At 48.7% G+C, this 115,157-nt stretch overlaps 2 protein-coding genes across 8 annotated transcripts; one reads left to right on the plus strand and one right to left on the minus strand.

Annotated features, from left to right (window-relative positions):
- The first annotated feature begins 6,391 nt into the window (after positions 1-6,391).
- On the plus strand, positions 6,392-40,026 carry HABP2 (hyaluronan binding protein 2). The gene is made up of 13 exons (XM_049645796.1): positions 6,392-6,553; positions 18,864-18,900; positions 26,063-26,173; positions 27,602-27,709; positions 28,908-29,024; positions 30,240-30,359; positions 30,838-31,009; positions 32,192-32,289; positions 33,402-33,651; positions 34,676-34,818; positions 35,577-35,711; positions 37,092-37,237; positions 38,838-40,026. Exons 1-13 carry the CDS (start codon positions 6,485-6,487, stop codon positions 39,000-39,002), a joined length of 1,671 nt encoding a protein of 556 aa, XP_049501753.1. The 5' UTR covers positions 6,392-6,484; the 3' UTR covers positions 39,003-40,026.
- On the minus strand, positions 39,570-109,751 carry NRAP (nebulin related anchoring protein). Of its 7 annotated transcripts, none has more exons than XM_049645791.1 (42): positions 109,405-109,751; positions 108,988-109,082; positions 108,326-108,413; positions 103,523-103,627; positions 101,231-101,335; positions 100,025-100,132; positions 99,205-99,309; positions 98,337-98,444; positions 97,936-98,040; positions 94,923-95,030; positions 93,887-94,003; positions 91,328-91,432; positions 89,540-89,647; positions 88,445-88,549; positions 83,025-83,123; positions 81,659-81,763; positions 80,397-80,504; positions 80,049-80,150; positions 78,055-78,252; positions 77,383-77,487; positions 74,884-74,982; positions 73,625-73,729; positions 72,369-72,476; positions 70,701-71,012; positions 69,459-69,563; positions 66,567-66,665; positions 64,847-64,951; positions 64,012-64,119; positions 63,355-63,468; positions 61,242-61,439; positions 59,444-59,548; positions 58,078-58,176; positions 55,767-55,871; positions 55,306-55,413; positions 54,125-54,436; positions 48,555-48,659; positions 47,581-47,679; positions 46,161-46,265; positions 42,735-42,842; positions 40,538-40,849; positions 40,252-40,383; positions 39,570-39,674 (listed from the first exon to the last, which is right to left on the minus strand). In XM_049645791.1, exons 1-42 carry the CDS (start codon positions 109,474-109,476, stop codon positions 39,570-39,572), a joined length of 5,199 nt encoding a protein of 1,732 aa, XP_049501748.1. In that variant the 5' UTR covers positions 109,477-109,751. The 7 variants fall into 7 exon arrangements, with proteins under 7 accessions (XP_049501748.1, XP_049501747.1, XP_049501745.1 ...); XM_049645790.1 differs by having other exon boundaries at positions 100,025-100,129; positions 103,511-103,627; XM_049645788.1 differs by having other exon boundaries at positions 103,511-103,627.
- Between the last annotated feature and the right edge of the window lie 5,406 nt (positions 109,752-115,157).

Consider the following 115,157-nt stretch of genomic DNA (forward strand, 5'->3'; position numbering starts at 1 on the left):
TGCAAGAATTTCATTCAAAAATGTTTAATAAATCAAAGCCGCACTTAGAACAAGAAGCATCACATCGCCCAGGTGATAGCTCTTTGTGAGGCTGAAGATCCAAGGGACAGACTTGTGTTTCTGCAGAACTGATTGATGGGATGGGAGAGATCGGGGAGGAAAAAAAAAAAAAAAAACACCCCACTCTCTGCCATAGACAACCACCGAACAGAGGAAATTTAAAATATGAGAGGGAAGATTGAAGCCCCACGGAAAGATTAAAGAAAGGAAAGAACTACAAATGGGCAGATCAATTATTGTGTGAAGATCCGGAGGTGTTTAATTCATATCGGGCTGCGCGATGCACTTGGAAGTCACACAGCTGTGCGGCACGGATGGTTCTTGTCTCTTTACAAACTTCGCGGATCACAGGAGCCACAGCCACCAACGGCCAAAGAGCAGGGTTCATTTTGGCAAGAGACAGCCAGCAAGTGTGTCAGGGGAATTCTCCATCCTGTTTACCCACTGCAGCCTGTGCTCATCAGACGGTAAGGTTTTTTGGGTTTTGTTTTTCAAATCGAAATTGACCGGAATTGACCCCCCGGGGGGGGGGTGGGGGAAACCCTTTATTTTTCCTATAAAACTGACTTAAGTGTCATGAAAATCATGCCAAATGATCAGGGTTTTCCTTTATCTTTGGCCAGCGGGGAACTCAGCTATAAATAAGCTCGGTTTATTAACAGTGCAGGATTTATGATTTCCATAATAGCAGTCTGGTTTGCTGCTTGATATTGACTGTTCCAATTAAACATCTGTAATTGCCCCCACGGACCTGATTCAGCCTGGCCACGAATGTGGCTCCAGCCATCTTGAATTAGACCAAGGATGGACTGGGGATGCTTATCCAAAACTTGACTGAACCATTCAGGTTTCCTGGGCCGGATTTTCCAGCTAAGCAAATTCCAGCTAGTAGTCGGGGTGGGTGCTGTGGTGCACCACCAGATCCCTCTCCACAGATGGGGCCCTCTTTCCCTCAGCTGCCTGGTACTGGCTGCTGAAGGCTCTCCGCTGAGTTCGTCTCAGAGAATTTCCCTTCACCAGAGTTGCCTTGACCACACTCACACTCCTTCCGTGGGGATAGCCCACATCCAGTGACGGGATGATCCCAGTACAAAGGCCTACCCCATGGCTCATGGCAGGACGACACAGAGGGCCAGCCCAGCTCTAGAACTTTCCGTGAGATGGGCCTCTGTTGTGACTGCGTTGCAACCCAGCCTCTTCCTCTACCTGTCCCGCTCCCCTCACTCCCCTAGGAGTAGTGATCCTAAAAGCACTCCCCAATAAACTTCCTGCCCACAGATCCCAACATCTCCGTATGGGTTTCCCAGGAAACCCAGCCTCAAACAATAGTGGCTGATGCTGGAGGACAGGGTTTCCTTACTACCCACTGGGCACATTGCTACCCCCAATAATATATAATAGTCAGTATGAAGACAACGTGGAAATTGACCTGGCAAAACTACATCCCAAGACCCCGGGCGTCCACGCAGTAGAGTGGGAGGAGCTTCAAACCTGGCTCTGTCTCAAGCTGGGTGACCTTGGGCGATGTATTGAACCTCTCTGAGCGTGGTTTTCTTTGACGATAAAATGGGTCAAATCACCTTATGGGGCAGTAATAAAGACTATATGAGCTTAGGAGTGTAAAAGCACCCGGAACACAGAAGCTGCTCCGTAAATGTTGGTTTGCTTTCATAAACACAGCAGGGTGGTGGACACCCTAGTATCTCCTAGGTAGGAAAAAGGGGGTGAGCAGTACCCACGAGTTTACGGTGGATGTGAACATACCGGGGAGACTTGGTGCAGCACCGGGAAAGGTACCCCAGCCCCCTGCCAAGTTAACAAGGCAGCTCCCCAGCTCCCTTTCCCCCAAAGGAGGGTTCCCCCCCCCCCGGAAGTTAATGGATCAGGCAGGGGCCTCGAATGACGGGGAATGACGGGAAGCAACAGGAGCACTTCCCTGCAAGATGTCTTCTCTTCTCTGGTTAGGGAAGGGTTTATGAATTAAAAAAATTTTTTTTTTTAAGTTTATTGGTTTATTTTTAAGTTTATTGAGAGAGACAGAGACAATGCAAGCGGGGGAAGGACAGAGAGAGAGAGAGAATCCCAAGCAGGCTCCACACGGCCAGCACAGAGCCAGACGTGGGGCTCGAACTCACTAAACCGGGAGATCATGACCTGAGCCGAAACCAAGTCAGATGCTCAACTGACTGAGCCACCCAGGCGCCCTGGGAAGCCTTTCTGAATTTAATGGAAGCCCAGCCACGTGAATCTGAGTGAGGCTCATCATGAGAATGTAACTTCATGAGGCTGGCACCTGACCCATCTTCTTTGTCCCATACAGCACAGGCATGCTGTAGGCACCCAATAAATACCTGCGGAATTAATGAATGAGCAATCGTCCTTAGTCCCCATGCCCCACAGAGTTCTGATGATTCTGGAGCAGGGGGCACACTTTCTGAGGGCAGTGGTGTCACATCAGCCCAGGCCACTCCGCTGGCTTCCGACGTGTCTCCATAGGGGCCCCTTCGAGTTGTGCAATGCTCTGGCTGTATCCCGTCACTTTCTCCGGGATCGGTTTTGTAAATAGTGTTTTATTGGAACACAGCCCCGCTCACTGGCATAAACATTCTCTGCGGCTGCTTCGGTGACACGGCGGCAGGACCCAGCAGTCACGACAGAAATGCACGGTCAGAAAAAAACTAACATATCTGTTATCTGGTCCTTTCGGGAAAAGGTTGCTGACCCCTGTCCGAGAAGGAACACGTGAGATAAAGGTCCCCTCCGTGAAGGGGTTCATTCCTTCCCTGGGCTGGAGACTAGACTCACTGAACACGGGGCCCTTTCATCTCAGAGGGTCTGGGGGGCTCAGCAAGTTTCATCCCACAAAAAGACGTTAGTGATATTGAAGCCAGCGTGCTCTGCAAATCTACTCTATGGGGGCCACTGAGTTAAGTAAGCACCTTCCCTCTGTGCTCTCATGTGCACCTCTCAGTAATGATATGAAGTGGCAACTATATTTTCCCTACTTTACAGATGAGGAAACTGAGGCCCGGAGAGCGTAAATGACTGGCTCAAAGCCCCACAGCGGGGATATGTGGGCAGAGTGGGGGCTCTCTCAGGTCTATTTTGAGTCCCAGATGCTGTTCACAGGTACTCCTCTAGGCTGCCCCCTGCCCCCCATACTGCACCCCCCCACCCCATGCTGAAGGCCCAGCGGGAAGAAGAAGACTCTTGTTACATAAATACAAATAAACACAGAACAGGTTGGTTCAGACCCGCTGGTTGCTGTATAAAAACAATCCCTAACCAGTACGTCAAAGAGTGGGTCTCTGGCAAGGTCACCACGAAGAAGTCTTTTCTTAGGGTGGCAGAATCAGCCCACGGAGAACCAGAGTCCCAAGTCACCCCCCCCCAAGGCAGGATAGGGGCTCTCTCCAGTGGGATGGAACCCAACTCTTGAGAAAATGTCACCCAGAACTCGGACAGGATAGATTGACCCGATCGCATCAGACACCCACACGGGAATGAGGACTAAAGGTTCTGTGTTCGAATTTAAAAACAAAAAAACAAAAAAACCAGAGATCCCAGGGAGGTCCGTTCCAACTCCCCAGATACAGACATATTACACGATAAGCTAACCCTTTTGTCTTCCTCAATTCAAAGGACTACACATTTTTTTAGAGAATTCTCTCCTTTAGGGCCATGTGCCGAAATGTATTCAGTTCCACACTGTTGTGATAACAGAGCCTTGGGGAAATAGACAATATGTGGGAGGCCTGCAGTGATTACACGGGGAGCAAAATTGCTCAATTTTTGCTTGAGATAAAGGGGAGACTACACGTCAGGGAAATTAATCCATATTAAAAAGATGAACCACAAGCGTGCTGAGGTCACTTCCTGTTGACCCAGGAAGAGAAGCTTCTGGTTTTCTGAGACTCCACAAGATCAGAGGGTCACGAGTTCACACAAGGCTGTGGAGGGGAAAAGAGACACCTGCATCACTGCACTGATTCGGTGATTTGACTTGCCTAAAAATGTCTATTTCTACTTATAACCGACTGTGCAGGTGCCGTGAGGTCTGCAGTTTAAACGTGGAAAACAGCAGACCCCCCAGTGCTCTGCCTCTTTGGTCCTTGCTCTGTGGTCAGAGAACCATCAGCAGTGGCCTCAGCACCACACGGGTGACCCACCCAGCAAACATCCCCCACCCGCAAGGATTTCTGGTCCGTCACCTTGTTTTATTCTTTTTCACACTTATCACTAACCAAAAATTGACTTAGGCAACGTGTGCCCCTTGAGAGCGAAGTTCTCTCTGCCTGTCCCGTCCCTGCTTTGCCAATGCCTGGCTCACGGCAGATCACTGGTGCATGTTCGATGGATATTAATGTAGTCTTCGTGAACAAGTTGAAGGGTGTTTGAAATTTCACAAATACTTTAGTTTCTCACATCGAGCTGGTTATGCTATTGGAGGTGTCCTGATTATAAAGTATCCAACTGTCACTTTAGGGGCCCCTAGGTGGCTCAGCCGGACAAGCGACTGACTTCAGCTCGGGTCGTGATCTCGTGGTTCGTGGGTTCGTGCCCCGTGTCGGGATGCAGCTGTGCTGACAGCTTGGAGCCTGGAGCCTACTTCGGGTTCTGTGTCTCCCTCTCTCTCTCTCTCTCTCTCTCTCTGCCCCTCCCCTGCTCATGCTCTGTCTGTCTCTCTGTCTTTCAAAAGTAAATAAACATTAAAAAAATATAAATAAATGAGTAAGTGAGTAAATAAATAAATAAATAAATAAAGGATCCCACTGTCACTTTACTAAAGCGGTTATTCATCTAAGATATACGAACATCTACCACGGGCCAGGCAAGTGCCAGGTATCTATCTATGCCAGGAATCCAATGGCCGGCAAAACAGAACGCCTGTCTTAGGAGCTTTCGGTCTGGTGGGAACAGTGGGCAACGAAGGTTCGTGAAATAGTAATACAGGCCCGCAGTCATGACCCTGGTTAGCGCTATAAAGGAAAAACATACGGAGGCCTTCTGAAGAAGTCATGTCTGTGCTGAGACCAGAAAGATGCATTGACTGGGTGAGTTAACCAAACAAACTTGCTCAAGAGCGATGAGGGTTGGAGTTAAGAACAGAGTTAGGGTGGGAGTGAAGATTAGGGGAACACTGGGATGGGTTCAGAGAACTTTCCAGAAAAAGGGACTGGTGTGTACATGTGTCATAGAGGTCAGGTGGATATTGACCAGGAGCGAGTTGATGGCTGCCTGAAATGGAGAGAAAATAAGTGAAGAAAAGAAGACAAATTTGGAGTTATTTAGGAGGTAAAAACGATAGGACTCGGTTTGTCCTTCAAGGACATCTGGTGGTTGAGGCATTGACTTTGGCCTTCTCCGGGGCTGGTACCCATGGGGCCCTTCGCGGCTGGCAACCTGTCTCCCAAAGGTGGAAGCAGCCACTGAACGGTCCTGCGTGTGCCAAATAGGTTACGGCATACGGGTGAGCAGGAGCCCCGAGCGAGCGTCCGCCTCAGCTGGCGGCAAGGTTTCAGAACCCGGATGCCGGCCCTGGGCAGGAGGATTCCCGGAGCCCTCACATAGATTACTGTGGGCAGTCAGGTGATTACAAGAGCTCAAGATGATGCTTATTAAAGAAATCAATAAGCGTGTTCCTGAGAACCCATGCTTGAGAGGTAACGTTGCTTTATGGAACCTTACCTGGAACCAGGGTAGCTAAATACAGAACACAGGGAGGACTGGCCCCCGATATGAGCATCACGGTTTCTTCACCCTCTTGATCAAAGAAAGACTCCAAGGAAAAGAGGAAAAAAAAAAATAATTAAAAAGCAGAAAACCTGATGTAATGAGATTTAAAAGAAAACTTTTGAAGCCAACAAGCAACCATGGGCAATGCTTCAAAGGGCCCAGGATCAATGTTTGTCAATAGCAGTTTTGCATCCTTTATCTTTCATGAATAGAGAGTGTGATGTTGTTAGGAGCCCGTCCATGCCTTAATTCTGTTTAGAGATTTGATGAATCAGAACTCCGTTAACATTCTGTCTGAATCAGCGACGGCAAAGGCCTGTAGCGGAAGCCTTACCCGACCGGGGCTTTTATCCCATGCGTGGGACGGTAGTTAACTATCGGCCCTTCCGCATCGAACACTCGGCAGCCCCCCGGGGGTGCACCCAGGGGCTGGGGCTCTTTAACCCTGCCACTTCCTTTGGATACTTTCTCCCCAGAAAAGAAACCACCCCATGACTCAGCCCAGCTCCAAAGTGGCCATTTGTTTAATCAAGATAGTTGGTTTGCAAAACATTAAACAGTATTCGATGCCTAGTTAATAATTGGCATCCTTTGTTCTTGAGTCCTTGGGGACATGTTCCCCCCGTAAAGGCATAGACAGCAAAAGAAATTGTGTGTTGAGCAAAACAAGAGGGCTTCAACTGCACATATGCTCGCCAGAATGTGTCATCTCCATATTATGCTGGTAACAGCTCTGGTGGGAAAGGCAGCCATCGGGGTAAGTGTCCTTTTCAAATGTCCGTAGTTGAGAGGCTGAGGTTATGAGGTGGACCCGGGTTCGACCCAGGTTCAAGAACCTGGGCCGAGAGTGACTAGAAACTTGGGTTGTAAAAGGCACGTGTTGTCAATCTGAATACATCCTGACTGTAAGAGTCAATGCAGGCCTGTAATGTTAGTTGCTGTCGAGAAGCCAAGTCCATGAACCCACGTAACTGACTCGAGCCCTCGGAGCAGAGTCTCCGTGAGCACCTTGCCACTAAGGGGACCGGGGCGAGCAAATCTGCCAAGACGAGGGGCTCAGAGAACCCTTTGGCATGGATCTCCGAGAACCCTTTGAGAAGCCATTAAAAGCTACAGACTCTCTTTGCACGTGTTGACAGAGGTACAGTTTTCTGGCCATCTGAGGCAACAGTAGGGGAGGAACCCCTGTGATTCGGCTCGAGAGGAGAATCCTGTCCGTTGCGTATGATTCTGGTTTTACTTAGGTGGATGAGTTTTGGAGAGAAGTTTCGTGGGTAGCATTTTTCTCCCTTGTCCCTAGCAGATGGGACAAGGAGGGTCAGCAGGGGCCCAAGGGAGGTGGTGGCGAGCAGGGAGAGGAAATGCCATCCGCGGGTCTTACGTGGGGACCGTGGGCATTTGGAAGCAGATGGGCGGTGGAGATGTCGGCCCCTGCTGTGTGCCTTTGTAGTTCCAGAGTGTCAGCTGGATCTCTGTGGGCACAGGAGAGGGGCCATCAACAGAAACAGAGCCTCCTGGGGTTCCCTACCAGATGTGGTTTGAGGCATGAGCATGGGTTTTGGAGCCAGCGCTTTGAATCACAGCTTTGCCACATTCTAGCTGTGGAATATTGGGCAAAACATAATCACGCTGAGCCTCAGTTTCCCCTACTGCAAACCAAGTGACAGATAATCTGTCACAGATTTGGGGAGGGCCATGGCTGATTGGATGAAGCAATGCATTGGCTTTCAATAAATATTAGCTCTTTCCCCTTTAAATTTCCAGAATGAATACGACATCTCTATAAGGGGAGGCTGGGTGGCTCAGTCGGTTAAGTGTCTGACTTCAGCTCAGGTCGTGATCTCGCAGCCTGTGAGTTCAAGCCCCGCATTGGGCCCTGTGCTGACAGCTCAGAGCCTGGAGCCTGCTTCAGATTCTGTGTCTCTCTCTTTCTGCCCCACCCCCATTTGCTCTCATTCTCTCCCTCTCTCTCTCTCTCTCTCTCCAAAATAAATAAACATAAAAAAAATTAAATCAGAGAATGCACCCCTTTGGGAGGGCAGGTAGAGAAGAATCAAGGGATGACAACAGAAAGAGCAGTCATAACCCCTTTATCTTATTAAATACCTTTGCATTTTATTTCCCATTCTATTCCATAGAACTTTCCCTGTAGGCAGCAGATTAAATTTCAGATTTTCTCATTAGATGCTTCAAAACCAAGAGCTTCTCCTCCCCTTTCGGTAAACTTTCCTCAGACACATTCCTTCGGCCCATATTAAGCTGTCAAGTGACTCACCTCTGAGAGAATTTTCTTTCACCAGTGATGACTGGTATATGTGTGCTGTGGCTGCAGTTACAAATTTTCAAGCCCCTACATCATTTGATTGCTTGGTGGATGTCTGGGGACAAGACCCAGCAGAAATACCATAGGTCTAGAGGAAGAGGTGGAAATTATCAGAGGCCCACAAGGGGCCCAGAGAAAGTACCAGTCGGAAAGAATTAGATCCTAAAGTTTGCAGGCAAGGAGAGAGTTGATGCAGTCTGTTTGAAGTTCACACAACGGTAATGGTCCCAAAAACTCCCTTTGGTGCAAGCCCCAGTGAATTTTTAGGGTTAGCAATGAAATTATAAGTCAATAATGGATAAAAGAGAAAATATGAGAGATAGCCTTCGGGCAATGAGCTTAGTCAGTTCCAAAGAGAGGATTCAGGGCTTTGGAATGTTTTCTTACCCCAGATGTGTGCCAGACAGGTGGTCGGGAAGGCGGCTTGCGTTCCACGGGCCAGTCCACAGACATCCAGGGGAAAGTGGCCAACTCGCTCAGATGCTTTGGAGAGTGCAGGGGCATCATCGAGGGGAGGGAGCCACACAGCCAGATGGGCTGGGCAGTCTCTTCCACCCCACGTAGCTAAAAATAATCACCAACTGTTATCATTTAATGAGAAATCCTGTGGGCCAGGTTCTTTCTTTACAGTGGATCGGTTCATCTCTGGGAGGACCCTAAGAAGTAGGTAGTGTCATTGTTCCCATTTTACAGGTGGGAAGATGGACAGCTTGGCCTCTAGTCAAGCTGAGCTCTACCCTACAGGCTGCTGTCCACTGTCTGGATGAGGTCTTTCGCCTGGACTCTGGCTGAAGATGAGATTTCTTCCATCCACAGAGCTTCAGGGACATGGTCCTCTGTGTAGGGGCAGGAAGCTCTTAGTTCAGGGGTTTGTTTGCTGGTTGGGGTGCAGCGATTTCCATGTGCCCCTGGAACTTTAAAGAAAAGTGGTCACAGGATCTACAATCACTATCCATTGGAAGGATGTGTGGACACTCTCCCATGAATTTAGGTCACGCAGCAAACCCTATAATGAGTTCTCCATGGGCTCATCTCTAACTTAGATTTTTATTCAGATATCCGTGATCCAAAGAGGTATTGGACAAATGTTATTGTCATGGACACCAGAAATTCATTCGAAGTGCCTTCCTGGCCTGAGCTAGAGTTGGTTTTCCTGAATGAACACCTGTCTCCAGCACAGCCTTGTACTGTTGCCCCTGTGCTACGGATGAGAAATGCACCCAGAGATGTTCAACTAACTTCCCAGCCAGGACCGAGGCTCAGATCTGTCCCACTCCTTGCCTGTTACAGGAGACCCACTCAACTGTATCAAGGATGTGCACCGTGCCCAGGGCTCAAAAATTTCTTCTTGCTGTGGTTCTTGACCACTGGGCTCAGCCATAATGGAATTTGACCTTCTCCAGGGTCAGAAGCCAGAGGACAAGGCTTGGCAGGCCATTCCTAGAGAGGACAGAAGACAATGGCTTTTCTCTCCCCAGCAATGCACCTTATAATTAAAACACATGTTTGCTCCCATGTCTAGACTCCTTAAACCCTCGAATTTAAACTCAACAACTCTAGAACTCTAGTATCCTCCCAGGTAGAGCACCACAGAAAGTTTTGAAGGGACCCGAATCTGCAAACTGGCAACTTGGGGGTCCATTCTGCTCACAGACTGAGTTTTCTTTAGGGGGTAGAAGGTCAGCCGAAGAGTATTTTAATTTTCTTTCAATTGTTTGGCAACATTTGAAAATCAGAACACTTCACATAGAAGCACAAATCCCCAGCTTTTCTTGAAAACCAGACATTTTATTTTTTTTATTTATTATTATTATTTTTTACGTTTTTATTATTTTTATTTTTTTGAGACAGAGAGAGAGACAGAGTGTGAGCCGGAGGGGCAGAGAGAGAGGGAGACACAGAATCCGAAGCAGGCTCCAGGCTCTGAGCTGTCAGCACAGAGCCCGACGCAGGCCTCGGACCCACAAACTGTGAGATCATGACCTGAGACGAAGTCGGACGCTGAACCGACTGAGCCACCCAGGCACTCCCAAACCAGACATTTTAGTAACATGGGGCTCACGTACCTGCTTGGCACCAACCAGATGAAGGGCTACCATTCCCAGTTTCAGAAGAAACTTGAGCGCCCCCCACCCCCCGCCGAGTTCATAGGCCCTACCACTCTCTACCATTGATACTCTTTTGCTGGATGAATTTACATTATCGGCCAGGTTCTAAGTTGGAGAGAGAGACAGAGACAGCCCGGCTTGTCTGTTATTATGCAGAAACACTATGGATGTTGAAGGATTGGAGCCTGTTTTGGATGGTCAAGTAACTGGGTTCAGCGTCTGATTAATTTCAGCGTTCACATCTGCACAGCCCCCAGGACCGAACTAGGCCTTTGATGGGAAAGTAAGAGCCACCCCTTTCTAAGCCTCAAGGTTCCAGAATATCCAAGTCTCCTTCAGGCCCAGGAAGGACATCACTCCCTCTTGCTGGAACCACAGAGTCTTAAGGAAAAGAGAGGGACTGAAGTTCACTGTGACTTCTTACAGATTTTTTTTTATACAAAACTGATCCAAAGCACAATTCCAACTCATTAGCTTTGGCGGTATATGCTGGTATTTAGGGAAATCAGGTCGCGGGAAATCACATGTGTATATAGGCACAGATATATTTATATTTTAAATTCATTAAGGTTCCCTAAATGCGAAAAGAATTCTGCTGTCACAGAGAAACAGCATGGCAGAATATTCGGCAGCCGGGATTTTAAATAAAACATGCTTTTTCTTCATAATTAATATAACAAGGTTTTCTGGCTTAGGACTTGGCAAAGATCCCAGGAAAAATAAGGGGGTGGACTGGTGTGACGTGCCTGTGACCCGACAAACAAGTTCCATGAAGAGTTTATGCTTAGCGAGCTCTCCTTACTCTTGCCCATGATTTGCGAGGGGGGAAAAAAAAAGAAAAGCAAAGCAAAGAAAAACTCAAACTCTCTGACAACAGTAGCTAATAATCATAATCATAGCACAACCATTTATTAAGTCTCTATCATATGAATGTTTATTACTTCATTCCCAAGTGCCCAATGGCTTGGGCACCCATATCATTCTTATTTGACAAATAAGAAACTAAGCTACAGAAAAGCTAAGGAATCTGTCCAAGATGGCCACCCCCGGAGGCTACAGAATGGGGATTCAAACCCAGGTCTGCCCTAAAGCCCAAACCGGTTTCTTAATGTGCTTGTTAAACAGAGTTACCTTTTCTCTAGCTCAACAGATTTGCTTTTAAAGGAAATTGTCACGACTATATTGGAAAAAAAAAAAAATCAAAGAAAATGACGTCACTGAATTCTAACTGGCTACACTTGCCACCCAAATGCTCAGAGCCTGAAGCCTGCTTTCTCCTTGTGGGAAGGGAGGCTAGCAAGAGGTAGAGAGGGTAGAGACTTACCAGCAGCACCCAGTTCTCCTTTGTGATGGGTTTGGAAGGGTTTATGGTGAAATTGGGAAGGGAGTGACCGTCTTACGCTGTGCCTGATGTCAGGTCATGCCCTGGGGAGCACCAGCTGAATCAGCTTGGAGACCACCGGTTCCGCACCAAAGGAAGCACGGAAGTGAAGGCAGCTTCAGGATCATGCCCACATGGCAGAGGCCTCAGACCCATCTCGCTCTTTTGTCTTGTTTGTTCATTTGCCTTTCCAAAGGCCTTCCACTTGCACTATAGCCAGAAAGGCGTGTGTTCCTGCACCCAGAAAGGCGTGTGTTTATCCCTCATCCTCAATCCTCCCCAATTCTTTGCAAAAGCTGCACTCCCCACGGGCAGCCATATGCCCTGGAATAAAACATGAGGGTACGGACATTTTTACTTTTACAATCGGGGAAGCTGAGGCACAGAGCGACTCAACAACTTGTGCAAAGAGGAGAGATCAGCCCACAGTCTCCCTTGGCCAGGAGCTTCATGCCTAAGGCAGGTATAATCAAAGCGAGCCTGAGGGCAAAGTCACCTGGGTACTGGTTCAAAATTCATGTTCTGGGCCCACTCCAGGCCCATGGACGCACGATATCTGTGTATAGGGCCCAGGAACCTGAATTTTTTTATTATTTATTTATTTACTATTAGAGAGAGAGCGTGCCAGGGAGGGTCGGAGAGAGAGGGAGAGAGCAATTCCAAGCAGGTTCCGCGCTGCCAGCGTAGAGCCCTACGTGGGGCTCAATCCATGAACCGTGAGATTGGGACCTGAGCAAGTGACCAAGACTCGGACACTTAACTGACTGAGCCACCCAGGCGCCTCAGGAAACTGAATTTTTACCAAGTTCTCCAGAAATGAATGGCAAATGCCATGGAAGTCTTCTACTCTGCCCCATCCCATCTCTGCTTGTCACATGAAGCTACATTCCAGCCCTCAGTCACCTGGGCAGAGGCCTGAATGGGCTCTAGAGCTCTGAGCGTTAAAGTAGAAAGGCTACACAGGGGATTGACAGAGCAAGGAGATCTGGCCTCGAGTCCCTCCCCTGCCCCAGTCAGTTCATGTCCTTACAGGAACACTCCATCCCCCTGGGCCTTACCCCTCTGTACATGAAGAGTCCAGACCCGCTCCTCTCCACAATGCACCCTTGCTCGTCACTATGGTCCTGCTTCACCCAGGCTCCCGAGAAGGAAGCCACCCATACAGACCACGAGCCAATGCTTTCTTCTTTGGCTGCCGTATTTCCCCCGCTGAAGCCTTCCCTCCTTGCCCTGAGGTTCAGATTAAAGCAAAGCCACAGCGAACCCTGCCCATCCTGAGACAGCCCTGTGTGGTGTACGTGCAAAAGCAAGAAAGGCAAGATTCCTTGCGACTAGAAAAGGACTGAATGGCACCACTCTATACCTATCAGGATGGCCAGAATGTTCTTAAATGGAAAGCAACCAGTGTTGATGAGGATGTGAAAGAATTGGAACGCTCATGCACTGTTGGTGGGAATATAAAATGGTGCGGCCACTATGGAGCACAGGATGGTGCTTCCTCAGAAAGTTAAACATAGAACTACCCTAAGACCCAGAAAATTCCACTCCTAGGTATAACCCAGAAAAATGGAAAGCAGGGACTGGAACAGATATTTATACACCCATGTGCATGGCGACTTATTCACAATAGCCAAAAGATGTAAACAACCCAAGCGTCCCTCAACAGATGAATGGATAAACAAAATGGATAGACAATGGAAATCTACTCAGACTGAAAAGGAATGAAAGTTTGGTATATGCTACCACATGGATGAACCTTGAGAACATTATGCCTAGTGAAACAAATCCAGCCACAGGAGGATACATATTGTGATTCCACACATATGAAGTACCTAGAATAGGCAAATTCAGAGCCAGAAAATAGAACACAGGTTACTCGGGTACCGATCAGGGGAGGGCGGGGAGTGAGGAGAAAGTTATTATCTAATGGCTACACACTTTCTGTTGGGGATGATGAAAACGTTTCGGGTAAAGACAGTGTGGGATGGTTACACAACAATGTTCATGTAACTAATGCCAGTGAATGGTACACTTGCAAATGGTTAAAATTAAAAATATTGTGTTGCATGGATTTTATCACAGTTTTTGGGGGGAAAGGACTACGTGGCTTTGCACAACTGTGAATTTCATCATAGTTTGTCTGCAGCCAGAGCCGCAGTGGGGGGATGGTATGGGGCAATACTTGGGTTGGTGACGGGAACACGGACAACCTCTGTCCTCTGTCGCCACCACATCTCACCCTGACCTTGAGCTCTTTGTCCAACAGTGAGGACTGGCCTGCTGAACGCTGCACTCTTGTCTTTGGCCCACCCTTTTAGGCCAGTGACTTCAGCTTCACTTGGTCACGGGGCAGAGTTATCTCCCACCCAACTGCCCTTGGGAATAACTCGGCTTCTCCGTGTTGATCCACAACCAGCTCATGGTAGAACATCCAAGGAGGAAGGGATGGAGGGATTAGAGTCCCAATCTTTCTTTATTTTGAGAGAGACGGAGTGTGCGTGCGAGTGGGTGGGTGGGGGGGGGCAGAGAAAGAGGGAGAGAGAGAGAGAAAATCTGCAGCAGCCTCCACATCGTCAGCGCGGAGCTCAACACAGGGTGGGGGCTCCATCCCACAAACCTTGAGATCATGACCTGAGCCGACATCAAGAGTTGGACACTTCACCGGCTGAGCCACCCAGGTGGCCCTAGAGTCCCAATTTTCTGTTGTTGGTTGGTTCATGCTAAGCCAAGCTTCTGGCCCCAGAGGACAGGTCTTGCACCCCATCTCCCCTCTTCTGCGTCCCAATCCTCTGAGAACATTTTCCACCAGCTAATTCCTGGGATTCACCAACTCAGACTGTTAGCCTCTGCCTTCTTGTTTTCCAGAAGATTTAGAATTCTGAAAGGCAGAGGAAGAACCTGAGCTGCAATAATCTAGATTAAAGATGAAATCTCGAGAAAGCTTAAACTCGATTAAAGAGAGGACAAAATGGATTAGACTCCCATGCTCTTCACCCCCGGGGAGATTACGCTGTAAATCAGTAAGACTCAGAGACAATAGCCTTCTCTCTGCCCTCCCTGTCTTTCCCCCTAACAAACCTTAGCTTAGAAGACACTAGAAGATACTAGAAGCTGCTCTTTTATCCCTGTTGAGACAAGGAACAGAAGCGGTAAAAGAAGCAGGCAGCGGCTTGCACACCCCCCTGATCTGAGTGGAGATGTTTGTTGAGATGCGTTGGCCACCGTGGCCTGGCCGAGGCTCGAGCTGACTTTTGTACCTTCCACAGCTGTCGCTGGTGCCTAGCAGTCCTCTCTCTGTCCTACCAGGCCTGGGCCAGCCCGGACAGGCCTTTCATAAAGCTTTCCAAGGACAGAGGTCTGATTTCACAACCTGCCTCTTGTAGAATTCGGTAGCACTTCTGTTTCTTTCTCCTCCATTCTTCCGTTAAAGCGTATGATTGCCACACTCTCCTCAGCCCTCATAGCGACGGAGGTCAAGGGCAAGGGCTCCGGTGGAAGACTGGCTCCATTCTATCCTGGCTGCAGCAATTTACTAGCTGAGTTACTGTGGGCAACTTCACCTCTGGGAACCGGTTTGCTCACCTCTAAAATAGACACAGTGATAGTACCTCCATGATCAAGCATTGTGTGCCGCCAACGAGACAGAATGCATGTAAAATATTGAGCACAGTCCTTGGCACACTGTCAGCTCTTGATGTATGCCAACTGAGATCACGGTTGTCTCCTCCTCCCCCCGCCCCCCTTATTCTTTTGCTTTCGTGGTCTTCCTCCTTGCGTTTGCAAGTCCCAGGAGTAGGATTGTATCATTTTAAGTGTCACCGTGGAAAGACTGGACGCCAGAATGGGATGAAACATTGTGCCTCCCCATTCCCCCACCCCCATCACTCAGGTTAGTTTCAGGATCCAGACCTATGGCATAAATAACTGGCTACTGGCCTGGCCTCTCCCATATGGTCCCGCAGCTACCCAGCCTGTGTTTGGGCTGCGGGTCTCCACATTTCGCTGCAGCCTATCTCTGCAGGCGGACCCAGTGGCTCACAAAATGAGTGGGCCTGCTCTGGATCCCTGACTCGCAGCCCAGGCTGCATCGCTGGGCGGCAGCTGCTTCAGATTCGCCAAGAGCCAGCGGGATCTGCAGGGCCCCCAGGCCCCAGAAAGGTCCAGCGTTGTTTTTGTTTGGTTTCTCCCGAGAGCGAGGGCTCAGTTCCTGGGAAGGGCACGTCTGCCACCTGCTGGCTGTGGGCAGCACAGCACTTGGCTGGCCCTCCCGCTCCGGCTCAGAGCTCAGATTCGGGGTTCTGGCCCAGGTCCAGGAGTCAGAGGGCCTTGGCCACGCTGGGCCCTGAGGAACCATGTTCCTTGAAGTCCTCTCTCCTGTCCTGCCCACTTCTCGAAGGCTGAGCGTGGCCAGGCACGGTCCACACTGTTCAGTGCAAATGGGAGAATTCAGGGGCTATCTCCTCTGGGCTGGGGGAGCATGGGGAGAGGGGCAGGCCCTGCCCTCCGGACAAACTCCGTGGAGGGAAGGTGATGCAAGGCAAAGGACCGGATCGACGCAGAGTTGGCAGGAGGGGTCACATTTGCACTCGGGGCCGTCTCACGGCCCTCCCTTGGTTACCGCCCTGGTGCTCAAGTCTGGAGGAGTCACCTTCGGATTCTACCCCGTTCAAGTCCCGAGGCCCAGGAACACCCTTAAGACCTGAACCCGCCCTTTCTCCGTCAGGCTCCCCACTATCAACCCCCTTCCCAAACAAGATACCCCGCCCCCGCCCCATGTCATTCTTTGCAGAAACCAGGCCGGATGACCCTGAGGCAATTAAGCAGGCGTGGGCCCCGTCCAGACAGCAAATGGCCACTCTTCCTCTCTGCATGCCTTCCCCTCCCCAGCGGTGTATGTCACAATTTGCCAAACCTACAGAAGAGTGGGAAGAATAAGCCGCACAATAAGATTCTCTAACATCAGTCTACACTCCAGTTTCCCGATTGCCCCAACAATGTCCTTTACGGCTTCTTTTTTCTTTTTTTAAATCCAGGACCTCTCATGGCCTTGTGTTGTCACGTCTCTTTACTCTCACTTAGTAAAGAACAGCCTTCCCACCTTCTTTGTCTTTCACGGCACTGCCATTTTTGCAGGGCCTCGGCTAGTTGTTCTGTTGAACGGCCACAACCTGCGCCCGTCGTGCTTCTCGTGAGTAGACTCCGGAGAAGCATTTTTGTCAAGAATTCCACTGTGGATACTGCGCCCTCGGTACCTCAAGTCAGGATGCATTTTTTTTTTTTAACCTGCCTCTTTTTTTTTTTTTAAGTTTATTTATTTTGAGAGCGCACGCGCACACGTGCGTGAGTGGGGGAGGGGCAGAGAGAGAGAGAGAGAGAGAGAGAGAGAATCTTCATCAGGCTCCACGCTCAGCGCAAAGCCCGATGTGGGGCTCTACCTCACAAACCGTGAGACCGTGATCTCAGCCAAAATCAAGAGTCGGACGCTTCGCCGGCTGAGCCACCCAGGTGCGCCTTACCTGTCCTTTCCGATGTATCATCTGCCTAGTTCCCATAACGGTTAAGGAGGCCTACAGTCAAACAGAAAATGAAAACCTCTGCTGAGGGGAGAGGAGGAAAATATACCACACTCCCCAGGTTGATGCGAGTGCCGGGAAAATGATCACATTGACCAGTGCCTTCTGGTGGCCAAGACCCAAAAGGGAGAACTGTGCGGGTGACAGAGCCCTCCTTTTCTAAATCCGAGGTCGACAAGCTTCTCCTGGAAAGGGCCAGATAGGAAATATCTGGAGCTGTATGGTCTCTATCACGACGACTTTGCGGTTGTGGCACAAAAGCAGTCGAAGACAACACTTAAAAACAGGCATGGCTGTGTTCCAACGAGACTCTCTATTTGCTGTTGAGCGTCCCACTCTTGGTTTCAGCTCAGGTCATTATCTCTCGGTTTCATGAGACCGAGCCCCGTGCCCGGAGCTTGCTTGGGATCCTCTCTCTCTCTCCCTCGCTCTCTGCCCCTCTCCCACTCACACTGTCTCCATCTCTCTCAAACAAATAAACTTAAAAAAATTGTATTTATAAAACGACGCTTCTGGGTTTGGCCCCAAGGGCCTTAGTTTGCTTACCCTCGACTTAAATAAAAGAATATATTCCCAGCTCTTAAATGAATAAAACTTTCTTTTTCCAACAAGTACTGTGCTCTAAAAGGAATTGTTCATAAGACTGTTTATTTATTCAACAAAACCTTTTTCGGGACTGTCATGTGCCTACTCTCAGTATGGGGTAATACATCAGTGATGAAACAGACGAGATCTTTGCCTTTCTGGAGGGCAGAGTCAATGTAAGAAATAGATAACATGCAAATAGACAAGAGCGACATGGCACAACAAGAACTATGGAGGAAATGAATGGATATAATGACAAAACAGTGTGTGGGGGGCGTGTCACACCCACGGCGAGCTGGGGAAGGCCTCCTGGAGAAAATGACATTTGAGCTAAGACCTAGCAATGGTCACGGGAGAGAGCCTTCCACATAGAAGTAAGAGCAGGTGCAAAGGCCCTGAGGTGGGAGGACCTTGGCCGGTGCCAGTTTGAACCCGGGTGTGGCTGGGGATTAGTACTGGGCGGTGGAAGGGAAGGGTATGGCTGGAGGATTATAGGTTGTGGCAGGTGCTTGTGTTTTCTTCCAAGAACTATGGGAAGGCACTGGAGAGTTTTAAGCATCTGTCCATCCCCTGCCCAAGGAGCTGTCACCCAAGGCTCCCCCAGACTGGAGTGTGAATCCGAATCGGATCACAGCTGTGTGACCTGTAAGCCTCAATATTCTCATCTGTACATGGGCTAATAGAAGCCTCCTCATAGGGCCGTTATAGGAATGAAATGCAGCAACGCACAATCAGGCGGAGAGGAGAGGCTCCGTACATGTTCATCACGGTCAGGGACATGGTTGTCAATACCTGGGCAGCCAGGCCACAGCCCGAGACCGGGTAGGCACAAGCACCGAGTCCCTACCAAGGAGAATCCTCAACGGGCACGGGAAGAAGGGGAGGAGGGGGCGTCTTCAAAGAGGTCCTGCCCCCTCCCTCTAACCCGTCCCAGCTACAGCCATCCGAAGGCACCCAGCACTCCTGATCCTGACATGTGACCCTGGGAGAAGCTCCTCTCAGCTGGCGGGAGCTCGGGGAGGCATCCAGCCAGCCAGCAGACTCAACCTTGCTAAGCCCTGTGTTGGTTTTCTGTTTTCGTTTTTGCTTTTTTGCAGTTCTCCTTGATGTCTTTACTCGTAGACCCGGACCCAGGTGAGTGTGTGGATCGTCCAGGGGCTCCCCACAAGCTACAGGCTGCTCTGGGATGGAGGAGAGGGGACCCACGCGTGTAAGTGTTGGCACAACCTCGGCGTTCAAAGGGTTCCGAAGTGCCACGGACCCCTTCAAGAATCTTCCCAGAAAGATGCTCTCTTGGGTGTTTGTCCCTCCACGCACATGCACACGCACACGCACAATGCTTTGCTAAATTTCGAGCTGGCCACGGATGCCCCCGATGCCCTGTCTCAGGCCCCCAAGGGAAAAACTGCTGATACAGTTAAGTCCCTTCATTTTACAGAAGAGGAAACTGAGGCGCAGGGAGGGATGCCAGAGGTTACACAGCCCATTAGTGGCTGAGATGAGATGAAAAGGCCAACGCAAAGTGAGGGTGGCATGGGGCAATTATTGGCTCCAGGCAGGCCAACCTGGACTCACTCACTTCACCCCCTGGGTGGGGAACCAGGCCCCGTGTGCTGGGCCATGCAGGCAGCCCTCAGGCTGAGCCCCCCCTGTGGCGGCCTCCCACAAGCCCCCCCCCCCCCCCGTTGCCCCTCTGCCTGGTTTGTTTCCCCAGACCCTTTCACGACGGCTCTGTCTCTCACAGACTCTCTCTGTCACCTTGTCTCTGTCCTGTCCCCTCTGCCTGGTACCCTCAGCTGTGCCCCAACTGAGCAGAGCTGTTCTTTCCTGCCATCATCCAACCTCGGTCTCTTGACTCTGGGCCCAAGTCTCCCTTCCAGGAACCAAGGCACAACTCCAGCAGGGCAGAGGCCGGCACTGGCAGTGGCTTGTGTCGGTCACCCACAGGGGAACGAGAGCCAGGCAGACAGCACATGGAGATGGCAAAGTTTAGTCACATCTAAACTTTGGATCAGGGGCGTATTTGGAGGCAAGTTGGAGACAACTGGGGCAAATTCCGCATTATGGTCAATACTCTCCAGCGGCAAAGCACTGGTGGGCAGACAGACTTGTGCTGGCTCAGGGCAAGGGATGTCTGACCTTTGATTACCCCACATGCTCACGGAAGGTTTGTGAAATTGAACACGGTGTGTGGGTTTTGAGAGGGTCCGTGTCTTTCCTCAAAGCAAAGGAGAGTGTTCTATTCAACAGGGTAGAATTCCGTTCCTTGGAGGAATCATGCGTCAGAGGGCTCCCCCAGCTGGCCACACCAGTATCTTCATGTGGAGTCCAACGGGGGGGTCCAAAGCTAAGAGGTGGGAAGAGCTGTCCCCTCCCCTGGCCTTCAGCACACAACTCTCAGGCCCCATTGGAGGGGCCATCTAGACATTTGGTCTAGATGTTGGAGCTCCAGAACGGTGGGGTCACGCAGTGGACGAACAGCTTGGAAAACTCAAGAGACCTCGTTCTCTTCAAGTAAATGAAAAGCAGAACCCCCGCTAGTCCGTGAGGTCAACTTTCTGAGAATTAAGAGACGTGTTTACCTCAAGACGCTGGGCTGCCATCTTCCAGAAAACTGCAAAAAGACACCTACAATCACCATGAGTTTGTGGCACCTTGCTACTCTGCCATGAACAACCTGAACAGCTGTAGCCAGTGGCCCCGCTAAACACAGACAACCGAAAAGGGAAGAGGTCCGTGCTCTGTGTTCTTAAGGCTTCCAGCTTTCAGGAGATAGATCAGAAGCTGGAGGATCAGATTTGGTCTGCAAACAGGAAGAACTTCCTGTCCATCCGAGTTGTCCAAAAACCTGCATGTGCTGTTGGGCTCTTGGGAGGTGGCCAGTTCTCCATCACTGGTGGCATTTCAACACGAGCTGAAAAGCCACTTTAGTAGCGAGTGGAGAGTGTTGGATTTAACCTTCTGAAATCCCTGGCCCTATAAGAACTGTGCCAGTAGCTTCTGCCAGTCTGGTGAGCCGATGACAGGACCCCGGAGCCTGCCATCCCTGGGCTCCTAAGTCCGTCTCAAGGTGTCGGGTCAACCTCTGGCCGTGCATCTGGGTGAGACGCGGTAGCTGGGCCTTTCTGCAAAGAGCAGGTTAGGTTTTAATCAAGCCCCTGTTAGTATCTGATTTAATTTCACATGGGGGTTGTGCTTTGATGGAACTTGTCAGCTCCCAGCTGGCTTTGGAAAGCAGCGTGGCCAAGGAAACACCACGCGCACGTCCACGGGCAAGCCGCTTCTGTAGTTGGTTTTGCTGGAGACGGTGCGCGGTGAGGGTTTTGCTGGAGCAGAAGGTGCCCAGGCCACAGTCCCCAATGGGTGGCCGAGGAGGTGGTCATCAAACAGCACAGACTCCGCTCATCTCCCCAAAGCAGGTGCCGTGACAGCCAGCGGGCCTGCGGAAATGCCTCTTCAAAGCTGGCTTGTTTCTGCCCAGCAACACGAGCTGAGCCCATCCATCAGCTGTCCTGCCGCCTGCCAGGGAGGGTCTCTGCTGGGCTTGCCCTGTCAGCTGGATTGGAAGCGCCGAATGCAGGCCAACAGGGCTGGGGTTTGGGGGAGGCCCTCGGAGGAGCTGTCTGTGCCACAGTGATGGATGACGCCAACAGGGACGGCATTCCAGAGATTTTTATTCCGTTCCGCACATCTGGCAAGCTCCTTAACTAGAGCAGCTGCAGAGCCCATCTCACAAACTCGGAGCTCTTTCCGAGAGACCCCGGCTACAGAGCACAGTAATCCCGGACCGGGGACTTGGAGCATGGGCTAAAAGAGATTTCTCAATGTGTGTTACTTCCTGGAAGCGAAAACCCGTGGAGTTTCATGAAACACAAACCCACAAGGGGCTCCTGGGCAGGTGGAAAAACAAACCAGACTTGGAGTTGGGTTGACCTGGGCCCTGATAACACCACTTCCTTTTTTTATCCCTCTTCTGTGTAATAGGAATAGTAATAACTATGCCATGGGGTTTCTCTCGGTTTAAATAAGATTATGTGCAACCACACTTATTTAGTAGAGTGTCCAGAACATAGAAAATAGGCAGTAACCAATCACTGGGATGATTTGAGTTAGCTCAGGATACTTTCATCATCCTTCCTGATAAATTCTAGAAGCAGACTCTGATAAATAGAGAAATGCACGAGGATTTCTTTTTACACCTAATACAAAATGCTTCTCACAGCTGCTCCCACCTTCGCCCAAAGCCTTCTCCTTTTCTACAGCCTAGAGAAAGCCTCCAATAATCTGTATCTGAACCTGGAGTGTTTTCCAATAATCCAGCAATGGAACCCAATTTCATGTCAGGCTGTAATCCCTCTGTATGCAGGAAAACACTTGGACAAGTTTCTAGACTCCTACGGAGCTCATCAGGCATTTTCTTCACCAAATACGTCGGACCCAAATCTCACGTAGTTTCTCTCCCACACTTCCCGTTTACTCGGTTCTAAACAGATACCAACTTTGCTAGCCGAGCTGTGTGCCTGCCGTGTGCAGACCAGTCAGAATGAAGGGAGGCCCAAACACAGAGGGAAGAACTCACTTGTCAAATACATACATTAACTGCATAGAGGGCTCTGTGCTGGGCACTGAGGGGTAGAAAGAGGAACAGACACGGTCATTGCTTTTAAGACACCAACACTCTAGTTAGGGGACACAATCAGATAGACAAAGTTAAATAAGGACCATAAGAGAGAGGTGCCATCTGAGATGCAGCCCGGAAACCTAAGACTCTACAGCCTTCTAGGCCACTGAGGAATGCTGTAGTACCTAAAATTCTAGCAACCCACTAGCAACCCAGTTATCAATCAAGGCCCATGTGTTTATTTGTTATTACTGCATACTATGCTACCCTAAACTGAGTGGCTTCAACCATTAATCACGTATTAATTCTTATTCTTAATAGAATAATGTCTTAATTCTTTGGGTTGGCAATTTAGACTGGGTTCAGCTGGACCGTTCTTCCGGTCTGGACCAGGCTCAGCTGATGTTGGCTGGGCCTCCTTACCTGTCTGCAGTCGGCTGGTAGATTGGCTGGGCTCTCATATGTCTGAGGCCTTTGAGGCCTTGACCGGAACTGCTGGGCCTCCTGTTGCCCCACAGGTTCTCTTATCCTCCATAGAATAGGCCCGACCCGTTCACATGGCAGTCACAAGGGTGTGAGAGACAGGCAGAGAGAGAGAGAGAGAGAGAGAGAGAGAGAGAGAAAGGAAGTGCAGAAGACTTCTTGAGACCCAGCTTGGAGCTAGCACGCTGTCTTTCTACCACATGCTATTGGTCAAAGCAAATCCCAAGGCCAGTCCAGACCCAAGGGGCAGGGAAATCAAGTCCATCTTTTGGTAGGAGGAGCTGTAAAGTCACACTGCAAAAGATGTGGCTACCGGCAAGGGTGGAGACTTGGGGCCATTTTTCCCCATCCAATTGGCTCATACAATGCTAAAATGTCAATGTGGACCTTGAAGACTTGACCTAGGCCTGGCCACATCCAGCTCCCCTGACTTTCCACTACCCTTTCATTTCCTTTCTTGGCTGGATTTCTTCCCCCACCCACCCTATTCTGGAAGTTCCTGTGAGTGGAGGCCACTCTTCATTATTCCCAAAGCCTCCTCGAACCCGGCATAATAGTAGGCCCATCGTAGGGGCACAACACACTTTTCTTTAACGTTTTTTTTGGTTTTGTTTTTGTTTTTTCTGAGAGACAGAGACAGAGCACTAGTTGGGAAGGGGCAGAGAGAGAGGGATACACAGAATCGGAAGCAAGTTCCAGACTCTGAGCTGTCAGCACAGAGCCCGACGCGGGGCTCGAACCCACGAACTGTGAGATCGTGACCTGAGCCGAAGTCAGACGCCCAACTGACTGAGCCACCCAGGCGCCCCAACACACTTTTCTTATGTAGACAGTGGGATTAAGTGCCAACAGAATAGAAAAGACAACATCAACTTTAGGTTTGGAGGTGGAGAAACCCTGCCAGGTGATGCTTCTATAAAGCATTCTGAAAGCGTGTTGCAGCCGCCCCAAATGTAAAGGATCTCGGTGCCTTTCCTTGCACAGTACTTCTATTGGATGGCTTCTGGTGACCTGGGGCCACTGGACCTCTACTGCTTCTATCCACCTCAACCAAGGGCCCCAGGCCCTGGGGAGTAGCAGGGACTTTTTGCCTCGTTTAGCAGAAGTATGACTCCAAGCCTACGTGTTTTATCCCCTCTTTAACTTCACCGAGGGATGAGCACAGCTTGTTAATAAGGCCAGATTCCAGTAAAAATTCTCAAGCAGACATTACAGCCATCCCCCACCACCTAGAAAAGTCACACGGTTCCATTTACGTAAAAAGCTTCCCCGTTTCCAAATATCTGCAAAGGGAATGAGTCTTAATGGCGTAGCTGAGATTAGCCCGTCCGACCTTCAACCTGTCGGAGGGCTGGGAGAAATCACAGGAGCGCTCTGAAGGCACTTATCTATAAACGCCTGTTTGGAAAAACAAAAACAAATTCTCTAAGGAAAAAAGAAATAAATAAATGATGTAATCATCTCATTACCCACCCATTGTCTCTCCCAAATGTCAGTTTGAAATCTTTCATGTCAAACTCAGAAAAACGGTTTTCTCCCCCTCACTTTCTCACTCTCATTCTCTGCTTTATCATGCTAGATGGAAAGAAACTTTATTTGCTCTGGGAAGACAATGGCCTTATCTTCAACCTAGATCCTCATCCCTGGAAAGGTGGCCTCCTCTGGGAGCATTTTCAGAGCGGGGAAAAGCAGCTCGGGAGAAATAATGAGCAAGCAAGGGGAGGCTTGACTTGACACTGTGATAAATGAGGTGAAACTTTGGCAAGGAACCAGAGTTGGCGTATTCAAAAAGGAAATAAAAAGATAGTTCCATTTTAATGGGAAATATAAAACAGCCATTGTGCGAAAGTCGATTTTTCAAAAGCCAAAGAGATAAAGACTATAAGGGAACGACGGAGAGAGACTGAGATAATGTGGTTGATAATCAGCCTTAGGTAAAGTGCCATGCTCCAGCCATCAGCTGGCTCTGCGGGAGTGCCTTTTCAAGTCGCCCATCTGCATTTGCTTCCGCCTCATTATCATATGCATCTCTGGACAGCTTCCTTAGAGCTTCAACCTGCCGCCTTGCCATATTCCTGCCAGCTGGAGAGAGCAGAGTCAACCCAACTTTCTTCAAATCCCAAGCTTCTCTCCACGAGCCACAGGAGCTACCAGCATCTTCCAAGGCCCCAGACAGCAAGGAGCCTGAGTCCAGCCTTACACACGCTTGCTCTTCCCAACGGACTGGCCCGGTGTGAGGTTTACACCCATGGACAATGTCATATACAACCCTGCCTTTCACTGGGCAAAACCCATGAATCTTCTCAAGGTTGTCCTTGGGCGAATCTTAATTAGCAGGCTGGGTATGCAATGGGGATGGTTGGATCCCTTTCCCAAGGGGAAGGGGGAATTAGCTGAGGCCGTGTAAGAGGTCAATTGAAGCAGCTAAGCCAATGCAGTTTAGAGGTTCTATGGGGATAAACCGCCTTGGTTCACATCCTGCCATTTATCTAACTATGTGACTCGGGGCCAGTAACCACCTCTTTCAGCCTCAGGTTTCTCAACTGAAAGTAGAGATAGTAATATGCCTCCCAGGTTATTATGAGGATGAAGTGAAATGGTTCACATAAAATGCTTATTACAGGGCCTAATGCTAGTAGAGGCTCAACAAATACTAGCTTTTAGGATGATTCTATAGGTACAAGTTGGGAGTAGTTTGATGCCGTGACCGAGAGCAAAGTGACGAGTTTCTTTGACTTCATAGGCGAAGGTGACCGACTAACAAAGGCCCAGGAAGAAAGCTTATTCACAGAAGTGCACAGCAAGGCACTCAGGTGCCACTGGCTCTGACCCTGGGCACGTCTTTTACAGGACCTTGGAGACCTTCAAGATCCTAACCATCTTCCTGCTGTTTACATCTAAGCAAACGGAGGCACCAAGAATATAAGTAGCTTGTCCCAGGTCACAGTGAAAAGCAAGAACTTGACTTCTCCCCATTTCCAGTCAGGGCCTCTGGACCCTGCCAGATGCCAACACTGCCTTGCGGGGTCCTAACACACCCCAGATGAAAACTCACAATGCCTAAGCCCTCTGTCCACCCCATCAGTAGAGGAGCCGGAAAGGCCCATGAGTCCTCCTTCAGGACTTAGAAATCTGTAGGTCTAATGATTAGGGTTTTTGGTTTTTTCTTCTGTCCTCTTCCCACTTCTGTAGACTGGACCCCTGACTACTATGAGAGTAGCTACGAGTATTACAACCATGAAGAGAACAGCAGTGATACTCTTGCCTACCAGGAGAATCCCGACTGGTACTACACAGAGGACGGTAGGTGCCAAAGCTGTTCGGGGGACCCTCCTGGGAGAAGGGCAGCGCACTTAAATTAGGGTCTGTGTGTGACTGTATATGCAAGCATCTCTTTCCTCCTCTCCGACCGGCATCATAAAATGGGTACCAGATAAATGACTCAGGCTAGCGTTTTTTTCCAGCTAGAGTCATGCACTAGGAGGACTGGGGAGGTTCCTAGAGACTGTCTGTCCCACTCTCAAATGACAGATGAAGCAAGTGAGGCCAGGAGTGGAGTAACCTTAGCCAAGGTCATACAGCGAGTTAGCTCATCTTCACCAGGTCTCCCAAGACTGTGAGTCAAAGTCATGCTCAAAATCACTTCCCGGCTTTGATTACAGGTAGGTCCTAATTATGCCGAAGAGGCTGGCATCAGCATTAGGCACCAGATTGCAGCATTCACAGATTTAAGGTTGAGATTTCTGTTCCACTTGTGCCGTGTTTTTCTCTCTCTTTATACTCTTCAGAAGCTTTGTATGGTTGTTGGTGTGTGCGTGCCTGTGTGTGTGTGGACTCACACACGTGCCTCTACGTTTGTTTTTGTGTTTATGGCTTCTTAACCCAAGCAATGGGACAGAAGGGAAAACGAGAAGCTGGGCCCAAGAAAAAACCATGTGACTAAGCCAGGAGAAGAAATGGAAAGCACTCAGCAGCTGGAATAAAAACTGTGTAACAGTGTGAAGTGGCCTGGAAGGCAGGGCCAAGATACAGGGCATCAGGGGAACATCAGAAGGGACCATCAAAACAAGAGCTGGGCCCAGGGATCCTAGTTCCTGAACCAAAGAACAATGTGTGTGAACAGAAGGATAAAGAATTCCCCAAGGGAAGATCCATTCAGACAACCATGAAAAGCCAAAGGCACAGATGAAATATGACAAAATCTAACTGAACAAGTAGTTGAAGAAAGATGAAGGCCACTGGGTCATTTCCTCCTCGCCGCCAATTCTTCTGTCACCCTCTTGCCTTTGGTCTTCTTTCCTGATGTTCAGAAAGCTTGTGTTTCATTAGGGGTGGGTTTTCTTTCCCCACTCCTGACCTCCACCCCTGGGCACTGGGAGTAGGGGAGGTCTTCAGGCTTGTGAAATGCCTTCAGCATCAGAGGCAGACCCCGTGGCACTCCCAGCGAGACTGGGAGGAGAAAAACACTGATGGTGGAAAAGGGGAGTTTCTCAATGAGAAACTCAATGAGATTCCTTCTCGCCGGTCCTCTTACTAACCCGAATCCCTCTCTCTGGTCGTGTGACTGCAGTCTTCCTTGCTCTTTAAGGGCAGCCCATGTTTCCCCCTGTCCCCGGTCCCTGGCTGTGAATGTGCTCTCTCAGGCGGGGCAGGAGGCTGCAATCTGATGAGAAAGTCGGGGGCTTCTCACCTGCCGTTCACTGCACGTTGACTTCTGCTCACGTATCCTAGATCCGTGCCTGGACAACCCCTGCAAACGCAATGGGGAGTGCCTTGTCAGTGGGGACACCTTCACGTGCAGCTGTCCAGCCCCTTTCTCTGGACACAGGTGTCAGAATGGTAAGTGCAGTTTTACTGGATTCACTCTTCCTTCTGAGTTGAACAAGAGGCTGCTCCTCCTCCACGTCTAGGGGGTAGAGAAGGGCTGAATGATTTCATGGAAAGGATCATGGCTGTACATATCGGATCATCCGTAATGGACTCCTCAGCATGGTAATAAGCAGCATCGCACTGAATCCTCACCCATGCATATTGGCTAGGACTAGGATAACCACCGTACAGATGGGAACACTGAGGCTAAGAGGAGATAAGAGCTGGACCCTGACTGAGATGTATTCTAAACTCAGGACTTGTTGTTGCTTAGACTGTTCATATTAACTACAACAGAGCAATTCTGCTCTCAAATGAGACAGCAGGAAGAATCTGAAGGCATGGAAGGCTCAACCCATCTAGAGGAAGGGAGCCCAGAGATACAAGGGATTTGCTCATGGTCACACAGCTAGTTAGGAGAAAAGAATAAATCAGAGCCCTGGTGCCTGGCTCCCATCCCCATGTTCTTTCTTCCTACCATCCTCACTTACGGAGACTCTGGTAAAAACTCTTTCTGCCTTTAGTGACCTCTTATGGGCATAACCTGAAGCTCTGTGGTAAGATATTGAGAATAGAACTCTTACGGGCTAACTGCACCCCTAGAGAGAACCTGAATTCTGTTCCATCTGGCAACCATCTAACTGGGGTGAGGGGAGCCATGAGGATCTTTATGTAGAGACATGGTTGTCCTCTTTCCTCTGGGCCCTCTTCATTCCTTCCTTCCATTTCAATACTACAGGTTTTTTGATCAATGTTTCAGGATGGTTGGGGTATCAGGCATAAACATAGTATCTGGCTTCGTCCCTCAACTGCCCAAAAGAATGACAAAATTGTAAATGGAACACAAAATCAACTCGAAAGTGGAGAAATTAAAATTGCAGCTCTATTTGTTTGTTGAAGGTGTAAAAATTATCAACGTGTTTTTTTTTTTAATAAAGATAGAATAATAAAGAACATGAGCCTTGGAAGGAACTGGGGTGCAATCATCCATGATCTAAGGATTTATTTAAAAACAAACATTTTGTCCAGGATGTTTCAGGACCACAGACAAGGGCATGCTATCAGTCACCCCTCACCAGCACCCCCAAATGTTGTACTGTACAGGTACTCCAGTAAGTAAGATGTGCCCCCAAATCATGTCCCCTGCTTCTCTATGGATCTCCTACAGTGCAAAACACGTGCAAAAACAAACCGTGTGGCCGGGGCGAATGTCTCATTACCCAGAGTCCTCCCTACTACCGCTGCGCCTGCAAACACCCTTACAATGGCTCAGACTGCTCCACAGGTAAGTGCTGGAGGCCCCCTTCTAGGCGAGGTTTTCTCTATCTGGCTTGTGCCTGCGATGTCTGCAACCCATTGCATGGAAGTCCCAATACCTCTGATGTTTCAGTAGCATCCAAGATGATGCTTTTAACTAGGACATTTTTTAAAATGCACCACCCCGGACACCTGGGTGGCTCAGTCAGTTAAGCACCTGACTCTGGATTTTGGTTCAGATCATGATCTCACGGTTCGGTTCATGAGATCAAGCCCAGCATCGGGCTCCTGTGCTGACAGTGCAGAGCCTGCTTGGGATTCTCTCTCTCCCTCTCCCTCTGCCCCTCCCCTGCGCTGCCCTTCTAAACAAACAAACAAACAAACAAACAAACTTTAAAATGCACCATCCCTGGACCACTTGCATGGCTCAGTGGGTTAAGCATCCAACTTTGACTCAGGTCATGATCTCATGGGCTGTGAGTTTGAGCCCTGAGTTGGGCTCTGTGCTGACAGCTCAGAGCCTGGAATGGAGCCTGCCTGGGATTCTCTCTCTTCCTCTCTCTCGGCCCCTGCCACGCTCGTGCTCTGTCTCTCTCTCTCTCTCTCTTAAAATAAATAAGCATTGAAAAATGAAATTTAAAATGCACCCTCCCTAAAGAGTCTGGTGGGAATTAACTAACCCATCCAAAAAGAATCATTTTGAAACTCACTTCCTCCAGGAAGGTGGTCTATTCCTGGAATGGGCCACATAGGGATTAAATCTGTATTTAGTCACTGCTATGAGTCAGGCATTGTCCCAAGAGATTTACATTTTTTCTTAGATTCTTCCCAAAATACCACAAGTCAGAGCTTCATAGATGAAGGGGCTGAAGTTCAGAGAAGTTAACTAACTCGCTCATAGTCACACAGCTATTAAGGGCAGAGCGAAGTTTCAACCTAGCTCAGACGGGCCCCAGATTCCCGCTCAGTCCATGCCTCCTATTCCTAACTGAGTGACCCGTCTACTTACATACTCTTTTTGGCATGGCCTCCATCGTATTGCCTCATCCATGTTTGTTTTATGTCCTTAAGGTTCGTGTCTGCCTTTACTAGAGTGTCAGTGGGTCTGTCTTTCTCCTTTGGTAACCCATATTTTGTGAAAGGATGGGCACCAGAAGAGTGCCACCGGTATCTCCTCGTCATCTCAGATGTAGCTGCAACTCCTTCTGAAGAGCCTTCCTGGCCCCACTTCCTGTATTCACAGCGGTTCCTGCGTGCCGGCCGAATCCCTGCCAAAATGGTGGCATCTGCTCCCGGCATAAGCGGAGAACCAAGTTCGTCTGTACCTGCCCCGAACAGTTCAAGGGGAAATTCTGTGAAATAGGTATGGGTCTCTACCACCACTTCGTCAGAAACTCAGGGCCACACTGAGGGCCCTGGAATTCTCTTCCGTTTGGGTTTTGTTCCAGAATGGGAGTCATGTCAAGATGTCCAAACTCTACTGCTGCCCCAGCCTTCCAACCTCAGGGCATAGAGTGTGCCCTGGCTTTTAAACAAAGTCATAAGCGGGGATAGAGTGCGGGTGAATTAAGCGCACCTGGGCATCCTTGAGCCTCAACCTACAGGTTGCCACCAGTACTTGTGTGAGAACTACGTTCCAACTCCCCACAACCACTATATTTCATGTTTTAAGCTGGGCTGAATGTGGAATATGCAAGCCACTTTCTTTCTGGAATTCATGGTGGACTCTCAAGGTGATCAGTATTCGGGCCCAATCCTTTCCCCACTTGATACACCTGCCAAGTCCTGGAGCACCATGTCTGTTGCTGTCCGTTCTCACGCCCCTGCCTGCTCTCTCCAAGGTCCTGACGACTGCTATGTTGGTGATGGCTACTCTTACCGAGGGAAAGTGAGTAAGACAGTCAACCAGCACGCCTGCCTTTACTGGAACTCCCACCTCCTCTTGCACGAGAATTACAACATGTTTATGGAAGATGCTGATACCCATGGGATCGGGGAGCACAACTTCTGCAGGTAAAATTCACCTTCTTCCCCATGATCGGTCTTGGGCGCTTATCAGGATAATGGTTTGTCCCTTTCCCCTGCTCTTAGTGTTCCTGGGCCAGCTTAGAAATTTGGGGATGGAACACTGAAACTCATCAGGTTTCCTTCTAGGAAGATTTCCTACTCAGGATAGGCTAGGTTGTGCTGTCGTAACAAACACCTCCCAAATCCCAGTGGCTTGAATACCTCAGAGTTTATTCTTCACTGCTGCTGCCTTTGTCATGTGGGCTGGGGAATAAGGGTGAGATTATTAGCTCCACAAAGTTACTCAGATGTCTAGGAAAGGCAAGGAGAGGCTCAAAAATGGAGCATGAGGTTTTTACTACTTCAACCTAGAAGTGACACATCATCTCCGCAACACTTAATTCGTTGGCCAGAAATAGTCACGTAATCCTACATAACTTCATGGGGGAAATGTAGAGAATAAAAGGGAATGTCCGATGGGCATTACAGTCTCTGCCACAAGGATATTCAGGTTTTTCCAAGTAAGGATAATGCCATTTCTATCCCTGGTGATGATTGGTTACCTTCTTCCCCTTCTGCTGCCCCCAGACTGCTCTGTTGGCTTCCTCCACTGCTCTAACCAAGGCCAAGGACACACATAATCTGCGTATAAGGAGCAGGAATTTTTTTTTTGTATGACTTTAAATTGGTTCCATTAAGCCAGAGGATTTCCCTTGTACAAAACACAAGTTACCTCCCACCACCACTCACTTTGAGCTGTTCCCCTCGTGGAGGCGTCTTCAGACAGATGTCCATGGCAGCCTTCAGACAATTCCCACATATGCAATTTGGAGGTTTGGGCAGTGGAGCCCTACACTCACCATGTTTCTGTGGCTCTCTCACTTTCCTGACAAAGGGCAATCTTCAACAGGGATCTCATTTCTTTTCGTACAAACAATTTGATATGTCCCATGGATCTGGCACAGGGCTTGTTAACTATTTCTTGGTCATTGGGATTCTCCTCTGGAAGTTAAGGTTTTGCCCCAAAACACTTATATGCCAGCATCTGTTAACCTGTTGGAGGAATGGAATGAAATGTGGTCCCAGAGGGAGCAAGGAACCTGGTACTCGCTTACCCAAAGGACTTTTAATGAGGGTCAGTGGGTTTGCCAAGCCTTGACGGTGGGCTATTTTCTGTTCTCATTTTAGAAACCCAGATGGAGATGAAAAGCCCTGGTGTTTCATTAAAATAAACAATGCAAAGGTGAAATGGGAGTACTGTGACATCCCAGCTTGCTCAGCCCTAGGTAAGACCGTGGCTGTCCAGAAGCCCCAGTCATGGTGAGATTGCCCATCCCTAGATGGATTTTCCTGGCACCCCATCTCTTCCATCCCCATCCTTCCACCACACCTGCTTTTCCCATTGCCATCCCAGTGGAAACCCAGATGCCCAATCCTTTGCTCCCCTTCCAGGATGCCTAGCAAGCCCAGATACCTCTGTAAACTGAGACCAGTGATCCAACCATAAACTCCTGTCCTAACTCCCAGTCAGTGCACTCAGCAAATTTGTGGATCACTTGCTATGTGTCAGGCACTATGTCAGGCCTTCAGTTTACAGTGGTGAGCAAACATTGGCTGAGACTCCATAAATAACCATCAGGACGCAACATGGACAGAGTTCCAGCCTCACAATCCTCCTGCCAGGCTTCTCTGGACTACCGCTCTGTACACGTCTGGAATGTTTCACTCTCCCACCCTGATCAATGGGATTACCTCTCTGGATAGTTTCAATTCTGTGCCTTTTCTCTCATGGTCAGCTCTGTCTAGAATACCCCATCCTCCCTCTGATCTTGTCCATATCCAACATTCTTTAGAAACCAACTCAACTAACCCTGCCTCTGGGAAATCCTCTATGACCCTACCAAGTGAAGTGTTATCTCTGCCTCCTCTCAAACCCCATGGAATGGAAAGGGCACCACCCATACAACACTTACTGCTCTGTCCTTTGTATGACAGTTATTTGTGCAATTGTCTTATGTCCCTCACTCTATTTCATCTGGATATCTCCCCTTACACATCAAGAAAGCCCCCCAAATACATGCGTACATTATGAACAGCTAAGTACATACCCAGTGATGGATTTATATATTTACACACACGTTTTTGTCTCCATATCAAAATAAGAAGCAACATCTTCATTGTTAATTCTATCGACTTGCTTTATATCCATCAATGTATTCAACACATATTAATTGCGCACCGACTGTGTGCCCACTTTGTATGCGTCAGTATGGTCTTTTAGCTCTGGAACTTGCTAAGCTGCTGGACTTGGAGTCATACCTCTGACAAGTTCCTTCTGAGGCCTTGGAGAGAAAGGGAGTAGCGTGATTTGTCTTTCTTGCATTGCATTGTCTTTCAGACATTGCTGACCCAGAGGGAAGCCCCACAGAGCCTCTGACCAAGCTTCCAGGGTTTGACTCATGCGGGAAGACTGAGATGGGGAAGGTCAAGAGGATCTACGGAGGCTTCAAGAGCACGGCGGGCAAGCACCCATGGCAGGCATCCCTGCAGACCTCATTGCCATTGACTGCCTCCATGCCCCAGGGCCACTTCTGTGGGGGCTCACTGATCCACCCCTGCTGGGTGCTTACTGCTGCCCACTGCACTGAGTAGGTGCCTGCTGAAAGCAGAGGCCAGGGTGACTCGAATCTCTGGGGGTGTTCTCTCCTTCCCATCTGAGCAGCATCTTGGTGATTCTGGCAGGGTCAGAGAGTCAAATCTAGCTCTAAGGGCAAAAGAGTGGCTCCGTAAAACCGGATGGAAAAGAACTACCACAGGCATTGCACGTGTTATGACAGTTAATCCTCAAAACTATCTACTGAGGGAAGATAGGGGTTTTTACTCTGATTAATTGTGGTATACCCAATGCCGAGTACAGGGCTTCATACAGAGCAAATGCTTAGTAAATATCTGTGCAGTGAAAAAGTGGATTATTATTCCCATTTCATAAACAAAACCCTGGGTCTTGGAAAAGTTTGGCACCTTGCCGGAAGTCATGTGGGAAGTGAATAGGTAAGTGGGATATGAACCCGGATTTACCCGTTTCCTTAACCTTTCCAGCCTGGCCTTGAATAGAAAAATGCCATCTGATGCCATTCCCATGAACCTCCTGGTGTCTTCAGCCACGACTCCTGTGTGGCTTAGAGAAACCGGTACCTACTGAGGAGCCTGAATTATCTCCGCTTCCCCTGAGTTCCCCAAGTTCATGGTCAGGCCTGGTCCCACATAGCCCAGGTTTTGGTGGTGACCTTGAAGGTCTTCCAATCCACCCTGGCATTAAACAGTTTCTTCTGGGATTCCAGGAGATGTTCCTCAAACATGCAAACATTAGCCTGTACAAGGAATAGTTGTTCAAGAAGTCAATTGGCTGCTCTTTAGCAACTCCTAGGGGCAATGGAAGGTCTCCCAGGAAATATGAGATATATGTTTCCGCTTACATTTGTAGACCGGTCCATTAATAAAGCAGCTTCCTCACATTTTCTTATTTGGGCCCACAGCAGAGTTCCGCGAGCAAGATGACAGTCACAGATGATGCCAAGGCTGCAGAAGGTCGGGCCATCCGTCCAGGGTCACACAGCTCACTAGGAGCAGAGTCTTGGCTTCAGTCTCTTACCATCTCACCTTCCTTTGCAGCATAAAAACCAAACATCTGAAAGTGGTGTTAGGGGACCAGGACCTGAAGAAGACAGAATTCCATGAGCAGAGATTCGGGGTGGAGAAGATTTTCAAGTACAGCCACTATAATGAAAGAGACGAGATTCCCCACAATGATATTGGCAAGTGTCTTCTATGGTGGATCTCCCATGGGTCTTGTCCTGGGCGGATTTCACTACTGATGGAAAGCTGAGGTTTGGTTCTAGAAGATGTTCTTATCTTTTTGGTCCCTCACAGACTCCATAAGGAAGAGAATTTATTCCAGAGCCTTTTAGTCCTAAAGGTCTGTGTTAGTGTTATGATAAATGAGGGGAAGAGAAACTAGCAACACTGTGTTGTGGAAAGAGCTCAGCCTTGAATCCCAACTCTCTCATTTACTAGCTGACTTCACCTCCCCAAGCCTCAGCTCTCCTTCTGTAAAATGGGTACACTTGTATACAACGCTCAGCTTCCTATGTGTTAAATGACATGACGTGCATGTGTCCCCGTGTACATCAGGCACCTGGGAGGTACTCAGGTGTGGAGGCGATAATGTTAAGCTACTGGCTGTTCAGTGGGTACGTTCTCCATTCCTGGGACCTGTCACTCTCTCTCCTTCCTCACTATCTTTTTCTTTCCCCCTCTTGAAGCCCATTCTTTTAAAAAATGGATTAGAAATGATTTCAAACTCAACTGTTATTTTTTGATATTACTCTCATCCCAAAGTGCTACTCCTCCCCTGGTGGAAGTTAAAAGAACTCAATGACTGAGGAGGAAGTCATTAGTTTCTCGGGCATTGGGAGTGGGGCTTTGCCACGCCTCCCTTCCGATTGAGTTGAAGCTAGTGCTCCTTTGGCAGAGAGGACCCCATCGTTCATTTCCTCTTTTTCTCCTTACCTAGCTTTGCTCAAGCTAAAGCCGGTGGATGGTCACTGTGCTCTGGAATCCAAATATGTGAAGACTGTATGTTTGCCCGATGGTGCCTTCCCCTCTGGGACTGAGTGCCACATCTCTGGCTGGGGTGTGACAGAAACAGGTGAGTCTGGCCACGCATTCTCCTGAGACTCAGGTAAGTTGCATCAACCAGAGAAACAAGGGTCAAACTCAACTGCCCTCCGGAACTTGACATCATGTTCCGTTGAAAATGTATTACCAAAAAAAAAAAAAAAAAAAAAAAAAAGCATTACCAAAAATAAGACATTGCCTCATCACTAAAGCTCTAGTTAAATCTCATCAGTCTTTTTATCAATGCTAGCTTCTGATGGGATCCTTGACGTCCATCAAGCATTGATACTGTATCCATGGAGATCTTTCTCCTTCCTTCCCTAGGCAGATTGGAAAGAGGATAGATCGTAAAGAAGATGGGTTTGGCATCAGACAGACCTGTGTTGGGTTCTTGGCTTTGTCACTTGGACAGCTGGGTTTTAGTTTCTCCATAACCACGCTCACCTCCTAGGTTTGGAATCATGATAATAGGAGCTGATAGAATTCTATGGAGATATTCACTAAGTCAGGCCCTGGAGGGCAGGGTCCACTCTTGTTCATCGGTCTCTCCCATAGTGCCTTGCTCAGGGCTCACCACATCGTAGGCGTTCTATAAATGTTTTTAACTCAAGCTATTGATTGGCCTCTAGGATGTGGTCTTTTTTAAAAAAGTAACCACAGGATTAATTTCCTCATGTACCGACAAGATTATATTCTCTAACATATGAAATTCCGAAGTGTATTTCAAGTCTTTCTCAAATACTCAAAATAGATTTCTCTTCCCTCCAAATCTTGTCCTTAATGATGGAAAGCAAGAAACACTTTAAATAGACCTGTATTCGTGAAGAAAAGGTAGTGTAATACACAAATTTGTCAGAAGGCTTTTGGGAATGAAGGCTTCTGGTTAATCAGATCTGGGGGTAGCCAGAGACTGATCTTTGTAGGGATCTTCATTGTCCTGCACCTAAACCTTTCGATATCACTGTGATGACCAGAGAAGACCGAGCAGAACAGAGGATCCTCGGAAAAGAAATGTCTACTCTGGGAAGTGGGTCATCTAGAGGAGCAACCGGGCACTTGGTCCATCATTACGAATCTACTGTGTACCAGCCCTCTGCTAGGAAGTTTTAAAAAATGGCTTAAGCCACTATCCCTGCCCTTCTGATCTGACGGTCTAGCTGGGCAGACAGAAGAGGGAATAAATGATTCTGCTGCATTGCGATAAGCAAAGCAATGAGGGTCTATAAAACCACAGTGAAGGCTGGAGGCAAAGGTCCCCATCCTTAAAACATGAAGCTCTTCTGCCCATCTCCCGGAAAAACCTTCCTTTCTGAGTTCAGAGCTGTGGCCCTCTTTTTATCAGTGCTAGCTTCTGGTGGGGCAGGTGTCACCCGGGTCCCCACAGTGGCAATCTCTTTTCTCTGTCCCACAGGGGAAGGGTCCCGCCAGCTCCTGGATGCCAAGGTCAAGCTGATTGCCAGTACTTTGTGCAACTCCCACCGACTCTATGACCACATGATCGACAACAGCATGATTTGTGCAGGAAACCTTCAGAAGCCTGGAAAAGACTCCTGCCAGGTCAGAGACTCCAAATGGCACTTGGGGAGGGACAAGTGGGCCAGGAACATACACCGGGCACAGAGGCCAGACCAAGAGCCCAGGGCTGGGAGGCAGTTTCAGAGGTCCACCTGCCATAAAGCTAAGGCACGGGTAGGCACACCTGTCCTCTGGCAAGTCGGAATCCACATCCATCCAGGATGATTGAGCATAGTAACCGGTAGGCGTGACACTGGTGAAGGAGATGTCATCGTCTTCATTTTACAGATGTGTAGAGAAACGGTCTGGGCCTACAGCACCTGGGTGGTGAGCGGGCAGAGCAGGAATTTGCTTCGCTGTGTTTAAATGTGAAAATGGTGCTTCTGGCCTCAGAACGGGGCAGCATGTCTGAAAATCCCAATACAGAACTATCCAAAAGACCAGTGGCTAGAAGGAGAAAGATGACAGGCCCAGAGAACTCATGGTAATATTAACTAATTATTAGGCTTTGTGTGTGTGAGAGAGAGAGAAAGAGAGAGAGAGAGAGAGAGAGAGACATAGAGAAGGGGAGGGGGATTTAGGCCTAGCAAACTAAGTGGCTGAGTGGCTTCTCTGTAGCAACAGCCAACCTAGGGCCTGCCCGACACTCCCCAGGGGTCACATCTCACAGGAGACGTCCTTCCTGGACTCCAAGGCACAGCCAAATTTAGAATTTTCTGCCTTTCTCCTCCCAAAGGCCCCGCCCCCTAAGACCATCACATTGGGGAATTAGGCTTCAACATATGAATTTGGGCAGGGGCGGGGGGGACACAAACATTCAGTTCATTACACCGAAATAATTCCCCGGTCTTGGGTGCCTAGTCTATAATATGGAAATCACATCTACATAAAATCCGAAGATGTGGCTAAGATCCGAAGAGCTTTAGCCACTGAAGATCCTATCGGTTGCCGTGTGTTAAGTGGAGACATGCGTCGAGAGCTATGTTTTCTCTCCATGCTCCTCCTGCTAATTTAATTGGGGGCTCAGTATGAGCCAGGCACCGTTCCAGGTGCTTTACAAACATTTATCCGTTCAAGAGCCAGGGCAGGTGGGGGATGGTCGGTTGCTCTCCCCAAGTTTGCAATGTGAGAAACTGAGGCCCAGTTGGCTGTCCAAAGCCTGGTCTGGAACCCAGAAGATCTAACCCCGCAGACCATGTCGAACATGTGGGCCATGCTATTTCTAAGCCCTGTCCTCCCCACCCTGTGCGTGGCCCCTTCGGGTCCCTTCAAGGGCTCTGGCTAAACAGGGCACTGCTCCCTACCGAGGCCCCTGCAGGAATGAGAAGTTGAGGGCCCCTGAGAATTCACTGTGTGACTATGGGTCATGAGTAAGAGCATGGACATGGGGGTGTGACCAAGGCACGTGGCCCAGCCCCGTGGCTCATCTGCCAACCCCTCATGAACTCAGGGACATGTGTTGGCGTTCACATCTCTCCCTTCAGAACTCTGGGTCATATAAGGCATAGGAGGGTCCCTGCCAGCACTCTCCAGGGAAACCCACCGGGGTGACCGCACCCCCTGGCATCTCCTCATGGAAGGTGGGGGTGTCTCTGAAAGTGCTCTGATTCACAAAGCTGAACTCGCGTGTCTTTTCCCTTAGGGTGACTCGGGAGGCCCTCTGACCTGTGAGAAGAATGGCACCTACTATGTCTATGGGATAGTGAGCTGGGGCCTGGAATGTGGGAAGAAGCCAGGAGTCTACACCCTGGTGACCAAATTCCTAAGTTGGATCAAAGCCACCATCCAAAGGGAGACTAGTTTCTAAGGTGTCTTCTTAACCTGAGAGCCCATTCTCCTTAGCACCCAGACAAGGCACAACCTCATGGGCAGCACGGACACCCTGGGCGTCCCTGGGAGGCCATACAGCCAAGAGTCTGCGCCCTACACAGAGACAACGGCCGCCCAGTCTGGCGCATCCTGGACCAAGATATGCCAGAAGCAACGCAACCTGTATTTTGTTTGCTTCCCTTCAAACGATGGTACCTTCTAGAAAACCACAGACTGCCTTTACCTCGGACATTTGCAAATGTGGGATTAAAGAATGACCAGAGCCACTGGAAGTCACCTTTACGTCTTTATTCCTCATGCCAGACATCCAAAGTACACAGCAGAACGGGTCCCCCCCTTCCAGGATGACCCGGAGGACCGAAAATACGACATTCTCCGTAGCTTTCGAAGAGTCGTTAAGTGAAGCGGCTCAGGGAATGGGCTGGTGTGTCATGTTTTTTTGTTTTTTGGGTTTTTTTTGGCTTGCTGGAACAGAAGCATGTCTCTGGTGGGCACAATTCCTCCCCAGCCGCTCTCCCAAGAATCCTGGGTGGATGCCGCGTGCTCACAAGGGCAGACCCCTCCTCCTTTTGACGTGCAGAATCTCCATGGCATCTGGGTTCACGTCCCCCCTCTGATTATCCGCGGGCTCCCCAGCCTCTGGTCCCCCCTGCAGGAATCAAACATACCTCCCTGAGTCCGAACGAAGCTTCCGCCCCGCTCCCACACGCGAGCTGCCTAAGATGCCCCCGGAGCATTTAAAACGTTCTCCCTCCCCTGCCCTTCCCCTCCTCCACCCTCCCCAAGAAAAACGATCCTCGAGGCAAGAAGGAGAGCGAAGCAAAGCCAATCTCTCATTTAGACGTGGTGTCTTTCTTCTGAACAAAGCAGGGTTCAAAACCCGGACTGTTGCAGCCAGCGAGTCCCTGACCCTTTCTGCAAATGTAACGAGCAAGCAGTCAGCACAGCCTGGGCTTCCGTGGCCCGGGATTGATGTAGCCCCGGTAGGTTTGTCTCCGCAGAACTAATGGCTGTGACTTCAGAGAAAACCCTGCAGGAAGTTTAACCCGGGTGTCATCTGCCTGGTCATCTCAGACCCATGAAATTAGGCGCCTTGCTCGAGCTGCATTTCACACTTCTTTAGAGCCGGCTGACCTTTGGCCAAAAATAAAGTTTGAAAAGAAACAACGAGTTTGCCTTTCCCCACGGCCGTGCCAGCCAGGGTGGGTCTGGAGCTTGCTACTCACGTCAGCCCCCCGGAGACCCAGGCCCCTGGCCTTGGCCAGTTCTGCCGCGCGCCGGGCCATCTCCACTTTGTAGGAGCCGGGAGGGGTCCAGCCGATACCTCTGGTCAGGTTCAAGTCTGATTTGTACTTGACCTTTCGGGGGAAGGAGGGAAGCAAGAGGAATAGGTCAGCAGGGTTTGGGGGTGATTTGGCCACAGAGTGGAGAATTCCACATGTGGAATGAGAGGCCGAGGCACAGGAGGAAGGGTCTCGGTCGGGCGGGGGGGGGGGGGGGGTTGCAGCTCACATCGCTTTGCAGCTGGTGGGCCTTCTGTGCGTGCTTCAGGCCCAGCTGCTCGGGGTCGCAGGTGGGCTGGGGCAGGGGCTGCCTGTAGCACACGTCGCTGGCCAGCTGCTGGCTCCTCCTGGCCTGGAGGAGGCCGGGCTGGTCTGGGCGGCTGTGGAACTGAGACCGACTCTTGGCGAAGTCCTTCTTGTACTCGTTGTCACTCTGGAGTTTGCCGACGTTGAGGAAATGCCTCATCCTTGGGTCGTCCTGGACGCTGCGGTACCCAATCTGCTGGCCCCGGTCTCTCAGGAAGGCCTCTTTATACCGGAACTGCAGGTCAGAGGAGCAGAGGGGGGTCGTGGGTGCTGCCTCCCCTCCCCCGCCAGCCCACCGGGGTCTCAGCAGGAAGTTCAAGGATGGGGGAAGGGCGCAGCTTCGGATTCAGGTACACCTGGGATCTATCTCCCCCGCTGCTACCTTCTAGCTCTGTGGCCTCGGGCCAGTGACTGAGTCCCTCTGAGCCTCAGTTTCCCCACCTGATAAAATGGGAGAATGAACCTCCGCCCCACGGGACACTGACGGGATTCAATGAGCTGGGGGCTAAGCTTCGCGTCTGGCACAGGTTCACGCCCACCGAGTGGCGGCTCTGGGTGTTATTGCCGCCGTAATGAACCCAACAGGAAGAGAAACGCGCCCACTCTGTCAGCAGCCACTCTTCCCTTGATTCTTTCCAGTTTGCAGGGACCCGGGCCTCTCAAACCATCTATAGTGAAGGGCCAGTTTCATTTCGTCTTGCTTTTTATTTATTTCTTTTTAATTTTTTTTTAACGTTTATTTATTTTTGAGATAGAGAGAGACAGAGCATGAACAGGGGAGGGTCAGAGAGAGAGGGAGACACAGAATCCGAAACAGGCTCCAGGCTCTGAGCCGTCAGCACAGAGCCCGACGCGGGGCTCGAACTCACAGACCGTGAGATCATGACCTGAGCCGAAGTCGGACGCTTAACCGACTGAGCCAGCCAGGCGCCCCTCGTCTTGCTTTTTAAATTGCCAATCCGTCAAGGTCCCAGATGTGGTTCTACCGCACCTGCAGTGGGGTGCCTTGTGCGTGTGACGACACCCAATGCGGCCCCTGCCCTGCTCAAGATAAGTCCACCGGGCACATGCTTGGCTGTCACCATAGCTAGTTGCTGCAAATGTTTCTAAATGCTTGCCCTTGGTTTCTGTACTTATTGTGGGCAGAGACAAGCTGTTCATGATCAATGATGCCTTCCTCTTCCATAACAATGGCTGCCATGTTTTGAACACCTGTTATTTGCATGACACTCTGAACTATTTTGTTTTCACTCCTACAACAGTCCTAGGAGATAAAAATTATACCCCTTGCTCATAGATGTAGAAATCTGCCTCCACAGAATGTGAGCAACTTGCCCAACACCACGCAGCTGAGTCCTAAATGACTGAGCCCGGACTTTAACTCGGACGAGTCGAGTTGGAAAGCTCCATCTCTTTCTACCCTGTCACGCTGCACTTCAGCTAAAAGTGCTTTTATGTGGATCAACACATCAATCACATGTTGATTGACCTCTCGGTACACACACATCAAGTTTTAAGAGTGTCTCTCCTGAGAGCGTCTGGGTGGCTCAGTCTGCTAAGCGTCCGACTTTAGCTCAGGTCATGATCTCGTGGTTTGTGGGTTCGAGCCCTGCGTCGGGCTCTGTGCTGACAGCTGGAGCCTGCTTCAGATTCTATGTCTCCCCCTCTCTCTGCGCCTCCCTCTTTTGCACGCTGTCTCTCTCTCTCTCTCTCTCAAAAATAAACATTAAAAAAATAGTGTCTCTCTTGGGGCGCCTGGGTGCTCAGTCAGTTAAGCGACTGACTCTTGACATCTGCACTGTGACAGTGCACAGCGTGCTTGGGATTCTCTCTCTCCCTTTCTCTCTGCCCCTCCCATGTGCCTCTCTCTCTCTCTCTCAAAATAAATAAACTTAAAAAGTTAAAAAATAATAAGAGTGTCGCTCTTAAGAGAGAGAAAGTGGGGAAACGACCCTCCGCAACTTAAAACTTCTAGCTAAGATTCTGGGAGATAAGACCTATTTTTAATTTCATTGGAAATATTTGTTCAGTTTTGGTTCCTGGTGGTTTTCGTTTTAACAGAACTGGGAAAACCAGTCAAAACTCTCAGTGACAGAGGAAGACAGAGCCTGAGGTCTTACGTCACTGGCGATCTCTCTGGACGCCCGGGCAGTCTGGAATGGAATGGCGTCCAGCCTGAAGTCATAGCCGACAGCCCGCGTCTGTTCCCAAGAGTTTCTGTAGGCTTTCTAGATGGCGAGAACAAAGAAGCGAACGAGCAGGGAGTGAGAACTCTGTATCTGGCATGTTGTCAGTTCTGAGCAGGAACAGTTCCTAAACACACACCCTCGCCCTTGCAGGGGCCCAAGGACAGAGCCACAGCCCCGCATCCACCCCAAGGACCTCCCCAGCTCTGAGCCTGGCGGGACTGGCCACGAAGGGCCGCAGCTCTAAGCCCCTGGCTTGCTCATCAGGCCCTGCCCTGGCGGGTGTGGGCTCAGCGAGTCCGGCTCATTCGCTACATCCCGTTGGTACGAGGGGCCCCTGCCCCACTCCTTCCTGTGTTTGCATTCGCTTTCAGTGCCTCAGGTTTGCAGCTTCCAAACAACAGAACTCAAAGTTCGAGAACTCTGTGTCTTCAGATACGCGGAAAGTACTATTCCTTAGGTCCCGGCACCCGTGGGTTTGTTAGCTCCAAAGACTTCCCGGGTGCCCCTCGGCAGCTCCCGAAGCCACGTCACCCCATCGCGATGAAGCGGGCTGTGTCCCACATGCACCCCATGAGGACGCACCGAGGGAAGAGCCTTCACCTGCATTAAATTGATTGCCAAGAACCTGACCGAGTTCCTGACCCATGTTATTTCACATCTTCCTCTTTCATTTTTCCCCTTTTGAAGCTGTTCTCACACACCCTCCAGGAGTCTGTAATCACACCCTCTTGGTCCTCAGGTAGACCCACATAACCGATAGAGCATCAAAATCTCCCATGCCTTCATGTAGCTAATAATTTTTTTTTTCAAGATAAGGGAATGGCTCAATGAAAGGAACCATCTGGAGATCCCAGTGGAGGGCTGTCCTTTATTCAGCCACAGAGAAGGGAGACAGCAGGCGAGGCACATCAGCAGCAGACGACAAAGCGACAGCCCCGGACCGCGTCTGTGGCTCACTCTTTCCAAGAGCCCCAGCGGGTCAGAAGGCCCTTTAAGAACCTTACTTCTGTCACTTGGAAATAGAGGTCAAGCCTGAGGCTCTGTTCTACAGGGGATTGAGGAGATTAAGCAAAGCGGGGATGGCAGATAAAAAGCAAAGTGCCTCACACGGCCGCACACCTGGGCCAGGAACCAGAGGGGCCCATGGGGGCTGAGCCAGGCACGGCCGGGCTCCGCGCTTTTAGGCACCGCCATCCATCACCTTCACCTTCATCACGGCCTCCGCCTCCAACACCCAACGCTGCCAACCACGAGCCAAATACCTACTGCGTTCAAGGGCCTAGAAATACAGAGCCCATAACCATTGGGGCGATCACCTAATGGGTCACAGGCAGGGCCCAAAGGATTCCATTTCCCGGGTCACCACTGAGTTTAGCAGGCGTGAGCGAGGGATACGTACAAGGGGAGGAGCGTTCAGATAACGACAGACCCACCGTCGCCTTTAGCATTATGCTCCCTAATATGGCGGCCCAGCACACAGAGTCCCAACTCTTAGCGTCGTCCCCTGGGAAGGTGACGGTTGGCGCCTTCCTAAAAGAGGGCCTCCACACCAGATCTGGGCTGGGTAGGGACACCGAGCTTCCCTCCGCCTCAAACTCCCACGTCGCCCCACGGTGGTGTCGGATGTGCCCCCGCTTCCGGGTCCCTGCAGCCGAGGGCCAACGAGCCAGTGTGGCCCAGATTGGGGTTCCCCCCAAGACGCCTGCTCCCTTTCTCCTGCCCCCCTTCTCCCTGTATACTATTTGCTTGATTGTCATCACTTCCTCCCTGAGTTTTTTTATTCTGTTGAGGTTTCTGCCTTGCCACTGGGAGCCTTTACATTCCGTAGGCGCTTTGATTTGGAACCCCGGGCGTTTCTCTTCTTTATCACAGTGGGCACAGTTTTGTCCTCATCCTCACACATTAGAGTCATTTGATTTTTAGTTATTTCGGCTGCCTTACACATCTCAATGGCTTTCTTTGCCCAGGAAGGTCACTTTCCCTCCACATCTTCCTCACAGAGCACTTGATCCAATTGTGTGCATTCTACACGCCCCCGAAGAAGTGCTCTTTCAAAAGAGGTTCATGAGTTCTCCATATCCGCATGCCCCGGCGGCTAATTTCAGCTCTGGGACTCTACAGACTGGCGTCCCTTGTGAGCCGGAAGATGCGCCGTCACCGGCCCGGGGCGGCCGTCCTCCTTAAGCTGGCCCCCAAACGGACCGGCAGTCTTATCCCAGTTTTTCGGGGCAATGGGCCTCCAATAGCTCGTCAAATGGAGGCCTGGCCTTCTCCCATCCTTGAAACATTAATGCGATGGCTGTTCTGTCCGAGCTCTGCTGAGGGGGAGGTCCCGCTTCCCCAGATGGAGGTCAGCCCACCAGAGCCGCCGTTCTAAAATTATCGCTCGCACATCCCTCAAAAGCATCAAATGGTCATAATAACTCATATTTACAAAGCCCCGTCGCATTCACCGCGTGGGATCCCGCAGGGCTTTACAAACGCAACAAACTAACACACACGCTAACTAGAAGGCGCCTCTCGCCAACCCCTGCGAGGCGGCCACCTCTGGGGTGCACGGTAGCAGCTGTTGATCTGCGCGGAGCCCCAGGACACAATGGCCGGGCCAGGGAGGGAAGAATGGCCGGACTCTGGGAGGCCCCGCGCTGCCCCAGGCCGACACACTCAGCCTGTGTTATTCTGATCTGACGGCGGCGTCTTTTGATTCTGCCGCCTGGCTACCTGTTATCCCAGGATCACAGCTCTGCTGGCTGAGCGGCTGCCTATTCTATTACAACCGGGGGCCTCCGACCCCTGCTAACAACAAGCCTGGGTTTAGGAAACAGCATCTTGGTTATGCACGCAAAGGGCACACATCTAAGGGACACGGAAGTGTTGAAGGCCACCGCCTCACGCACAAAGGAGACTGTGTTTGTGCCCGATGGGCGGCAACCGCAGCGTCTTTCCAAACTGTGCGGTGAGAAAGTGCCACGGCGTCTCCAAAGTCACCCTGCTCCGAAGGGCCGAGGACACGTGTCCGGGAAAGAGACAGAGCAAGCGTCTGCCCCTGCCAGGGCCAGGAGAGCGCACGACTGAGGTCTTTGCGGTCGTGCCCGGAACCAGAATTTCCGAGCTGGGAGGAACCACAGGCATCGGTTCGCCCGGCTCCAACCCATTTTCCAGTTGAGGAAACTGAGGCCCGGCGAGGAAGGTGGCTCTGAGTCGCACACGTGGTCTGTCTCACTCTCGGTCCCGTGTTCTTCCCGTCCCAGGTCCTCCCTCCTGGGACTTTTTCTTCCCCAACAAGTAACATCCAGCTCGGGTATGGATACATTTACAAACACACTTACACACCACATGAACGGCTGCTTTACTTACGTCACTCAGGCACTGCGCGTTGAGGCGGGCCCTGGTGAAATCGGGGTGGTCGGGGATCGGGGTGTATCTGTGCAGGGACTCTGCGTCGCCCGCCCTGTACAGGCGCTGTGGGTAAGACAGGCTCACGGTAAGTGCAGAACTGCACCGGCCGAAGTGACAGGCGGAGAACAGGCGGACCCCCTTCCTGCCCCTCCCACCGAGTGCCCACCATCGTGGGGGCAGAACCCAGCCCAGCACGTGGAGGGCCTCCCGCCAGAACCCAGAACCCACCGGCTGACCATAGGGGCCCGTGTGCCCATAGTCAGGTGGGACCGGCTGGTTTTAAATAGACCCTGTTTAAAATACTCATCAAGATCTGCTCCAAATGGGCCCCAAACCAGTATCCTGGTTGGCTACGCCTGTGTGTTTTACAACAGTATAAGGTGTGTGGGTATTTTGAGAATCTTTGCAACTGAGCATTGTTCAAGGTTTCTACTTGTAACGAGATGCCTTAATGCCCTTGCTGTTTGACGTGAATAATAATAAAAAGACACAAAGGCTAACAAGTCTTTTTTTTTTTTTTTTTTTTTTTTACCATGAAATGCCTTAAGATGTTTCCAGAAAATTAAAGTTTTCATAGTCTACCTGGGTCCCAGGAAGACACAATTTTAAAACTTGAGCTCTCTCTTAGTTCCTATTTTTAGAGCACTGATCTAAGAGTTGCAAACAATTTTAGGAAGGGATTGAGCCTCATCTACTTTTAGAGAGGAAAATATAGTATTCTGATCCTTTTCCAAATTCAGCTTGGACTTCGCAAACACGAATGTTTCGGTACAACATTTAGACTCTGTGTGATGAGGGGTCAGCTTTCTCTGTGCAAAATCAAATCCCTTGACAATTTCAGAGAGAAAATATTTAACTTCCTATACTCCGAAATAAATACAGGGGAGAAGAAATGAGGTTAAATCATACGGAGTAAAAGCAGAAAGAAGCTTTTAACATGGCTGTTCTTTTTTTCTAACTGGGTTACGTTCAGCCTTTAATTTCATTACCATCTATCAATAATTGAGACGAATCTCTCTAATGTTGACGAAAAGATCACCAATAATACTTAGTATTGTTATGATTGCGAACACGCCATAATAGGGGACACTTATTGAGGACTCACTATGTTCCAGACACTTGCTAAAAGTGTCACATACATTTATTTATTTAACCCTCAGTTAGTTCACTTCATCTTATGAAACAGTGCTCTCAGTGCCGTCCTTTCCAATAAGGGAGCGGAGGTTAGAAGAGAGAAGTAACTGGCCCTCGACCACCCAGGCAGTAGACAGAAGGTCTGCGCTCACAGCTGTCCCAAGCCCATCCTCTGAAGCACTGAGTACCGGGCGGCACACTACCCACTAGGGGGCACCTAGGACGAGTGGTGGAAGATGCCCACCTCGTTGCAATGCAGGTAGCTGTTCTTGGCGTGAACCAGGTCTGGGGAGTCAACCACCGTGGTGAACTTGATACTGGCTGGTTTCTTACGGTATTTAGTCTGTAAGAAAAAGGCACAGGTTCCCATAAAACCGGTGAACAGCATGCATTTTTCAGCATGCAGCTTCACCGCACCACCTGCTCAGTACCAAATGGGCCAATGACACGACTGGAAAACAAGTCTCTCTTTTTGGCGGGTAGCTCACAGGGGTATACAAGAGGTCCAAGTGGCCCCTGTGATAAGGAACATTTTACCAGTATTTACGAGAGAGAGAGAGAGAGAGAGAGAGAGAGAGAGAGAGAGAGAAAGAGAGAGAGAGAGAGAGAGAGAGAGAGAGAGAGAGAGAGAGAGAGAAAGCTGCACAATAGCCTGGCTCATCACAATAAAGGAATTCAGTAGAGGGGAGAATTCAGCATCAGCAGGGTCCCAGTAAGGTCTGTTACTAAGAAATGGAAGAAGGCAGTGCCACCCTCAAGGGGACGCCAGGGCAAGAATCTCCAGGCCACCAGTACGGTGGGGAGTTGGGTTAAGGTAACCATTCCCCGTGCAAGGCGTAACACCTTCTGAAATCAGATAAGCCCCAGACACTGGGCACTCTGAGTAAACTCAGGAGGTGGATGGCAAGTTCTGTGCCCCCATGAAAACAACGGGCCAGCTTAGCTCATGACTACCGAATGTGCCTACTGAGAACCTTCTAGCACATCATCTGTCTCTCACTGCCCATTGGGAACATGCCTTTAACTCCCCAGCAAGTGAATTCATGTGGAGGGAGATCTTGTTCAGTCTTGCCACTGGGTTGCAAAAGGCCAAGAAAAACACTGGGCGTCCAGTGGCCACGGGGCCCTCTTGGGATCTCCACCCTGTAAGCAGGTTCCCTCTGCAGCAGAAAGTGAATGCTATAGGTTGCACGTAAGATAGGGTCGGGTTAGTGGTACCTCGCTGATGAGTTCTCCAGCCTTCTTTGCACTCTCTAGCTGTGGGGAACTCAGCGTCAACCATCCCGTCCCCTTCATGCCCATCAGGTCGGACTTGTAGCGAAACTGCGGGAAGAAAATCATTGGCTTTTACCAAGAGAGTGTCTAAGACTGTCGGGGCATTCCTAGATCCTTGATTTGTAATAATGCTTCATCATGACGTGTCAACATCTTCATTCGGAGTGTGTCTGCACATCGTTAAGTCCAACCACGTGAGTTCGTGCACTCTGCCAGGAATTAAATAATGGATCGTGCCTAAGATACAAGAAGACCCCACCTGTGAACTGGCAGGGTTAGAAGCCAAGGTAATGGATGCAAATGATCGCTTGAAGGAAGAGTGGAGATCTACACCCAAGCCCAGGCATCTGCCTGGGTTATTTTGTTTCCTTCTGGCAGTGAGGTGACTGCCTGCCTGCCTGCCTACATACAACAGTTTTGCCCACTTCCAGGTGATGAAAGGGCTTTGAGCTCTGGGCCAAACCTGCCGTGACACGGAGCAAATCACTTTACCAAATGTGACTCAGTTTCTCTCTGTGACAGCTGAAGGTGGTAACGACCCTTCTGTGCTCATGAGAACGCCTGAGGGTCCTCAGGAGCAAAAGCTGCTCTATGTGTTGGATCTGTTTTTGTCTCGTGGTGGTTTGGGGGGCCGGGGGGGGGGGGCAGAAGGGCGCGGGGACAATTACAGCAGGACCCTAAGAAGGGCACAAGCTTAGATACAACCGGCCTACAGTATGGGAGCCAATTTAATCTTTTTGTGCCTACATTTCCCTCCCCCTGCCACCGTTCCCCAGGATTTGCTCATAAGGTCAAAACGGGCTGGGCTTTATCACCCTTTTTTTCATTTTAAGGACTCAGAAGATTAGAACTACAGCAGCATCCCTGGGACAAAATTGTAAGTGCTGCTGTAGGACAATGAGTCTGATCAGGAGTCTCCTAAAACATTAGGTCTTAGTACCATCCCTCCACCTGCCCACCATTACCTAGGATGAGACAGTCACATGAACGCTTTTCTTCTTCTCTTTATGGAAATTAGGCATTTTTTAAAGGTGGAAAAAGACCCTCTAAGGAAATCTAAAATTTGGATCTAAACGAAGTTGATAGCGTTTCTCTAATTTAGATACAAGCTCTGCTGTAACGCAAAATATCACTCCAGAAACCAGCCTCTCGGCCTTTTTAGTTCCTTTTCATTTCAGGATTCACAGCGTCCCTCACAGCTGGTCTCAAAGAGGGTCCGTTTCTGATCTACTGTCTGCTGGTTAATGCCCCCGTGCAAATTCCACTCTGCTTTCTAACTGGTGAAGGGAGGCATCACTCAGGTTCAGGAGCAGGCTTCAAAACCCCATGTCAGTAAGATTGCTTTTTATACCACGATCTTTCGGTCTACACCGGCAAAGCTTTTGCCTTCCACTCTGATAAAGAACAGAGAAAATTGGATAAATTTCTAAGTTAGAGAGAATAATCCGACAGGACCTCTTCACAGCCGGGTCTCGCTCCTTTCATACGCAAGATGAAGTGGGGAACACTCTTTCAACTTGCCTTTTGTTGAGCTGAACAGTACAATCGCAGGTAAGTCAGAAAGCAAGATGCAGGTTCCCCAAAGATCTGACTGCGCCTCAGACTCTCTTATAAATGGATCGTCTATTGATATTTCAGCTCCCAGCCCAGGTTGGACTATTCACGCAGACCCTAAAAACAACACGCCTGCCCCAGACTTCACGATGAAAGAGGGGGAGAGAGAGGGGAGTTGAGAAGAATCAGCTACCTACCCAAAGATGGTTTTAAAGAAGGATTCTAAGATAATAAGAGAGCCTTGCATGCTGCCCAACTGCATCTGGCTTCCCCAAATGGCAGTCTTGCTGTTTTCCCTTGCCTGGAAGCCACCTTCGGGTTCGTACGTGGGGTTTCCCGGCACCCCCATTTTGCAGCACCGGCTGCAACTGGGTCCCCAATTTCCAACGATGTAAACAACTGCACCCAGGAGGCGGCCAGTGGGAAGGCGTATTTGTCATATTAATGGGACCCTTCATAATCACTCTCTTGCACAGGGTGTGGTTTGCTTTAGACTCATTATTTCATGCATTGTTCATGGCATCCTTCAAAGGAGGGATTCTTATGCCCATGCGCAGAACAATTTCGGTGTTCGACTGACTGCTCAGATTCTCAGAAGAGCCACCGGCGGCTGTCCACTCGGTGTACCACGCAGGCGGTCATTAAAGGAACCCTTAGGAGTCAGAGCACCTGGGGTCCTAATCCAGCCACGCGGGGGAGCCAAAGAGCACTGAACTAGGAGTCTGGACACAAGAGCCCTGCTCTGCTTCTTGCTGTAGGGTCTGGAGCAAGCCATTCCCCTGCCAGCCTGTGACCCAGGGCAAGTTATTTAAGATTACAGGTGCCTTAGCTGCCACATCTGTAAAAACAAGAGGAATAGCAGTATGCACCTAGATACTAAATGAGATAGTTGGTGCAAACCATGTAAACAAATGCCTGGTCCAGAATAAACGTTCCAAACATTGTAGCTAATGTTATTGTTGTTTCTGATGGAGAAACTGAGGCTCACGGAGCTTACAGAGTCTACCTGAGGTCATGCAGCCGTAAAGGGTGGGGTCAGGGCTGTCCCCTTGACAGTCCCTGAAGGTGCTCTCCAGGACTCCCTGCAGCCCCCGCACAAGATCATGGCCATTCACTGTAGAGCACTGTCTGGGCACAGCATGTATCTCATACACGTCCCGAGGCAAGCATGGCTTGAGCAACTATGGCCTGAGACCTTCGTCCTGGGGGAGAGCACCTCTTGGCTCCCTCTGGCCCGACCCACAGCTTTCTTTCTGGCCAGGGTAGGAGAGGGCAGGAGAAGCAGCCGGAGGCTGGGGGCTACTGTTCCTCCCCCAGACCGAGCCGAACTGAGTCAACACACACGGAGCCTTTGTTTCTTTTTCTATACAACATAACTACATGAAATTAGATTTTCAATAACGACCACAAGAAAACTGAAGCCTCAGAACCAGCTCAACATTACGAGGTGCCCTCTGTCCTCTTGTACTCTACCCGCCCCCCACCAAATGAACAAACTTGAAGTTTAAAAAGCAATGCATGAAACATCATACGGTGATTTAAAAAAATTAAGCCATAGCTTCTCAGCATTCCAAATTTTAATACATATCCTATTTCATAAAGTGTGTAAGAATGCCAGCTATCATCTCTTGGAAAGTCCTTTGCTTTTTAGATTGTTTTTCCTACATTTTTTAGCATTAAAATATTCTTTCTTTTCAGAAAAAAAAACTGTGATATAAATGGTAGCTTGAAATAATGTTTAGGGTTTTTTTTCTTACTTAGTAAAGTAAAAATCTGAGGGCAATCTGGGTGGCTTAGTCGGTTAAGCATCCAACTCTTGATTTCAGCTCAGGTCATGATCTCAGGGTTTGTGAGATAGAGTCCCAGATTGGGCTCTGTGCTGACAGCACGGAGACTGCTTGAAATTCACTCACTCTCTCTCTTTCTCTGCCCCTCCCCCTCTTAAAATAAGTAAATAAACGTGAAATAAAAATCTGACATTATAGTGATACCACCATCTTAAAAACATCTACCCGTGAACCCTGAGATCTGAGGTCACTGGTCAAACCTCTTCGCTTCTCTGTTGGAGGGACAGAGGCCTAGAAAGCAAAGTGAAAGTTCCAGGACACAGAGTCAGTGGGTGACAAAGTGGGGCTTCCCACGAGTGTCTTGGGGCTCCCAGCTCGGCTCCCCTCACCTCTCCCGGATGGTCTCTGTATCTGCCCTGGAGGTTCCTCTTCCCCCCAGGAATAGACCATTGACAAGATGGTCATGCCATGCACCATTCTTGGAGATGGCAGGACGGCCATCTAGCAGGTGGAAGGCCTTCCTAATGGAACTTGGGCTGGCCCCTTGGTAACTACATCCCCTGTGTGGGGCCCGATGACCTCCCCCTGCCCCACACTCGACCTGACTGGGATAACTACCATTCCAGTGAACTGTGATGAATAATTAGGTGGCCAGTGTATCATGACATCACGGAGTCCGAATTCATCACCAATTATGTGTTTATAATATTCTGTCTGTGCGGTGTAACTAAACTCAAGAGCGGTCGTTGCCCTAAAGGTAACCAGAATCGAGACCTTGGTGTAGAGAACAATCAAAACAGCTAACACTTCCTGGCACGTTTCTATGCACCGGGCACCATGCGAGGTTTCATATAGGCCAGTCCTAAACTGAGAACTGGGTTCTCAACTGGGGGCAGTTTTGCCCCCCACGTACATCTGGCGATATTTCAAGACATTCTGACTGTCACACCGGGGGGAGGGCAGTGCCATGGCATCTAGTGGGTAGAGGCCACCATGCACCAGACGGGCCCCACCATGGAGAATCACCCAGCCCAGAACATCTGAGGTGCTGGAGTTGAGAAAGCCTGGTACAAGAGCTCCTTCCTCCGAGGGCTGAGAGAGACAACACGTACAAGTTCACGTGGTTCAGTGCCTGCCACATAGCATGTGCACCCCAGTGCTGACCACGCCCACATTATCATCGTTACCTTGTCCCAGCGGGAGACACTGAGTCCTGGAAGGAGGAGGGAACTGATGTCAGCACGTATGGGAGGGGCTGGTGCCCTGGCCTGGGTGAGGACCTCTCTTTTCTGGGTCTCAGTGTCCACACCTGGGTTGTAGGAAGCCTGACTCCCCTGCAAGAAGCTCCCTCCTCAAGAGCAAGATTGGTGAGATGGTGCGTTCTGGGGTCAGTCCTGCCCGGGCATCTCCCAGTGACCTCATCTGGGTAAGAGGAGTCATGACTGTCCCCACCTCGCAGCATGTGGCAAGAGGGACACTCAGGCAGGCAGGCAGACAGCGTCAGCTGTGGCTGGATCACTGTTTGCCAGGCATGAGCTTCCCCCCCACTGCATACCGTCCAGCCCCTACTCTCTCTCGGACCCCCGCTCCAGACCACATCCTCCTCACTCGCCCACTTCCTTTGTGCTGGCCTCAAATAGGCTGGGGCTCCTCCCGCTCAGGGCCTTGGCCTTTGGACTTGCTATTCTGTTGGCTGGAGTGGTATCTCCTTCCCTCAACTTTGGTCTTTGCTCAAATGTTGCCTTTTCAGTGCCCTGGCCCCGCCCTCCGTTTTAATTTGCACACACACAGGTCCACCCACCTACCCCCCTTCCCTGCTCTGTGTGTCTCCACCACGTGTGTCCACCCGATGTACCACGTGTCCTACTTATCACAGTCCTTCTCCCTCCCAGATCATGGAAGCCCCGGGAAAGCAGCAGTTTTTCACTTTTCTGTTGACCGTGGTAATCCCCAGGGCCTGGAATGGTGTAGTAGGTACTCAAGAAAGAGTTATCAAACAGCCGAATGATTCCAACCTAGATGGCCCGACACAGACCCAGCAAGTTTTAGCTTTGGCGGCGGTGGGGCGGGGGGGGGGGGGACCGAAAGGCAAAGGAAGAAGCAGAGATTTACATCCAGCCTCGGCGGGGGGAGGAAGGTCAGGGGCTGGCGTGCAGCCCGAAGGTCCCCTACCTCACTCTGCAGGGCGTGAGCTCTCTTGGCCCAGGACATCTTCAGGTCCTCAGGCAGCGCCGTGAACTCGTGGCACCATGTCCTGTAGTCGCGATCGCTGGCTAGGGCCTGGGCCTTCCTGGCGTGGACCAGGTGCACCATGTCCATGGGCAGGTGACACTGGGCTCGGCTGCCCGCCGCCCCCCGCCTGTACTGAAGCTCGCTCTGCAGCTGGCCCACCCGCCAGCAGTGCCGGAGCCGGGGGTCCTCGCTCACGCTCCGGGTCCCGATCAGCCTACCTCGCTCCTTCACAAAGTCATGTCGGTAGAGAAACTGGAAGGGGAGACTGCAGTCAGGGGCCGGCCTTCGGCCTGCTTAAATCCCACCTGCATGGTTTCACTGCCGACCCTAGAAAACTCACCCACTCTTCCACTAGGAGGTGATGATTATAAGAAAAACCTCAGTGAGGGTGGCATGAGAGCATGCTTCCTCCCTGGGGGATGAACAGTTAAAACATCGCTCCATTCTTCCTACCTAATTAAAACCATATCCTCAGGACCAAAGGAAGGGCCCCACTCCCCTTATGTGTGTCCTGTGGCCAAAAGGAATTTATCAAAAAAGGTAAAAGAAAAACTTGTGCTTTAACCGTTTGTACTTTGGCAAAACATTAAACCCAAAAGACAGGATCCATTTATTTGAAGTCCACGCTTTCTGTGATTTGTTTGTGGGAAAGAGAAAGTCACCTTCATGTCCCAAAGCTATGGACGCTATCAACAGAGTGGCTGAAACACAGCTGGCAAATCCTAACGCCAATGTGTGAAACTACATAGAGCCAAGAGGGAGATGCGTTACGGTCGTATTACAATTTCTCTTACGAGTTCTCTGTCGAATTCTGGGCGCAGTTAGAAAGCAGGCAGCTCACGCGTTACAGGGGGGACCGCTGGCGAGACCCCGCCATTAGAAACAAATCCTAATCGCTTTCCTGCTGGAGACCTTTGCCTGAGTTTAGCTTCGGATTAACAGAGCCTTTCTTTCCCTCCCTCCGTCAAAGAGTCTCATTCCTAACTAATATATTCTGCAGGTGACATCCTGTCTCACACGGTGATAGATTTGCTTTAATTCAGGAAAATCAGCCGTAGACATTGTTTTACAAGAAGTTAACAGAAATTAGGCAAAATGGAAGGTCATATCATTCAACTCACATCACTGGCTATATCTCCAGAGACGCGAGCAGCCTGGAAGGGAAGAGCGTCTATCGTCAGCTTGTAGCCTTGAGCACGGAGATTACGCCAAGACTCCTTGTATTTGGCCTACAGTAGGAACACATGTAGATCTTCTTTAAAAAAAAAAAAAAGAAAATTACACGAACCGACGAACAAAGGCTACCCCTTTCATTTGTAGTATGGCGTTCGAGAATCGATTTCTGACCAGCAAAAGCTCTCTCTTTTGCAAAGACAATCTCATTAGCATTCACACTGGCGTGCTCTCTGACTCATGTGTACGCGCCACACTTGAGGAAAAATGCATTTACCATGAGCATCTAAAAGACGTTTTTTAAGTTTCTGGGAGAACCAGAAGGGCCACCGTTAGAGCCCATCACGGCCACAGACAGACGTGGCTTTGGAGCACGTCTGCACCTCAGCTTACGTCAAGAAAGGCTTACGTCACTCAGATTGGCCGCGTTTGCTTTGGCTCGGGCGAACTCAGGCAGACCCAGGGTCATTGTGTACCGGTGCCTCTCCTCGTCCCCGGCTGCTTTATAGAGGCGCTGGGTAGAAAAAGAACGAAGAAAAAGCAAGGAGATAACGCTCAGTGCTTCTGCAACGCTGCAGGTCCCTCGCTGGCAAGCGGGAAATAGGTTTGCAGAAATAGGTTTGCGGAAGGCCACTCGCTGTGTCACAGATACACCTTCAGCCCTGGGGAAGATCTTTCTTTCAATAAAGTCAGTTCTTTCATGAGTCAAATTGAGTGACATAAAAGGAGTATGTAAGACATTGCAAGTTGCTTCTGACGGGGTTCGGGACAGGTCACCCCAAAATACGGCACCTTGGCGTACTGAATGCTTTAAGCTGAAGGAATCTGGGAAACAGCAGGTGCCAGAAGAACTCTTTCTTCTCCCCTCTCCTGAAGCAGGTCAGAAGACCCTCCTGTGAGAGATGCCCTCCCCACACCCAGAGGCGATGAGCGTCCTTATCTCTGAAGACAGAGGGCTGCAGAGAGGAATCTGAGCGAACAGACCGAGCTAAGTGTGCCCCTGTTCTTAGCTCATCACGTTTTGCCGTGACTCTCTACTCTTCATCGAACCTCGTACTGAAACGCTCAGGTCTAACCCGTTTCTTCTGTCTTCATTTCCTTATGAAGGCTCCCCGTACCATGTAAAACTTGAGTTAAATAAACTAGTATGCTTTTCTTTTGTTAATCTGCCTTTTGTTACAGAAGCCGCACTGAGACCCTATGTTGGGTAAAAGAAAAGGTAATTTTTCCTCCTTACGCTTTGCCCAATAATAGGCCGAGGAAAGAAAACCACATTTAGGAACACTATCAAAGCTCTTCTCATTGTAAACTTTTCCCTTGAGGATATAGTGTACAGATGATAAATACCAAGATCCAGGGGGATTTGGGAGAAGCCCTGGTTGGCGGAAGGGAGGCTCCCAAACTCTGGTCTGCATCCTTTCCTAAAGCCCCAGCTCCTTCCGTGAGCAAACTCCCACCAAGGCCGCCCTGCATGGCCTCCGCCAGTTATGAAAACACCTATTCTTTTTTTTTTTTAATTTTTTTTTTCAACGTTTTTTATTTATTTTTGGGACAGAGAGAGACAGAGCATGAACGGGGGAGGGGCAGAGAGAGAGGGAGACACAGAATCGGAAACAGGCTCCAGGCTCCGAGCCATCAGCCCAGAGCCTGACGCAGGGCTCGAACTCACAGACCGCGAGATCGTGACCTGGCTGAAGTCGGACGCTTAACCGACTGCGCCACCCAGGCGCCCCTGAAAACACCTATTCTTGTGATCAGAAATGGCTCTGTGACTGGTGAGTTCTCTGAGGCCAGAGGTCATCACAAGAGGCAGTGTTACCCCATAGCATCCAGCTCACGCAGCAGGCAGGAAAGCCTGGACAGGAATTTAAAATTGAGAACGGTCGCTACCCAAGCTCTTGGGGACATTCTTATCCTACGCTGCTGTCTCTTACTTTTTGACTTGAGGGAGAGTGGACCCTAATTGTATAAATAGCCAAATCTCGACTGGCTTCTAAAAGAGTCGGGAAGAAAATCTGAAAAACTCAGGACGATGCCAAATTTAATTCCCTGCCAAGCTCGATTTCTGTTTCAAACTTGCAAGACAGCCACCAAGGAGTAGAACCAAAGGGGCTGGACCACTGATTTTATGTAATAAGATCCCCTCCCCTGTGTGCCGCTCTGGTAGAGATATTTAAATAAAGTGAGCAAACAGCAAGTAAGGGAGAAGGCAGAAATTCCAGAGGTCCGACCAACAGCATTCTACGTAACCGGCCTTGCATCAGCACCCCTGAATAACCACACATCCTTCCAAGAATAATCATCAGAATGACCACAGACGTGCGGTTAGCCATTATGTTCCTAGACAGAACAGATGAACGACGGACCAGTACTCTCAAACTTTAATGTGCCAAGGAAACACGTGAGGACCCCGTTAAAGGACCATGGGCATTCAGTGGGTCAGGGGTGGGGCCCGAGGTTCGGCACTTCTAACAAGCCCCCCAGGATATCCTGCTGGTCCGTGATTGCCCTTGAGGGGCAAGACTAGAGTCTGAACCAGATTTCCAACTAGGCCTTCCTTCCCTCTGGAAAATGTTTACATTCCATATGTGACGTTCTTTTCTTTCCAAACCCCCGTGCAAACACGCGTGCTTTTTCCTGGCCCCAACCCCACAAATACACGTTATTTTTAACAAGCTAGCAGTTTTTAAAAAGGCCATTCCAAAGCCATCCGATTTTACCTCATTGGTAATCTGGTTGCTGAGTTTTGCATGAAGGAGGCTGGGGGTGTCTGTCACAGCTGTGTACTTGAATGACTGGGGATGCTGACGGTATTTACTCTGAGGGAAGAAGACGACTTGTTAGGCATCAAACCAGAAGGAGACGAAGCTCTCTAAGCACTGGTTATAAAATCTCACTTTGCAAAGGCTGCTAGTCTGTTCCCGGAATCCAGTCCGACACCTGCTCTCGTGACCTCGGAGCTCAGAGGGAGGAAGACGCAGAGGAGGACAGGACGGACTGAATCAGATGCTTACCCACAGGAAGAGGAGAGGACATCTAGCCCTTTGCCATGAATGGGAACGTGACTATTGAAATTTGCAGTTTGCTCCCGACCTTTGTTCACTGGAGACCCAGAGCCCCTCGGCTCTGGGAATGTCCCAGAAAGAACTGTGCAGCTTTAAAAAAAAAAAAAAAATACCGATTGCCTGCACCCCGCCCCGGGAGACCAGGATTCATTAAACTGTCAGTGGGCCCAGGCATCTGTATTTTTTTTTGAAGCTCCAAAGACAATTCTGATGCCCCACCAGGTTCAGAAACCACTCTCTTTTGAGATTTCACTGGAAAAGTAAAGCGCAAAGTTCAATCTGAACTCCCACGGTGAGGCCAGCTCCGTTTTCTCAGAGCTCCTAATCAATGTGTGAGCCCACCTGATACTTCCAGTGCCCTCCGTTATGCCCTCCTGTCCTTGCATCTACAGTGAGTGGACGTCCCAGAGCCCTTGCAGGTGTAAGTAAGATTCCTCAGAAGCTCAAAGGGCTTAGAATTCTAGACTTCTGTATTTTTACCATGAAATTATCACCAAGCTTCTAACAACCATTTCCCAGCCACCAGAGAAGCATAGTTGCTTGGACTATTAGCGCTAATCCTCATAAAAACTAAACGAGAGGGGTAGGAGTACCCCCATTTAACCGATTACAAAGGTGAGACTCAGAGAGGGCAGGTGACAGGCTGGAGGTCACACAGCAAATGAGCACTGGCCTAGGATTTCAGTCTCCATCTGTTGGTCTCCAAAGCCGGCCTTTTTGTCATTGTACCACAGGGCCACTCTTCAAAGGGACCCTAGGGAAGCAGATCTTACGAGTCAGTGAATAATTCTTATGTGTTCATAAGGGACTGGCTTGATATGTGCAAAGCTGTCTTAAATGACATCCAGTCTAAATGGAGGATCTCATAACAGAACAGAGGCCCCAGAAGAGGTTATGTGGTGAACGGCCACGGTTAACAGTTAACCTCTAACTGGCTTCAGCAGGAAGAAGTAAGCTGAATGCTTATTTGTCCCGTGGAAATAAGACGGATACCCCTCAGCCCTCCAGGGTCCCCGGTCACCTCACTGATGAGTTCAGATGCCTTCTTTCTCCCTTCGATCTCTAACGTGCCTGGAATGACACAGGGAACGCCTCTCATGAAGTTCAGGTCTGACCGGTACAAATTCTAGAAGAGACAACACAAGGAATCAGAAAAGCCAAACTCACAGAACAAGGAAGCAAGGAGAAGCCGGAGGACCCACGAGAGGATAACGTCGTCATTAGAACTCACGGCCAAGCCAGTGTCTCCAGACAGAGCATCCTCAGCAAACACACGGTGCCTCCCAGTAAGTGTTTGTGGGGGAAACAAAAATGTAGGTCAAAAGAAAAACGATTCTGCTGTCACCTGTCTCCGTAGCTTTGGAGGGAGGTGAGGCAGGTTTTTATCTTCATGGGGGCTATCAAGACATAAAGGCTGGAGTGGATTGTGCTTGGAAAGTCAGTTGTCTTGGGGCAAATGTGGAAATGACGGTTTAATAGGCCTTCTAAAATAAAACCCAGCAGCAGAGGGTGGCATTAATTAATCATGGGTTAAGAAAGAACTAATAAATGAATCCAGAATCATCTGGCACAGGCCTGTCTGTGTGGGTAGGGGCGAGTGTGTGTACCTGAGTGATCCGGGCTGACAGTTTAAAGGGTCCCCAAATTCGCTCCCCTGCAGCCACCCAGGTGCCCCCCCTCCCCCGCCCCCGGCCGTTGCTGCCTTCCAAGTGCTGTCACAGCGAGAGGCAAGGGCAGGCGAGGGCTCCGCTCAAGTGACACACAGGCCCTGAGCTGAGCGTGGCAGCTCCATGGTTGCAGCTGCTCTGGGGTTCCTGACAGCTTCTGGCAGCCGGTAAACACCGTACACGGGCGGAAAACCCGAACAGACGACAGATACCCAGATCTGAGTGTCCCTTTGCTTCCAGGCACTGTCGAACCAGGATGCAGGTTTTGTGCGGTGTTTTGCTTTCCAACCCCAGCCTGTTACTTGCAAAGCCCATAGCACAGAAACCTAGAAAGGTAGGCAACAGGGGGAGTGCCAAACAGGACGCTGCCGCCTGTGGAGGGGAGACATCCGGGATCTCTTTGGGGGTGAGGAAATCCTCGGTGCTCCCCAATAATCCCAGGCCACCTGCTTCCAGAAACAGGTGACTCGAGCTTGACACGCACGTGGGAGGCCCGTGAAGGTCTCCACCACTCGTCGCGGGGACCCAGGAAGGACTGCTGGGGCCCGGATGCCCTGCCCTCCCCCACACACTCGCCTCTGCCTGAAGTGGGTCCGCTCTGACCCCAGCCTCTCCTAACGGAGCATGGCCTCCCTCAGAAAACGGGCAGCCTGGGAATTTACGAAGCACGAAGAAGAGCCCCCCCGCCTCCCCCCGGTCAGACCTGAGGCCAAAGGCAGTGCCGGTAGCAAATCTTCAACATGCAAAACATGTGAGCGGAGGGCATCCTGGTCAGACGCCATCTAAGTTCACGTGTCAGCCCCCCTTTCTCACTGACAGTTGTGGGGTCTCGGGCAAGGTCTCTCTTTAACTTCTTCGAGCCTCCCTGTCATTTCTAAAATGGGGTAAAGACTACTGATATGGGGTTATTTCGAGGGTCAAATGAGATCATGTGTGAAAACGTCATGTTTGGAACCAGTGGATGTTTCCCGTTGCCATTAGATCTGTGTAACTGTGCTGGGCAGGAGCACGGGGCAGCGTTTCCCAAGAAGACCCCGGTTTGGGATTTCTCACCTCCGGAATCCCCTGCGGCACCAACGGGAGCTTGGAGTCACTGCCTCCTGGTCAAATCTGAGAGGACAGAGCCCTGAGAGAGAGGCCAGGTCCCCTTACCTCGCTCTGCAACTTGTGGGCTCTCTTGGCACAGCTGAGCCTCAGGTCTTCGGCCAAGGAAGTGTACTGGGGGAGCGGGTGTCTGTAGTCCTGGTCGCTGGCCAGGCTCTGAGCCTTCCTGGCATGCACCAGGGTCACCATGTCCAATGGCAGATGGAAGTGTGCCTTGGAGAGTTCAAAGCCTTTCTTGTAATTCACCTAGAGGGGCAGACAGATCAACAGCCGCTATTTCAAAGCCACCATTTGCACAGGGACCATCAGGGACAGCGAGTGCAGTGAGAGTCTCCCAGGTGAGCCCCGGAGACGTTCTGGCGGGACCGCTGCTCCTTTCTTGTAGGGATTGGCTTAATTAGCAGGATTCATGACACTCACCACCCTCAGCTCCTGGAGGTCACTGACTTAGATGATGAAGGCCCACGGCTCCCCCAGTTGGGGCAATACAGAAGTGCAGGAGACCTACATCACATCACGTCAGTGATTCCCTTGCTGGGTCTTTAGATCTTCCCATTTGCCAGAGGCAAGAAGGTACATGGCTAACCTGTGAGGGCACGGAGCCCGCCAGAGTTTCTCCCCCTCCCCCTGTCAGGTTCAGACTTTAGACACCGGGGACTCCCTTCTCGGGCTTAGCCGATGAAGAGCTTCTTCAAAGCATCAGACGACATCCTAAGAAGTCTGGGGGCAGGGGCGCCTGGGTGCTGAGCGGGTTGAGCATCTTACTCTTGATTTCGGCTCAGGTCATGATCTCACTGATCGTGAGTTCAGGCCCCGTGCTGGGCTCTCCACTGACTATGCAGAGCCTGCTTGGAACTCTCTCTCTCCCCCCCTTTCTCTCTGCTCCTCCTCTTCTCGCTCTCTCAAAATAAATAAATAAACTTGAAAAATGTAATTAAAAAAAAAAAGAAATCTGGGGGCCAACAGCAGTGGGTAGACGCTTGGAAAGCCAGTTCTGAGGGATGGGTATTCCCAAGAGGCACGCTGAGGGAGGAGAGGACAGACCACAAGCTCCACGGCAGTCCTCAGAGAAGCTGCCGGAAGGTCTGCGAAGCTCACTCTGGGCTTTCTCAGGAGTCAGGTGCGTAACTTCCACCTCCGCCATCTTTCCTGGAGCCCCGGCCACCCCTCCCTTACCTCCTGCTCCCATCTAGCACCCTCCCCTGACCCCTAGCATAAAGGCCAGGACAATTCATGTGCAACCCCACATTCTTCGGTCAGCACTCCAGCCCAGAAAGGGGTGGGGGTTGGGGGGGAAGAATGTTAGAAATGGGGAAACTGAGGCGGAGAACATGTGAAGCTGTGGACAGAGCCTGAGATGGAGGGCTGGCACCATATTCACTTTCTAGCTGATCTTAGACAAGGGACTGAGGCGCTCAGAGTCTAGGTCTTATCAGTAAACCGGGATGGATAAGACGATAATGTTCCTCAAGAGAGTTCGTCCAATGGTTAAGGGAGACCCAGGGTGTAAAGGTGCTTCGTCCTTCGTAACACAGTAGATATACGTCAGCGTCTAGCCCCACCGTTTGCCAGCGCACATATGTGCAAGGGGACACTGCGTACACACTCGTGCCAGCATCCAGAGGGTCGAAACCACGGGCTGCAAACTCAGACGTTTCCAGGCACCCAGACGATAGCACCAGTGAGTAAGGCGGGCAGTGAGGGAAAAGGAGGCGGCCGCCTGACCAGGAGATCATAGGTCCCTTCTAAACGGAGCTCTCGGTCGTCAACGTCAACTGTGGCCTTGAGGAATCCAGGGCCAGCTTCTGGCTGGAAGTCTACGACCTTTATGCAAAATGTTCCACTTTTAAAGGTTTGCGACTAATTCACTCTGCAGACCAAACAAAACAGCTCTGTCGTCCAAACCTAGCCCACAGGCCCCCGTTCGTGGCCACTGATCACATCACAGAATGGCCCAAGGGAGCTCAGGGGTCGTCTGGCTCAAACTGTCACTTGACACAGGAAGAAGCTCAAGCCCAGAGGAGCCAAGGGACCCAACAAAGGCACACAGCTAGTTAGGACAGAGCCAACAGCCACAACCGGAAGGACAAACGACACACGCTGGCCGTGCACCATTAGGTGAGGGCCCCCCAGTCCCGCTGCATTTTTTTCTCCTACTTACTTCACTCTGCAGCGAGTTCGCATACACTGAATGTGCAAGGCTGATATCGTCTTCCAAGCTCCGGGAGCCAAGCATCTGCCCTTTCATTTTCTCAAATGCCTCTTTGTATTTGTACTAAAGGGAAAGAGAGCGGGAGAGAGTAACAGCTCGGGGACAAGGGACACGGAATGGGAGAGGTGGGTATTGGGCGAAAATGTTTTGTTCTTTTGACAGTGACTGGGTGAGTTAAAAGAAAACGCGCGGGAGTCGTCAAAAGGCCTATTCTTTCATATGCAAGACTCCCAATGACTAAAGGGCTGGATATGAACTGGCAGGACATGTTAGCACTTGGGCGGCCCGCGCTAGAAGAAGGTGGGTGCATTGTTAACAGTCTCTGCACGCGGACTTGCTTTAGGAAAGCGCCTGGTGGAGGGTGCATTTCATCTGCCCGGGGTCCAGAGTTACAGTCCGGCATTTGGCTTTGTACCCCGGCTAGGGGATTTTTTTTTGTTGTATGGTATGTTCTCTCTCACTGGTCGTTACCAGATTGCCCTAACACAGTCAGTTGGGAAAGCAGAGGACAGTATCCACAGGCAAAAGAAGGCAGGGGTTGGGGGCAAAAGGAGTAAAAATCGGTTAGGATTAAACATTGACACGGTAATGGAGGTGGATGCTCACGTCACTTATGATTTCGCCGGAAGCCTTTGCTGCCTGAAATGGAATGGCATCCAGTCTCAATTTATATCCACCGTCTCGAAGTTTGCTCCAGGATTCCCTGTAACGTGTCTGTTGGGAACATGTGGACAAATAAAGACCTTCGTGTGACCTGGTGGTTCTGAGATGCTCATTACCAAGATGGGCATCGGCTTTGTTATGGGTTTTCTCCCCCAGCGCCCGGTTGGAGTTAGAAATCACTGTGTCTTAGCAAAAACCGAGAAAGAGTTGAAGCCTGCCTCACGCCCACCCACGGGAGGGAGAGTCTTTTGGAGGCGACTCGTTAGAGTCAGACCCAGATTTCTCTGAGCAGCAAGCCGAGTGGAAGAAGGAGGCATAAGGCTGAGCGTGCACAGATCTTGACGTAAGATAAGGAGAACACAACTGTCTCTGTCGAAGAACAGGAAAGGGGGGGGTTGCTGATCAAGGTCACGGGAGGGAAGGGTCTCTCCTCGCCATAGCCGTTGGCTGCCCTCACCTATATTCTGACGCTCCCGCATTTCACCCCCTCAGTACCAACGCCTTTTGTAGTAAGGCGGTTTTCCTAGTCTCATTCTTGCAAATGAGCTTGACTCCTCTGTAGGACGGCCTACCTAGCCCGCAGAACTCAGCAGCGCAAATGAAAGCATGGGGCCCCTTGGTCACAAATATTACAAATTTCAAGATGGTGACAGCAGAGCATTCAAGTAAGCTCCAGGCCCTTCTGAGTACGGGATGCTTCTGAGCACAGGCTGCCGGGCACTGCCCAGGTCCCCGGATCCCCCGGAATGAAAGCCAGTGCCCCATCCGCCAGCCTCACCTCACTGATATTCATGGCATTCAGCTTGGCCAGGAGGACTTCAGGGAGGTCGGCTGTCTGAGTGTAATGGTGCTTTATGTTTTCTCCTTGTTCCTTATATAACCTCTGTGGAGGAAGAGAGGTTTTGCATTAAACCCAGGAGGTTCTTCCACACAGCCATCAGCCAAGTTACACTCCGGGAGACAAGGGACAGCTGCCACCTCCCCATAGGGACAGGATCTTGGGTGCCCTGCCTCCACCTGGATCCCACAGCCAGCACGGTGACACAGGCTTCATGCCCTCCTGAGTCCTACGTCCCAGCTCAGAACACGACAGGCTGAAACCTGCCTCTGCGTTAACACTCTACTTGTAGCATAAACCCGACACGGTGTCAGATGGGAAAATGAGGTCTAGTTAACACCTAATAATTTTGTTATTAACCATAAAGCGTGGGAGGGCATTAAAATTCAGAAGCATGAAAGAGGGCTCTTCCACAGGGGCGTCTGGACCTACTTCGATCCCCACTCCCTTCCTCCGTCTCGAGGATTCTTGTGCTAATAAATGTCTACCAGGTGGGTCTGGGGTGTCTTTCATGCGGAACTCTGATTTGGGCTTATGACATCCTCATAGTGATGACACACGAAGTTGGCATCGGCCACCAGAGAAAGTTTCTAAGCCGGGCTTTTCCATCCCAAATCTTAGTAGCTGTGTCCAAAGTTTCTACGTATCACAGCACTGCCCCCTAGAGTTGGTTAGGGTAAGGAAGAAGCCCGGGTTGTTTTTCTTCATACAAAAGTTCTTGTTTGACCATCTGTGTTTTTCAGAATTTAATTTGTTTCTGATGGGCTGCTTGTCAAGAAATTATAAATTCCTAAACCCGTAAGTTTGTAAATCATCCCAAAACTTATTCTGATAGGCACTCAGGACATTTCCAAATGCCTGTTAAATAAGGCACAATCAGAATAAAATATTCAATTGGGAAGCATGAGAGATAATTTTGAAACTCCTCTTCACCAAGGGTTGCACATTTTCCTCACGGCAAGTTGAATGGTTTGAAGATATTTATAAGGCGTGTCTGCCCCACTTTACAAAGATCTGCGGGCCTCTCTCAGCAGAATCAGCCAAATGGGGTTAACCCATGTCCTAAAGTGAGTTTTTATGGGACCTCATCATTCAATTTGGTCTCCAACGAACGCCATGCAGTGAGGACAAAAGGCCAGGTCTCAGTTTCACGTTAAAAAGGGAAGACGGGAAGTGAGTTCACCGTTAGTCTCGTGCCCGCAAGACCCAAATCATTTCCAAAGTCTTTGGGGGAATTCAGAGAGCAAGAATTCCTGCCCTCGGGTCCCAAGGAGGACTAGCGGGGGCTGAGTCTTCCAGATGCCAAGAATTTTCACTCCCAAAGTTCCAGTTCTGGAAACACCTTAAAACAAAAAGGAGAGGGGAAAAGCACCCCCCCTCCACACACACACACAAATCTTGAAGATATGCAAATGGGAAGACAGGAGAGCATGAGGGCAGTGGGGTGACAGAGCCCCACTTGGCATCAGAAGAGCGGTAACACCCCATTTGCATCCTAATGAGGAAGCACCCCCGCTAAGGTGCTCCTTGGCAAAGGACAAGGAGTTCCTTCATCCTTCGAACAACAGAAAGAGCAAGGCAAGGAACCCTCAGCTTCAATCGCAGTGTTGAAAGAAGAGCCCACTCTTAGAGTTCATAATGTATATATATTATCACTTACATCCACGGCTTGGGTATAACTAATTCTGGCCTGGACCATCTCCGGAGTGTCTTTAATACTGGTAAACTTCAAAGCATCTGGAGGCTGACGGTACTTCTTCTGTTGAGCAGAAAAAGATCAAAGCTGTGAATTTTGTGCCGCTCTTTCATGCCATTTGAAAGGGAAAATCATAGGTTGCTTGAGATTAGAGTGAATTTGTGAACATAATTATTATTCGGCTTCCTCCATCTTTATATCCTAGGTGCCTTCAGGTTAATATTTGTTTCAATTTAAGAATAACCTCATGTCAATTAACATTAAAGTATTTCTAGCTGGTGCAAAGAAAACATCGCGAAATTGGGTTATACCGGTAAAATACCGGGGGATGTATGCCTAGGAAAGGGTTCTTTTTGTGGGTTTCAAATGCTGCGTTGTTTACATCTCTTAGTTTGGGTCTCCCAAGCAAGAAGGTGGTTACATTTATCAATTGAAGCTTCCCGCTTTCCTTCCACGAAAGGACTTGGTGGAGATTATCAGAGTCAAAACCCTCCCATTTAACAGTCAGGGATCACAACTATTCAATCACTTTAGAACTTGGTTCAGTTAACATGAGCAAGGATTCTTTAGAATGTTACGATAACAAGAAGAAGGGTGCTATGGTTGAAAGGAAGGAGCTTACATTTTGAAAGACACTGGAAACAAACAAACAAACAAACACAGAATCACAAAGAATTCCAATGCTGGCAAAGACCTAGATACCCAATTCTGATTCTAAAAGTCATGCTTAAATTAATTCCGGGTTTGTTTGTTGTTTTTTTTTTTAATCCAAATACATTTCCAGGAGACTAGGACAGTCGCACTCTTAACGGACTTATGAAGTGTATCGTTCCTCAAATCAAAGACCTATTTTATGAACACTTCCTCATTTATCAGGGTCAATTTTTGTAGCCTGGGTTGATTAAGGAAGACAGGGTTCGGTATCCAGCCATCTCTGTTGGGTCACTCTGCTAAGTTTTATCAGAACACAGCCATGCTCGTTCACATACACGGTGGTCTGTGGTTGTGTTCACACAGAGGTGGCAGGGCCGAGGAGCCGCAACGGGAACTGTGTGGCTCACAAAGCTGAAGACACTCCCTATCTGGTCCTTTACAAGAAAAGGTCTGCCGACTCCTGCTTTAAGAGACAGGCGTGTATGCATCTGTGGTTTTCTCAGCAGTGTGTGGCATTCGGGCTGAAAATTAAGAGGTCAGCCAATTTGACACTGAACTGGAAGTGTGGGAAACAGAAGTGAGGTGATTAGGGAGAACGGCTGAAAGATTTTCTTGCCTTACTGAAGTTTGAGGACTGGCATGCAGCATAGAAGATAAGCCAATTTGTTGAGTAAGTCTGCAAAATGAGGTGGAAAATTAAGCCCACTGTGGGATAAACAGTTCCAGAAAGCTCCCTTGGATGCCAGACTTAGATGCATGAAAGAATCATCTTGAAGTCTAAATTGTGTGTATGATTTATTTTTCACATCCTTTTATGAGTGGGCCCAATGAGAGCTTAGGAGCATGAGTCTTCCAACCTAGATGTTTGCTGCGGCAAGTTTCTCAAAATCATCCTTTGAGGAAGGTCTTTCCTCAGTCAGGATGAACTACTTAGGGCAGTGAAGTGTCCACTGAGCCTTGAATGTTGACTAAGATTTCCTAAAAATTAGGCCCATCAGAGTGAACCCGCTTTTGGAACCAGCTCTGTGACATGTCAGGCTAACCAGAATATTCTCCCATGGGAAAGATATCAACGCTGGGCAGGTGTGTTTGAAAAACCAACTTAGGTGTCTTTCTGTCCTACCTACACATTCAGTAAGAAAGTGTTCTCAAAACAAAGTCCCAGGAGGCTCATTACAAAGACTACCATCCTCTGTGGCTGCAGCCGTGGTGATCCCCTCCCCACCCAGGAAAATCCAGAAAGACCAGGTTACTCTGGAGGCAACTAGAAAAATTCTCACTTGCCTTCTGAGCAAGTTCCTCCCCAAACAGACATGAACAGAGGTGGGATTTGGGTTGTTCGAGGACGGGCAGCCTCCGTGTGAGCACGAGGCAATGACAACTCCCTGGTGTGTCTAGTCCAGTGGCTCTCCACCTTCCGGCAGCATCTGGAGACACTGAGGGTCGTCATACCTGGGCAGAGGGTGCTACTGGCATCTAGTGGGTGGAGGCCAGGGGTGCAGCCAGACACCCCACGTGACTCAGGACAGCCGCCACAACAGAGAGCTTTCGGAATGCCAATAGTTCTGAGAGGGAGAAACCCTGATCAGATCTTTAAAAGACCTGTTTAATGAAACTCTCCCCAAAATGTGAGCAGACAGATCTTTTTAGCACGCTGTAATGCCTTAGGGTCCAGCTAGGGTGGCTGCAGGTGGACCGGCGTGAGATTTAAGTAGAAGTGAGACCCCTCAACAGGAGAGACCCGGGTCACGTGCTCCACACCACGTGAATATTCAAAAACTGTTTACACTGTGGCGGGAAGAGAGAGAGAGAGAGAGAGAGAGAGAGAGAGAGAGAAAAGGGGCATCAAGTCCCGAAAGAGCTTTCTGGGTGCAATAAATGTTATCTTTTCATCATCTCTCCCTTGTTGCTTCATTAAAAAAGGTAAGCTGGTGGGTAGCAATTGAGCTCTTTTTGATTGTCATTATTATTCATAATATCATTTGTCACCCACTTGGTTTTTGCCGGGGCTCTACGGGCCCCTACTGGTGTGTGTTTGGTATGTAGTTTCCCTCTAATTACCAGCCCTAGTCTGGGCTTCCGGGCCTTTCATGTAGCTTTGCCTTTTTCTTCGCCTTTTGAGTGGAAATTATTTTAATTTTATACAGCAATGCCACACGCCTAGTGCAGCCGGCCCTGTTGCACGCTGTCAGGAAATCTCACCTCGCTAATGAGTTCTCCTGCCTTCTTCGCCTGCTCCACATTTAATGACCCGGTGGCGACCCAGCCCGTGCCTTTCATCCACTTCACATCTGCCCTGTATTGGTTCTGATAAAGGAGAAAGAAGAAAAAGGCAGGCCATTGTTGGCGCGCAGACATTTAAAGGGCTGTTAACGGCTCCCAGATGTCGCCTTGGTGCTGGCTGAGTCAAATTAGATGCCACTTTTGTCTTATCCATTTCTGCACAGTCACAGGCAGGGCTCCAGAATGTCAATTAATTTCCCCTCTAATTGGAGCCTCCCGCTGCCGGTGGCGTTAGGCCCCACCCACGGGCGCCCGGGGGTGCAGCGGGAGGGGTCGGATCAACCTTGTCCCTCATTAGGGACGCGTGTCTACCTCGGGAAGAGGAGTGTCCTCATTGTCTGCTTTCCCCGTTTCCTTGTTGGAAATGACAAGCAGGGGAGAAGAAAATGAGAACTCACAACAGAACCCGGGTGGGGAGCTATTTGAGGGAATTTCACAAGACAGCCCAGGCCTCCCACGGTGCCGATTCCTTCCTATGCGCCTCGGTGCGGGGCAGGGGGCACATCTCATTTCTTTGCTCGCCGTGCGTGGAAGGAGTCGTTTTAATGGAAAGCCATTTAAATGGACGCTTCTCTAAAACTCGCGCATCACCTGTATCCCCCGAAACCGCTCTGCCGGGAAGGGTGTGTCTGTACCGCCCTCCCCACCGCCCGGCCCCCAGCGTGCAGGCAGCTGACCTGCCTTCTCAGCGCACAAGAGCCACCTGAAGGAGGAGGGGAGCCAGGTGGGGCACCCAGGAGAAAGGGGAGGGAGCGCTCAGGTTAGCGTGTGCCACTCTTCCCGCAAAGGGCACTGCCAGGGTTGGAAGGAGGGTGGGAGACCTCTCCCAGAACAGGCCGCGGTTGCGGAGGTCACCAACATGTCCCCCCCCCCCCCCCCCCCCCCCCAGCCAAGTAAAACAAAAGAGGGAAAACAGACGTACAGCAAATGCCCCGGAGGAAAAAAGTCGCTGGGTGGTGGTATAGTATCTGAAGCGGGCAGAGCTCAAATAAAGGTTAAACCACTAGGAAAGCTGAGCTGTGTCCGCCCTGGGATCCAGAAGCAGGTATGTCAGGGGATACACTACCATCTCGAGGGCAGTGGCGGGGCGGGGGGGGGGGGGGTGCTGGGGAAAACCATCGCGGCAACGCTAGCACACGCACGCGTGCACACGGAGCTTACGTCGCTCTGTAACCCGTACGCCTTCTTGGCCCATTCCACCCTCATGTCTGTGGGCAAAGCGGTAAAGTGATGAGATGCTGTCTTGTAGCCTATGTCTGTGGCTAGATGCTGAGCCTTGCGGGCGTGCACGAGGTGGACCATGTCCAGGGAGACGTGGCACTGGGACCTGGTGTCCTCGAACCCCTTCTTGTACTCCAGGTCGCTCTGCAGCTTGGACATTTGCAGCGAGTGACTCATTTGTGAATCCCCCTGGGCATCCTTCGCCCCGATCAGCTTCCCTCTGGACCTTTCATAACCTTCCTTGTACTTCACCTAAACAGGAAGGAGAGAGAGGGGCATTTTAGCATCTCCTAAAGGCATTGTTAACTTTCAAACTGAGGGTTTGAAAGTCCAAACAAAGCCAAACAACAGAATCTTACTAGAATTAGAATCTTCCTATCATTGAACAGTGAAATAAAAGATTACTCATTATTTCCCTTTTCACCTCAGCTGCCAGGAAGCTCAGAGCTAAACTGAATGCTCAGCTATGCAACAGTCTATTCCCAAGTTCCTGGTGACATTCCATCTCTTGTCTGTATTCCTCCACCTCAATTTTTCTGGATTTATTTTTAAGTGGCCCGTTGTTTCCTTTCTGGGAATAGTGAAAACATTATAAACAAAAAGTAGTCATGGAATGAAAATGACACAGAATAGCCCAAACACAGCTGCTGTTTGAGAAAGGGGCTCATATTTGCTTGGAAAAAGACCGACAGTAATGCGGATCAGAAGGAAAAAACAGATACAGAACTGCCTTAAAAACTGTAACAGGATAATATTATCAGGAGACCTGGGCTCTCCTCTCACCTGCACCAACAACAACCGTATTAATACCTGCCACCATTTATTGAACACTCACTGTGAGCCAGGCCTGGTACAAACCCAAGCCCCTCAAAGTGCATCTGTAGACCAGTGCTGGTTCATGAACTCTCACCAGGAACAAGATAAGGACCTTATGCCAGAATGACGTCACCAAGTCACTGTTTAGCTCAGCTGATGTCTACATATATTTATATAGGGGAGTATATTTATGTGCACGCATTTCTTCTGGAAGCAAGACTGTCTTGATGACATTAGCAGACTTTGTCTTCCACTCTGGCCTCGGCTTCTGATCTCACATCAGACTCCCGACAGACGGCAGTGGACTATGAACCGCTCGATACACGTCAGTTTGTTTCATTTCCTCGTAAACATTTTGCAACTGCCGATTTACCAATGAGTTAACTGAGATTTTGCAAGGTCAAACCACCTTCCCAGAATCACAATGCTTACTAGGGGATGGAGCTAGGATCGTATCTAAGGTCCATCTGACACCAGGGCCTACGCTCTCGGTCACTGGCAGGCCACGACATCCTTAGATAGTCCTGGAATGTCTCTGAGCCTCAGTTTATCTGTCACATAAGCCATTTAGCTTGCTACTCGTGCTGCTGCCACTGATAATGCCTCCACCTACTGAAAGCCAACGTGTGGCAAGCAGTGTGCTCTCGGCTCGTACAGGATTATCTCATTGTGAAGCAGTCATATTTATCCCCACTTCGTCGATGGGACCCTGAGACTCAGACCCTTTCTGACTCTCCTAGATGGAAAATGGCAGGATTCGTGGCGCCCTGTACAAGCTGAGCACCTACTCACCTCGCTGGCCAGGTCCCTGTTGGCTTTGGCTGCCAGGAAGGCCAAGGAGTCAAGACGTAGCTCAAACCCTTTCGCCTTCTGGTTTTCCCAGCTGCTCTTATACAGTTTCTGAGGAGATAGGGGAGAAAAGAGATCATCCTCCTGCAGGAAGCCTTCCCTAGAGTTTGTAATGCTCTCTCCAGGAGGCAAACACGACTGCGTCCTTCCACAGAAACCTGGTAACCTGAACACCACCAGACCTCCTTGTTCCTGCCTCAAGTCCTCCTAACACACAGGGCTTCAGTCAAAAGAAGCTGAATTTGAACTCCAGAGGCCTTGAAAACTACTAGGAGTCTTCACGGGGGTCTCAAAGACATGCCCGAGGTGGAATAACATTGCAAAACGCCCGGCAACATTTCTGGAAGGTTCCCCACCCCTGCGCACGCAGCCCGCTCAGCCCAGCAGGTGCCACAGCTGCGTATCTTTGTCTCCCTGCCTCCAGCCTCTAGTCCACCTGGGGCTTATCCTTGCTCCTCCCATGTCCCTTCCTGCCCCCACCTGCGGGTTTCAAGGTCTCTCTTCTGAAGGCTCCCTCTCTGTGTGTGTGAATCAATTTAGCCCCTGTTGCTCCTTCTAGTTTTCCCCTCTACCTAGGACTCAGATCAGGACTCCAAAGACCTGGGAGCTGAGGGGGAGAGCTGAGGAAGGCCCCTGCTGAAAGACAGGGAGGAGAAGGTTGGGGCCACGCATGCTTTGTGTCTGAGAGCCACCTGGGTAATGGCTACCTTCGGCACACTCCTCCTCCTCCCAGGGCTTTCCGTATATTAGCTCACTGAAGCCTCGTGACAACCCGATGAGACGGGAACTAGTATTACCCTTCTTTTGCCAATGGGACAACTGAGTGCAAAGAATTAGCCCAGGGTCTCACACCTAGTAAGTGATAGACCCAAGGATCGAACAAACCCAAGCAGTTTGGAGCTAACGCCTTCAAGTGCTGCTTCCTTCCTTCTAGCAATGCTCTAATGCTGTTCGAGCCGCGACCCTGGAAGAACCACTACCTCCTACCCTGTTATATAGTCAGTGGGTCAAATCTCCCACCAGCTCGTTCCTAGGGAAAGAGGTCCTTCCCTCCCCCTACAACTGGCCAGGAACGAGGTCTGCTGGATGAGCTGTTTACAACGACCGGATGTGTGGAACCCCAGGTGACAGAGCACAGTGGCCAAGTGCCTACGCGGGAAAGCAGAGTCTACAGCCGCCCCCGCCCCCTCTGGCCATACCTCACTGAGATTGGCAGCGTTGGCTCGGGCCTGTAAGAAGAGAGGCTCGTCTTTGCTGATGCTGTACTGATGGACGGACTGCTCGTTTCCTGCCTTGTAGGCCACCTGTCAGGAGAGAGCACTGGGTCAGGAGCAGGTGGCAGGGTGGGGTGGGTGGCACGGCATCGCGGGTGCGCCTTCAGATCTGCTTGGCGTTTCTGCGACCTGCACGGGGGGTCCGTTACAAAACCCGCCAGACCAGACGCTGGCCAGCAGACGACAGCAAATGAGGCTTAAGGCAGGAGGGGTGAAGGCAGAGGGCGAGGCAGTGAGAAGCTTCAAGAAGAGTGTGGTCAGGGGACCAACCCGACCACACTGCCAAGGTCCCTGTCTTCACATGTCACCCTTGAGAAGGCACTGAGCTTCCCAAGCTGTTCCCATCTATGCTGTCCACGGCCACAGAAAATAACCCGCTGCAGGGCTCAGGTGGGCCCAGGCTCTCCGAATGAGAAAAATAAGAAGCATTCTCTGCTCCCCTGCACGTCCCCCTGCCCCCATCGCCAGTCCCAATGCATTCCCAGGCAGTGACACCTGGAAAGCGAGCAGTGACCAAAAAGACAGCACAAGTGAACACCTGCTCCATGAAAAACGTACCCCTCTGTTCTTTCTCTCTCTCCTTCCCTCCCACCCCCCCACTTGAGCTTCCAAAAGGCGGCTTTCTGATGCCCCTGAGCTCTGTCGGTAGCGTCCTTTCCGGCACGTGTCCCTGGACCTTTATGAAGGACGACTAGGACGGTCCTGGCCACCCTGCGGCAGCTCCAACACGTGCTCGGTGTACGTGCACAGGAAGTGCTCAACACTGACGTGCGAACAACATACATGGTGTTTCACTCCGATGCCGCCCGTCTTGGGGCGCATGTCCCCCCCCCAAAGAGAATTCTCTCCCGGCTGCAGAATGACAGAGCCTGTGATGAGAGGTAGGAGGAGGGGGGGAAGAAAGAAGAAGAAAGCGAGACGGGGCAATACTGAGAGCTGAAATGAGTAGCATCAGTCGGCATCTGTCCTCACAACCAGCAGAGAAGGGAAGTGGGGTAAGGCAGAGAGAGCTGGGGTCCGGTGCCCGGAGACAGCCTGCAGGCTCCGGGAGAGCCAGGCCCCGCCTGTCTAAAGGAGAGGCTCGCTGGTGCCCGGATCGTGTCCGGGCAGCACCTGCTGTGGTCTCAGAGACGCCCGGCCCGTGACACGGCAGCATGGAGGAGAAAGGGCAGCTCGGGACTCACTCCGCTCTGCAGCTCCTGGCTCTTCCTGGCGTGTGCCATCTGGGAGCTGTCGGTCACACTGGTGAACTTGAGCTCGTCCGCCCTCTGCCTGTAGTTTTTCTGTTTCCAAAGAAAAGGGACAGCGTAGCATTAGGGGTTGGCTGTCCCCACCACCACACTCGTGCTTACGTCCACACACACACTTTCAGTGACCCGTGCATCTTCTTGGGGGGAGGGGGACCGTCACGGCTGGGCCGGCAGCTTAATCGGGACCACACAGGCCTGAGGCAGCCCGCTCTGGTGAGTCTCTTTTAGTTTCCACCCTTGAGGGAGAACTTGAGCCTCTCCCTCAGGAAACCCTATGTTTCACCTTATGCCCTGGGATGCACCCATTTTATAAATCGAGATCTGACACAGGAAAAGTGACGTGGAGGGAACTTGGCTTTACAACCAGGAAGATGGAGGCCAGGTCTCGCCTCTGCCCCTTTCCAGCTTCATGACCTTGGGCACCTCTCTTGGTCACCCGAGCTGCTCTTGCTACGGCGGCACAAAAAATAGAAGCTGTCTCACTCTGGGGTGGGGCAGAGGCTTCAATGCCATGCTTTCCGCGAGCGGAGTCCGTGGACACAGCAACGGTTCACATCAGCCGTCACCGTTAGGCATGGTGCCATCATGGCTATCCAAGGATCCCCTATGCCATAGGGAACGGGGATGCCGGGAGCCACAGGCGGGAGGCTGGCGGTCAGGTGGGATCCAGCCTCCCAGTTCCTTCATGTCCCAGATCGCCGAGGTCTCGTCCTCACTGTGTCCCCGCCTCACACCCACAAAGTAACTGGCAAGATTTCAAATGTGCTAATTCTGTCTCCCCACAGGGACTTCTTGTCCCTCCTGGAGGTTAGTTCCTCTGGCTTTTCCACCGGAGGTGCCAAAGCGGACGAGAAGGGTGGCCGCTGGGGGTGGCTTCACTGAAGCAAAAGCCTCGTGTGGCGGGGAGCGCAGAGGTGAGCACCACACCAGTTCTGTCAGCAAGAGGGTCACGGGCACCACCTGAACCCAGAGTCGGGTCTGGAATATTGGAGACTCCAAATCTCCTGCCTTTAGGAAAAAAAAATTCTCCAAAGAGACTTGTAATTTTCCTCTCTAGTTCCAGTGTGTTGAATGGGAAAACTCCTTCACCACATAATTGAAGGAAGTCGCATTTCCCTCCCATGGTTGGAAATTCCTGATTATTCCAGGCTCTGCATGGGTCAGATCATAAGAAATTACTGAGGAGCCAAGAATCCACCCTGGACAGGGCACAACAGAAACATGAAACAGGCGAAGAGAATAGTGTTTTCCCGGCCCTTGAGGAGCTTAATAATTCGCAGGCCGAGGAAGTGAGACAGAGATGGAAATTCCTAGGGCTGGAGGTCAGCTGGTTGGGTCTCCTCACTACGCCTTTATCCAAGGCAAATGGGGCTTGGGTTTTCTCCACTGGGGAGTTCAGCACGCCTGAACTGAATCATAGGAACCCTGAAGCGTTATTCCCATTTGTCTACCTTCTTTATTTCTATATCCTAACCTTAAGCATGTCTGTGTCTGAGAGAAGGATGAGCAGTGGAAAAATAAGAGTCATTTACAAAACGTGCTTCGGGGATGCAATACCACCTAATGGTCAGGAGCTGGAGCATCGGGCCGAACACACTGGGACAGAGCCCAGCTCTGCTCCTCCCTCGAAACTCTCAGTCCCTCTTCCCTCACTAAAATGATCTTCACCGGGGAGTAATAGTGTCTCCTCACACAGGGCCGCCGTGAGCAACGAATGAGCAGTATGCATGCAACGTCCTCAAAGTGGTCAATCAATGACAGCAACGGCTGCGGGACTGTGCAGCTGTTATCACTATTATTACCATTTGCAAAAGATATGCCGACTCAGCCTTCCTGGTCCTGACACAAGAATTCCCTTTGAGGATCCCAAACAGAGCTCCTGAAATAGTCACACTTCCAAATGAGATGCCCTTCAAAAGTCTTCCTCTGCCGGCTGCCAAAGCCCACTTTGCCTGGTGGAGAGAGAGCCGCAGGGACTCTCAAACACTCCCTGTTCTACACGACAGAAAGGGTCGGAAGGCTCGAGTGACTTGACCGGAGTCTGCAGTGAGTCGAAGGCACAGCACCGGGAGAGTGCTGACCTCCAAACAGCAGACCCTCTGATTCAGGAGGCAGCACGCACGCCTCACGTGACAAACACATTTTCCCACGTGCTAATCGACTGCGTATTACAACCCTTCTGGATTATTCTTTGGCTGCCACTGCTCCTCTACTTAAACCGCTAAGGCTTCTCACGAACGCCTCCCCGGATGGGGGAGGGTGTGCGGAACATTCGTCAGGGTGCCCTGCAGGTGCAAAAACGGAGAGGTCCTCCTCTGAGTCCCCCTCAAAACAAGCCGGGGGGCTGCAGAGGGGGCATCAGGGGAAAAGACGGTGTTCGGCGAGTCGCGGGCTGAGAACCACTAGGAGCCCGGGGGCCCGAGCTCAGGTTACCTCGCTGATCAGCTGTCCCGCTTTCTTGGCCTGCTCCAAATTGAGGCTCCCCTCCGTCAGCCACCCGACTCCTTTCATCCACGCCAGGTCGGCCTTGTACTGCAGCTGCAAGAGAAAACCCAAGCTGTAATCAGACGCGTGGGTGCAAAGAAGATGGGAGAGTTCGGAAAACCCTTGCTCTTGCATTTGTAGAACTGCCCTCGGCTCTTTCATAGTCGGGCTGGACTCTCCTTGCGGGTGAGGCCACTGGCTCACTTTGTAACCAGCAGAGCATCTCCCGCCTTAGTGCTCAAACACCACAACCGCACCAAAAAGAGGGCTTTTCACACAGTTTTGACCGAACATCGTATCTCCCAACCTGCTAAATTTCCAAGATTTACTTGCCATTTTCAATGCTCGCCTCCTCCTTGCTCAGCGCCGTGATCAACACATCTGGCCTTCTGCACCAGCTCTGAGCCCCAGTCCTCTGCCCTCTTGCCTCTGCTGTCTCGACTGTATCTAGGGCTCAACCTCCCCACCCGCCTTCCCTGCGGCCGACACATCTCAGAAGTTCTTCCTAGTCCTCGGGGTCACGGAACAGACTCACGCACAGGTTCCAAATCGCTCTCAAGACGTGCCTGTGCCCAACCGCGAGAGGGGCAGGAAGAGAACCGGCATTGAGTGAGGGCTCACCTCGCTCTGGAGCCCGTAGGCTTTCTTGGCCCACTGAGTCTTCATGTCCTCAGGCAGCACAGTGTATTCATGCAGTTTTTTCCTGTAGTCCAGGTCACTGGCCAGAGCTTGGGCCTTCTTAGCATGCTTGATGTGTACCATGTCCATGGGTAGGTGGAAGCGGGTCTTACTCTCTTCAAAGCCTTTCTTGTATTCGACCTTGAATGTACCGACAAGACCCATTACTTGAGGTCGGCCTTTGCAGAAGTGGTTCAAAACACAGAAAAGCAGCCCGGGCTTTCATGAGGAAACGACAATGTCACTCATCTGTCAGAAAGGTGGGGCCCAATTTCTGGCTCGGGAAGGCGGTGCTGCTGAGGAGCTGAGGCCCCATGCTGCTCTGGCTCTGGCAGGAATGCCTCTCACCAATATGAAATCTTTCTCCCTGGCTTCTCCAGGAGGAGAATGCTCGATCTACGGTTTCTGCGGAACCTTTACGAGGCAGAGTAACAGAGCTTGGGCTGCAGAGCCAGACAAGTCTTAGGTCAGACCTGGTCCACCCTTTGCCAAGTGGATGACCTCTGGGGCTCATGTTCCTCAGGGGGCTATTGCGATAAGCAAGCAAGACAGCAGCTGAAACCTGCTAAGTGCAGGGACTGGCAGAGAGCAACCACTTGGCAAACGTTCCCAATGAGGATGGCAATGGCAGTGGTGATGTCGGTGATGACAGCGGTGACAGGGGTGATGGTGGTGTGGTGGTGAGGAAAGGCGGCATGCCACGGCAGAGTCAGTATGGTTCCAGTAAGTCAGACTTCTAGGATCCGATCTCTACCTTTACCACTGACCGCTACGCAAGTTTGGGCGAGACACCATCCTTTTGGCCCCAACTCCTCCCGCTGAAAATAAGAAGTATAATTCTGTTCTCTGTCTAACCTGCAGCCAAATTCTCAGTGTCTCTGTATATTTCACGATAACGCACTTCACAGGACGTGTTCTGTAGGCACATCCAAAATGGCGACCCAGATGCCAACTCTCTCATTCTGTTTAAGCCATGGCTCCTTAATGACTCACCAGGGAATTATATCTGGCTGTGCCATGCAGCCTGCACCAACTTGGAGCAGCCGCTGTAAAGCAGAAACTCAGTGCTCGTGTGTCCTTTTGGCCTCCTCGGCTTTGGCAGGGAAGGCCTGATCTGAAACCGAGTAGGTCCCTCGTAGCAGAACCCCCCCTCCCCAAAGGATTTCGGCAAGTGACGTTTACCAAGGTTCATCTCCAGCCACCACAGTCATTTACCAGCAGGGTCATTTCGATTGGTTGGAGTTTAGGCGACTCAGTTATCTGCTAAACATTCTGAGTATCAAGTGTGTCGTAGCCACAGGATTCATCCAGGACATGGTCACAACAGACAGGGCGCTTGGTGTCTAACTCTCCCCGTAAGAATTAAGCTCCGCTGGGGAGGAACCTGTTATGTGTTGTCCATTCTGATAGCCCGGGTGTCTTACACGGGATCTTGCCCATAGTAGCTGCTTGGTAAACATCTGTGGGATGAATAACTGTGGCCAGACACCTTTGTACCTTGAGCAGTAGAAAGAGATCACTGTTGGGGGGCCCCACCTCTCATCTATTTTATTTTAATTTTTTTAATGGAGAGAGAGAGACACAGACCATGAGCAGGGGAAGGGGAAGGGGCAGAGAGAGAGGGAGACACAGAATCTGAACCAGGCTCCAGGCTCTGAGCTCTCAGCACAGAGCCCAACGTGGGGTTGGAACCCATGAGCCATGAGATCATGACCTGAGCCGAAGTCGGACGCTTAACTGACTGTGCCACCCAGGTGCCCCTATTTTAAAAGAACAGTATGCTTTGGCTAAATAAAGAAAGCAAACAAACTTCTCACACCAACAGGGAAAGAAATTGTAGATGGAAGTCAATAAAAAGGTAGCAGTGAAGTAGGTCCTGGAAGGACTCTTAAAGCAGCACAAGCCCGAGAAAGTGTGGAGGACCGAAAAGAGTTTACCTCACTGCTCATCTTGGCAACCTGCAGAGAGTGCAGAAGCCTGGAGTCCGTAGTGCCCATGACTTTGCCTTTTGATTTTTCATATTCTTCCTTATATTTAATCTTGAGAGAAAGAAAAAGGTTTACTGTGAGGGGAAAGGAAACTCTGCCATCGAAGGGGCTCTGGTATTCACAGGGCAAGGGAAAGAGTTCTGAAAACAACCTCCCCATCTTTCGCGAACCCAGAAGATGATTAAAGAGGAGTGATGTTTACAACGTTAGCGGTCATTATTTTTTTTCCGCAGGACCACTGACATTTTATCGGAACCATTTCTTATGCATTTCTGAGTTAATGAGAGAAAAACCTACATTGCTCGCAAGCTCTCCGGAGGCTTTGGCGGCCAGCAGAGACATAGCATCCAGTTTCAGCTCAAATCCTTTCCCCTTGGCCTTGTCCCAGCCTTCTCTGTACTTAACCTGACGAACAGAAACACAGGTGAATAGGAGTCCCGATCCATCTTCCTGCCAAAGGTTACAAAGACGTTTAAAACAACGACGACGACCACAAAGATGGTTTCTCCATCTGTTTGCAGACCAGAATCTTGCCTATGATGGTCAAAACGGTAACAGAAATTATTAACACGGTTTGTTGATTCCTGAGCTGTGGGGCCGTGCAGGGCAGCGGGGATGGGACGGGACAAAGAGAAGAGCCATGTGTCCATCCTTGCTCTGTTGTTTCCTGATCGTGAGACCTTGGGAAAGGCACATTAGCTCTTTCAGCCTTACTCTGCCATTTGAAAAAAAAAAAAAAAATCTCCTATTATCTGTCTCAGGGCTGTTGTGGGGATAAACTGGATATAGAACATGAAAACAGATCCCAAGCTGGTAAAGATGGAAGGTTTTGATATTACCATGGTAACAACACCTTCGGTTTATTGGTCCTTCCTAAGTGCCTTCTACTCATCAACTGTACATACTTTGCATTAGGCCTATGAGGCTCGGAGACATCTATGACCTCACACAGGTCACACAGCTTAAAAATCGCAGTGCCAGCATCTGACCTGGGGGATTCTCATGCCAAAGCCCATGCCACTGTGTCCCTGCAATAAATGCGTCCTTGCGGGGGTGATGATAATTGAATAATTCCATTTTTGGTTGCCTGTCTCAGTGTGCTGCACAGAGCAGGCATTCAATAAACGTTAGTTCCTTTTTTTCTTCTCCTGCCCCCATCTAGAACGAGAAGCCTAATCACAGCCCCCTTGTGACTCCAGGAAAAATCTAGCGACTGAGATTGATCTCAAAACTTGAATTTCCGCCACACAGCGAAGCACCGGTCAGAAGTCACCAGGACGAGGATGACGATGATGGTGATGGCGTGTGTGTGTGTGTGTGTGTCTGAGAACATGCTGTGCACATGCTCAGATCATGAGAACTACATTTCTACGATCAGTTTATCCCCCGTGAACTGCCACAGTCCATGAGACAGCAAAATTCAAAACAATAATGTGATGGGCGTCTCTGATGAACGTCTCTCCCCAAACACAACAGCCCCTGCTTGTAGGGACTGGTGCCCTCACCTTCACATAGGTTACGCACCCCCTACCACGTTCTCACCTCCACTGCTTGCTCACCTCACTAAATAGTTCAGCATTGGTTCTGGCCTTCACCAGCTGAGGTATGTCCTGTGGCAGTGTGTAATTCAACTTGTTTTTCTCATAGTCAGCGCGGTAATTCACCTGTTGGATTTAAAATCAACCCACAGGGTAAATGCAAGGTTTTTATACAGACAGGAGGTGAATTTTGGAGGCAAGCCTCTCTTTTTCATTTTCCCCTTAGACCCAATAGCCGACAAGGAGTTTTTGGAAAATTTGACAAGGAAGCCTACGAGTTTATGAGTGTTTGAAATCAGCTGATTAAAGAGGTCAAGTGACAAGTAAAACAACTCAAGGGCACACTCTGAGTTGTGAGTGTATAAAATATCTCCCTGTGGTTATTTCACCAACTCTCCTTTGAAGCACTATGGATACAGAACTTTTTTTTTCTTTTTTTTAATGTGCTACACTGCTGAACATCTCACTATAGGCAGAGTAGATACTCAGGGAGTAAGTCTCAATGGCTGCGCACATTGAAAAAAAAGGCCATCTTAAGTCACACACAAAAAAGGGCCGACCAGACATTAGGTGATTGCCAGTGGAAAAATAGAGCATCATCTGAAAAGCATCCTTGGCCCCAAATTGAACCTGAGCCTGATCCAACTTATAAATCTAGCTACTATTTTATGGGACATTTGGAGGCCAGAGGAACACATGAAGTCCACATAGGGATCCAGTAAGCAAAGTGCAGACTGTGGGAAACGTAACAGGAAAAACAGTCCAGTTTCTTCAATAAACAACTTGCAAGAAAGAAAAGAGAAAAACAGGAAAACTTAAAGATGAAAAGAATCTTAAAGAGCTATCAGCCATTCACAAGCATGGACCTCATTTGGATCCCGTTCCAAACGAACCGTAAGACAAAATGATAACTTTATGAGATCATTGGAACATTGAATGCTAATAGGACACTGGTGGTATTAAGAATTACTATTAGTTTTTTTGGGATGATATACTAAAATTGTATAAATATGTCTAAAAATTGTTTATCATTTAGAGATTTACCCTAAAGTATTGATAGGTTAAATTATCTAATCTTTGGTCTTTTTCTTTAAAATAACACAAAATGGGGAAGTGGATGGGCATATAGATGAAGCATGACTGGCCACGAGTTGGTAGTGGTTGAAGCCGAGTGATGGATACATGGGGAGTCGTTATATTATCCTTTCTACACTTAAATATATTTGGAATTTTCCAAAATAAAAAGTTTACATTGAGGGGAGGTCATTTCATGTTTATCACAAGACATATGTCACCATGAATGAAAGCCAAATCCTTTGGGAGCCAGATATCCAGGGGCCACAAAGCAATTGTGAGTCCCCCCACTAGGCAAGGACAGGTTACTTACATGACTCAGTTGCTGGGCATTGATTTTGGCTTGGACAATTTGAGGGGTGTTGGTCACAGAGCTGTATTTCAATTTGTCGATGCTTTGCCTATAGTTGACCTGGTTAAAACAAACAAACAAAAAACACTTTTCTCTAAGATTTGCTTATTAGTTCCCTGCCCCTAAGCTCAGCAGAGCTGTGATCCTCTGATTACTACAAAAAGGATCAAAGATTCCAATTGGAAACCAACAGACTCTCCAACCCCGCAGACAAGAAAACCCCAACACATGGTAGAATTGAGTGACTTTAACAGGAGCACAGTGAGCCAGTGAGCACAGGAAAAGGTGCTCATCTACGTTATTACTGTTATGAATCAGAGAAATGCATATGAAAACTGCAATCAGACACCCCTCCGCTTTTGCCTGAAGAGTGAACATTTAAGCCACTGACTCTACCAAGGGCTGGCAAGGATATGGAGCTGCAGAAACGCTCACAACACAGCTGGTGGAAGTGCGGGTTGGCAAAGCTACTTTGGGACCAATATGGCGCTTTGGCATACACACCCATACCTTAGGTCTCAACAGTTCTATTCTTACGTGCATTCCCAATGGAAACACACGCACAAGGTCACTTTGTAATAATTCAAGCCGCCTACCTATGCTTAATGTACTTTTCTATATATGCTTTATGCTTCAAAAGAAAAGAGGTCTTTTTAAAAAGGGAACGAAAAACGCAAGAGGGACAAAAAGTCTAACTGATGCCATAGGCACGTCAAGGTGGGAGGCGAGGGCGCATCAGTAGCTCTGGGCGAGGACGGTCTTCGCGTGGCTTCACCCTGTACGCCAGCCCCTGCCTGGCCCTCACTTCCGCCCCGTCGGTGTCCCTGAGAAAATGGCCGAAAGCTTCGCATGTTCGTGAAAGAAGAAGGGTGGGCCAGTTCAGAAGAGAAGGAGGTAAGATAAACCTCCAGCACGGCCTAGTGCGCTGACTTCCAGGTTTCCCATCATTTCAAGACACAGGGGGCTCGTGGGTTTTCTCTTTGGAAAGTACAATTTGCCCTTCAGAGACTCAAGGATTATCAGCCATTTGCCCATGAGAAGACATTCATTCAATTGTCTTCTTTTCCTCCAAACATCCACTAAGAGATGGATGATCTTCCTCCTAAGATCCACTGTAGACAGAATGCGAACTGAGCAGAGAGGTATAGGAACATGTCTGAGGCCTGGCAGCAGGTGACGAGGGAGGGGGTGGCGGTGAGCTGCGCGAGGACCCAGAGCCCCGCACAGGCGGAAGGGAAGCCGGGATGCAGGCTAGCGAAGACGAAGAGGCTGAAGGTGGGGGATGGCCTGTTCCACGGTCTAACCAAGGCCGGCCCTCAATCCAGGGAAAGGAGGGAAAGCTTAACGCACCCCTAACTTATTCCTGACCTTCTTCCCTGTGGCCTGCGTGGTCCCCTGACGCTCATTCATTTGCTCATTCATGCATTCCTTCAGCAAACAGCCACAGAAGGCTACTCTGCACCGAGCGAGCAGACTTGCACAGTTCATGCAGATATCTCAGCTGGGCCCTTGCTCCCGGGGCCCCAAACTGACCCGGTGGCTTGTGACACCCGAGCCCCTCTGCCTATAGGCTCCTGGCTAGGCCCTCCCGTCAGCGACACCCTGGTTTTGCTCATAGCAACCAGATCACTGAACACCCCACGCCCAGTCTTCATGCCTCTGTCGTATCGCCTGAAGCCCGGGACCCCGCCCGGTCTCCCACACAGTGCGGCCGCATCCTTCGGCCTAGGTCACGCCTAAGAACGTCACACCCCTTTGCTGGGTCCCCACTGTCTACTGGCACCTCTGCCCAGACCTCCACCTACCGCCTCTGGCCATACTCCTCTGGCCGCTGGCCCTGCCCTCCACAAGGGGCACCACTGCCCTGTCCTCCCACCAGCGGTCTGTCTAGAGTCTGACGCCTCTCATTCTATCTGCCGGCTGCTACTTCCTGTTGCTGCCTGCATAGGTGACAGCTCACCTCAGGGAGACTTTGCAGCCCAGAGGTCACAAAATCTGTGACAGCCGGACAGCTGGGTACAGGTGAAAGGCTAGTAGGGGCTAAGGGTTTGGCCTCATTGTTGGGGAAGCATTCAGGAGTGGGGGGGACTGTGGCAAAGGCCCGCAGCTGCTGCTCAGCTCTGGGAACGTTACGGTGCAACAGTGCGGGGCCCAGAATGATCAGATCTTCCAGTTATTCCAAAGAAACCCGAAATCTATTTTATTGTGTCAAGCCTTGCCATTTTTAAATGCTGACGAATAGTTCAACGTTTTTATAGCCCAGTGACTCAAGTGAAATAGACCTAAGGGCCATTGTCTCCCGTGTCTCCTCCTTGTACTCACTCCATTCTTGCCTGTCCCACCACGGGCTAACGACAATCGTGGCTTAAGAATGGTACTTCCTGGGGCGCCTGGGTGGCTCAGTTGGTTAAGCCGCCGACTTCGGCTCAGGTCATGATCTCGCGGTCCGTGAGTTCGAGCCCCGCGTCGGGCTCTGTGCTGACGGCTCAGAGCCTGGAGCCTGTTTCAGATTCTGTGTCTCCCTCTCTCTCTGACCCTCCCCCCGTTCATGCTCTGTCTCTCTCTGTCTCAAAAATAAATAAACGTTAAAAAAAAAAATTAAAAAAAAAAAAAAGAATGGTACTTCCTGTGCCTAGCACCACTTCCGGTGCTTCACACACAAGAATGCATTTAATCCAACCACCCTGCGGGCAGAAGCTCTTATTATCCCCACCTTACAATGCAAAAACTGAGTGCCGGAGAACTAATTTGCCCAAGGTCACCCAGCTAATGTCAGCCAAAGTGGCTCCCACTGTAAACCTGGCTTGCCAAAGCGAGGGTGCTTGGAGCGATTACTTTTTTTTTTTTCTTTACAGATGAATCAGGGATCCCCCATAGCCAGAGCTACCATTGTTTAGACAGGCAAATATGTTCTGGGTATGAACAAATGACTTACAAATTAACTCCTAGAACAGGATCTAGGAAAAACTGAGCTTTCCCGACACTGAGCCACGGGGTATTTTGTTGGATTTGGAGATAAAGCACGGCATCGCTTTGTGCTTTTTGGTTAGTGGTCCAGGGAGAGAAGTTTTTGCACACTGTGAGTTGCGGATATGGGGTATATAGGAAAAGTAGGAAATATAAAGTCATTTCAATGTCAACCATTAATGAGATTAGAGTGCAGTTGCTTCCTGGTGCATTAACTCAGAGGGGAAATTATCATCTCATAATAAAGAGTCTATTAGAGTTCAGAATTATGCATGATAAAATGTCACGAAAACTGTATTTTTTTAAAAGGCATATTCCTTCCCAATAATTCTGCATTAGTATGTTGCAGAGCACAATTACTCTCCTCTGCGGGACATAATTAACAGTCTCCAAGATTAATCACATCTCTGCAACATCACAGATGCTTGGCCATTGCTTCAATCTACTTTCTGAAGGAGCTCTTTGCTGAGGATGGAATCTCATTTTAATGCTATTAGTGTTGATAAAATCCATCTGAAGGGAATGCTCTCTAATTAAAGACGCACGCTTGTTTATTTCATTTCATAGCTATTTGACCACGTTTAGAGCCACCAGACAGAGGGACCATAAATGCTCTTGTAATGGATTCCCCCCAACTTCCTTCCCCAAACTTCCTTCTCCCAATACTTCCTGTATGTAAATCCCTACATTCTGGGGTGGTAAATTCAAATTCACATGGGAGCCAGGAAGGGAAGGTAAAGGAGAATAAGATAACCCAGAGCAGCTGCCCCTCAGTCCCAGCCAGTTGCTATCATGCAGGAGCTAGGGTGGCCATTCCCAGCATTTTTAGATTTTTCCAGAAGAGATGAAAATATGAATTTTTACATGAACTCCCCAAATCTCTATATGTTGGTCCAATTACTTTTTCAACTCTGTGTGGTCAAACTAAACGTCTCTGTAACCTGGATCTGGCTCTTGGGGCTTCTAGTTCAGAATCTCCCTCTGCTTCTAAATAGTATTTCGAATCCAGTCTGGTTTGATTCTCCTATCAGACTCGTGCAGCTGACCAGGCTGTATTTCAGGTGCGTGGTTTGATTCCACAGCTTTCCACAGACAAATGTAATAGCAAGTCCTGTTATAATGGGAGTACAAAGTTGTAGGAATCTCTCTCCACTTGACTGTGCTCTTAGGCATGACTGATGGAGTTCTACTCCACTGAGTTCTACTCAGCGTCGGCTGAGCCGACACTCGCATTTTAATGAGGTGCTCTTGGTCCTCAAGTTTCCCAGGTAATGCATGCAGGCAAAATAGAAAGGAAGTAGCTTAGGTAGTCAAGTGTAACCTTGGGTTTCATGAAGGTGATGTGAGAAAGTCAACCCAACCAAACTTCCTGGGAAAAGAAGAAGCAAAGCTTAGGCCCTTTATATTCCTTGACTTCCCATTCTTTGCTTTACTACACCTTTGAAAAGCTTATTTCATTCACTAAACTATCCTTTGCCGGTGATTGTCCTTTGCTGTCCCGTAAGCCGTGCGTTCAACACTGGAGATGCCCAGCTGAACCCGACAAGGCTCCCACTCCGAGCAAAAGGGAGAGCGACCCGAAGACCTATTTACCGAGAGCAACACCCAAGTCAGCTACTGAGGTCATGCTGATCCCAAGGGAATGTAAAGGAAAGTAGCACTGGGCATTGAGTAAATATATGTTGAATTATTTATTAAATTATTGACTGGTTGGAGATAACCATCACACTGGCCAATAACTATGATATGAACTCAGTTCTAAACCACCTTAACTACTTTTTAAGATAACAGATGACTTTAATCTTTTTCTTTGTACTTTTCTGTATTTCCTAAATTTCCTGTAATAAGCATATGCAGTAAAATTCTTACACTTAGAAAACAATAAATTTAATGAATTATACTTATTTCATTGGGACAAGTCAAACTGTACCTAAATAAAATCACCACTATAGTAATTAAGAAATACATATACTTTCCCAAGTGCTCCTGAGAGAAAATTGAGTCAACATTACCACTTCCTCTCAACTTTTAGCTATTTTATTTTACTTCCTGCAGTCCTTCAACGTACCATACTCCAAAACTTTAAATCAGGAAAAAAAGAAGCTCCTCATGTCTAAAGAATGATTACTTTCAACGTGCCCAACAGCAGACATATTCCACCAAATTCTACAAGGAGATACTGAAGAGCAGGTTATTTTCAAGATGGAACCAGAGTTGTCCCCACCTTACATAGAAAATCTAAGAGTTTCCAAACATGCATACGTGGGCTTCCTAGTGGGAAAGTTCCCCTTCTTAATCCCTTCCATCTGTTACGAACTGTTATATCTTCTCTTTCCATCTTGCTACCTAAGAATCACTCCACAGGAGGAAGGGACAAGCAATAAAGCAGAAGGTGCTACCAGAGGAGAACTTACATCTTTCAAGGGAACCAGTCTCACTGTGGTTTGATAGGAAGGAGTAAGAGTGGCTGGGTAGTTGTAGTCCACAACATCGTGTTTATAATCAGCCTTGTAGGCAATCTGAAACACAAAGAAAAAGAAAGAAAGAAAGAAATTAGTCCCCACTTTCTTTTGACCTTGTTTGAATGACACAGGAAACTTCTAAAAAGTAACAAGAAATAAAATTAATTCAGTTTCACCACCTCCAAGGAAAATTAAATTATGTTCGCACTTTGCCTTTAATTCATTTGAATTCTTAATTAATCCAAAATTAGTGAACTTCCATCTGTAGCACATTTTTATTTTATCTTTCTTATTAATTATGGAACCCCTTACAAAGGGAAGCAGTGGCACATGGGTATATGATGAAAGAGCTTCTTGGCTAAACCCCCAGAAAATAAATGAAAAGTCAAGATTTAAAAAATTTTTTTTTCTATAGGTCAAATTTGACATTCTCAAGCAGAGGAAATTTGACCTTTGTATGTTTTAATAATGAAATCAGTTTCTTTTAAGTGCCCTGTACCTCCAAGATTTACAACCTGACATTTGCAACCCTGTCAACCCAATTGACAAAGCCAAGGAGAGATTAACAGATTACACGCAATGGGATCCGATCTATTTCGTTATCCCACCACCTTGACCGGCACTTGCCCACAGGAGGTCTTTAATGAACACTACCATTGCATAAATGAATGAACCAACCAACCCACTAACCAACCAACCCACTAACCAACTCCAAACAAGCCACAAACACTATGGAAATTTGAGGGATTTCAAATAAGAATTATGCTCAGCCATTTTTCTCTCTCTCTCAGAAACGGAATGTTTTTCTCACACTAGATCCATGATAACACATTTGAGAACTCTTTAAGCCAGAGAAAGCTGAGACCAATAAATTGAAGCTTTTGCAAATTGTCAACCTAGCTTTGGTTGTATCGGTTAATGTTTACACAATACAACACTGACTTTTACAAAGGGAAGTCGAAAAAGAATTGGCTGAAATCTTCACGTTTCACCTCCCTCCACCCCAACAGGTCCCCAGACCTACAGGCCCTTCAAACTAGGACTCACATTGCTTGCCAGGCTTCCAACCTTCATAGCATGGAGGGTCCGTCTGTCCATACCAACTCCTTCATAGTGGCCCCTCATGTGGTTCTGGTAGTTTTCTTTATATTTATTCTACACGGAAACACAAAACTTTCAAGAAAAGCATTCTCCTCCCAACCTGTTGAAGATAAACTACTACTCATCTTAATGCACTAAATTGTTAATATAAATGATTACATAGAACCTACCGAAGTAGTCAGTGCCTTGCTGAGTAAAAAAGACAAACCTTTTTGTAACAAAGCAACTTACACTTCAAGCAAGCACAAGAGGCTGGAGTGAGGCCAGAACACGGGCACACAACCAAACATAGGATCTGGGTGAACACAGGCAGTACACAACAGACCCAGTTTTCTTGGAACATTTCTAATTGTAAATACACCAGATTTTTCCCCCTGTGAAAACCTACCCTGAGCGTGTGGCACTCCCCAACGGACAGGCACTGATTATGCAGGCGCTCGGGGCTCATATAAATCACTGCAGGCTATTACCTCCATTTCTAATTATATGAAGAATATAACCTGAGCTTTGCCAAATTCTGTGATTTTTACACCATAAATGGGTTACGACTAAAACCATGGGAAGTAATGACGTCATGTCCCAAATGCAGCTTACCAAATGAAGAGAAAACCAAAACGGGATACCAAGAAGTCATAGACAGGACCACTTTGGGTGGCTTCTAACGAAGCTACGTTAAAATAATCTACCCTGGGAGGCCATAGAGTTTCTAGGCAGTGATCCTTTTTTTTTTTAATGTTTACTTATTTTTGAGAGGCAGAACGTGAGTGAGGGAGGAGCGGAGAGAGAGGGAGACACAGAATCCGAAGCAGGCTCCGGGCTCTGAGCTGTCAGCACACAGCCCGACACGGGGCTCGAACCCACAAACTGTGAGATCATGACCTGATCCGAAGTTGGACTCTTAACTGACTGAGCCACCCAGGCGCCCTATAGGCAGTGAAATTCTTTACACAAATCTATTACTATGTCTGAGACACGATCCTACTCGGCTCATCTTCACAAACACTCCGTGACGAGGAGGGACTTAGTATCATCCCCATTTTATAGGTGGACAAAGTGGCTCAGAGAGCTTAAACAAGTGGCCCAAAGTCGAACACTTGGCTAATCATGGAGCCAGGACTGTCAGCTCCGAAGCTGGTGCTCTTAACCCCTACATTTAGGCAATAAATTCCTCCCTGAACCTTACAAATTCCCTCAGGATTTTAAATTCTACTATTATGTGCAGCTAAGCAGAAATAAAATCACATCTAGTATGGGTCCTTGATGTGCTCAACGAAACGTCCCCAGAACTTTGGGAATTTCCAGATTTGCAAATGCCACTCTAGCATGTCTCTGCTCATCTGTAAAATGAGGAAAGAACATCTGGGTCCCCAGGTTAAAGGAGATCGGGTACTAAGAAGCACGAGGTCACATTGAGAGGCGATGTTACATGCTCAGCCAGCCTCCCTCCCCAGCATTCACCACCAGGAGCCAGATACCGCTACATAAGAAGAACACAAGAGGATGGGTGCTACCATGAGGACTCAAGGTCATGTGTGTGGCGGGGGGCGTGACAGAATTTAACACTACATGGACTACTGCCTGCAGGCAACCTTCATCAAAACTCTTAGGTATTTGTGCCTAAGAGGCCATGCTTCCGGGACAAACAGATATGTTCACACAGACTGTCTCTTAAGAGACCTAGAAACTAGCTCATCAACAAAGCCCCAAACCAACGCTGAGGTGTTAAAAACTCACATCACTGGTGAATTTTGAGATCTTGCTCACGTTCCTGAATTGAGGCGTCTCACAGTAGTTGATACTGTGACCTTTACTACTTTCCAGGTCCTTCTTATATTCCACCTTGGAAACCAAAACACCAGATGCACAGTAAAACCAAGCCCGAAGTCACTCTTGAAAAATGTCACCAGGACTTTACTAGGATATTTTTAGAAAACTTTCAACCCAGCATTTAAAAAGACCAGGCATAGGATACTGTAAGTTAGCAGTACATGTTTTCCTTTCAAATAATAAATAAGTAAATCAACAATTTGGTTCTGAAAATTAAAGATATACATATACAGTCCCTTTCAAGAGAAACTACGGTAAGATTTCATAGAGCCCAAGAAGTGGCAAAACAGGTTTGAGAAATCAGGACAGTGGTCACTCTTGGGGGAAAGTGTCTGTGGGATTGGGAGGGATATGTCTGAGTCATGTCCTGTTTCTTGATCTGGATGCTAGGCGCACAGATGTGTCCACTTGTGGAAATCCTTTCCCTTACGTACACATGACCTATACACTTCTCCGTATGTACACTTCAATAAAACGTAGGCCCAAAAGTTGCTTTACAAAGCAGTATAATAACTGAGACCACTAACAGATGCATCGAGTGCCTTCTAATTTTAAGTGGGTTGGCTAGTTGAGCTCCCCTGGGTAGCTGGATGCAAGATGTGAGGCTACAGTCATGAAATAGACTCCAAGTCATCCTAGGTAATTGGAGGAGGCGGCTGCAGACTGATTACCACGAATAGAGCACGACTGGTTTGTCTTACGGGATAAACATAACAGCAAAAAGAAACCGAAGGTTCTCTTGTGACACCTCACCAAGCAAATATATATAATTTGTTATCCTATCTTATAAAACATATGGTGGAAACATGCTTGTTAAAGTATGCAAGATGCGGGGCGCCTGGGTGGCTCAGTCGGTTAAGCGTCCGACTTCAGCTCAGGTCATGATCTCGCGGTCCGTGAGTTCGAGCCCCGCGTCGGGCTCTGTGCTGACCGCTCAGAGCCTGGAGCCTGTTTTGGATTCTGTGTCTCCCTCTCTCTCTGACCCTCCCGCATTCATGCTCTGTCTCTCTCTGTCTCTCTCTGTCTCAAAAATAAACGTTAGAAAAAAATTAAAAAAAATTTTTTTTAAATAAATAAAGTATGCAAGATGTATTATAATGCTCACAATCTGATATAAAGTGAAAAAAGTACACCAGACTGTAAATATAGTTGAATTCTAATCTATAAATGTCTTCATATTCATAAACTAGGTTATAGTATCTTCACCCAGACAAAGGCCAAAATGTTAACAGTGTTTTTCCTGGGTGGTAAAATGGTACTTTCAGAGGTCTGGTTCCAATTCTGTTCCTGAAAGTCTCTCTAAACCAGAATAAGATACTCTACTTTTCCAGACCTACGACAAAGTGAGGACCTAACAATTTCAAAGGTTCCATCTAGATCCACTGTTCCGTGAATCGAGAGCAAGTTCCGGCAACTAATGGATTCTGTTCTTGTGGTGTGAAAGCAGTCATCGACAACGTGTAACCAAACATGAGGTGGTGGTGTTCCAATAAAACTTTATCTACAAAACCGGGCGATGGGTCAGATTTGGCACTCGGGTTGTAGTTCGCTGACCTCTGGCCTGGAGCATCAAAACCATTGCGAACATTTGTTTAAAGAGCAGATTCCAAGACCTAGGCACCCATCTATGACTCCAAAATACGTGAGTGTCCTGCTAAGATGAGGAAAATGTCACTCTCGGGGATTCTGAGCAGCCCAAGGTTAGAGGACCGCAGAGTAAGTAACAGTTCGGGGTTAAGGATGGACCTTTTGAGGTTAGAGAAGAAAAATATTTTAGGATATTTGAATATCTATTTCTCAGTTGCGGATAACTGATTAAGGGATTACTTTTAACAGCTCTCATTCTTCCCTGTCACAAGAGATTGCTAACTCAAATGCCTTTAGGATCCAGAGAGGAAATGCCAGTGAGAGGCTGCTGTGAAAGAAAGGACTGGAGGGCGTGATGAGGATTTGGGAGCTCCAGGGGTTATTTCCTTGCCAGAGTCCCAGCAATTCAAAAACTCTGAAATACCAGGCAGCCCAAACAACACACAGCGCCTGGCAGCCAGTCCAGCCTCCAAGGTAACGGGAATTCATACGACACACACAGCTTCTGGGAAAGCTGGCTAGAATTATAAGAGGATAAGAGACATGCAAAGCTGCAAACACTTTCTCATGTTCGATGTCCACTCTTCGACAATGACATATCGTGATAAAGGTTGGCTAGGGCAGTATCCTGCACCTAAAAATCTACTGCCTGAAATGTCTGACAGTCTACAGCCCTATGGGAATCCGAGAAGAAACTTTTGAACCCTTGGAGACACTTAATTTTAAGTTCAGGTTGTTTGATTCTGGGCTCTCTTGTGAGTTGCTTTTTACGGCGCATTCGTTCCATGGGAACTGGTAACGACGTATAGCACATAAGCCACAGTCCGTGGCATTTTTCACTCTGGGGTCGCCCCAGTGTCCACTGTCCCCCATACGCACCTCGCTCACAAGCTTGTTCACGCTCTGTGCCCGCTTGAGAACCAAGTTGTCTTGAGCTGGGAGGGAGTGATAATGTGCAGGCCCTTTCATCTTGTTGAAGTCCTGCCTGTATTTTATCTGAAAGAAACACGCAAGGAAGGAATTGTTGTTTTCATGCTTCAGGAGAGAAGGGACTCCAAAATGACTTCACATTTAACGTCAACATTTACTTAATAGAACTTTCTGAAGGGAAAATTAAAAAATCACAGGGACTTTTTTCTCCATGAAATCCATAAACTACTCGGTTCCTTTTGTATTAAAATTTTTACTGGCCCCTTTCACACTTGGTGCCCTTTATGCTTAATTCTGCATGAAGAGACACCTTGAAACAATTGTACCAAAAGGTATCGTTCCAAACCCAGCCTGCCCATGGTTTCAACATATTTTCTCACTTAACCTGCTAATGAGAGGCGAAATGAGTAACGTGTTTTACTTATCCTCTTGAGGCAAGAGTGCACCTTCCTGGGCAAATGGGTATAATAATGGAATAGGACAGAGTAAAGGAGTAGGGCAAGCGGGGTGTGAAAATCATGGCTGGCTTCTAACTATATATAGACCAAGCTCAAGTTGTTGTGTTAGATCTATGTGTGCACGTCCCTCTACCGAGTTTAATTATAGCCTATCTTTCAAGGACCGCCAGCTGGCCAACGTTCTGCAAATAAAAATCATTTTATCAACTGGGTTATACCCAGTTTGATAATCATATGGCTTATTTTAATCAGCTCTTCCCCTAAAGTGCTAGGTTTCTAGATGGGCCATTCAGCGAAGGCTCTTCTAGCCCCGCTCATCTGGCTAGCCCAGCATCTGCACCTGCTTCGGCTGACCTAAAGGGAGTTCCACAGTTTGTGTCAGTCTCCTTTGAAGCAGATAACTGTGACCGAAGAGTCTGAACAAAAGAAGCAGATGTCAGAAATTTGGAGAGAAACTGAGGGCTAACATTTTACTCTGGCTCAGCTCTAAGAAATTGACCTGTGGGTCTTCCCGATGAGGTACTTACATCACTAGCGAGTTCGTTGGCTTTCTTGGCGTTCTGATAAGCTGGGGTGATCATGGCGGGGAAGCTGCCTTTTCCTCTGTGCTCCTCATATTCCTCCAAGTAACCCTGCTGGGCCAATCGAAAACTTCCATCAGTGATGCTCCCCTCCCTGGATGGCGGTGGGGGGGACTAGCAATGATACCTCCTAGAGCCTGTTGCCGTAGAGGTCCACCCACACTGGTCCCTCCAGGGCCCAGCAATACCATGTGGTGGCTAAGGTGGTGGACTTGGTGGTCAGGTCTACTTACTGGTCCCTGGCACACAGCACGAAATACATGGTAACTATTATCATTATCACCTTCATCATTTCCACCAGATAAACGCGGACATTCTACAAATCTCCATGAGTACATGGAGTACTCGTGTCCTATCTGACACCTGGGAGGTCCCTCTGTCTTCCAGTAATCTCAGATGCTGCCTTTCTTGGGCCCGTTAACAGATCTCTGCAGAGAAACTCATTAACATGCAAGATCCCATTTCCCCAGCAATGTATGTTAATTTGCCAAGAAGAGCATTATATCACTATTTGAATTTTTGTATTTGGGGTGAAAGGCTCTAAATGGGACTAAAGGTATATTCCAGACTATTATAATCTGGGCCTGTTTCTTCCGTCCTCTTCCCTACACCATGCGCCGACTCCCACGAAAGCAAACCTCCCCCATGGAACCATCATGACGTTCACTGGCATAAACCTTTCCTGGCAGTGGGATATACTTCAAGACCCTGTCAGACGCCACCCTCTCTCTCGGGAGCTCCTCCCTCATTCCCAGTCCTGCCCCAGGCAGAATCAGCTGCTTCCTCATCTGTGTTCCCACAAATGTGAAACTACCTCACGTACCCCCTGGGGCTCATGACTCCCTCCACCTCCTGCCTCCTCCAAGACAAAGGCCTGCCCTGCTTCTGTACCAGGGTCAGAGTCTGGCACGCACATTTTCTTAAAATTTTTTAATGTTTATTTTTGAGAGAGAGAGAGAGACAGAGACAGAGCATGAGTGGGGGAGGGGCAGAGAGAGAGGGGGACACAGAATCCGAAGCAGGCTCCAGGCTCCGAGCTGTCAGCACAGAGCCCGACGTGGGGCTCGAACCCACGAACTGTGAGATCATGACCTGAGCCCAAGTCGGACGCTCAACCGACAGAACCACCCAGGCGCCCCATGGCACACACATTTTCTTAAATAAAACAGCTGGGTCAAATTAGAAAATCCAGGCTTCCTTCTTATCCAATAGTGACAACTGTTCGGTCCGAGTGCTCTTTTATGTTTGGATGCCAGAATGTTTGGGGCCAAATGCAATAAGTAAAAAAAGTTAAGCTTAAAAAAAAAAGAAGAAGAAAGGCTCTCGAATTCTTTGGTAATCCCCTCTTCCCCATTCTGCTCTATGGTGTAGGTTTGGTTTGCAGCTTTAGTTTAACTTCTCTGCTTATGTGTATCTATGTCGGGGGTGTAAATCTTTTAGTGAGGTACTCAATCCTACTGGGGAATTGACTGGTTACAAACAATACGTTGATGATATGATACAGTCCATTAACCTAAAAAAACAGTTACTCGTTGAAAAGAAGAATGAATTGTATGGCATTTTAGGCACTACGGATATTTATAGTTTATCTGACTGTCTGTCCGCTTCTCTCTCACTCCCTCCTACTCATGCCTGGCGGGTCCCGCTATATCACACAAGGAAATGCCACCCAAGACTGATCCTCTCAACAGTTGCTGGCGGTGCTATTAAACGACACCCACTTTGATTCTTAGATTTGTTATGACCGTGACCAGAAACTTCAGCCAAGAAAATAACTATGACACTATGAGGTTACATCTCATCGATGTGCATAGATACGTCTAGACACGCTCATGTACTGGCAGATAGCTCTGTCCAAATTTAGAGCAAAATATTTTTTGCCAAATATAGGAACCAAATATTTCTTAAAAGTGATTTTTTAAAGTTGTCTTGAGCCTTCTATAAAATATACTTAAAACATGAAACCAAGAAAGACATAATTTCATTGGGTTTAAAGCACGGAGACCATTTAATTAACTTATGGAATTTAATAAAAGGGACTTTTTAATTCAAAACTAAACATTTGCAAAGGGGTCACAATCTATTTTCACACACATCCCAAGTCTTCCGTGAGTGTCTCCCCAATATGAAGAGATGTTTTATTTTTCTAAAGAGAAATAAGTTGTTTCCTTTCATAAATGATGTATGTCGAATAAATCATGTATGTTGTAGAGTCTAGCCACTGACCAAAAATTCAAACAACATTCCAATTAATTTTTAAAAAATCAACTAAGCCCACTGAATGGCATCGTCCAGAACACACATGGCCGTCCAGTACCCTTTACTTACAATGGTGAAAAAATAATGTTCCCTTTCTCTCCTACACCTGTTTAGCACCAGAAAATACAGAGGGGCATACAAATAAAAATGAGCTTCTAATTATCATCTCAACCTACCCCTATACCCCATCAATAAGTAGTTCATGTGAGAAGTGAAACTAGGGAAAAGATACATATCCTCTGGCATATTGCTTTATCCAGTAACCTCAATAAGACATGTACTTTCTAAGAAATGAGTCCTGCTATTCAGTGAAGTGCCCAATAGTTTTTGAGATGTGTTTTTGGATCCCTTTCACACTTCTACAGGGATGAGTTAAAATTAGCCAGTCTTAGGCCTTGGGACCATTCTTCAATAAATAGGTGAGAATGCTTTACTCTTGCCAAATCAACCATATTGGTATAGGTTCTTTATTTTAAAAAAGAAAAGGAAAAGCATTGAGAAACTGTTTTTCCTTCGTGGATCAGGTTGAGCCCTGTGTCATTATTTGTGGTTGCTGTCTGGCTGGGAAAATCCACCTCTCATAAATAGGGCAACATAAACCACAGCCCAACCCCGGATTAAACGGTCATCGGTGTGTCGCAGGCTAGTGGGCTGCTGACCTGAGAACTGACCGTCAGAAAGCAAGTGATGTATCACATACCTGGCCATACTGGCCCATACATTCCCTTGACGATGCACCTGCAGCTCCAGCAGCTGGACTAGCCACTCCCTTCATTTCTCTTTGATATTGTTGATGGTATCTCACCTAAACGAAGGCAAAGGACAAACCTGGTGAATTTAACCTTCTGTGCACAGAAGCCAGGGGAGTAAAACCAAGTGTTTTGTGGAATGTTTTTTTTTTTTTCCTGCTTGGGTCCAGGGAGTGTGTCTTAGACATAAAAGTGCCAGATCATCGTCTTGGTAAAATGGCTTCAGAGTTCTGAAGGAGAGCTACTTCCTGGACCACGGTGTATGCAAAAGCAGACAGGAAGTTGTACTCGCCAGGTCCAGGTAACTTCCCGCTTCCTCCCCTAACATGAAAACACTGCCGCGGATACTCACATCACTCGCCAGCTCATTGGCTCTCTTGGCTATCTGATAAGCAGGGGTGATCATAGCAGGAAAACTGCCTTTCCCTCTCTGCTGTTCATAGTCTTCTGTGTATCTCACCTGGCAAATGAAAAAAAAAAGAAAATGAATCTCATGCCACAGTCCCAGTATCTAGCATGCAATCTGATGAGGGGTTGCATAACTCCCTCCATGTCTCCCTATGGCATCATCATTGGCTTACAGCTTGATGGACCACACGCATCTTATTTACCTTTTTTTTCCCCCAAACCCAGCACAATGCCTGGTGCGCAGAGACATTCAACACAGAATTCAACACCTACTTATGAAGCACCTACTGTGGGCCAGGTGGTGGGGGTGGGCAGAGCAGTAAGGCTTCTGCCCTCAAGGAGCCACCAGTCGAGTTTGGGAGACAAAAGAGGCTTCTCCACCAAAGGCAAGTGGGAACCACTCATTAAGCTGAACATGGATTTGTGCTTAAACTTCCCACTCAGAAGAAGACTAAGTTCTTGGTCTTGTTATGCTAAGGAGCAACTGGGCTGTGAAAAGGCAAACGGTAGAAATTCTTTAGAAGTTTACGTTCTATAATTTGCAGGGACAAGGGCAGAATTTTTTCAGATTGATCACATACACCTGATTTGTTACTGATACTATCTAAGTTTTCTCTCTGAGAAAGAGTTTTCACAAGGTCTGTGCTAGCTGACCTATCTGACTTGACCATCCTTGACCTCAGAAAGTTCTTCCTGGCTCCCACATGGGACTGAGAGGCCTCCTACATACTTCCTCCCTCCACCTCCAAGGAAGGAAGGAATAGAGACTCTTAAAGGAGAATCACAGGGTCTTGGCCTCCATCATTTCTTACATCGCTTTGAAGCTGTCCCCCTGCCTTGGCCCGTAGCAACTCAGGGGTATCCGCCACCGTGGAGAATGTGGAGATACGTTCATCATGCCCTCTCTTGTATTCCACCTGATGAAGAGACAGCAGAGAGTCAAGGTCATACCCACCAGCCTTTGTGAGGACCTTTCCTTCCAGCTGTCCTGAAGCTATTCCATTGGGCTACACTCGACACAAGCCCAGGGCAAGTTTTTAGGGCTTGCTTTATAAGCTCCTCTTTAAAAAGCACCAATGTTCGTATGTCAAGTCCAAGAGAGTGCCAGGAACTAAACATCAACAAATACTAACTCACTTCCTCTCCATAACAATCACATGAGGCAGGACTACTATTTTCCCCATTTTACAAATGAGCAGCTGAGGAACAGAGAGGCTTAGTAATTTTCTCATGGTCACACAGCTAGTAAGTGAGACAGCCAGGATTCAAATCCTAGCATTCTGGCTCCAAAAATCTGACCTCTTAGCCAACAAGCTTTGCTCTTCTTCAGGCGGATCTGCCATCCACTTCATAAAAATCAGTATCTGAAATGCTAAAGCGACCTCGAGAAATTGTTCGGTCCAGTCTTTGGGTAGGCAACCTGGTCTATTCTCCATTTGGCCAATGTGGCCCAATCCAGGCACAGAAGACAACGGGCAAGGAAAAGATGAGGACACAGCTGTCTCCATAATACCACACTAATGACACCTACTGTCCATAAGCACTCTCTTGGTGGTTTTTACCCGAATCCCAGAGGCTCACTGGTGACAAAGATTAGCATAACCTATGGTGAACCAGCACTAGGGCACTCACTTGGCTGGCCAGCTGGTTGGCTTTCTTGGCTCTTTGATAGGCAGGTGTGATCATGGCTGGGAAACTCCCCTTGCCCCTCTGTTGCTCATAGTCTTCTGTATATTCCTGCTGGTCAGAACCAATGTCAGCACGAGATTCAGAATGATACGAGGTGAGAACAAGTAAAACTGCCACGGAAAGCACCATCAGAACCAATGCTGCTGGATTTATGAGGTAGTTGAAAAACACTTCGATCACCTGCGGTAAACCTGATGATGTCATTCCGTTGGCGATTTGAGTAACAGTCAACACCGAAGAAATCATGTTTCCCAGGTCAAGGGGCTTCCGCTTCAATGCTTACATCGAATTCTATGGAACCTGGTACAACCCAAGGGGACCCAAAGAGAACACAACCCCTTTGACCCAATGGCTGGTATGCTAATGCAGCGGTTAATGTGCGGGAGACTCTTCCGTAACTTGTCCACGAGAATTAGTTCCATGGCATCGAGAACAAAACATTAGTTTTCCCTTCTAACTTTTTGAGTACTTCCAATGATTAGCCTTCCTAATGACACCGGGCACCACAGCATTTGTGTTTCTGTTTTCTTTCTATCTGCTGAAGGCTGAGTCACCAAAGACTAATGATAGTGTCCAAAGTGGTTTCTTCAAAGGTAAGTGCCCTGGGCTAGAAGTGTGCAAATCATTAAGGACTTGCATAATCTGGGCCAACGTTGCCTTTTCTACATGAAAATCTACTGAAATCTCTCTTACAGTGTTGGCGGGGGGGGGGGGGGGGGGGGAGAAGTCCAAAACGGGTGATCAGGGCTGGTCCGTCCTGAAGGCTTTAGAGGAGACTCCATTTCTTTACCTTTTCCAGCTTCTAGAGGCCACTGGCACCCTTCATGTGTGGCGCCACATGGCTTTGACCTCTGCTTCTGTTATCACCTCACCTTGTCTCTGATTCTGACCCTTTCGCCTCCCTCCTTATAGGGACCCTTGTGGTTACACTGGGTCCACCCCTAATCATCTAGGGTAATCTTCCTATCTCAAGATCTTTAGCTTAGTCACATCTGCGAAGTCCCCTTGGCCATATAAGGTTAACAGATACACAGTTCCAGGGATTGGCACATGGTAACCTCTGGGGGAGGGGTCGGTAGTCTGTCTACCACAATCTTAAGATAAAGAAACGATCAAACTAATTGCAAGAGTAATGTCTAGGGCCCTTACCTCACCAAGAGACTTTCGGGCCTCAACCATCCTTACGATTTCAGGATCTGGCAGAGCTCCTGGGCACCAACCACTCCCTTCCCCATATCCGGTCCAGTAGCCTCTCTATAAAGGAAACACGCAAATGCATAAGCACACACCCTACACATTGGTTGGTGAGACCTACCCCATCCTCCCAGCATGCTCACATACACTGTTAACATAAGAGAAATTCTCTAAAGGCTATAAATTCCTATTGGCATATGGTGGGTCTCAGCTAACAAAAATGTTCACTTTTTTCACCTAGAAAATAACCTAATATCCTAAAAAGTTGAACTTTCTGAGATTCACTTATATCATAGAAGGGTTCTAAATATAACTTAATATTTCTTTGCTCATCTTTGTACCCGGATTGAGCAGTGGGGAGTCGCTATGGAGGGGCAACGTGAGATTAACTAGCATTATTCAGACACACTGCAAAAACCTACTACCTGTCATGTGCCTGATCTCAGGATAAGCAATTAACATTGGGAACAGAAAAGCAAAAAAAAAAAAAAAAGGGAAGACAGTTCTTTATGTAAGACATCTGTGGCCTATCTAGGGAGATAAAACCAACATACAAAATAGGTAGTGATTAGAAAATGTTTGTGTGCTTAAATGTACCGTGTTGGTGATAAACACAAGGTTTTAAGAAGCGGCCTACATGAGATGGGCCCCACTCTTGGCAGGAAGATGGAATCTGAGCTGAACCTTCAAGGCTGAGGCCAGTTAACAGGGGCAAAGAGAGGAAGACGGACAACCATTCTAGAAGGTTGGGATTTTCATCAGTTTTGTTCACTGATGAACAGCCTGGAACTGTTCTAACAGCCTAGAACAGTGCCTGGCACATAATTGACTCAGTAAGTGTTTGTTGAATACATTCCCAGGGTGGAGACTACCAGGAACAAAAGCATGAAGGCAATGACAGGCTTCGTATGAAAGACCATGAGGAGGTGAATCTGATTGGAATTGTGGGGAACAAATGGGGAACCAAGTGGGCTGGACGTGGGGCAAACCGGAGATCTGGAAAGACAGAAGTTCAATTTATAAAGGAGAAAGCCAAAGAATGGTTAAATAATTCATTAAAGATCCCTCAATAAGTGGCAGTAGTCTTATCCAAATGGAAGTACTAAGAAATGAATTACATGTTTGTAAATGAGTAAAGTCTGAAAGAATACCCACAAGACTGCGAACAACAGGTACGTCTACAGAAGGACTGACTGGCGATGGTGAACAAGGGGTTAACTTTGTACGTTGGATTTTTTTTTTTTTGCAACGAGGGAAATGCAAGTATCACATGTATAATTAAAAGTAAATGGCTGAGGGGCACCTGGGTGGCTGAGTCGTTCGAGCGTTCCACCTCAGCTCAGGTCATGATCTTGCAGTTCGTGAGTTCGAGCCCTGAGTTGGGTTCTGCGCTGACCGTTCAGAGCCTGGAGCCTGCTTCGGATTCTGTGTCTCCCTCTCTCTCTCTGCCCCTCCCATGCTCATGCTTATGCTCATGCTCATGCTCTGTCTCTCTCTCTCTCTCTCTCAAAAATAAATAAACATTAAAAATTGTTTTTAAAAGTAAATTGCTGAGGAATTTTGAAAGAAGACTCTCCATAGAGAGTGAGCATAAACTCTCAGGTGGTAGGAAGGGTAAGTTAGGGCTACCCAAGAAGCGATGTGTGACCAATGTCACTCGACAGGAGATGATGTGGATCAGAGCAGGGAGAGTGAAATGCAGGGAAAGGGTGGAGCTGAGTGGCGTATCAGAGGGAGAAAGGGCAGCCGTGGTTTCCAGCCTGGGTGGTTGTTCCCAGGGACAGAAACACGGTGGTTGGAAGCAACAAACTGACTAGTGAGTTTGGACTGGGAGCAGATATGGTAGAGATGACCCCATGGCCTGTTGATGGATGTCCTCTGTAGACAGCTGCGATCACAAACTGGGTGAACGAAAGCCTAATCAATTCCTCTAGAAGTAAAAATAAAGGTGCATCTCAGGGCGCCTGGGTGGCCCAGTGAGTTAAGTGTCCGACTCTTGATTTCCACTTAGATCATTATCTCCCAGTTCGTGGGATCAGGCCCCACGTTGGGCTCCATGCTGACCCTGCGGAGCCTGCCTGGGATTCTCTCTCTCCCTCTCTCTCTGCCCCTCCCCAGCGCGTGCACACACGTACATGCTCTCTCTCAAAATTAAATAAACATTCAAAAATAATAATAATGCATCTCATTCGCAGAGCGTGCCGTTCTTTTCCCTTCTTCCAGACCCCTTCATACCTCTTCCCTCACCTCGTTCACCAGGGGTTGCCTGTTAGCTGCATCTGCCCCATCCCTGGATTTCATGTCCCAGTGAAAAACCGATTTAAACCGTTCGCTATCATCCTGGTCATCCACCTGCACAATGAAGACGTTGTCAGTAACGCGGTGATGTTTTCATCAGAGAAGAGAAGGAAAATAAGAAATCTGGAGTTAAGTCGGAGGGATTTCTCTAAATCTCGCCCACAAAGCATCGTAAGTGGATGGCAACACGCACTGTATCACTGTGGCTTCACCTGTGCCACCAGCCAGGTGGCTTGTGCACAGCACCTGTCGTGTGCAAAGCCCTATTTAGCAGTGCAATTAAAAAGACCGAAAGTCCCTATGAACGTCTCACACAACACCAAGTATGCAGGTTAGAGTAACGTCAGAAACACTAGACACAAGACTAGTGGCTCTTAACTTCAGTCTGTGCAACAGTCACCCGGGGAGCTTGTTAAAACGTTGGCTCCCCAGATTCGTGTACACGTTCTCCTACGCTTTATCGTTTTACCTTTGTTATCTTGATCTTGACCTATAATACACCTGAAGTTAATTTTTGTGTATGGGTGTGAAGTAGGGACCCAGGTTCATTTTTTTTCCACACAAATATCCAAATAATCCCATGGCCTTTTATTAAAAGATCGTCCTCGGGGCACCTGCGTGGCTCAGTCGGTTAGGCGTCAGGCTCTTGATCTCGGCTCCGGTATGATCTCACAGTTCGTGAGATCAAGCCCCAAATTGGGCTCTGCAGCTGACAGAGTGGAGCCTTCTTGGGATCCTCTCTGTGCCCGTCCCCGGCTCTCGCGTGTGTGCCCTCCGTCTCTCAAAATAAACTTTAAAAAAGAAAAAAAAAGGTTGTCCTTGCTACACCGACTTCCAATGGTAGGTTCGTTATAAATTCAAGTGACCACATATGTGCAGCCCTATTTCTGGACCTTGGATTGTATTCCGCTAGTCTGTCTCTTCTTATGCCAATACTACACCAAGTTGATTACAACTACTTTTGTAGTAAGTCTTGAAATCTCGTGGCTGAAGTTCTTCGATTTTGTTCTTCAGGATTTCTTGGCTATTCTAGAACCTTTGTGCATTCAGGTCAATTTTAGAATCGCTTCGTCAAAAAAAATCCTTTTTTTCTACAAAAACCACCAGGATTTCGACTGGGATTGCACCGAATGTGTAGATCACCTTGGGCAGAACCGACGTCTCAACAGTATCTTCACAGCCTCGGGAGGGGCAAAGATTTCTTACGGAGAACCTAAGCGGGACTAACCATAAAAGGAAAACTCGAAAGGTCTTAGGTCCAAACCCAGATATCGTAATTTATGACGTCTAAAGGGGGCCCAGAAATCTGCAATTTTAACAAGCTGAAGTGTAAATCGTTAATTTTGCAGATGAAGAAAGAAACGGAAAGGAAAGAAATGACCTTACTAAAATCATTCAATGGGTAATCAGAGCCAGGTTTAGAAGGTGGGAATTCTATTTCCATATTAAGAGCACTTTCTTTCATGGACTTTCTAGGCTTGCTACTGCCTGATGCAGCTCCAATACGTGTATCTGTAAATATCTAAACTGAGAGCATGTTCCCTGTTTCTTCCCGGGATTTTGAGAAACTACCACAAACATCCCGTGAATGTAAGGCAGGGGTTCCGCACGGCAGCGCTACCGGTATCTGGGGCCAGGTATCTCCTTTTTGTGGGGACTGCCTTGTGCATTGCAGGATGGTTAGTGGCATACCTGCTCCTTACCCATCGGATGCCAACAGTACCCTCCTCTGACAGTTGTGACACTCTAAACGGTCCACAGACATACAAATGTCCCCCGAGGGGTAAAACTGCCCTCCTTGAGAGCCACTGACATAAGGAATCAGAATCGTGTGACCAAGATAGACAGAAAGCCTTATCTGCCGTCCTCCACCCACAGGACAAATCCATCACCGGGGAGTGCCTGCTTCTCTGGAGACTTTTCATGAGATTCCAGATCATTCTAAGGAAGTAGGAAGAGGAAAAAGGCCATAGGTGTCACCAGTGAGGTAAGGAAGCATTAAGAGCTAAAGTCTACTCTCTGAATAAAAGAGAATCTAGATGTTTTATTCTCCTAAAAATCCCATTCACGCCTGCCAAACAGGAAATGGTGTCTCAAACGTTTATTTATTTATTTTTAAAAGGGAGGCATTTAGGAAGCACAAAAATGTCAACCTGCTCCAAATGCCTACTCAAAATCTTTACTTTCCTCCTTCATCACCATCACCCCAGCACCCCTTTTGTTCTTTTTTTTCTTTTAGCACATGTACAACGAATTTGGTTTTTATTCAGCGGGCAAAGTCTCTCAGAGATGCAAGAGGGTAAGAAAGTAATCCATCCCACTTCCCAAGGTGGCTATTAGGTCCGGGGCCCAGAAGGGACACTGCTGTCCCTCTGAAATTTTTGCTGGTGGGGAAGCCGGAGAAAGTGACCTCAGCAGGCAATTACTGGGCATAACACACATACACACACACGCACACGCGCATGTGCACATATGCACGCACACACACACACACCACGCACACGCAGATATACAGACACGTACACATGCACACACACACACCGCTCACACATACACATAGGCACACACATACACGCACACGCACATACGTGTACACACGCATCACATACACACATGTGTATGCCCGTGCACAATTCACACATACATACACACGTACATACACTCCCCACACGCACACATACATCTTTATACACAGACACACATATTCGCACAGATGTAAACGAACGCGCACACACAGGCATCCTGGGAAGTTCACAGACGTCCTGCCTGTGCCTGGAAACCGAACCAGCGATAATCTCCCTTCAGATCCGTCCTGTCACACACAGTTAAAACAAAATGAATCCACCTTCGCCTCAAAGAAAGGTAATACCGTGTGACCTGTGGTAGGATTGTAAGGCAGGGACGTGCCAGTTAAGAGCCAGCGCCGTGTGGAAAAATAAAGATATCACGGTTCTTTCTGTAGACAGTGCAATACGTACAAAGAGCACTCTGATGTGCAACCACCTCTCCTTGCATTTAGTCTGCGCACTCTGGCTATACCACTTCAGAAACGTCTGGACGTTTGTAAACATAAACAAGTCCCTTCTTCCTTCCGGACAGTTTGCTCCCCTCTAGGTACGCAACGCTAGGCCAATGGAGCTGTTTAAGATACGGGTTCTAAAGTCAGACAGAACCTGGATTTGTACCCACTCAACTAGCTGGGTAAAACCGCCCAAGTCACTCAACCTCTCTGAGCCTCAGCCTCCCCGGCTGCAAGATGATAATATTACAGGGGATTCTTGTGAAAAAAACAAAACAAACAAAAAAGGTAAGACGGATAAAGAGCCTAGAAGAATGTGTGGCACTGTTTCAGCAGGAGTAATGCTCCGTATTTACTGTAGTTTTGTGGAGCTGCCCTTAGCCATGAAGAGATGAAAACAAGATCCTCCGAGAATTAACCCTTTCGGCCACCTAGGATTGCTTGCGAATTCTTCGAGATCAGGCATGTGTGAGCCACTCTGCACCTCAGGTTCCTCAGCAGAAGGGGATGATGATCGTACTTACTTTGTCAGATTGTGGCGTGTACTAAATGAATTAAATGACTGTGGAGTAAATGTTATCTAAGCCTGCTAAGAAATAAGCTCACAATCAGTGCAAAGCATTTAGTGAAATAAGCCACGTGGCAGTGGGCATCGGGGAGGTTCCATCTAACACAGGTCTTCCTGCGGAGAAGGGGAGCCTGCCCAGGCAGGAGAGGCAGTATGAGGTGAGGGGACATGCGGAGGGCAGATCACAGACAGTCTTCCCCGTCATGTGCAAGTTTCTAATTTTAGAAAGTTGCCAGCTCCATCCCGCAGAGCAACTTCTGTGGGGCAGGGGGAAAGAAGTTAAATGAGTCATCGTCTTAATAAACTCGAGGGTCCGGTCAATAGCCGGCTCTCTGACAAAACCCCATTGTTGGTTTCTCAAAAGAGGTTGGCTTATCAACACGGCTTGTCTATGCATGTCTATGCAAACATGGCTTCCAAATCAAAGCCTCTTTGACCTGCTGCTGTCCCAAGGGGAAAGAGAGGCTGCTAGTAATTGTTAAGAACTACTGAATCTAGAAAGATTTAAGAGTGTGGAGTTAGAAGTTTACTGTTTTCTTTTTTTTCTTTAAATTTTTTTCTTTTTATTAATTTACGTATCCACTTATTTTGAGAAAGAGAGAGCGAGAGAGCATGAGTGGGGGAAGGGCAGAGAGAGAGAGAGAGAGAGAGAGAGAGAGAGAGGATCCCAAGAAAGCTCTGCAATGTCAGTGCAGATCCCAACACTGGGCTCGATATGACGAATGGTGAGATCATGACCTGAGCCAAAATCAAGAGTCTGATGCTCAACTGACTGAGTCACCCAGGCGCCCCTAATTTTCTATACCAAAATAATCAGGGGAAAAAATAAGGAAAGGCTCTTATAATATTTTCCAACTCTATAAACTTCATTTTACATATTAGGCACCTAGTGCATACAGGGCCTATCGGGTAAACCACCATCAGAGTGAACAGACTGGCAGACAGAGAAAGATTACAAATACCTTGGATATTCAAGCTAGATTATCTTGGGTATTGGCCCCTATAGTGTGTAAGGCAAATAGCAACACTTGTTACTTAAATGCGCTTTGCACATGTAAGTGAAGAAAATGAGCAGGTTCAATGTCGACACAGACACTTAAAAACCTGAGTTAATTAAAAAAGTTTCTTTAAAGGCTATTTTGAAATTCAAAATTAAGTAACTTACCCCATGGATGGCTTCTGGAGTCTTCCTCATATTTAGATTTAATGGAGTATGATAGACACTTGTGAAAGTGTTGTTCTTGGGGTTATGGCTAGAAAAAAATATATATAAACCAGAATTAGAAATGTATTTTATCCAAGATGATTGAGTGACTATTCTTAAAGGTAGTCGTTTTTTACATTCATAAATATACAACTTAATAATGAAGTTCACGATTTTCCAAGCAAGGCCTTAAAGAAAGAAAAATTAAATCAAATAAATTCAATATATAGAACGTACAAAAATTTCAACTAGAAAATGACCACTTAAAAATTTTCTGAAAAAAAACCAGAAATGGATTCTGGAATTATTTCAAAGAAAAAAATTAAAGCTTTATAGGTATATCTGTGGTAATTACACTGTTCTGCACAGTATTTAATAATTCGATATGTGGTTACAGTGGATAGATTTACCATTTTACTGTAAGAAATATGAAATTTTCAACTTTCTGTCCTTTGCATAAAATCCTGCCTTAGGGCTCGTCAATGATTCTATGTAAATGAAAACCTTGGGGAAGATGATTTTTGGATTTAACTCTGGACTGTGTGATTTGAAGCTCTGGTTGGCTCCTCGTTAAAAAATAAACAAAACCCAAGAGGTGGTGGGGCAGGGCATCAAACACTTACGCATGACAGTACGGCTTTTTCTGGTGACTCACAAAGTTATTAACCGATAGCATCATCTTGCAAACTTCACAGTGAAAACACGCTTTATGCCATATCTAGAAATTGTACAGAAAAGATTTAGCAGAAATACCTTTTTTTTTCCCAGACTCAGGATTCTTGTACATTTCCAGGTAAAAACTCATCTTTAGAGATAATATGGTGATAAGCACACATGTACACATACACACAAATACAACGTTACATAAATGAATAACCTTTTCAAGGCAACACAGAAGACAGATAGAAATGGGTAGAACTGAAGAAAGGTGAGAAATACATTTTTTGGATGGTTCAAAAACAACCACACATCCATACGTGAGAAGATAAATTTCCCGTATTGGTAAATTTATCTCCGCAGGCCAAAACATGTCTACTGACCTGATCTAGACAACTGATCTTCTCAGCAGGATAAACTCCATACCCACACCTAGAACAAGCTTGCACATTCATCGTGATGTCCGAAGAGAGCAGACAAAAAGAGGCAACAGGCAAGAAATCCAAGGAACAGTCCCAGGCTAGCTGTTCAAGTCTCCCAAAATCCTGACCACCGTCAAAACCTTGTGGACACCTTGCTCATTCAAAATCCAACTTCCACTTTCCTTTGCTGACCTTCTAGTTTGAAGTCAGCAGCTGGATGGTTTTTAAAGCTGCCACTTACTCAAGGGGCTATTTTGGCGACTGGCTTAGCACGCATGCGTCTGGGAAATGAGCTGGAGGTATTTCTAGCTGACGTGCTTCTCTAAATAGAAAAATGAACTCACAACAGCATCATGTTTATGTGGGTGACCAAATCCTCGTGTGTGATTAGGCAGCATGTAGTAGTTTAACACGAACTGTGATCATAACCCAAGAAAAGAATACAAAGAGATAGGCCACACACTCATCCAATGATCAAATTAGAAAAGCTTGCTCTATGAGGCCTGTGACTAAAGCAGAGAGGCCAGTTCCCAAAAATATAAGAAACAAAACAGGACTGATTCACTCCATGGGAGGGGTAAACACCGTATCTGAATTTTAGCTTTATCTATTAAAAATGTTTATAATAGGGCGCCTGGCTGGCTCAGTCAGTGAGGTCCGACTTTGGCTCAAGTCATGATTTCACGATTCTTGGGTTCTAGCCCCGCGTTGGGCCCTCTGCTGACAGCTCAGAGCCTGAAGCCTGCTTCGGATTCTGTGTCTCCTTCTCTCTGCCCCTCCCTCACTTGTGCGCGCTCTCTCAACCTCTCTCTCTCTCTCTCTCAAAAATAAACTTTTTAAAAAAAAAAATTTTTTTTTTAACGTTTATTTATTTTTGAGACAGAGAGAGACAGAGCATGAGCAGGGGAGGGTCAGAGAGAGAGGGAGACACAGAATCCGAAACAGGCTCCAGGCTCTGAGCTGTCAGCACAGAGCCCGACGCGGGGCTCGAACTCACGGACCGTGAGATCATGACCTGAGCCAAAGTCGGCCGCTCAACCGACTGAGCCACCCAGGCGCCCCCAAAACTAACTTTTTTTAAAAATCTAAAAAAATAAAAATAAAAAAGATGTTCACAACAGTGAGGCTGAAAACTGATTAGGATAAGAACACACTAGACCTCTCAGTGTTTTGGTCTCTGTACGTTATCCTAGATCGTTCCAAGAAGGTCTGTTTATTCTCTTCCTTCCCAGGCCTGAAGTGGGGCAGCTTAAAGACGAACCCTCTTCCTGGCTTCATGAAGCCCCTCCGTCACCTTCAGTGTCCACCTCCATGTCACCTTAAAACAGACCTTCTAGAAACAGCTTCCAAAAGATGGCACCTCACCTGTTTCCACCCCTCACCTGACCACTTTCTATGGCCCTTACCCTGCTTTATGTGCTTCATTGAAGTTAACCACCACTGGACATCTTGAATATCAGAATCTCTGCATTTTAAAATTTTCTGTCTCCGGGGCACCCGAGTGGCTCAGTGGCTTGAGCATCTGACTTCGGCTCAGGTCATGATCTCACGGTTCCTGAGTTCTAGCCCCACATCGGGCTCGCAGCTGTCAGCACAGAGCCCGCTTCGGATCCTCTGCCCGCCCCCCTCTCCCGGCCCCTCCCCCGCTCACACTCTCTCTTTCAAAAATAAAGAAAACGTTTTGAAAATAAATAAATAATAAAACAGAATAAAATAAAATTATCTGTCTCCTCCATCAAAATACAAGTTCCCTCAAAACAGGATCCCTGGTTCTTGTCATTTCTTTCCCTAGTGCCTGGAACAAGGCCTGACACAGAAAAGATGTTCAGTTAAGTACTGAGCTGGGAAGGGGGAGTAGGTTGCAAAGCAAGTGGGGAAAAAGCAGAAAGCAGCATTCACACGACATGAAGGAGGGGCTGCAGTCCGGGGTTCCCACAGATAGATAGCGGGGCCCAAGGCTGCTCTCTCAGCAGGAAGGGGACCCCGAGCAGGGACCCCAGGCTCCGGGAGGCTCCCACGCTGAAAGTTGGTGCAGGACTTGAAGTGTTCCCAGAACGTTCTGCTCTTTAACAGGCTTCTCAAGCTTTTCCTGGGCGGCTGGGTGTGAGCCCCAGTAATCACTGAGAAAGGACTCTGCCGCAACCCAGAGGGATGAGGAATTACAGTCAGATTCCACGTAAGTTAAAAGCCACTTACCACTTCTCTAAGGGGTGACCTAGCCGCTGCGGTTTGAGGTCGCCCTTGTGAAAACAACAATTAACAGAATGAAGACGTTGAATTGGATTTGTACCTTCACCTCTGCTTCTAAAAGGCATTTATTAGGGATCGGAAGTCACGAGGAGAAACAAGCCCAGTGAACTAGAATTGGACACCTTAAGGAACTCGGGTGACCGCTCACTGCTGGAGCGAGATCCACAGGCTCCCATCTACTTGACAGGCACTGTGGGCGGTCGCTCCTTTGTCCATCCCACCCTCTCACTTCCGGTAGAGCCCTCCCCCCACCTTGCCACAGTGACTACCTAAGCCACCCATCCAAGCCGTAGCCAAGGAGCACACGACACTCGTGTGGCCTTCGGGATTCGTTCAGACGTGTCTCAGCCCGGGTTCCCCGCAAAACAGAACATGAGGCAAAGGCTTATGTCCAAGGACTTTATTTAGAAATGTAGTGTCAGGGAGAAGAAAAGAGGCGGGAAATGGTGGTGCAGTTGGGGAGGGGGTCAATATGAAGGTTCACTCTCAAAGGAGCCACTGCCTGATATGAGGTGCACTGGACAGCTCGATCGCCCTCTTCCAAGAGGCTACATAAACAACTTCTAATCAGGAACATCTGCTACAGGAAGGAAGGGGGAAGAATATACCTCTTGGCCCTTGTCTCCCATTGGTGGGAGTCCCACTGGGTGTTAACGTCCCTACGCGTCCATGCTGTGTATATGCCCGTGGCGTCCCCCAGCATCTTATGCTTCAACGGCGACAGGGGAAAAGAGCAAAGACAACAGAAGGCCAAAGACACTGTTGGTCGTGCCCCCACGAAGATGGCCAGAGCCCACACAGAGCTACTTGCCAGTGCTGAGGCTGGACCGACCCAAGCAGGCAGAGGTCCTGAGACAGGTGAGGCTGTGTGGATCTAAAGTGGCTCCTGGGGCGCCTGGGCGGCTCAGCTGGTTGAATGTCTGACTTCAGCTCAGGCCATGATTTCACCGTTCATGAGTTCGAGCCCTGAATCCGGCTCTCTGCTGTTGGTACCAACCAGCTTTGGATCCTCTGTCTCCCTCTCTCTCTCTCTGCCTTTCCCCTCCTCTCAAAAATAAACACTAAATAAATAAGTAAATAAATAAATAAATAAATAAATAAATAAATAAAGTGGCTCCTGAGAGGTGTCCGATACGCCGTCCAATCAGCAAAGAGTCCGAGACTTGGGCTTGGTTGTGGTGAGCTAGGGCCAGGCCATGGAGAATCTTCTGGGTCCTCGATTTGGATGCTTTTGCCAACACTGCCCCACATTTCTTTGGCTTTTCTTTTTTGAAGTCCTGACTCATAGGGACATTGTGATCAGTGAAAAACTCCACATTTCGTTTCAAACGAATCGCTATCATGTTCAGTCTGTGGATAACTGACTTTCTTTATGAACTTAAACGGAGCACTTGTTTATCTCTTCAATTTCGTCCTGTTGATGGAAGCCCCGTTGCTTCAGCTGGTCAAGATCTTTTTGTACCTTGGTTCTGTCATCCAGAAGATGAGGTCATTCTTCCTAGCTTGGAGTCATTTCCAGTGCCCCCCCCAGGGCCACGGACGTGAGACGGTTTTGAAATCACAGGGAGATGACAAATTCAGAGGGAGGAGAAAGCTCCCGACCCTTCGTTCTGTCCCTGTCACTTTGCTTAGACTGGAATTGTCCCTCCCTCGCTGGGGGGTGCATGTCTACCTTAGTTTACGTTCTCCCAAAAGCAGATCTTGAGGGGAGGACTTGGTAGTTCATTTGGGGAGTGGTTCCACGAGGCAGGAGTGAGGGTGGGAGTGAGCCACAGAAAGAAGAGCCAATGAAGTCAAATACGTGATTCTGAGCTAATTACCACAGCGCACGGCCTACAGCCCGTAAAGTAACGTGACGTAACATAACAACGTAGCAAGCCGCTACCCCTGCTCTGAGCTGAGACAGACAGTCCCCCACCTTCTCCTCACCCCGGGGGGCTGAGATCCAAATCTTGTTGAAGAGAGTGTGGCCGTGACTCACTAGATGACAGAGAAGTCACTGTCAATGCCGTGCCGGCAGAACTTGCTAGACATCTGGCCCCTAGAACTTCCTGGAAATCGACTCTCTAGGTTCATAGGGAGGTATCTCAAAACCATGTGAGGGAGTGCCAGGGTTGTAGGATGCTGCCGGCTGGTAGGCAGAGCAGTAGCTGGGCACCAGGGAAGTTGGGTGTGCCACAGAAACCCGAGAAGCCTCTGTAAGAGCCTGATTTTCCAGGAGCACACCAGAGACACTGGTTTTCCTCTTGTAATCTCTGTCCAGCACCCCCTACAGGCAAAGCATAACATGGCAGGGGGAGGGAAGCAAGGAAAACTACATAAAGGGCCCAGGTGAATTTTTACGGAACAGACAAAAAGGGTGGATGCGGAGCTCAGAGACAATTAACTGATAATAGGTTCAACACGAATTCCCCCTTTCAGGGAATTCTGCCTAAGCCCAGAGTTTCCTACTCTTCCCCTCCACCACCCCCCCGTTGAAGGAGGCTGCCGGTGCCTCAACCAGAGTTTGGGTTTGGGCTTGTGCCTCTTAAGACATTTCTGGGCATTTCTGTTAAACAAGGGATATCCTTCAATGGAGTCCTGTACAAAGTCACAGCCTGGCCTGAGCTGTGCTGTGAAGAATTAGAGAAACATCACTGGTAGCATCCTTTGGGGGTCCTGTGCTCAGCAGGATGAGGGGGGGGATTAAGGAGCTCGCCGGGGCAAGAGGAGAGGGCCAGAGGGAAGGGCCGAAGGGACCAGTCCAGGAGCACCCAGGAGTCTAGCCCTGGGGAAACCATTTGAGTAATGGAGTTTGGGGACTTTTCTGGAAGGAGGAGGAAGACTTCCATGCCAATCATGTGAGTATGGAAAGGAAGCAGAAGACAATGGCATGGGCCAAGGCTGGAGAGACACAAGAAATACAGTTAGAACGTCACTTGGATCTAAAGTCTCAGTAAAACTATTGTAGAGGGAAAAGTTCAAAATTATTTCTTCTCATCCATATCTCCATCATTTTACTTGTTAATACTGGGAAAATCCAGCCTCAGAGCAATATCTTTGGGGTTCCCCATGCCAGCCCACACTGAAGAACTGAAAAAAGAAAGTTTTCCTTCAAACCATCTTTCTTAGCCAGCAATGAATTCCTACGTGCAATACAAATATACATTTGCATGATATAACTTACGGTAGAGACTTCTTGAGGATGGAAAATTCATTATTTTTCTAGGCAACCTGATCTTGGTTCTGCCGCTAGGAAGGGTGTGGAAAACTCCTCTGAGCCTCAGATTCTTTATCTATAAAATGAGCAGAGGGAGGAGTAGTTAAGGTCCCTTCCAAATCTAACATTGTGTTTCACTCTATCTCCTGAATAACCTGCAAAAAAACTTAAATTTATAAATTAAATTAGAAAGCAACCAATTTTCCTTACTGGTAGTTTTCATTTCTCAAAGGATTCACAACCGAATTCCTTTAAAAAAGCAAAT

The sequence above is a fragment of the Panthera uncia genome, chromosome D2, assembly GCF_023721935.1.
Source record: "Panthera uncia isolate 11264 chromosome D2, Puncia_PCG_1.0, whole genome shotgun sequence".
In the NCBI taxonomy this organism is placed as follows: domain Eukaryota; kingdom Metazoa; phylum Chordata; class Mammalia; order Carnivora; family Felidae; genus Panthera; species Panthera uncia.

Coding starts and splice junctions, on each gene's coding strand:
- NRAP (XM_049645788.1), bottom strand. CDS start 109,476: ATGAATGTGCAAGCTTGTTCTAGGTGTGGGTATGGAGTTTATCCTGCT. Junction 81,764..83,024: donor ATGCCCAGCAACTGAGTCAT/GTAAGTAACCTG, acceptor TAAATCCAACAG/GTGAATTACCGCGCTGACTA. Junction 63,469..64,011: donor CCGGCGAAATCATAAGTGAC/GTGAGCATCCAC, acceptor CTTTCCCTTTAG/TACAAATACAAAGAGGCATT.
- HABP2 (XM_049645796.1), top strand. CDS start 6,485: ATGCTCGCCAGAATGTGTCATCTCCATATTATGCTGGTAACAGCTCTG. Junction 6,554..18,863: donor TGGGAAAGGCAGCCATCGGG/GTAAGTGTCCTT, acceptor GCTTTTTTGCAG/TTCTCCTTGATGTCTTTACT. Junction 26,174..27,601: donor CTGGTACTACACAGAGGACG/GTAGGTGCCAAA, acceptor CACGTATCCTAG/ATCCGTGCCTGGACAACCCC.